The following is a 134,624-nucleotide window of genomic DNA, read 5'->3' as shown; positions in this document are numbered from 1 at the left end:
AGTCACAAAGAGAGGAGATGAAGGCAACAAAGGAAAATGGAAGGAGAAAAGAATAAAAATGACAGAGAGGAAGCGTGTGAGCATGAGACTTTTACAGTAAAGCGTTGCCTGTGGAGAAAAATCACCATTAACCTTGTTAAAGGCTGATCTGAAAACACGCCTGCTTTGCCAGACTGTAGAGCAGACAGTATTACTTTTTTGCTCATTTTTTTCCCCTCTCTCTCCGAATCCACAGCCCTCTCCAAATCTCCCCCAGATTTCCAATTGCTTTCACTTGTAGTCGTGCCAGATAAACAGAATCTATTGGATCAGGCTGATTTCACGGCTGCACCCGCGCACATGGCGGCTTCTGTGGCCCACTTTCTGAGCTGAGGGTTTTTTTTCCCTCCACACTCGCTGCTTTATGTTTGAAATTCACTTTTCTCCAAATTCCCAGTCAGTTTTCACCCCCAATAACGCATCAAGACTTATTATGATTTTATTTGAGCTCTGCGCTCTGAAGGAACCAGATGAAGACACGGCAAAGTATTAAGTTAGCGTAACCTCAACACCGGTCCGTTTGGGAAATTCACACACATCGGTGGCACTTAGTTGTGTCATTTTCTCACAGTTCCAGGTGAACCGCTGTAGAGCTTTGATCTGAGCTGAGTCACGATGTGGTGTGTTTTCGGGCTGAAGGACACTGCGTCATGGGAGGTAGAGGACAGCTGGCACACGGCCAGGACGAGAAGGTGAGAAATGAACACGTCTATCTGGATTTCTACTCAAACACATCTACATCCAGCCTAAACGGACATGGCAACACTGATGTATAACATCATCCCAGTCGGACTGATACATAATGCATTCAGAGGGACACAAATCACCACAGTGAGAGCAACTTCAAGTAATATGAAGGCAGCTCAAACCCTCAAATGTGAGTCTGACCTGCTGAAATTAACACTTTTGTTCGAATCCTTGAATTGACAAGGAGAACTGATAAACACACGACCCCCTCCAGTGATAATCAAGTATTTTAGCTTGTTAACATGTCCATATGGTGTGCTTTATATGCTGGAAGACACAACATGAGCAAAATAAGCAGCTATGGCTGAATGTTTCCACCTTGAAACTATTGATCTCAGTCTCAAAAACACAGATTTAGACTTTCAGGGTTTCAAAGCAGAGGAACCAATCCTGTCGATTTGCAAGTTGGGACTTTCTGCAGGTCACCAGTCCATCACAGGGCCACATATAGAGACAAACAATAATGTCCACATTCATAACTACGGACAATTTAGAGGTACCAACAGAGGCGGGCAGAGTAGCCAAAAATTGTACTTAAGAGTAACGTTACTTCAAAAATAATATCACTCAAGTAGAAGTAAAAAGCAGTCATCCAAAAAATTACTCAAGGAAGAGTAAAAAAGAATTTGGTGAAAAGACTACTCAAGTACTGAAAGTACTGAGTGTTTGACTGTAATGTCCGATTTATTTTTTAGAAATGATGTGATCAGAGAGAAAAAAATGTAAAATAATGTGCAAATTCTGGTATTTCCAAATAATAAAAAACCCTGCACACATAAACATCTTCACAAAATGACAAGTTAAAGGGGAACTTCGGTTTTTTTCAACCTGGGGTCTGTTTTCATATGTCATTTCATACATGTGAGTGATGGAGAAATGAATTTTCGACATAGCTCCAGTATTTAGCCAGGCAGTCAGTTTAGCAGCTCAGCTAGCAGCTCAGCTAGCGAAAAGTATGGGGCAAGTGGCCCCCCCGTGTCAAAGTCCGCCCTAACGTGCTTTTTCCCCCACACTGACCGGCTTGGATAGTCTCAACGAGTGTCCCACAACATACTAGAGATGAGAAGTGAACGAAAACCTCCACATTACCTGGCGATCGCTCTTTGTTGTGGTCTGTATCCAAATCTCAGGACGCTAGAAAGCAAATCTCGTTCCGAAATACAGTGAACCCTCGCTATAACGCGGTTCACCTTTCACGGCTTCGCTGTTTCACGGATTTTTTTAGGGCAGTTTTTTTTATGCTTTTTTTAAACAGCGCATTGTGTTCTGCATCCTGATTGGCTAAGGGACTGACCAACGTGAACAGTCTCCGCGCCTCGTCTCCTCTGCCATACAGGCCAGCGCTGCCTGCTGTGGAGTACTGGATCATTTCTCTCCTTGGTCTCCATGTAGTGAGACACCCTGAAAGACGGAGCCGACAGAGCAGCCTTCTTTTCCCCCGCCGTCAACCGGACAGTGGACGTGGTCCCCAGCCGTCTCTGGCCACCGCAGCCGCGCTCCCCAGGAGAAGAGCACTGGCGCGAGCCTTCCCCACCCCCGACTGCTCCGATTGATTCAGCCGGCCCGCTCTCTGAGGCAAGAGTACCGCTGCGGCGTCCACCTGGCTGCAGCTGCAGCGCTCCCCCAAGTGCAGTATTGTATAATAACTGTAAAAAATAAAGCTGACTACTTCACGGATTTCACCTATCGCGGGTTCTTTTTGGAACGTAACCCCCGTGATAAACGAGGGTTCACTGTAGTGCGATAGCTCTCGTTGAGACTATCCGAGCCGGTCAGTGTGTGTGGGGGGGAAAGCACGTTAGGGTGGAGCTAAGGCGGAGTCTGGGTGGAGTCAGGGCGGAGAGTAGGCAGGGAGGTGGGTAGGGGCTCCCCCCTCTACTCCCCCACCGCCCCCCTCTACTCCCCCACCGCCCACCACATCTTCCCCTGCCTGACGAGTTTTTCGAAAATCCGAGTCTCGACGGGTTTCCCGAGTTTCCACCATGCTGGAGGCAGAACAAGTTGTCATGCAGAGGTGTTGAAGTCGGCGAGGATGGAGTGACTTTTTACAGCGACTAGAAGGAGGACGAATAGAAGAGCAGGGGCCTAATTTATAAAACATTGCGTAGGATCCATACTAAAAGTTTGCCTACGCCAAAAATCTGAAATGAACGTATGCCCTTCGCCCCTGATTTATAAAACTGTGCGTAAGCACAGCTGCATGCAATTTTTGATAAATCACACACCAGCTGGAAGATTGCACAGGTGGATCCACCTCACATTCCGCCCACAACACACTCACATTTTACCATGAATGGTCAATGCAAAGTAACTCATGAATGCATCTGTATATAAATAAGCTGCTGATCCACGGCATTTTACGCAGCGCCGGCCTGCAGTCTTTTCACTGCAGTGCGTCAGGATGAATGAATCATGTGTTGACCCAGGCCACCCTGCCACTAAATTTGTTATGATCATGTCCGATGTACAAATAATTTGTACACTGATTGAATGTACATTTTTTCGGTTCACATAGACAAATTCATTTTCACTTGGAGCCCTTACAGCAACATGAGTGCAGTCAGTTACGCCGATTACATTTGGGAAACCGGACATCGCTGCAAATTGCCGTTTAATGTTGGCCTGTTCACCCACAGTGTAAGGAAACCTGATGTATTGACTGGTCATGTTTATAATGTCATCCAAAACAGCTGGCATTATTGCGCTGAGGGATGGTTGTGATATCCCAGACCTAAAGGACATCATTTAACTGTATATCAGACCCAGACAGGATTTAGACAACAAATGTAACCTCATATATTCTTCATATAAAACACATACCTGTCGGCCACTTAACGCTGGAAGGAGCGGGTGTCGCCAGAAACCCCCGAGTCGTCAGCTCCTGTGTCTGTACCGGGATGGCGTGGTTTCGGCGGGTGGGTCTGTCTAAGACGGCCCGGTTCAGCACATAGATCCAAGAGTACTGCTCTAGGGAATCTGAATCGGCTTATTAGCCAGTCATCGTCCAGGAAATCCCCGTGATCCCTAAAATCTCTATCCATTCTTAACGTGATCTTCCAGCAATGCCAGCGCATCCATTTTGCCTCATTACGTACGGCTGTCACCCGCTATTTATCCGCTTGATCAGCGATTGGACTGATTGTCACATGCCTTTTCCAAATTAGTAATCAATCAGTGTCACTCACCGCTCTATTATATCATTTGAAGATGGAAGTTTGATATATGAACATAGTTCTGCAAATACAGTCGTAGGCCGAATGGAGCACTATATGAACATCTACAACAATGAAGGTTTATGATTATCTGGCTCTACAAGTCTATATGTAATGACAATAAAGGTTTGAGATCAATCCGGCTTCAATTCACCACTTCACCCTCCGGCACTGCCATTCTCTCTGTCTACAAAATGTGCTTAAGCAAGCATCAAAGTTGGCGCACCGGTGCGCGCATTCTCACACCAAGTTTGTTTTTAGAAATCACAACGTACACAGCGTACGCCACTTTCTACGCAAAGGTTGTGATTTACGCCACTTTCTAGCCCTGTTTTGTGCGTACGCAAGCATCAAGAATCAAGGTTGGCGCACAGGTGCGCACATTCTCACGCCACGTTTGTTTTTATAAATCACAACCTTTGCGTAGAAAGTGGCATACGCCACTTTTTAGCCCTGTTTTGTGCGTACGCAAGCTTTATAAATGAGGTCCCAGGTCTTTTACCAGCATCCCTAAAATCCATGGAGTCGCTCCAGAGAAATGAAGGAAGGTCAACTTTTATCAACCTCCATCCAGATGTTCAACTTCATATCTTTACTTTGAGATTTTTAGCACCGCAAACCTTTAGTATCACACTTTATTATCATTTATGAGGACTTTAATGAAATCCACCAGCAGATTTAGTTTTTCTTGACAAACTTTATTCTTGTCATCGTGGGACGACAGGATTTAAAACTGTTCCTTCTATTGACCTCATGTTTATTAGTTTTAGTGGAGAAAGATATTTTAATTGTTGATTAGTCTCTTAAAAACCAAATAAATTGGATTAGTCAAGAGGTTTAAATTTCTTACTTTGTCATATTTTAAATATGACAAAAAATATAAAAATAAAGCATCTTGAGACAATTTGACCTGTAATTGGCATTATATAAATAAAATTGAATTTAAATTGTATGTATCTTATAACGTTGGAGGAGTTCAGCCATGTATGTTGGAAAACACATTTTCTTTGTCCATGAATCTGTTGATTCTTTTCTCCAGTAATTCATTTCTTGTTTGGGTTTATAAAATGTCAAACCCAAATATATTCAGTTTACTGTCATACAAAATCAACAAGATTTACATTCCTGATGCAGGAATCAGGCAGTTTTTCACTTTTTTTTATCTTAGTTTAGTCAGAAAGATAGTTGATAATGTGTGAACTGTTGCAGGTTGTGAGCCGTAGAAGGTTTTAATCTTTGGGGCCGAGTGTCAAAAACATTTAGAAACCAACATCAACAAAACACTCGTCTTATTAAAGGACATTTATTTCCAACGTAAATGTGTGATATTCACAGTGTTGGGCAAGCTACTTGGAAACTATAATGAGCTAAGCTACCAGCTACTCCGTTTTAAATCAAGCTTTACTACACTGAAGCTATGACCCACAGAAATGTAGCAAGCTAAGCTACAGCAATATGACCAAAGTAGCTTAACACATTCAAGTTACTTTATTTTCTCCACACTGAACCGACTTAATTACCAAAAAAATTCAGGGACTAATAATGAAGTTTTCTCCCATACCTCTTCCCTCCTATATGCATCAGTTTAATTATTTAATCCCCCAGTTTATACACATTCACACACTGCCACCACAACCTTACGTGTAATTTAATTAATTTACTGCCACGAGAATTTTAGATGTTGAAAAGTAGCTTGTTTGTGTGTGCATCTTATACTGCGGTTGACATGTGGTGGTTAGCTAATTGCTGCTGGTTGTGCATATTTGGTAGTCACCTGTATATGGGTTCTCAGATTTGTATTTGACGTCTTTGAAGTTGACAGAAACTTCGCCTTGGGCTGGCACAGTAGGCATCTGAAAACATAACTTTTCTCCGTTTCTTCACAAAAACTCAAAAAACTATTTACACACGTGGACAAAATTGTTGGTACCCCTCAGTTAAAGAAGGAAAAACCCACAATTCTCACTGAAATCACTTGAAACTCACAAAAGTAACAATAAATAAAAATTTATTGAAAATTAAATAATCAAAATCAGCCATCACTTTTGAATTGTTGATTAACATAATTATTTTAAAAAACAAACTAATGAAATAGGGCTGGACAAAAATGATGGTACCCATAACTTAATATTTTGTTGCACAACCTTTTGAGGCAATCACTGCAATTAAACGATTTCTGTATTTGTCAATGAGCGTTCTGCAGCTGTCAACAGGTATTTTGGCCCACTCCTCATGAGCAAACAGCTCCAGTTGTCTCAGGTTTGATGGGTGTCTTCTCCAAATGGCATGTTTCAGCTCCTTCCACATATGTTCAATGGGATTCAGATCTGGGCTCATAGAAGGCCACTTTAGAATAGTCCAACGCTTTTCTCTCAGCCGTTCTTGGGTGTTTTTGGCTGTGTGTTTTGGATCGTTGTCCTGTTGGAAGACCCATGACCTGCGACTGAGACCAAGCTTTCTGACACTAGGCAGCACATTTCTCTCCAGAATGCCTTGATAGTCTTCAGATTTCATCGTACCTTGCACACTTTCAAGACACCCTGTGCCAGATGCAGCAAAGCAGCCCCAAAACATTACTGAGCCTCCTCCATGTTTCACCGTAGGGACAGTGTTCTTTTCTTCGTATGCTTGGTTTTTGAGTCTATGAACATAGAGTTGACGTGCCTTACCAAAAAGCTCCAATTTGGTCTCATCTGTCCAAAGGACATTCTCCCAGAAGCTTTGTGGCTTGTCAACATGCATTTTTGCAAATTCCAGTCTGGCTTTTTTATGAGTTTTTTTCAGCAGTGGTGTCCTCCTTGGTCGTCTCCCATGAAGTCCACTTTGGCTCAAACAACGACGAATGGTGCGATCTGACACTGATGTACCTTGGCCTTGGAGTTCACCTTTAATTTCTTTGGAGGTTGCTCTGGGCTCTTTGGATACAATTCCAACGATCCGTCTCTTCAATTTGTCATCAATTTTCCTCTTGCGGCCACGTCCAGGGAGGTTGGCTACTGTCCCGTGGGTCTTGAACTTCTGAATAATACGAGCCACTGTTGTCACAGGAACTTCAAGCTGTTTAGAGATGGTCTTATAGCCTTTACCTTTAAGATGTTTGTCTATAAATTTTTTTTCGGATGTCCTGGGACAATTCTCTCCTTCGCTTTCTGTTGTCCATGTTCAGTGTGGTACACACCTTTTCACCAAACAGCAGGGTGACTACTTGTCTCCCTTTAAATAGGCAGACTGACTATGAGTTTGGAAACACCTGTGATGTCAATTAAATGACACACCTGAGTTAATCATGTCACTCTGGTCAAATAGTTTTCAATCTTTTATAGAGGTACCATCATTTTTGTCCAGGCCTGTTTCATTAGTTTGTTTTTTAAAATAATTATGTTAATCAACAATTCAAAAGTAATGGCTGTTTTTGATTATTTAATTTTCAATAAATTTTTATTTATTGTTACTTTTGTGAGTTTCAAGTGATTTCAGTGAGAATTGTGGGTTTTTCCTTCTTTAACTGAGGGGTACCAACAATTTTGTCCACGTGTGTAGGTAGGGCCACGGTGACTGACTCCTTCGGTTGCTCCTCGTCTTCTCCCTCCTTCTCTGCCATCTCTCAGCGAACTGAAGCGAGCGTCTGTGTGTGTGTGTGTGTGGATCCAGTGAAGTCGCAGGAAGGGATTGTTGAATGACGACATCAACAGTTCCTCCGCTTCTATTGGTCGACACAGACATGTCGGCATTTGGAGATGACACTGCAGCAGAGCAGAAAGCTCCGCTTCAAGCAGTTCAACATTAATCATTTTAAAATGTTTAATGTAGCTTTTTGCATTCGCTACCGCACTACATGACCAAAAGATCAGCTAAGCTGTTGAAACGTTTTTTGATTTTGTACACAACGATGCTATCACGTCGTTACAGAAAAATGTAGTTAAACTAGTAACGACGCTATTTGTAGTGACATTACTGCCCAACACTGGATATTCATCGTCTAGAGCTTCTCTTCACATTGTCTTCTACCTGGACTGGTTTGGTCGGGAGCATGTGCAACAAAAATCTGAAAAACTGAACTTTAACATCAATGAATAACACCGAAGATTAATCTCTACATAAATGAGACCGAGTCTGGATGTGCTGCTCTGTCATTAACTCCTAAGTTTAGGGAAAGTTCAAACAAAAGAGGACAGTTCAGATCAGACTTGAGAATGAGCTTATTTTGAACAAACATCTCAGACTTTCTGTGCTTCAGCACCTCTAGCAAGATATTTTAACAACAAGCAAATCAAGAGATCCAGAAGTTGGAGAGAGTTAGCTTTAGCTGAGCCAAAGAACATGTGGGACACTAACCTAGCAAACATTTCAGACTTTTCTCTGTGAATTCTGAGAAATGATTTCCTATTTAATGACAGAGCTACAGATCTGAACTCAGTCTCATTAAAACAGACTATAATTCAGCGTCATCCATCCATATTAAAGTGCAGTTACCCAAAATACTTGTTGCATGAGTTCCAACAAAAGATCCCGTCCAGGTAGAAGGCCACTTTGACAAAGAGGAAGTGGAAGATTCCAAGCAGATTTATAGAAGGGGAACCGGACTGTACTAAGTGTGGTTGAGTATAGAGGGGTGTTTTGTGGGTTTTTAAGGCTGTTAACGATCATTAGTTACACATTTACGGTCACATCTACCGATTCATATCCAGTGTGCGCCAATGACGTCGGACCATCGGTCAAATTCGATTTGTGTACCAAAAGTCCGGTAAAACTTACTACATTACCGGTCTCATGTCCGGTGTAATTTTTTTCTTGTAAATCACCCTAAAGTCGCCGAGAATCACCAAGGGATAATGCAATGTGTGCGGCGGCGCAGCGTGCGGCGGTACAGCGACTTCCAATTGCTGGGCCGTTTCCCCCACACTGACCGGCTCGGATAGTCTCAATTTACAATCGAACGACAGCTTGTTAACGTCGTTACCATCTCGCGGGAGTATCAGCGACAATAAAGTGTTCAAACTTGAAATGAAATCCGCGGATCCTTGAAATGAAATCCGCGGATCTGCGGAAAATTCCCATCCCTGAGTACAAATTCAAGTTTCTGCAGGAGCATGTGAAAGTAGCGCCAAAACGAAGCTGAGAGCTGTTTTTCTGGTCAAATTGGACGTGTATGGTGAGTAATTCAATGGTAAAAGTGGATGGTGGTATGGTAGAATGGTGTGGAAGGGTGTAGTGACGGTGACAGTGCATGTAGATGGTAATTTACCAGGTGTATAATGAGAGAGGGTGGATGCTGAGCTAGATTTGGCTGTTGCTATGAGAGTATGGAAGGTTATTTCATGGATTATGGTATGTAATACCATAATCCATGGTATGGTATGCATAAAATATTCGGTCCAGTAAAAAATTACTGTTTACTGGTCCACGGTCCAGTAATAAATTGTGCCCATTCGAGCAGACTGCATATCTATGGTCCTATCTACTGATTAATATCTATTCTCACTACTCTGGTCCGATGCAGTCTCGATGATGACATTTCAGGAGTACGTGAGAACGCAATTATGGACAGTTACGGTACAGAGAAATGGCCAAAGTTTTCTTACCGCAAAGGTAAAAAGCTGCTTGTCTTCTCGTCTGGCATCAGGAAACTTCTTCAAATCCAAACGAAATACAATCAAAAGTTGGCAGCCCTGGGTGACCTATCAAGCCTGACGTCACGCTTCACTTCACCCATGTTAGTAAACAGAAGACAAAAGACTGAGATATCCATGCTAATGCTATGCTAATGTTTTTGGACACTGAAGCAAGATGAAATTTCTCGAAAATGCCTCCATTTCTTCATTCCCTGTCTGCTGTGCGTGTAGAGTTTGTGCTGCTATGCCGCTAACGTGACTGCAGGGCGACGTCTTGTGAAAGAGAGTCACGTGATTATTGTCGTTTCGTCTGATTGGTGAAACACAGTCATGTGGTAAATCCACTGGGGCCATCTCTCCTCAAAATAATGTGGTAAATAAAAAAATGTGTATCGGCGTAAGAGTAGCATTTCTTACAAATCTACTCAAGTAAAAGTGAAAAGTATAACAGAAAAACTACTCTCAGAAGCATGGGCGTAACGGACGCGGGGTACGCGTGAGACATGTCCCCCGCACTTTTTTCATCCGTTACAACAGCTAAACCCGTTATTCGCATCCAGTAACGTGTTTTCCCGAGCCGTCTTTGAATGCACCATGAGCGCATGCTAACGCAGGTGTTCCACAGGAGACGTGCTGCTGTGCTGAACGTGTGTCTGGAGTAATGTTTAGCAAACCAGCCAGAGCCAGAAAGAAGCAAAAAAAACCTTACACAGTTCTTTCCAAACAAACCGTGTAAGTTGTGTGACCTTGTTGGATGCAAACAATATTAGGCTTGTTAGCTAAATGATGACAAGGTAAAACGTGGCAATATATCAATATGTTAAGCTAGTTAACAATAATTTAAATGTTGTTGCCTCTGTTACATTACTGCTAATTAGTTTATTCTTAGAATAAACCCAGTCCTCTTTAATTTCTGGGCAGAAGATGTGCTCACAATTGCTCTCCATGTATTTAAGTCTTTTGGTCCCTAAAGAGGAGAGTCAGGGAGGAGAAAAAAGAATAGGCTATCTATGGTATAAATTTACAACTATTTTTCCTCCTTCTCTTTCTAATTCTATCTCAGAATTTTGATTTTCAGATTTTTTAATGATTATTTCCATCACAAAGAGCAGAGTCAGGCAGGAGATGGACCAGAGGCGGCGGCCAGCAGTAATGTTGACCATGCAGGGTCTGCAGAGGTGAAAAAAATATATAAGTGGCTGAGAAAAAAAAAAAATGTATCTATGGGTTAAAGTGATTTTGAGGTTAAATTCTACTGCAATTTTTACTCTTCCTAATGCTATTTCAGAATTTTTCTTACCACATTTTTTTATGTTTATTGCCATAACAAAAAGAGCAGAGTCAGGGAGGAGATGGATCAGAGGCCAGCAGCAGGGACAAGGATGTAGGGTCTTTACAGGTAAGGAGAGATTATAACTTCCTGAGAATAAGATATCTATTGCAGGGAGAAACCAGGCAGTACTGATCATTTCATGTTCAGTGTTTGGCACCTTTGGCTACTTGTCCAGTAGATGTTCAAGGGACATTGTTGTCAACTCAACTAGAGTTTGGCCACTAAAACTTTAGATTTTATAGTTTAAAGTTTTACACTTTATAGTTTAAAGAACTAGCCTAGTTGGTCCCCTGGTATTACACGGTGGCTGTTAAGGATTATGTGGTTCTTTAGCCACTAAGGACGGTGCAATTAAATGTAAGAGAATGATAAATCGCTCTGAAAAATGTGTCCCCCTCACTTCTGAGATGGTGGTTACGCCCATGCTCAGAAGTAATTCTTTTTTCAAAAAGTTACTTAAGTAAATGTAAGTCGTTACTACCCACCTCTGGTTACCAATTAACCTCAGCATGTTTTTGGACTATGGGAAGCCAGAGGCCCTGGTGAAAAATTACAAATGCACATGGAGAACACGCAAACTCCACAGAGAAAGGTCCCAGGCCAGGGCACCCCGTTCGACCGTGTACAGCTGAATTAATCCAATATTAAATTATGCCACAGTAGTTTAACAATGTTTTAGCAGAGTTGCAGGTGTGCTTCAGTCGCAATGAGTTGACAGCACATTCTAGAGTAGGGGTGTCAAATAAACGGCCTGTGGGGCAAAACCGGCCCACAAGGGCTCCAATCCCACCGGGATGACTTTGCAAAGTGTATGTTACGATCCAACCGCTAGGGGTTGGCTGGATGCAACAAAAATACCAGGTGTTAGTGGTTTAGGTGAAGGGATTTATTGCTTAGTAGCAAAGGAACGTAAAAGTGACAATAAAACATAAGACTGGTGGGTGTTGCTAAAACAAAGAACAGAATAAAACATAACGAGGGCTAACAGAGTTTGTAACTAAGCTAAACACAAAGAAAACAACTAAACTCCCGAGCCAAACCGAACTACAGAAGCAATGCCCACCACCAGGAACAAAAACTAATACAAAGGGTGTACAAAACAAACTAAACAAAACTGGTGCCTCATACTCACTGATTTCACAGTTCACAAAGACTCTAAGGACAGAGCGGCTTCTTCACTAAGTGGCAGGCTGCTCGTGGGAGCCTCAGTCCCCACTCGACAGTAGGCTCCACACCAAGGTGACAGCCGCCAACAGAAACCCAAGGTGTCAGCAGAACCCACCAGGAGTATCTACCGACCAAAGTGTCTGTGTTACCCGCCAACCCACCACCGTACCTGCAGACCGAAACACATTGAAGTACAAACAAAGTTGACACACAGAGAGGCATCAGGGTGGACTGGTCAAAGTACCAGCCACCTCAACTAATGGCATGGTGGAAGCTATATAGTTTGCAGGTGTGGTGCCTGGCTGCCTCTGGTTGGTCCAAGGAGGAGGAGCTGGAGGGTGGCCCAATCCGGAAGGTCGAAGGGTGTGGAGAACCAGATTGCAGTGCAGGTCGTCATCAGCTCTGTGCCATCAGCTGAAATGGCTGGCAGCTGGGGATCCAAAGACTCTGCAATAACCACAGCTGAACCCACACATAAATTTCTCCCACACAAAGGCCCAACAGGACACCACCTCAGAACAAAACGGTACACCAGTAATGGTGGCCGTAACAGTGTAAAAATTACAGATAAGACATTAACTGCAACTTCTCCAGCATAAGTAACTGCAATTTCAAATTTGTCCTCTGTACTGCCACAACTTTTATGTACTTTTATGCATAAATGTAATACATTTACAAGACAGGGGGACAAATAAGCCTTCCTTAACAATGAGTCAGTTCAGGTGGTCAGGATTACTACACAGATGTGGAAATGAACGAAAATTTAAAATAATTATTCCACCAAGGAATCCAGCGAAGTTATACGACAGTCAACATAGATTTATCTGTCTGTGCACAACATTACTCACGAATGGACTAACAGATTAGGATGAAATTTTCAGAGAAGCTCAGAAATGACAAGGACCAAGTGATTAGATTTTGGCAACGATGCAGCTTATAGTCTGGATCCACGGATTTGTTAGAGGATTTCCCATTGTGAAATAGCAGCACGGCATCACTGTAAGGATAAGTGGGCTGTAACGTGTAAATGATAATAGTAAGTTGTAATGTGTAAATGGTGAGTAAGTTGTAATGTGTAAATGATAACATGAGGCATGACATTGTTGAAATTGCCCTTTATTTTCCTCAGAAATTTCAGGTTGTTCATAACATTTTGTAAAAAGATAGTTCATTAAATGTGAACATGTTCAGAATGTACTTTTTTGGATTAAAACAAAGGGAAATATTTCGAGTTGTGGTTATTTACAGGTTATTAGAAATTTACTGCTCCGGTCCACTTGAGATCAAATTGGGCTGTATGTGGCCTCTGAACTAAGATGAGTTTGACACCTCTGTTTTAGAGGAAGAAACAGTGACTACGTTTATATGCAGTCACTAACCCTTTCATAACCAGAATATTAGCAATAACCCGGTTGCGTACGGCCATCTAAACACCCGCAAAAACCCGAATATGCTCATATTCGGGTTTTTAAAAACCCGAATAAGACCCCTGGGTTACTCCTTTTCTAACCCGAATATCTCGTAATATAAACGCGCATCGGAATATCCCCATAGAAAGAAACATTAATTTGCGTTCTGCGCATGTTTCATCCGAAAGTAATCTTGGTCTTTTGAGTACGGCAACTATATGCCGCGTCTGGCGCGCGACCCACCGGAAATTCACAAGGAGAGGTAAACAGACATGGTGAAACCACGAACCAGAAATGGAAATGACACAATTTGCGTCATGACGTTGTCTGTGCGTCCCGGTTTGGATGAGAATATCCCAATTGATTAGGCTGATCATGTAAACAGGAGTAACTCTGTCTGTTTAGGCATGTAAACGGGTTATTCCAAATGTTTTAGAAACCGGAATATTGACCTTAGCCCGAATATTAATGGCATGTAAACGTAGTCAGTGTAGTTACACTGAAGCCATTTTAAAGCAGGAAATGATTATTTTCCTGGAAAAGAATTCTAAATATGATACAAATAAATGAGTTTTTAGGGGTTTAATGACTGACCGGGGACTTCACTAATTGAATAGATGACTATTAGAACAGGAGAAATGTGAAGCAGTGACTGAAAAGAAGTCGTGTAGGGGAGAAGCTGACGGGTTTTAATTACTCCTGAGAGACAGACAGGTAGGCAGAAGAAACAGGAGAAAGGAAGGCAGATAGAGCAACATGCTCTCTGACAGACAGTCCAAAGCAGAGTGAGAGGCAGGCAGGGTGGAAGCCTCTATGATTCAGCAGTATTCTGGCAGAGGAAAGATGATGAAGGGCTCCGGCAGTGGGTGGTTGGAGTGATTCTGGGGGAATATTTTGCCCAAGTCATTAACTCTGGCTCATTTCATTATGTTACCACCGCGTTGCTTCTGGAAGCTCACGGACACGCGTTGAACCAAAAACCAGACTTTGAGCCTTTAAAGTCTCTTTAAATGGACAAACTGTGTGTTTATGCTGCTAAATAGTGCATCAGTCCACTTATCGGAGGTCTGAGCGTGGTGGTGGACTGATGGTAATTATGTAACTGAGGCCAATGCGCCGGGTCTGGAGGCCATTTGCTGTGTTAATTACACAGATGTAGTCGAAGAATTAACATGCATGAGGCTGAGATGTTAATGGATCGGGGAGGAGGAGGTGGATTAGTGTGTTTTCCTCTGTGAAAGATTACCATCTATTTTTAATCCCCTTATGGAAAGTTATTTTGGAAGCAGCTTTTAGTCAGATGGACCAGTGCAGGTCAATATAAAGGGAAAGGCTTACATTACACTACATGGCTCACTGTGTCAGGACTGCCTGCAGAATGAATCTGCATTTCACCATTCTCTTTATTCTTAGACTCTGTAGGAAAGTGTGCGCCTTCTCACTGACACAACCGATGAGCCAGCAAAAAATTAAGACATAGATTTCACATTAACCGAGTTATACATATTTCCCAATTGTGAAGTTAAACAGTTACACTCTCAGTCAGTGGGTGTTTTTCTCAATCTTCTTTGATCCATACATATTACGTAGGCCTTCATTTGGAAAACAATACAATTTAATGAGCTGATGTAACCATCATCAGCACCATCAGGGCCTGAGATAACAACAGTAAAAAATGTGATTAGGCCTCAATATTGCATTGTTAAAAATCATTTAGAACTCTTTTTTTTTTTTGCAAGAATACAAAATACAGTAAAAGAAAAAAAAAATCTTTATTTGTTTAACATTGATCAAGAGGATACCCAAAGGTAAAAATAAAAAAAATAATAAACAGAAAAAAGTCAAGACCCTTTATGAACGTCAGAAATCAATGTTTTAAAGTCTTGCAAATGAAGCACAGACAATCCGATGAACCAAACTTCTCAGGTAATTGTTTGTAAAAAGTGATTTTCCGAACTTATTGTGATGAGCTCAATCTAAATGAAAACCTGCCCTTCATTCAAAGGGAGTAAATGTACTTGGTCATAACTCCTTAATAGTTCAGCTGTGAGATGGAAAAAAAAAAACTCTAAAATGTCCTGTCAGAACTGCATTTTGTAATCTTACCAACAATAAAACACTGATTTTGAGTGAACATAAAGTGAAGTGAAATACAACATTTCAACTTTGTGGGAGTGTCATTTCTCTGCTCAGAAGAAACTGAGCAACGTTAAAAACAAGCTTTAAAAACAAACAAAACAGATCATTTGACATGGAAAACACTTGGTTTCAATCATTGCTGTCTACTGAAATTCACCTCTGTTCACACTGTTGGATGCTAGTGTTTAACACAACAGGGTTCTTCAGGCATCGGAGGCGTTTCACTGTGTTTCTGTAAAGGAGTGCACCAAGAACAAAACAGTACAGAGTGAATTTAAAATTCAAAACTCATGCAATCAATGCGCCAATTAAATAAAATAAAATTACAGTAGCGATGTGCCTCATTTTCAATATCTAGATATTCTCAAAACAACAGAAGAATACAACATTTTAGAAGCGAAAGCAGTAACACTCCAATTCGTTTTCACACATACCCGTACGTACATTTACACTTGGTGTTTGGATGGATAAGGCACACAGGTATCTCTAATCTTTTACCAGCTGAAAACAACTTTGCGTGTATCATAGTCAGGAGGGTCAAAAGCTACAGTGCTGACATTCTACCTTATACTTTCTGAAGCTCCCCCCTTTGACTGTGAGCTCATGGATACCATGTATAAGTGGGCAGAGCAGAGAGCGAGCCCAGACGGGCGCTCATCCTCTCTACGAAGTTACTTGGATGGTTAGAGGCTACAGCATCTTCATATACAGCAGGACACTGTAAGTGCAATCCCATTTTGCAGTTACAATGGTGAAACTCGTGTGAATATTTGACCGAGCTAAAGTCACGCTTGCACATGCATCACAACATCTACTTGGCAGCCACAATGGGTATACTTGTGTCTAGAATAGTCCACCAATAATAACATATAACAAACGTCACTGGATTGAGAGAAGTCAACGGGCTTTGGATTTAAAAAAAATAAAATAAAATGTGAATTGAGTTGAAGCACGTGCATCATACTCTTCTCGGTGACAAAGTGTCCATAAATATTTCCATTTGGTTCTACAGCATCTCCACATAGTTCTCAGGGATGAGGCCCCTCTTCCCCTCCAGCTCCCCCTCCAGCCAGCCCGGCTCCCTCGACTGGGTCACTGCAGGAGAGGACACAGCGTCACCAGGAGGGACAACACCACAGGGAGGGTGAGGGTGGGGGACACACAGAGGACGCAGGGCCCCCAGTGAGTATGTGTGCATGTGTTCGAGGTTTAAATGAGGAGACAGTGATTACGCTGTTAAACTAAACTACACTGTGACCCTTTTTAATCTCATCTAAGGTCTGTTTTCGATGCTTTTGCTTTTTTTTTTTTTTTTTTTATTTCACCAGGAGTTAAATCTCGGCAGCAGAATGAAACTTTCAGGAACTGCTTTGTATGACAGTCTGCCTCAGAACATATGAAAAGAATGATGATATTTACAAGTCCGGCAGCAGTCTTGTTTGTCTTTTGGCTTATTTTGTTTTGCAATTTTTCAGTCTACTGAAAACTGAAAGGGGAAGGAACTTAAAAGAGCTATTTGTCATGAATGTGTACACAAGCCGCCCCCAAAATTCAAAGGATCTCAACTTGTTATCAGTCTAAAATGGACTGACGGCTCCTCTCACATCAGGACTAAAACAATAAATCATCCAGACTGTTAATTTTCTTTCCATCAGGTATGTTTGCAGTATTGTTGAAATGTAACTAAAATGAGAAATAAGTCTGTTAATAAGTCTATAAGCTCAAGTTATTTCAGACTGGACAAGACCGTTTAAGACTAAATAAACTATTCAGAGATGTTCTCCAAATTGCAAGGTTAAGGAACATCAACATATGTTAAATTCTACTTTACACAAACTCTATATACAATGACTTGGTAAAGTATTCAAACCTCTTGACCTTTTGCACATTTGCTATGCGCACGGCGGAAACTAAAATTTTCGATATATCTCCATAGCACAGCAAAACATGCAAAATGTCAAGGGTCCTCAAGAGCAAGAAGTTGTTTGCTTAATGAAAATCTCATCACGTAACATTTATGTAACAATGTCAAGCACTTCCTTTGATGCCTGACTGAGTATAAAAGGACAGAATTTAAGGAAAACTATACGGAAACTTTGCAGTTTTTATCAGGGTAACTGGTGATTTAAGCTGAGAACTAAAAAGAGACAAAACTTTTATCAAACAAAAGCGTTCAGCTGCAAAATAAAGTACCTGAGATGGGCTGTCGAACAAAATTCAGTTTAGTTTGTGAAAATGTGACACTTTACTGTACATTTGGTGTTTATTATTACTGTTCAGAGAATATGAGCTCATATTTATAAGCTGGAAATTCTGCTTTTTTTAGATTGAATTTTGCTATTCCAATCATCTCTCCTGACAAAAGCTCTTTCATATTGATGTACATGTATCAAAACAGTAAATATATGCATGTGTACATAGATGCACACACAATGTCTGTGTCTCATAAAAGAGGTTTTTGATATAAAAAAAAAAAAGGAACTCCAAAATCCTCATTTCCTCTGAGAGTGATTAAAGCTCAGTCGAGCCTCTTCCCCGGCCCACCACTCCCCGTTCTCCCTCTCCTTGTCTCATCTCTATGTTCAATTGGAGATCAGATTGGCTGTTCGGTTTTCCTCCAAATCCAATATGCCGGGGCTGGTTCTGAGTGAGCGACTGGTGTAGGCGATAACACTTACCAGCGTTGAATATTGCGCCGACCTGGAAGGAGAGCTCAGAGTCGTGCTCAGCCTCACATGGGTACACTGCCTTGGCTTTCCTGCTGGTGACACTGAAAAATGAAGGCAATCAGTGAGCTGGCGGAGCTTTGGGGAGGATTACCGCACAGTTCAATCTGGGCCCGGGGCCTGCTTGTTCATTCACTCACTAGCCTGAAACAGCAGAAATGGGCCTGGCTGGAAAATAAGCAAAAGTACTCAGAGAGGAGTCGGGCCACTACACTCTTGTCTTGCTCTATCTCCAGTCTAGACAGACTAGGGAGCGAGTCAAAACACCCCTAAATGCACCTGTGTGTGTGTGTGTGTGTGTGTGTGTGTGTGTGTGTGTGTGTGTGTGTGTGTGTGTGCATAAACACAATGAGCTGCGGTGCTGTTTGTAGCAGGTTTTGTGCAGCCGAAAAAGGCAGGGACACATCAGGTCCTCGCAGCAGACAACCATCTATGGCGAGATAATTAAAAAGTAGCGGGGGGACTCTAAAGTAGGCTTTGCACGCAAACACAGGTAGAAAAGAAATCTCCCTCCACAGTGCTTCAGCTTTTAAATTCACATTTGTGCGCTTAGAAGCAGCATTTTAAATCAGTTTGATGTAAAAGAGCGCCGTCAAAGAAACCGTATTCATCGCTCTGCAAAGGTTAGTAAAAAGGCGTATTTATGCCATTCCACTCGCAAAAACATAAAAACCGTTTCCCACAGAAAGGTTGTTTTGCCCACCATTGCAAACCGTTATCTCAAATGCCAGCAACATTACCATGTCGAAATTGTGTCTTCAACACACGATGCCCTGATAAATATTTCATATTCTTTCTGCAGAACAGCAACAATGCGGGATGAGAAAGGAGAAAGAAGATATACAAAACTGAAAAAATAAGAAGTTTGTGGTCACAGAGTTGTCAATGCAACAATGCTCAGCCAAGTTCTCGAATTCAGAATTTTGGAAGAATGCACCCATGTGGAACCACATTTGGAAAAAACGATGATTTGTATTTATATGAAAATGCCATTAATGGATTGCCCACAGAATGCCCATGCTTTCTGCATATTCCTCGGCGGCATTTGAAGGCATTCAAAAGTGAATTCACCAGCGTAATGGACAGACTGTCTACACAGACCCATGCAGGTCGCTCAGATACCATTTGCGGGTTGACAAGGAGGCGGGCTGCTGCTGTAGCTATAAACCAATACTTGTGTTGCATTAAATCTCTCAAAGGTAACCAAATTACAGGAAGGGTGAATGTGTGGAAAAAGTCAGGGAGAATACTGATGTGCAAGGCTGCATGTAGATGTTAAATGAGTGAGGGAGTCGGTCATTCTGTTGAGTGAACATGGAAGATAAGACGGGCAAGCAAGTAATGGAGCAACTGAGTGAAGACTGAGCGAGTGAAAGAATCACAGCGTATGACATTTAACAGTTATGTGAGTGTGAAAATGACTAATCGCAACAGAAATATGGAAAAGGGGATGGAAAAAAGAAGTCAAGTGAAATTATCAAATTTAGTTAGGAGGAAAACAACAAAGAGGCATGTCTTACCCCTCCTCTGGTTTTTCTTTTTCAGAAGCAGCGGTGGAAGCAGCAGGATGGTTCTCTCTGGAAGCTCCAGGAGCAGGCTCAGATACTGTAGGGGATCTGCAAATGAAAAGCACCACACATGGGTCAGCACATATTCTATGGTGTAGTCTATTGACAGAAATCATGGTGGGTCATTCCATGAAAAATCAATCAATGCCTCCCACTTAACTCCAACAGAATCAGTTGATTTATTTATGTACAAAAATGTAGTATATTAAATGAAGCCGTGCAAAACTTTGCCTTCGTACTAAGAATATTTTCCAAACTACAGGCCCTCAGGGTGCGTAAGGGTGGGTTGAAATTTCTCACTTTTTATTTCATGTTATTTTTTGCAGCATATTTGACTCCAAGTATACAAGATAGCCACATAAAATTTTCAAGACTGAGAAACACATTTAAGCTCGAGTTAAAAACTGCAACCAAATCAATTTTACATCAAGTCCAGGGGTCACAACTTCCATTTTTGGTCAGCACAGATTTTTCTAAAGTCTATCTTGAGCATCAGCGGATATATCATAGTTTCAATAGCAAAACTGCACCAATAGAGTGTAAAACAGAAAACAAGCATTAGTACTCGGAAAGTGATAACTCTTTTCTGATAATTAATTGGGAAAAAAAAAACTTTAAAAAGTGCATTTCGTGTAAACTTTTATGGGTCATATCATCATGTGGGATAGGTGGTTGGTCATAAGTTAGAGCACTCAAAACATCTGATTTTCACCTACATGTTATTACCGGGCTTATCTGTTATCCATGATTCCATTTTCTAATTCAGCCATATTTTAACAGTCACAAATGTAGCGTATGGTTCTGAAATGGAGAAACAGCACTGGTGTTCACATTTTTGTGAGCAAGTGAGTAGAATTCAGTGCTTGCTCAAGATTCTTTCAAATTCTACTCTGATAGTTTGTACTGTTGGTCTACTTCCATCATCAGATAGTAAACAGTGATGATGTGTCATGTTGGTATCCAACACTTTTCTTTCTTTTCTACTGGGCAAAGAAACTAACTGAGTAGGAACGATTGTGGTTTTAATTCCTTGAGTAAATTGAACATAAAAGTTTACTTTTACAGAGTCAAAGCATGCCTGTAGTAGAGAATTATTTCAACACATAAGGAATCATTGCTAGAGGACGAATTTGGAGATAAAATGCAGATAAAAATGACTTTTTTGTAACTAGTTTTGATCTGGGCTGCACAGTGGCTTGATGGTTAGCACTTTCACCTTGCAGAAGATCCTCGGTTTGCATCCCGGTCTTTCCAGGATCTTTCTGCATGGAGTTTACATGTTCTCCCTGTGCATGCGTGGGTTTTCTCCGGGTACTCCAGCTTCCTCCCACAGACTAAAAACATGCTGAGGTTCATTGGTCACTCTAAATTGTCTGTAGATGTGAATGTGTGTGTGCTTGTTTGTCTCTGTATGTAACCCTGTGATTGACTGGTGACCTGTCCATGGCGTCCCCTGCCTTCACCCTAAGTTACCTGGAACAGACGGTATATAGATAATGGATGGAGGGATTTGGCTTGCGACACCTGAAATAAGCGCAACATTGATTTAGTAGCAGTTTATAACAGCCCTATGATTTTTTTCTGAATGCCTCCTTTACACAATAAAAATTACGAGCACTCCAAAAGGTTTGAAATTTCCGAACCCTAACCCTGTCTTTAGAGGAAAGTAAATCAAACCAACACTTTAAAATCAGTGTTGTCAGTGGCAAATTCCGGCATCGCAATCCATAATCTCAATCTAAGTTTTGCCTGTTAAAGCCACAATTTAGAACAGAAGCATCCAGGTAATTTTACTGTTTCAGCCCCAACTCTATGGAACAAGCGCCCCTTGACTGTCAGAACACCAGAGTCAGCTCCTCAGTTTAAAAAGCTTCTGTAAACACACCTGTTCAGACAAGTGGTTATTGGTCTTTTTAAGGTTGAAATGTTTTTTGTGATGTTTTATTTCTCTACTGTTTTATCTGTGTATTTTAATGCTTTGTGAAGCATTTTGTAACCTCTATTTTGAAAGGTACTATGGAAATAAAGTTTATTATAATAGCATAGTACCATTATGAATTATAATTCATTATATAATATAAATGAAGATAATAAATAATATCACGAATCATAAATCTCACTTCAGTGACAAAGCAATAGTAAACATTTCATCTTATTTTGTTCTCCTGTACAGCAGCTACATACAGGGAGCCACACTCTGCATTCTCTTTGTGTGCAGGCTGCACATTTGCCCCAATAAAAAGGACAGCAGGCTTCAATAAATTAAATCATCCACTCCACTCCATCTGCCAAAAAGCCTCTTCAAGAGGACCGACTCTCAGTCATTACCCATATTAACCTGAAAAGTAAATTCAAAGACCAACTTTGATGTATTTATCTGAAGATCTGAAATCTAAACCGAATACAAAGAAATTCATTTGACCTGTAGTATGGCTTCAAAATGTCTTGTGCTCAATAGCTTATGCCAAGCGGTAACATTAGATGAGATTTTCCCGTCCATCCCATCAACTTGTCTAAAGTGAACAGAGCAGACTAATAACAAATTCACCAGATGAAATCTTTTGTGTCTGTAAAACTCAGAGGGAGCAGATTCAGGATTTTAAAAGAAATGCAAACAAGCATGAATTAAACATGTTTGAATTCAAAGGGAATATTAATACATGGGCCACTTCTATGTTTTTCTGTGCAGAAAAAAAGCCAAAAGCAAAGTTGCAATTCAAACCTGCAATCACCACTGACACTGACAAAGGAATTCCATTTGATAAAATTGCATTTGACCGAAGAGCAAGGTTGTTTTAAATTCAATACATTAAAAACCATCTGTACAGACGCAAGATAAAAGTCTTCCCCGTCAGTGCATTTACCAGTTTACACATAGGTGATGAACTGAAATAAAATTATGAACAAGTAAATATTAGACACAAAGGAGTACTGAATAGTTTGATGAGAATGAAATTGATCGCATGCTGTGGTCTTGACACTCATCGGAACTGAACACATCTTAAACACTGTTTTTGAATTTGGACCAATGAGTCTGACAGAGCTCTCCATCATCAATCTAAAATTAAGCAATAAATATCTCTTGGAAAAATGGTGTTCATGTTACAAATATCTGTAAAATCCATGCAAGAAGCACTGAAGAGGCTTAACCCTCTTTATGCTTGTTTTTTATATATAGAATTTGTCCCTCATGCATGTACCTCCAGTGCCGACAGTAATGTGTCTAACTTCTACTGTAGTTTTATCTGTGCTTTACACTGGCTGTTGTCGAGGCCAACTAGTCTATGGCTAACCCACAGGAAGGAGGTAGGGGTCCTGGTAAAGGGAGGCAGAGTGCAGAGGAGGAGAGCAGGAGTCTAGCCAGGCTTCCTTCTGTGTTCCATGCCTGCCCCAGGGCCAGTGCTAATACAGCACATAATGAGCAAATTGCTCCTAGCTGCCGCTCCCATAGAGACGTTAATAAAGGCAATTAGAGGGAGCAGCTGGGGAGGGGCTGGAGGTTGAGTGGATGTTGTGAATAGCGGTTAAGTTGGCACTGGTGGAGGAGAGAGAGAGGTGGCCTTGAGGGAGAACATGGTAGGAGATCTTACGTGGACATAGGTGGAGGTAAACAGTGCTGGGCTCATGCTTTCTTTCCTCCCTCTGCATTGCTTCCTCCCTCTGTCTTTCTCTCAGTGCGCTTGTCCATCCCCAGCGGTGGCTGCTCCGTTCAGGCCTGGCCTGACTGTGGGTGATTTATAGCTCTGCAGCAGTGTGGGGCCACTGTGGTGCTCAGCTGCTCCACATCAGCATGGGGGGACAGTGCGCTGCAGTGCAGCAAATCCACTCATTAACCTAGGCCCAAGCACAACCACTGTCTGCCTGGTTCAGAGCCAAGAGAAGGCAGAGCAGAGGAGCACCAACACTTGACCCACCTGCAGGTGAACTCGCTCATAAACAGAAAACTCTGAATAAGGAGATATTATAAACAGAAACACACATACGCATATTTTAGTAACATATTCATCTTGCTGCTGCTTATTTCAGCTGGAAGAGGATGATACAGATCAAAGACAATCTTTAAAATATACAGTTAACTAAATAATTATAGAATAAACAGTTAGGGAAAATCAGTGAATGCCACATGGCTGCCCTAGAAACTTGTTAAATGTAACAGAGGTAAATGGATTTGTCCCAAAATTGCTTTCACAATTACAGCTAAGCCAAACCGAGGGAAATCGTTTGCCATTTCTCTTCAACAAAAATAGCATCAAGCTTTGAATTGCTCTTTCGTTGTTTTTACCCATCACAGGCCTAGCTAAGCTTTTTTTCTGCAAAGATGATTAAATACAATAAATGGGGACTTCAAACTGTGCTGTATGCAAGACTTGGATAAAAACGCCTTCCAGATGTTGGTAATATTCATGACAAGTTTTTAAGAATAGGAGGTTTTAAGTTGTGAAGATTTTCGCATGTATATCATTATATGAAGGAGACATTTTATCATAATCCATAAAAGGGCGTCATTGTAACAAACTGAACCAGTGTTGCAAATACTGAATCCCAAAGTGACCTGCAACTGGCGGTCTTCTGGTTTATCATTTGAAACATCAGTGCTATCACACATTATCACACACTGCCAGGTTAGTAGCAGGGAGAAATTCATCATTCAGAAGTGGTCTACTGCTTCTCATTACTGCAGGAATTTCACCCTGCAGCATCCAAGCCTTGTTGATCCTGGCGTGGAGCTAACATAGGGATGAGCGGGGCTATCAACTGTCTTTCTACTGAAGGAAGAAGGGCAGCGGTGGGATTTGGTTCTGTTTCTAGTAGAAAGTGGGATCAAACTTATAGCCAAGTTGCTCGCCCAGCCACCACCAGTTTGGGTGGGCAGGAAATAAGTTCTGATCCACCATTTTATGATCCACAGCTGTTTGCCAGTGAGAGCCTCAGAGGGCTGGAGGTAGGGCAGAGGAGAGGAAGAGGGGAAAAAAAGGCCAGAAAATGTAACCTCATTGGGTAGGACTTGGGGCAACGAAGCCACTGGGAGAAACTGTGAGTGAATTTAGGGAGAAGAGGAGAAATGAGGTGAGACATCGAAAATGACGGAGATGATAAATCGTGCCACAGTCCACACAGAATTATTGCATGATATAGTGAGTCAGGACACATTTGTGTATGACCAGGCAAATTCTGCTTCAGCTATCCTGCAGGAAGCTGACGAAAATATACTGGTTTCCAGGTGCGCTTTTGAGCACACCAGAGTGCAGATAACACATTTCTGAGAGTGGCTGGAAGTCATCTAGCGATTGCCATCCATACTGCTTTTTTTGGCCGGGACTGAAGCCGAAACCCTGGGTTCCACGCCAGAGAGGTGCTGTGCTAACAGGTCTCTACCATCTCACATGCTAAGATTTATGAGTGAACAAAGCCAGGGCGACACCCTGTGACATATGGCGCAAGTCTTCATAAAGGGACAGGGGCTGCGGCTATAAGGGTAAACAAGATGAATATCTCCCCAATGTCAATACGATTTACACGGCCAACGCACGGCCACCTGTCTCCCAAACAAATAAGAGCTGAGATTTACGACCTCCTCCTGGTTGCTCCTTCCGTCCTCCAACATGATGCCACATATGTGGGAAAGCACAAAAAAAATACCCGCAGGAAAAAAAAGGAGTTGGTTACATAAGGAGCATAGAGCCTTGTCTGTCTAATCCTGCAACTTAGGAAAAAAAAAAGCATGCCTACACACACAGGCGGGCATGCACCCACAGAGGTCAAAGAGAGAGGAATCACATTGTCCTCTGTCAAGTTGTGAGGTGGAATTGTTTTTATTTTACAGCTCTTTCCAGCTGATGGAGAAGGAGAAAGGGACAGTGAATGAGAAAAAGTCTATTTCAAGGTGAATCTGTAGACATGACACAGCAGAGTCTAACATCTGCAGCATAACCCAATAATTCATCTCTCACATCAGCATTCAAGACAAGTCAGGGGCTGGAAACAACAAAAAAAAAAAGGACCAAGGACTTAGTAGAGAGAGTGAGGACAGAAGGAGAAGCCAGTGAGAGACAATGCATCAAACTATTAATGCATTTTCCCTTCAGTACAAGAAACTAATAGGATGAACAGTGGGGCTAACATTAAAAATGTATTTCCCTTTACCTTAGCTAATCTTTTGTTTCATTTTTATCCAACTCAAAAGCAGTGAGTGAGCAACGTACGTGCAGTTTCCCAAAAATGATTCACAAAAGGACAGATTCTTATTTCCTACAATTGAGGGGCCGTTTACACGAGGACGCTTGCAGGTAAAAACGTCAAAATATTTCAACAAAACACCCTATCGTTTATACGAGGACGGCGTTTTGGGGGCTTAAAAAAGCAAAAATTTGAAACCGGCCTCCAGAGCGGAAAAGTAGAAAACGCTCCGCCGTTACGTTTCCGTCTAAACAGCAAAACGCAAAACTTTGCCGAGATCTGACCACGTCGCGTACGCGATTACGTCATATACGTGTGCCGGTGCTTTGGTTTGCCGGCCGGTACAAGGAAGTAAACAAAGATGTGTGATTATTTCCATCCTTCGTACCTTCAAGCAACTCTGGCAGCTCTATGTACACTACAGGAGTCGTACCAACAAACGTGCAGAATCTGTACAGATTCCATTCATGAACATTTACCGCGGCAGAGATCCGAAAAGGGAGATAGTACGCATGCGAGTCATTCCATCTCATTTCAACAAATCTGAGGAAATTTTGTTGCATGACCTCCTCTGATCATCTCCAAACTTTTTTTTTAACTATCCCAACATAAGAATAGATTACTTGCAAAGTTTTAACATCATATGATTGCTATTTGCTAAGTTATAAAATATTTAAATCCCTATTTTTCCACTCGGAAATTGATATGTTAGGTAGAAAGGCTTGATTTAGGAAGATAATACTGGGAACTGACTGATGATATAGACTTACAAGTGATCTGAAGGGTTCAAACACCTTAACAATAGAGCAGGAAAAAAAAATTTGGAATGAATATACCCATTTCTCTGTGGTACAGGGCAATTTAAAAATTTGGCGAAAATGGCATTTTTCAAGAATTTAGGCATTTTTTTCACAAATTTTAATAAGTAACAAGGTTCATATGTTATAAAAATCTCAAAGTACCTTAAAAGTTCTCTCTAACCTAAAAATATCCAAGAGCTAGCTAGTCTCCTTAGACCTCAAAACGATGCCTATTTATGAAACAGACTGAAAAACACCATACATATATTGGCACAGAAACCAATGTGGGACATGGAGTAGAAACATGAAACTTTGTCTGTATAACAATAAACATCCGAATAATTGATATCTGAAGTATCAACATTGTTTCTTGAATCCTTCATGGCCAATTTAACCAAGAAATGCACTATGTTTTATAGGCGTTTTTTTAGGAATTCTAACTAATATATTGCAGTTAAAATGAGTTATATTGCCTTAGGTCCCATGTAAAACATGTAATTTGTCCCCAACTTATCACACCACTATTTCTGTCCTTTGAACTGCTTGAATTTCTCTGAAATCAGGCCATCATCTGCACCAGATATGTGGTACTGTCCACCACGGCGTGTTGAAGGAGCAGTGATTGGACAGAGGATGTGGGCTGTAGGCACCCACACTACGTCATCCTTTCTAGGCCATGTGAACTTCTTGCTGGGACCTTTTGGGTGCATGAATTTCACTTGCAAATCTTCAAATTCAGCTGATAAGTCAAATACGATACCGAGGCTGTCCTGAGAATGCAGTCTGGGAGTGATGCCATTTCTTCTTATTCAGTTACTGTATGAAAGAAAAAACAATGTCTATATAATAATTAACTTCAGATATGCCCTTTGTAACTTATACTACGATGCTGATGCTTCAGATTCATCTTTCATCTTTAGTTGGTCATGTAAATGGTTCCTAAAAACAAAAACGAGGATCAAAATGTATAGTAAATTGATTCAGCAGTTGCTCATCTTTGGCACAAGAAACAAATATGAAAGTAAGTTCACACATACTTCACACATACTAGTTCCTCCAAAAAAAATTTGAACCACGTACCATGTATCCCACATGCACTTTTTAATGCCTAAAGTTAGGCTATTTTGGGTCTACACCTGAGTTCAACAGCCTATAAATCAATAAATAAGCTTTATTTTAATGTTTTAAAACTTTTACCTTATGCAACTTTCATTAGTAAAGAAGAAAATTCATTCTTTCAATGTCTTTTCACAAGAATAAGTCCTAAAATAGAGGCATGAAAACCCAAAATAAAGTCGCCCATGAAATAATAAGGATATTTTGGGAAATTCCACAGTCCAGTATTTTTTTATTTTCATTCATTTCTATACTTTTCTCACCAGAAGGGTAAAAGTTTTGGAAGGGGAAAAAATTCTGACCATGTAAAAGGAGTATAAATTGCTTTTTTTAGTAGTTTAAAACCCTAAAATCATAGGCGAGGATTAAGTTTGGACTGACTATGGGTATTAGATTAGATCATTACTGCTTATACTGTATGTTTATAACCATAATACTTTGCATTTGTTCATAAAATTACCCAAATAAAGCCCAAAAAAAATTTTGGGAGGATCTGAGAAAGTGGTGCAACAAGCATTTGTTGAATTGACATGGAATGACTCATGCGCGTAGACATGGCAGAGTTTTATCACAGCACCACCCAGCTGCCTGGCATGCATATCAGATTGAATTCCACACACTATAGAGTCACCGTATATACGCAGATTTCCTTCAAAACCGCTCGTCTCAACGTGAAATGACAAGACCCCACTTGTGCGTTTTCTGTTAAGATGGTCCTCGTGTAAACGGCCCCTCAGTGTCAACTCATTGTATTAAAAGACTAATCAATAATAACAATTGTCTTAACTTACTAAACATACCAGAGTGGCAAGGAGGGAACTGAGCTACACAAAATGTAGAAAAGTATAACTCCTTCCCGTAATAAACACAGCTGAAGGTGTTTAGATGCACTTCCTATTTAATAATCTACAGGGGAAGAGTTACTCGTCTCTGCCTTAAAGACACTATTTTCAGGTTCTTGTTGGAGTATGCATGCTAATACAGGAAGGATTTTGCTCCTCATTTTAGTCTGCTGCAATGTGAAACATAACTGCCAGTTAAGGTAACAAGTCTGCATCAAAGTTACTGTCAGGCCAGAAGATATAAAGCAGAGAAAGTGCTAGAGAACATTTGATTTTTTTTTTCTCCCTTTAGGTAGGGTAAAGTTAGGATAGTGAATACAGGCCTGACACAAATTCTAACATTTTGCTATCAAACAATTAAAGGATCTTAAAAAGTACATCTTAAAAAATAAAAATATTACACAGACAAAATTAGTAGTGACCTATTACAAAGCATAATGGTGAAATTTCCAGTGTACTCCCCCAATTAAACAAATAAAAAATTAAATAATATTATTTATATAACTGTAATCGTGAAAATAATGTCACTTAAGGATGCAACTGAATAAAAAAGAATGATGAATACAGTTTAACTAGAATCACCGCCTCGTGGTTGTGTCCCTCCGTCAATTAGTCAAATTGATTTGACTTGACTTTCTTGTTGTTCTCCTATATGTCGACTGTTCTCGGTGTTGTTTCTTGGATAATTTTACAAACTTGACCAATAAAGCTGATTCTGATTGAACACAAAGTTGTAGCCAGAGGACAATGCATGAAATATGGATATTGCTGCAAAGAATCAGCATAGCAGATCAATAAAATCATCAGAGTTTAATAGATTAGCATCACCAACCAATCCAGGATCTGACAAAGTGTCGCATTAATATTGTCACAAACTGTCCTTTGGTTCTTGAATTACAACACTGAGTAATGACCAGCAAAGTGTTTCATGCAAAAAAATTGTAATATCGCAGAGCAGCTGACCTTTGACCTTTAGAATATTGAATGTCATCACCTCGCTCGTCATTTTTTTCTTGGTTGAGATTTGCGTGAAATTCAGTCATAATTAGTGTATGAATGACTTGTGTGTGTTTCACAAAGTCATGGGGACCTTTGATCTTTTACCTCCAAATTCTAATCGGTTCTTTGTAAATGTAGCTGGTTAGTTCAAATTGGTGCCAAATTTGAAGAATCTCTCTCCAGGTGTTCCTCACAGGAATGGGATGATCGGATGGAAATGCCTTCAGATCATACTTGTTGTTCGTCTGTGTGAAAGCGCTTTGAGGCAGTGCTCTGAATCACCACCCACATTTCTGATAGGGTCAGTGATTCATAAAGTGAATGAACGAAGTGAAATGAAACGGCAACCAAGTCTGATCATGACTTGGAAGCAAAGATTAGTTGATGACTCCACCAGGGAATATGATAGAGTTATGTGACGACTGGTGTATGTTTGTCTGTCTGTCTGTTTGCAACATTAATCATAAACATACTTGGAGGAAATTTTCAGAAAAGGTCAGAAATGACACAAGGACCACCTCCTTCTATTTTGGCAGTGATGCTGCTTATCGTCTGGATCCATGGATTTGTTTAAGATTTCTGTATCATTGTCAGAAAGCAGCACAGAGTCACTGTAACTATAACAACAAGTGAATGCTACATCAGCTGCCTGCTGTCGATCACATGATTGTGATCCGACTACAAATCCACAGTTGCGGACTTCTTGGGACTTACCCGTCCGAAATTATACAAGGAACAATTGTTTAAATTGTGGGGTGTTTCCCACTTCCATCAATTCCTGCCGCCCGCTACATATTTAGGTCACACAATTCAGTATCCATACATAATGTACACATGCATAAAACACACCTGTGCACAGCACAAGGTCATTTTGTTTGTGGGTACATCTGTATTAAATGACCACATTCTATGGTGCTGTGATTTCTGATCATCAACAGCTAACAAGAAAAGCACTTAGAGCACAGTACTCCGCCAAGGCTATTCACTCCCCCATATGGCATTGTCAGAAATGCAGCATTTTATCATTATTGTCATTTACTATTATTGATGATCAGAAATCACAGCATTGTAGAATGTGGCCATTTAATATACACTACTCACATTAAGTTAGGGATATTGTAAATAATCAGTTTGGATCAGACAGGATTTATACAACAGAGACAGACAATGGATAATATAACCAGTGCCTTAATAGTTGGTCTTGATGCGGAAAAAGCCTTTGACTCTGTGAGATGGTCTTTCCTTTACAAAATAATGGATAAACTTGCATTTCATAGTAATTTTGTGAATGTGATTCAATCTCTGTACTCGGGACCGACTGCTCGTGTAAAGGTTAATGGGGATCTCTCAGACTCTTTCGTGTTGGAACGAGGAAGTAGGCAGGGCTGTCCGATTTCCCCGCTCTTGTTTGCATTATTTATCGAACCACTTGGACAACTTTTGAGACAAACTTCCCAAATTAAGGGTATTACAGTGGCGGGATTTGAACACAGGGTGGCTATGTTTGCCGACGATGTGTTGGTTTATCTGGAGGAACCGGAGAAATCATTCAATGGCCTAATGACTCCATTAACAGAATTTGGAAACGTATCTGGTTATAAGCTTAATATTTCAAAAACACAAGTTATGACATTAAACTTCACAGCTTCAATACATTTACAAAGTGGTTTTAATTTAAATTGGGAATCTTTGGGAATAAAATATTTGGGTGTAACGGTGACTAAAGATTTAACTATGCTTTTTCAATCAAATTTTAAGCCATTGTCATTGAAGATAAAGGAGGACCTGCATAGGTGGAGCCTTGTCCCCTTTTTAAGTCTAACCTCCAGAGTGAATGCCATTAAAATGTCAGTGCTCCCTAAGCTGTTATATTTGTTTCAAACGCTCCCAGTAGAAGTGCCTGAAAGTCAATTTAGGGAGTGGGACAAACAAATATCACGGTTTATCTGGCAGGGAAAGAAGCCACGAGTTAGGTATAGTACAATGCAGTTAAGGAAAGAAGAGGGAGGAGTGGCCCTCCCATGCCTAAGATACTACTACTACGCTTCTCAGTTAATTCCACTTCTCTACTGGTGCAATGAAGAGTATAGATCAAACTGGAAGGAATTGGAGGTTAAGATGGTGACCAGATTTCCCCTGCATGCTGTGATAGGGGATAGAACTCTTGGGTTACAAATAGGAGAGTCTGGCAACTGTTGGATAAATTTCACATTAAAAATTTGGCATGAGGTTGTTAATTTGACAAAAATTCATAAGATGCTGAATTTATTTAGATGGGTTGCATTTGACTCTGATTTTCATCCCAATAGAATAGATAATGCTTTTAAATCATGGGCAAAGAAGGGCCTTACAACATATTGGTCATTTACCAAAAATAATGTTTTTGCTAGTTTCCGGGCTCTCCAGAAAAAATATGATTTGGGAACAACCGAGTTTTATAGATATCTTCAAGTTAGACATAGCTTTACTTCGAAATGCAAAACCTCTAATTTTTCACCCTGTGATATAGCATTTTACAAAATATTGAAATCAGCATATGGTATCTTTCCCCGAAAAATGATTTCTGGAATATATAATGCTCTCTTTACTACCAACAAATGTAAAACACTTTATATAAAACAGAAATGGGACAAAGAGGCAGCTATTAATATTTCTGAGGAACATTGGGGTGAAATCTGGTCATTCCAGTGGTCTTCTACTAGTTCACTGTCTTGGCGTGAGCACTGTTGGAAGAATGTTGTGAGATACTTCAAGACACCTGCTCAGGGTAAATATGCAAAGACGGCAAAATGCTGGAGACAGTGCGGCTCAGAGGACGCTAATCACTACCATATATTCTGGGATTGCCCTAAATTAAATGGGTACTGGAAAGAGATTCATAGAAGCTTAAACTTGGTATTTGGAATTGACATACCATTTAATTTTGAAAGCCTCTATTTGGGCCATGTTACTTGCTTGGAACAGAGAAGTGATAAAAAACTGCTACAGGCCCTTTTAGCTGCAAGTAAAAAAAATATTACAAGAAAATGGCTAACTACTGCTCCACCCTCTCTAAATGGCTGGATTGATATAATTTTTGAAATCTTTACCATGGAAAAGTTGACCTATATTTTAAATATGAGGAAAGACAAATTTTATGACATTTGGAATAAATGGATCAATTGCATTGCTCAAATGAGACCAGAATTTTTATGACTTCTCCGAGTGGTTTTGACCAAAGGTGCTTTTATACATATCTTTATTTATGTATTAATATTTTTTTTTCTTTTTTAAATACCATACTGTAGGCTCTCCTTTGAAGTTCGTAGTTCCAATTTTGTTTTTTGGGTTTTTTTTTTTGTTTGTTTTGCATTCTGCTTCTGTGTTCGAATTGTTCATTTTTGTTTGTATATTGGCAATGTGTGAGGGGAATCAATCTCCAGCTTTTTAAAGAGAAGATATTAAAAAGGTAAAATTTTTGTTAAAGGCGATTTTACACTAGAGGAAAATTCTCCCACGCAACTTACTTTAAAAAAAAAAAAAGGAAAGAAATGTTGAATAAGTATTAAGATGTACATGTCTTTGTAATTTTACTCTTTCCAAAAAAAAAAAAAAAAAAGTTAGGGATATTGTGAGGTCCTCAGTGGATTTCATACATAAGGTGTTTGTTTCACTTCAGTGATTTTTGGGGATAGGAGAGCAATTGTTTTAGGGTGCTAGACACACCTTAGTATGTGTTTTCCACATAATGGTCTCACTGTGTACAGTGCGCCTTACATATTGGGGCAAATACCAAAACATACAAAAAGACAACCCTTTTCATTGTGGCATCAATTTCAACATTCTGAGGGTATAAAAAAGCTGGTATTGTCAATAAGTCATTCCCAGTTCATCCTTCTAGCAGCCATGAACACACGACGTCACTTAACGGACGAGGAGCGCCACCTGGCCATAGCGCCTTCAGGTCGGTAGCAGGCAGATGTTGCTCGTGAACTTGGTGTGTCTCAAAGTGTCATCAGCAGATTTGCAGCAAGACACAGAATTACTGGCAGTGTTGATGACAGACCCAGGAGTGGAGCCCCATGAGTGGCGGGACACAACGATGGCCAGTACCTAAGGACCTATGCACTCAGACACCATTATGCAACGGCCACACAGCTACAGGCCTGTTTACGTGAAGTGAGGGGTACTAGGGTTTCCAGACAAACCATTCGCAACCGACTCCACCGCTTTGGCTTGAATGCCAGACAACTGTTGCAGGTGACTCCACTGACACCAAGACACCGCCGTGACCGTTTGCAGTGGGCACAAGACCATGTGACCTGGACACTGCAGCACTGGTCTACCGTCCTGTTCCCTGATGAGTGTCGGGTCACCTTGCACAGAAATGATGGTCATCAGCGTTGCTGGAGAAGGCAAGGTGAGTGATACGCCGAGGTCAACATGGTCCCCAGAGTTCGCTTTGGTGGAGGAAGTGCAACAGTCTAGGCAGGCATCACCAGTCAGCGCAAAACAGATCTGGTGATTGTAGATGGCTCAGTCACTGCACATTCTTACCTCAGACACATCATAGAACCCATCATCATCCCCCAATTCTGCCAGCACACCCCCAACTTTCTGTTCATGGATGATAATGCTTCACCACATGGTGCCAGAATTGTCACAGCTCGACTTCAGGAAGTCGGAGTGCCTCATATGGTATGGCCAGCAATGTGCCCTGATCTGAACCCCATAGAGCACGTCTGGGACCAGCTGAAGCAGCAACTGGGTGCTCGTACCCCACCCCCACGTGACCTGGCAGAACTGCATGTAGCACTTGTGGAGGAGTGGAACGCGTTGCCTCAGAACAACATCATGAGGCTAGTTATGATCATGAGGCGTCGCTGTCAAGCTGTCATTGCGGCAAATGGTGGAAACACCCGCTACTGACTTAGTCAATTTTGGTTATTTGGGGCTATCTTCATTATTGTCTAAATTGTTGGGGTAATAAATACTGCACTAATGAAAATGGTGCTTCTTCTCATTCATTAATAGTAATATCAAAGGGAACTATTACTTATTTTGTTATAATTCAGACCAAATAGGAAAAGTACTCATGTAAATAACAATATCCCTAACTTATTGTGAGTAGTGTAGATGCACAGGCATGTGTTATGCATGTTTACGTTATGTACGGACACTGAATTGCGAGACCTACATATGTGTAAATTACTGTTATAAAAGGCCTGTTGATCGGTTCATCACTTTATGCAAAGCTTTGCTTTGCTAGTGTTAAAATAACCGTTGGGTCCATGCTTGTATTTTGAAGGCATATTTTTTAATGTTATGGGCTTTTATTTTTGGCACCATTCCCACAGCATAGGAAGTGGTTATCTAAGAAGCGCTTTCCTGACATAAGGAAGAAGCTGCCAAAAAGTCTGAAAATCATCATGCAGCTGATGAAGTGTTCACTTGTTGTCATTGTTACAATGATGCCATAGCAGCTGCTATCTCGCAATGGGAAATCCTTAATCCTTGGATCTGTCAAAATCTAATGGGTTGTGTCAATTCTGACCTTCCCTGAAAGTTTCATCTAAATCTGTAGATACATTTTTGAACAATGTTGCACATGGACAGGCAGACAGATTTACAGATTCACAGAAAAACGTACGCCGATCGTCACGTAACTCCGCTGTGTTCCTTGGCAGAGCAATAAACAAATACTGCATGTTTTAATGGAATACTTGTGATTATTCCAACACTTTACCTGCCAGAGTAGTAGAACTGATCTGATGCACCAGAGGAAGAATTTTTAACATCAACACCGCTAAATATTACTACTTTAAACTGTCTACGCCAAATGACAGAAAGAGATAAAAACTGAATCAGTAAATAGTCTAGAGTATCGTGTATTCTTGCATCATAGTGTAAATGGGTAACACTTGATCCTTCCCTTTCTCATTTGTGACTTGTTTACTGTGTATCTACAGACCAAAACCTGTGTTTTGAGTGAGTGCACAGTCACATATTGATTTGGGACCTGAGCATAGTGAAGCACTCACCTGGAGTTGCTGCCTGAGCTGAGGCTGCTGCCAAGTGGGGGGTGATCGGTCTTCTCTATAGGCGTCTCTGAGGCTGAGGCGGACGACGACTGGGACGATACGGACTCATTGCTGCCCATTGATGTCTCCTCTGTAGTCAGGCTGGAATGATCTCCCACTGCTGACACTAAAAAAAACCAAAGAAATCAACCAGTGTTTGTTAAAATTACCAGCATTTATTTATTTATTATTTGTTTTATTCAGCTGTAAGAGGTTCTCCCTAATGATAGCATACTTGATAATACAGCTGAAAAATGTATCAATGCATAGAGCAATGCTCCATCAACAGGGGACTTTATGAAACAAACCGCTGTCAAAATAGGCAAGATTTACAATCAAGTTTGCATTGTTCATAGTTATACACTCTTGCAATCATAGACTTAGGAACCTCAGAGACAGCTGGGAGATTCAAGCTCTAGTATTTCAATTTTGCTGTCAAGTAAAGATCATGCTGTTGAGAGACTGGGAGGCACAAAAGGACTGTTAATGTGAAAGGGGGAAAAAAGCTGCTTTGTTTAGATCATTGCTTCTCTTTTCTGCAACAAACGTATCAATGATGTAAAATCTGATATTTCGTTAAAATTGAACTGAATTGGTAATGAGCTTACAGCCTGATAATTACTAAGGGGATCACAAATTCTATATTAATCTTGCATACAACCACAACATTACTGGCTTTATGTTTTTCAGTTATACTATATCTTAACTGTGATTTTTACTTGAGAAAATGCATTCATGTAAAGGTCCAGCACAGTTTTTTTTTTTTTTTTAAGTTAATCCGATTGATCAAACCTCAGATAAAGTCAGGAGGAGCTACTCTTAGAGATATGTGAGGCGATGCTGGTGTAATTTGTCTCTTCAACAGATAAAACAGGAGAACGAGTGAGGCGTCAATCAAGCAAGATCTATACACGCCCACGCGCCTTGAGAAAGTGGTCGAATCAGGTTAAACAAGTGAATTACCTGTGTGGGTGGACCATAGAAGCAGAGAGCCAAAGATATCATAATCATTTAGCATTGAACATTTATAATTCCACTGGCGTAAAAAAATAAATAAAATAAACTAAACGGCTACTGTTCACATTAATCAAATTACAACTAAATCTGTTTAAATAAAGTCTTATTTCTCTTTGGTCGATAAATTCTTTACTGTACTCTAAGTTTGATAGGTGTTACATACAGCTTAATCCAGGGGTGTCAAGATCCGTTCCTGGAGGGCCACTATCCTGCATGTTTTAGATGTTTCCCTCTTCCAACACACCTGATTCAAATGATCAGCTCGTTATCAGGCTTTTGCTGAGCTTGATGATGAGCTGATCATTTGAATCAGGTGTGTTGGAAGAGGGAAACATCTAAAACATGCAGGATAGTGGCCCTCCAGGAACTGAGTTTGACACCCCTGGCTTAATCGCTTAGAACATTTAAAAATTTCATAAAATCTGTAACAGATATACCATTGTTCTGTAATCATCTCCTGAAAGATAAAATTCCTGTTCTTCTGCTCTGTATTTTGCTATTCATGTTAATCAAACTGTATTTAAATCTATTTATATAAAATTGTATTTCTTTTTGGTCTACAAAATTCTTTAGTGTACTTTGTAACTTGTATTTGACATGTGCTGCATTTCTGAATGGTAACATGCAGCTTAATCGCTTAGAATACTTAAAAATGCAATGAAATCAGTAACAAATACATCAGTGTTCTGCAATCATCTCCTGAAAGATAAAATTCTCGTTCTTCTGTTCTGTGTTTTTTGGATGACTTCCTGACACTGATTAATGCACACATGGTGAGCCGTCACATCTGCAGGGATATCAGACATGCAGCGTCGCATGTAGAGTCACACACAGAGAGTCATATGCATACCTAAACACTCTTCTCACTTCCCCACTTTGAACATCCTTAAATTTGCTTTTACCCTCATTATGTGGGACCCATATAAAAGACACAAAGGTTAATAAAGGATTACGCCTTTCATCCCTGATATTAAAATACCCCACAGTAAAAGCTGGGACACAAAGAGAGGCAATCTGGTAAGCAGATTTAGACTCCTTTGGTATTGTGGAGGGGAAGGGATTTAACTGGCCACGGATCACAAATTGCTGGAGTTAGACTGTTTGGGTCAGCGGGTCAGGTGATCAACTCTCCTGACGCACCAGAGTGAGACGCTCTTATAGCCTGCCGTTTAATCAAACTTCAGAGGAAACTGAAGTGAATTTTAAAGTAAACAAGGACACAGAAAGTCACAGATGCAAATCTCTCCACGCAGTATTACAGAGAGGAGATGACGGCGTTCAGTGTGTCATCTGTGGACGCCGTTATGCTTCATGGTGGTCACTAAGGAGCAGACAGAACGAGCGAGAGAGTGAATTTAGAGCTCAGCGGGGATAAAAGGTAAATACACTCAGTTGCCAGTTTTTTTTGGTACACCTAAGTAAAACTAATGCAGCCTAATACAACACTGCTGTACTAATACCTACCCTTAGGACAGCTAAAATGTTTACTTTTTTTGTAAAAACTCTCCGCAAAAATCACTGATTCAACTTTCTGATAATTTTAGGCTGTCTAATTTCTAACACCAATTAACTACACTGCATTAAAGAGGAAGGCGCTTTTGTGATTAGGCACAACCTCATTGATAAAAATGAAGTGTAGCCAATAAACCCAATCAAAGCTACTGGCTCACAGGAAATTTAAATGAGCAGATTGGGGTAAATATATTTTAACAAAGTTTTAGTTTAATGTTGGATTGAGATACATTTCTATATTTTTAGCCTTTCTACAGACTAGCTAGGTAGCCAGTAAGCTGGGTTTATAACAACTAGATGTCTGTAACAACCGCTAAGTCCAGATGGTTCATTGATCTTGGTAGAAATAGTTGTACTAACTGGTTCTTTGATTGGTTGAAAATTATGCTGAATTGATTGCTGATCTGCTTGGCAAAACTAATTTGAGCATGACAGAATTAGGGGAAATAAAATGGCAATTTCAGTCCTTCCAGGATTTCGTGGGCGTCTTTCGTGATTGTTGCCGTCGAAAATGCCTGAATTCGCGGCAGCTTTTCTAAAAAATTGCGATAAAAGTTGCGATGCTTTAAGCTTATTTGTTGTAATGAAATCGCGGGAGACAGTGACAATTACTAAAAAGCTGCGTTTTTCCAGCTTGTAGAACATGTTTCAACGCTGTAATTGACAATATTTATTCCGAAATTAATTATTTTGCGTTCCAACCCATTTCCACAAAAGCTGGCACACCACGGTGGGACATTAGCAGCAGCCAGATACTGGTTTAACATGACGTGGTCGGTAGATTTGCGGCACAAAATGCTATTTTACTATTGAATTAATCATATTCCGACATATCTGTCAGTTAATTTCACATCCCGGCACACACGTGTTCACACACACACACACACGCTCACGGCTTGTCACGTCAACTAACAAGAACAGCACTGAGAGAGGGCAGTCCTCCACCATGTGTTCTGCATGTGTTCATACCGAATCGCTTGACCTAAATATGTACCTGGCAACTGGAATTGATGGGATTCAGAAACACCCCCACAATTTAATCAGTTGTTCCTAGTGTCATTTCCGATATGTCCACAGTGGTAGATTTGTTGTAGGATCACAATCATGTGATCGTCAGCAGGCCGCTGAGGTAGCGTTCACCTGTTGCCATGGTTTCCGTGCCGCTATCAGACGCCGTGCCGCTACCTCAATAGGAAATCCTTAACAAATCCGTGGATCCAAACTTTAAGCCGTATCACTGCCAAAGTCTAATCATTTGGTCCTTGTGTCATTTCTGACCGACCCTGAAAATTCATTCAAATCCCTGAGTCTGTATTTGAGTAATATTGGTAACAGAGGAAGGATTCACATACGCTGATCATCACATAACTCCGCTGTGTTCTTAGGTGGAATAAATAATCTAATTTACCTTCACTCTTTCAGTGCTCTAACGGATCTGGATGCAAAAGTTTCTATCATGGTGATTTATGTGGTCTGTTGTCCGCTCATTTCAGCCGTTCTAATATGTTTTGTGTTTTTTTTTAAAGTGTATCAATCAATGATTTTTTTTTCTTTTTTGTATTCCACTACAGTATTGCACGGGTGTAAAACAGTTTGCTGAACAGCTTTGGTGAAGAACATCAGTGAATTAATTGTTTATCACGGTCTTCAGCAATAATTTTTGTTGGTAAATGAGAGACACGAGTATCGCACATGTCTGCATCTTCAAACCATAAACAGGAAGTGAATTCGGTGATGTACGTGCATTACGTTTGCGCGAGGAGCTGCTAGGATTGGTGGAACTCACGGGAGGAACTCAAGTTGTGGTGATTGGACAAAATTGCAAGGCCGTGCAAAAATAGTGGAGATTGGTTGATTTCGAGTGAATTCGCACGATCGCAACATCGCGAATTCCTGGCGGGACTGCAATTTAGTCTGATTAATACAAATTGTATTGTATTCTATAAGTGAAAAACAACACGATATATTAATTTTTCAAACATATTTTACAGGATGACAGATTTATGTTCAGTTTATTTACACTAACTGTTCAATTGAGAGCATGAATTACTTATTTGTGCTTCATTCCACACATGAAAATTTGGTTGCAAGAATGAAAACTAGTGGAGATAAAAAAAATTAAAACATTTTTTGAAAACGTGTTTTTGTTGTTTTGAAATTGATTTAGTATTTCAATTTTGATGTTTAGTTTAGTTGCTGATTATCATTTTCTCCATATAATCCAGTGATAATGATTAGTGCAGATTAAAAGAAATCATAAAAACTAGGAAAACTTCAAAAATTCCCAACCACAAATTTGTATGAGATAGAGCCGGGACTTGCAAGGCCTCATAAATTTTAACTTGAATTTTTTTTTCAAGAAAATCCAGGACATGAACTGTGAGGGCCAGGTGAGTTTTTAATGACCCTTATGAAAAATCACCTATTGCTCATTTGTTATCTTGGGATCTCTTGGGAACCGTAAAAATAATAAATATGTCTACAAGATGCTTTCTGGATTGTTTTTCATCTAAAAAAAGTGAGGACCAGTCCAATATCTACAGCACAAACACCATACCCTTAATGTTTACTGATTCCTTTCCGTTAACACACAAGGAAGTGCAAATTTATACATCTCTTACCATTCTGAATGTCAAGGGCTTGTGGATTGTAGACAGCCAAAGGCCGATTCTGTCGACCCAATTTCTTGGACTGCCTTGTGGGAGCAGAGAACACTGGGGCAGCAGGTGAAAGAGGGCATGACTCGGGAGCATCTGCAAAAATCTGAAAACACAGCATTCACAGTGCAGGTACTCCAAGAGTACTGAGCTGCAGCATGTCCTCAGCTGACCTCACAGCTTTTGGAGCTCATAGGTTTTATGTAGTGGTAGATGGAAAAGGTATTTGCAGCCACAGCTTGTGCTCCAAGGGAAGGGTGAGTAGCTCATTGATTGGACCCTAAAAACTGCATGGGAAAAGATTTTGTTTGTGACAAAATAAAGAAAGAAAGAGGAAGCAACAGCAGTCCCATATATAACGCAATCACATCCCATCCAGAAATCTGGGTCTAAGCTAAGGTGACATTTCTCCTCAGAGAAATTGACCCACTCTCTGAAAGAGTGGAAAGTAAAATAAACAGGGTTTGGACTTGAGGAAGGCTGGCCAACTGGCGCAGCCTGTTTACACCGGGCCGTGTTTACATATAAACTTCAGATGTGGAGTTAAAAGAGAATATGGCTGCAGAGGAGAGGAAATCTCAGCAGAGCCTCAGAAAGGATCACAGACGAGGAGAGGAGGGAGATAGGGAAGGGAGGAGAGAGAGGGAGAGAAAGTGGCAGAGAAAGTGAGACAGAGTGTGAACGGGGGAGGCAGACACAGAGGAGGGGGCATGAGAGAGAAAGTTTGTAGGAGAAAGGCAGATAGAAAAGTGAGAAATCTGATATGGCTGAGAGTTTCTGCTGCCTCTCTCTCTCTCTCCTTCTCGCCTCTCTCTGCAGATGGAGGTGAATGTAAAACAGAGTCTACTGTTGGTATCTGGGGGTATCAACAGTCTGGAGTGGGACTCCGCTGTGAGGGAAGTTAATGCCTGTCTGTCTGTCTGCTCAACTTTTCCCCTGCTCTAACATGCTGTACTTTCCAAAATGCTCTTGCTGCATTCTAACACTACATCCTTTATCACCTGGCCGGTGTTGGATACTTCTGGGTTGTCTCACAGACTAGCAGTATACACTAGGCTGCTGGTGTTGTTTTAGCACATTTGTATACCCTGTTGGTTTTCATCCAGCCTCTGTATTTTCTCACACCCCATTTTAGATTTGCGAGCTTGGGTGGAGATATTATTCATAACACACATCATCTTCAATTTAATGAAGCTGAAAGAAAAAAGAAAAACACTAAAAGCTCCTAGTTTCATCTGATTCTGTGCAGAGAGCAGTACTGCTTCAAACAGATTAGAAAACTAATCTCAAACCTTTTTCTCTTTTGACACGGAGAATTATCCCCCTTTGAGGATTGACACCGATTAATGACATTCTGGGAAGATTACACGATCCAATGAACTACAGGTTATGAAACAAGTCACAACCAAAATAAATGTATTCAGACAGGCAAAGAACCTCCCAAATATTATAAAATACACACAGCAATCTAAACAATAATCAAACTATTGATAATGAAGGGAAGGCCGTGTGTGTTTAATCCTGGTAGAAACACTTAGGGCTCCCCCTATTGGCGAGATTCAAAAACTCTGTAAATTAAACTGCTGTCTTGCTCCTTCGTACCGTAATAACTGGGTGAAGGGTATGCTGTCCCAGGAGAGCAAGTTAAATGTGGTACACGTCTCATTACTTGAGAACTTGAATTCTGCTCATTATTTGACTGAGAAAGAAAAATACAATACATATCTATCCAAACAGACCATACACTACCCATCATCTAATACAATACACATTTGCATTTGTTCAAATAAGCAAACTTTATGGAAAGCTTTAACTATAAGTAGACACAAGAAGAGCATCACAGCTTCCCTTATTGAGACTCTTACTCAGCCCAAATAAAATTTTACTGTCAGGTATAGTACAGTGTGTGCATGTCTTTGCCAACACAAACTGCTAAATCATAATTTAGGAGCAAAATACAAAACTTTTGAGTAGACAAATGTTCCTCCATAAAGAAAGTAGGACTTAGAAACACAGTTTTGCTTCACTTGCACATTTATTATCCTTCAGTATCAAGTAATTATGCGCCACCCAGGTTGGTAAACACAAAGGTGCTGTGTGCAGCTTACTGATGTCATGTCACCTCAGATTTCAGTGGGTGCTGTCATATCTTGTGTTACCTAGCGTGCCTAGCTTTCTGGATGTTAAGTGGAAACACAATTATACACAAAATAAATTCTGCACTGACAGGATGAATTAGACGCATACAGTCGGTGCAGCTAAGATTTGACCAATCAAAAATAGACATTTTGGTAGAAAATAAAATGCAACACTAAACAGAACAGAAAGTATTCCTATATTCCTATAGATATGGTAATATTATATTTTGTATGGAAGATGCAGTGGTGGAAGTAAAGCGAATCTAAGGTGTGAGTTACCTTTTCGTGATGTTCGATGAGGATTTCCACCACAATGTTCTGGAACTTGAGATCCATGATGGCAGCGACAGTCTCCTCCTGTGGCCTCATTAATGTGGGCCCAAACACCACGCCCAGGTTGGCCACGGTCATCAGATTCTGTTTGCTGTGGGCCGCCACACTGAGAAAAATATTACATTTTAGCCCAGCTAACCAATTTAACTTCATACATTTTTCAAAGAGGCAAGATACAAAAACGGCACAAAGCTGCAGTACAGTGACTAAAGAGAAAAGGAACATCAAAATAATGAAACAAGTCAAATACAGTTTGGCTACTGCTTAAAAACACCGCTGAGATACAGCACAGGTAATCATCCTCTAAACTGAAGGTAGGAAACCACCCAGATCATAAAGGATTCCATTTTATGTTTAATCTAGTTGGTAAATGATGGTCAAACAATGGCCACACTCACAACAAATACATTCCATTTGATTAGTAAAATTGTGCCTGAAGGTTAAAGTTGTATTTTATAAAATTATAATAACTTTATGATGTCAGCTCCAAACAGCTTTAGCTCATGAGGCAGAGAAGGACTGACTCAAACTCCAGCTCCACAAGTGTCCTGTCCTTGTCAAGTAAGATAAAATGCAAAAGCTTGCAAGCATTTGGAATGAGCAAAAGCTCAAACACAACAAAAAATGTATTCTAATCTTGTTAAATGACTTTGAACCTTCCCTTGAGCTTTACCTTTATGTATAATATTTTCTTCAAAGTTACATGTATATAGCTTCAAGACTTTACTTTTGTATTTAGATGCAACAATGAATTGGTCTCAAAATGGCCATTTTGATCATATTAACAACAGTGAAGCACAAACAGGTCAGAGCTGGTCTGCCTCCCGAGATAATATATAAATTAAGTAAGGATCAGTGTATTATTGGATGTCTCCTACATCCATTTTAAAATTGGGACATATTCTGCAGATGAAACTTTATCTTAGCCGGTCAAAAAAAGTAGAGCCAACCTTTATTTGAAGAAAAAGTTATATAGACAGGTGAAGAGATTTCACACTCAAAATATGATGATATGCAGCGCAGCTGCAGAGACAGTTTAAATAGCTTCAAAGGATGCCTTTGAAGACAAAAACATTGGTGACAACTCACATTTATAACATCTCTGAAACCATTTCAGATAGGAGTGTGAAATTCTGGCTTTGCTTCCTTCCCCTGCAGGACATGCACACACGCCAACTTCAGAAAAATATTCAAGTCTCTCCAGTCTGGAGAATTTCACGCTGGATAATCCAAATTCAATTTCAATAGCGCTGCCTTTTTACCAGAGCCTGATTCTGCAGCGGGTTTCTATGAAATAAGATCCACCAGACTTTCAATGCCTCAGGGAAGACGGATTATTTACTTATCTTCAATTTGCTCATATTTAGTTTATAAAAAGCTTGCTGAGGTAAAACCTTGTAATGTTAGCTAACATTATTTCTTAAATCTTTCTTCCCATCTAATCTCACAAATGGAGTGATGCACAATAGTGGTCCATCCAGGGGTGAATGCAGTAATCTCAAGAGAGGGCTTAATTTGAGTGGTCTATTTCATTTCACTTCAACCGTGCACTGCACAACAGCAGGATGAACAGGTACAGTAGGCTACACAATCCTCTCTACAACTTTAAATATTCACCAAATTGACCCAAGAAAAGGTAAAAAAAAAAAATGTTAAGACGGTAGCAGCATCAATTTTCTTACCCAGCAGTCACTGAGTAGACAGAGAAGAGATGGAGTGACAGCAGGGAAGGGGGAGTGAAGAGAGTGGGAGTGAGGGAGAGAGAGAGAGGGAGAGAGAAAAAGCATGTGGAGTGAGAATAAGGAGACAGACAGGAAGAGCAGAAAGAGAGAACTGAGAGAGAGAGGGGGTGGAGATTGCGTGAACTATGACCAAGGAACTATGAACACTCACTTGGCCAGATGCTTCATAAGCAGCCCGAGGACTAGTCGATTCCTCTCCGGTAGTTTGTGGACCAGGCAATGGACGGCTTGGATGCGAGACTCAGGACTACCGCCCTCTGTTCAAACGCAGAAGCAGCCATGCACTCATATTAAACTACAAGGATTTCTCTGTGCTCCTCAGTTGGCAAGGAGCCAAAGCTGCTTAGATCAAATATTGCACATTAGGAAATTTAAAGACGTGATGAAACACTATATACACCGTTGATTTGAGCAGTACACAGTCACATTCTGAGGTAAAGAAACACCAAAAAAGTGTAAGAAAGGAAACCTCTACTATAACGTGTTTTGGTCATCTGGAGGAAACCTTTTAAAATGAGTAAAAGTTAGAGGACCTTTAAGGACACAATAATCAGAGGCTATCAGCCTCAAGAGTAAGGGATTAAGCTTTAGAGGTACATACATTCCAGTTCAAATAAATGAAGAAGAGGTGTGATGGTGATATATGGTCTGAAGCCACCCAGAATTTGGCAGCAGGGACCACTATGCTGGCGGAGGAGATAGCTTTACGTTACTGTCGCTACCGTATAAAAGGGTTGTGTTTAAACCCCCGAGATCATCTCTTAAACATTTCCTCACACATGGGCATCTGACCGCCCACACACCAACAGACACACAGACACACAAAATATCATTACTATGAGAACGACAAGGATTTAAACATGGAAAAAGCTTCTTATGGATGCTGTCATCCATCAAAAAAATACTCATTGCTAATCCATTTTTTCCCCCTCGTTATGAGGGCATTGCGAGCGGCTGATAAAAACGTCAACCTGATCCAATTATAGCACTGGTTGTAATAAGATTCAAGTTTGGCTTGCTTTAAAACATTCATACACAAATTATGTTATGTGGGTGAAAAAAATGTGGTATTTTTGCAGTTGAAGGTCACTGTGCCATTTTGATCCTGAATCTGGCGTATTTGGTCACAAATTTAGTAGCAAAGTGTGTGAAAATGGACATACACTGCCACTGTTTCCTAAACATGGGGTAAATGTCAGAAACATGGGTACAAGATAAGAGTGTTAAAAGTATGCCTAAAAGACTCTTTGGCAATGTGGAACTGAAACACAAATACTGAGTAATGAGATTAACAACTAAGAGAGTAGCTAATTAGCATTCAGGACAGACACCATCACACATTAGCTTTCAGACTACACTTTACAATAAAGGGTTGACCACTATTACTAATTTTCCCTCAAACTATGAGCAAAGTTTAGAAAAAGTTGGCAAAAATGTGTTTGTATTCCACTGAATGTTTTCAGCAGCTCCCTGAAGAAGAACAAACTATTTGACATGAGTGCTTAAACTAAGGAAATGTCCATTTCAGACTGATACAGCTCATGTACACACTGCTGTTTGCTCATGATCTGTACTCAGATGAAGTGCTGGTCTAAGAGTTGGAGGAACTTACTCGCAGGGCTGATGAACTCTTTGTATAGTCCATAGGTCATCAGTGGCTCAGGAAGGCTCCTTCACAGCGATAGTGAGAGAAAGAGAGAAGGTTGGGGGGGTGGATGGAGAAGGAGAGTTGAAGTGAGCAAGGGGGACAGAAATAGCTGGCACACTGTTTTATAGGGTCTGCACACAGCAATGATTAATGTGGCCAGGCCAGGGGATGGAATTAGATGGTGCACACGTTGAGATAACCAAGTTCATCTGAAGGTACTTTCACACTGCAGCTGGAGAGAGGCCAAAAGTACTTAGCCTCAGAGGAAACTGAGGAAATTGACCCTGCTTTACTCCAGCGGGTCAGACAAGTAAAAGAAAAGAAAAAAAAATCACAATAACACTCGGTTTGGTTTAATATAGCACAACAATATAGATATGCCACGGTAACTTAAACAATGTTTAGCATTTACTAAATGTTGTGTTAAATCCTGTCCAACTGAATACAGTAGAGCTCCTCTTTATTTTGGAAGTGGAAACAGAGAATTATGTCCCATTGTCCAAAACTCATTACAACAAACTGCCTCCTGGAAATGGTCGAGACATAAAAATAGACAATTACGAACAATCTTAACCCCCTGGACAGGCTTGTCATTTCCATCCTAATCAGAGAGCTTTTTGATGGAGTGTAGTGTAACCACTAAGCTCTTAAACAGCAGTGGCCACTTGAACAACAACATGAACAAACATTATTATAATTTCACTTTAGGTAGCAGTAATGGAGCTATAAATTTAATAATTGTGAATAGTATCTTGCTTTGTTGTTGTAATTCCGTATCTGACATTTAACTGGTACCAGTTGGTGGCAAAGTGATAATAAATCCGAGAAAATTTTATCGAAAATGAGCATGAATGGCCATAATTTAATTGTGCAAATAAAAGAGCAGGTCAGTTATAATCAAAACGGGTAATCATACAACACAATGCTTTGTCATATGTGTGGCATTGCTGGACCTAAAACCAAACAAAAAGTTGTATTAGCTGTGGAGAGAGACAAGAAACATGATGGGAGAGAGAATGACATGTACTGTTCACTGTTTCAAAGTGGTGGACAATGTGGTATTAACCCTAAGCAAATCGGTATCAGGATGCATTTTTAATGTTGTAAAAGAAAACTGGTAATTTCCACCTTTTTCGTTCATTTCAACAAGCAAAGACAATTCAGTTTCTTGCAAATGTATGTTTACAACAACTAATTGCCATTCAAATTAAACTGTCTTAGCTTTGTGCCACTAAAGTACATTTTTAATCTTTAAACTTCACCCACTCTCTCTGCCAACCTGAAAGGAGTTGCTAAATGGGGAACACACATAAGAAATGTGAGCTTGCAAAGACTTCATTATACAAAACTCTGCAAAAATTAAGTCTGTATAAAAGACATCTGACAATGAATAGAATGCTTCCTATCCATGTGAATGGAGAGAATATTATTCATTTTAGTCTTAATAAAACAAATCCATTAACTACTGAGGTTGTCTTCGGTCAAAGATGGATTCGCTTTGATATGTGGCAGCTTTGAATAAAACCGATTAGTGATTTGGAAGATTAATCTAAATGATCAATCGCATACTACTCCTCTACAGTCATGTCACCGCATTTCTATCAAACTGTTTTACTCACAATGGCTCAGGCATAAAAAGGGGAAAAAAAATCAATGCAGCAAAACCAAAAACAGGGCTCCGAGATTACCCAAAATGCAACTCTTATCTTATGTTGGAAGAAGCTAATGTAGCCTCGAGCTGCTAGCCTCAGGCAGAGATGGGGAGCAGGTTCCAGAGGTCTGGTAAGTTCACTTCTTTCTAACTACACACCCCAGATGTTGTTTCTTCTCATTTTTAACATCTGTAATCTTCAGCCCCAACTGATACCAACTCAAGTGGCATAATTTCAATAGAATTTAACAGGCTTCACGCAGCTCATTGTTGTGCCAAAAAAGCTTTTAGACAACTTTATGATATTCTCCTGCAGACCTGTAATGAGTGTGTACATACAGGTAAAAGCTGTTCAACCAGATAGTCAAGTTCAAACACTGAGAGGTAACCCTATGATACCTATACTATTCTCAGGGTAACTTCATCATCTTTACTTTTAAGCTCTTATCTTGGTCAGTCTAAAGGCTAAACCATGCGTTCTGTATTTTGCTTTGTTTGTTTTTTCTTGTTCAGAACAGTCCACAATCATCAGATCTTCCATCATTTCATATGATAATAGTTTCAGGTTTCTTCTACTCGCCTTTGTAAAAACTGCAGATTGTAAAAATTGGTTGTTTTTTTAACAGATATCCCAGTAAAATGTTAACAATAGAGATAACTTTTCAGAATTATGTCAGGGGACATTGTCTGGAATCAACATCATGGCAACATCAGAACCACGATGGTGGGATACTCTGTGATGTAGAAATTGGATTATAAAGGCCCAAGTGATTACAGCAAAAACTAGAAAAAATCACTGTACAGGAAATTAACATTATTATTAACAGTATTATTAATATTTAGTACTACTGGGTGGAACAAACAAATTACAGGAGAGTGTGTTTAACATGTCTTTGAGATAATGTCATCACATTGATCCTTACCTCAGATAAAGCTTAAGTGCGCTCGTTATTGTCTTAACGTCCCAGTCTTCACTTGTAGACAGATCCACTTCGTTGCTCTTCTCATCTAAATGAATCACAATCATGCAATATTTCATCACTACAAAAATTCACTGAGTGAAGCACCAGTTAACTATTTCATATAGTTCCATTTAATCTGTTCATATTTTGCATAGCCAAGGACTGTGTTATTTTGTGGGCAGCCTAGAAAGCCCAAATATGTAATATAAATATGTAACTTGTAATTAGCCATATGAGGATAAAAGCATTGCTACTAGCCTTGGGGGTCGAGTCTAGCCCCAGTGGATATGGAAGGAAGTTGCAGCTTCTGTAGAGGGCTGCTGGCTCTACACTCATTACAAGTTTAATTAATCCCTTACTACTTCACTGACTCCACAGGGACTCCAAGAGTGTGTTGTGCTGAAAATTCAGGGGGCTTTAGTCACACCTTAAATAACCTATGATGAATTACAGAGGATGTGGAAGTGCAATATGTCAGTGGAGCGTTTTGAGTCAGACACATGTACTGCACAGGGCCTGAGTCACCACACAGACTTTAGCTTCATGGGTGGTAGGTAGTCTGTTACTGGGAAATGTATTTTTCTTATTTCATCTAGCACCACTGGCAGGAGGACTGTGTGTCTCTCTGGCTATGCTGTCCACAAAAAGGCCTGTCCAATGTCAACATGTCAAAGGAAACTGTTTCTTTGAGTGTTTGAACCCAGGTGTGCCTCTGGATGTGAGATTGATGGGGCCTGCAGTGGCTCTGTGGTATGCCCTTGCACAAATAGGCCTGATTTACTCAGGACAAGTATGCAAAAACACCAACGAAGTGGTTGGAGTAGCACTGATTACAAAGCTGCCAACTGCAAAGCAACACCAAGTACCAAGTACAAGTCCTAATTATTCTAACTTTGTTAATGACTTTAAGCTCTTGGGGACAACACCGTACTTTGTGGTGAAGTGCAGTTCATGACATGACACCAGCAGAAAAACTTTTCACCACACAAATACCATAGCAAAGGAGCGATTTCTTGACTTCACACACTTTCAAAACTGAGGATGGGCATTTTGATAAACTGGTCCAGTGTGAAAGTGAACCCATGCATGAGATAAACATAATTTGCTGAACTTAACAGTTGAGTTGTGAAAGTTTGCAATGTAAGGGACGCATAGCTGTGTGATATACATAGTGAAACAGTGTTCGTTGGCACTAAAATGAAAAGGTTACGATATCTTCTGGATGCCAGTTGGAACTGGTTGCTTCCTGTGTGTTCAAGCTATGTTTGCCTTGATTTCTTATTAACTTTGTGACCTCTTAGGCAGCCAATATACTTTGTCAATAATGCTGGGTTTGTGATTAAACAGCAAAAACATAAAAACACACAATCCACTACAACTGCCCCATAGCGGATGAAGAGGTGTCTATAGCCCACCATTTCTGTAACTTTTTTGAAACACAAATATTTACACCCAATTTACTATTATGAATGATCAGAAAAGAGCCAGGGTTTCAATTCTTTCTCAAACTCTATTTTTCCCATTGTTCAGTTTATGTAAATTCTCATGTGAACAAACAAGCGCGACACTATGACTGTCCTCTATGGGGAAACTGTCTAAAAATGTGCTCTGTTATCCTCATATTTAAACAACATCACGTCTCCTCTCAGGTTTCACAGTGGGCCAGTGATTAGAACTGTTGCCTTGCTGCTAGAAGATCCCCGCTTTGCATGCCGGCTTAGGCCTGGGATCTTTCTGTGTGGAGTTTGCATGTTATCCCTGTAGATGTGTGGGTTTTCTCTGGGTACTCCGGCTTCCTCCCATCATCCACAAAAATGCTGAGGTTAACTGGTAACTCTAAATTGTATGTACTTGTGAATGTGTATGTGATTGTTTGTTTGTTGTGTACTCTGTGATACACTGGTGATCTGTCCAGGGTGTCCTCTGACTTCACCGCAAGTCAGCTGGGATAGGCTCCTGCCCCCCGTTACCCTCTTGAGGATCAAGTGGTGTATAGATGATGAATGGATGGATGGATGTCTCCTTTCTCTCCCTGGTGGATGGCTTTAAATTTCACCTTCGAATGTGACTGTTCAGATCAACTATTTGATTTTTTTATAGAATACACACATTGTTTAAACTAGCACTATTTGTGCATATCCCAAGCTTTGCATTTGCACTGCAACCCCTATTAAAGGGTCATGACCCTCAGGTTGGACACCATCCAGATAAACCCAGGTTGACAAGTTGCGATAAACTAGTGGATGACCTTCCCTAATCATCTATTTGGATTCTGAGTTCAAAGAGGGCCATATATTAAGCTCAGTGTGAGGAATATCCACATTTTTCATGTAATGTCAGTGAGTTAACCATTTAAACTTATCAAGTGTTGCTTGAAGATACTGTGATCAAATGATATTTAATAGAAGCAGGAGCAACATTAACCTTTTTAGCATGGGGTCAGGTCTCATAGATGAATGGGCCACCCTATCTGTACATACTGTTTATTACATTCATGGTCAATTCTACTGTAAATCATTAAATGATAAATGGATGAAGTTGTTCTTCGGAAACATGTCACAGCATTCCTCACTCTGCATTTATATCTACAGGACCAAAACCTCTCATTCAGCAACTATTAAATCCCAGCAAATGCCATACACTCCCCTGGCCATTCTGTCTGTACCACAGACAGGTCAGAGACAGAATGGAGCTCATTTTTACAGTCTTCTTCCTGTTATATTGTTGCTTGTCATTCAATAGGTGCCGCGGTCTTTGTTTGTACTGTAATATAATGGGAGAGTTTTCTATCACTCTGTCCTCTCTGATTGGACCGTGGCCATGTTGGTGGGTGAGAGATGAAAAGGAGGAGGAGTGGGAGGATCCAAAGTCTTTCTACAGGGTTTAAAGCTTGTTTCACCCACTCACTGTGAACTGTTGTATGCACAAAATGTTTGTGAATGTGTCTGTGCAGAAGTAATACAATCTCTGTCATGCATTTAAGTCATTTCAGGGAAGAAACATGCAGCAACGAGAAGAATTCAAAACAACTACAAGTCTAAGTTACGTTTAGGGGAGGTTAATGAGACGGCACCTTCTATTTGATAAAATAACTAATTTACTAAAATGTAAGTTCAAATTTAATCTGTATTTTCCTTTCATTCACAAGGATATGTGAAATATCAACACTAGATATGAAAGTTTCTTATGCTATATTCATGGTTTAAAGTTCCACAGCAGAGCATTAATGAAGTCTAAAGCATGAGTCTGCACGTTGAGACACTGGAAGGTTTTGGAGAGGAAGCCGAGACAGGCTGGCGGCTGCCTGAGTTTGTTGTCATTCTGAACACAGTGCTGAAAGTGAGCTGGTGTCTGCTGGAGACAGCAGGAAACCAGAGAGCAGACAGGGAGCAATGGAAAGGACAGAGGACAAGCTCTATAGAAAAGCAGTTGAGTGAAAGGGATTCAAGACAAGTGAGCGGCATAAGGAAAACTGAGAAAGGCAACTGACAGACTAAGTCGGCCACGGGCACGAGAGGCCGACTTAGTGGTGTTCTAACGAAGCAATACCCAAAAAGCGCAAGAACGTGAATAGGGCTGACCCTGTCTGGTTGTCTGGAGGATATAAAAGTGAATGAAAGCAGAGCAAAGATACACGCTGGCACTTGTTGCACTTCAGAGAGACGTGGATTGCCAGTTGCTATCTTTTTTAATATCGCTTCGAACAGATACATCCATTATATCAGCACATTCTACTAACTAGGGGCAACCAATTTTCACAGAGGTATTGAAGTAGCATACAAATTAAAACTTTAACTTTATTTAAAGCATTCTAGTACATTTAGAGAGCAGAAAGAAGAAGGAGAGGAATGAAGTTCAACTTACCAATCATCAATGAGAGGAGCTTCTGGACCTTGGAGCTTACCCCAACAACTCTGTACAGGCCTTGATCATTAATACCTAACAACAATAATCAGAACAATAAAAATTGACTTGTGTAACATTTTAACAGAGATGCTACAATGACAATCCTATGTGTGGAAACCATATATTAAAAGAGTGAATATGTCGCTGCAATCTGAACCAAGTTTGACAGCATGTAGAAATATTTGTCAGATGAAGAATTAGACCAAAATGTTTTCATTTTTAATGAATGAATGAATGAATGAATAAAGGAGTTCTGATCTGCATGAGCACAGAAGCAAATTAATAAGCACTTTAGTGCTATGCAAAGAAGGACATTTATATTACCTACAGCACATGCTGCCTGCAGTAGCTGCTAGTCAGCCTCTGGTTTTGATACTGGAGAAAGTCTGCCCCCTTGTGTAAAGATAATGATACTACCCCCCAGTCACCCATCAGTATACCAATACTAATGTTTATGTTACACAACAGATCAATTTTTAAAATTCTCTGAACTGAGCTTTTCCTAATTTTTATAATTAATATATCTGAAGCTCACCTCTCGTCTCTATGGCACTGATGGAATTCTTCACAAAATTCAAACCCACTTCATCCAACTGGGCATCAACTTCAGATGAAAGAAAACAAAAACTTTAAATGTGGTGAAGCATATTTGAATATTCGTTATAATACGCTTTCACGGACACAAGATCTGGTACAGATAGACACTTACTTCCTCTTTCTTTAGAAAGAGTCCTCCCAAGATAATGACCAATCTGTTAAAATCATAAAAATGCCTAGTTCAGCTTTGTGACATATGGGAAAGTGCAGATATATACAGTAAGCATATGAAGTTAAAAATATTGGTTTGTAGGAGATGGCAGTTAAGCACAATACAGCAAAGCTACATAAGCTGAGTGAGAGTGAGTGGTAGATGATGACACTGTAGAGGCTGACTCACAGGTTCCTTCCCACCCATGGCTTGCATCCAAAACTTGTGGTCATCCTCCGACAGAGCCTGTACTGTAAGCACTGTCCCTGGGCTGGGGGAGAGTCAGACCACATCAGCGTTAGGCAGAGTCTTAGAAGTACAATAAAGTAAGTCATTAAGGGATACCAACTTCAATATAAAAACATCAGATATGCCCAGTATTCTTTAAAACTAAAAGAGACCCCCTGCCAAGGGAACATGCACCTTGAGCTTGCTGTAGCTACAGACATGAGCTCTGTTAGTCATACCAGCTGGTTTACGACACCTACTATCATGTAGGACCAGATGGATATCAAATTACTCATCACAGTCAAAAAGGATGCGTGCACTCACATTTCCATACTAGATCTGGGGTATTGCTCTTCTATTAATACTACAGAAAAGGGGCAGGGCAGGGTTAAGTTGTGTGACAAAATGAGATATCTATTACGGCAGGGCACAGTACGGTGTGACAAATCCCCCTAGCTAAGTGTGTGAGGGCAGTCCAGCAAGAGAAGTCCTGCTACGCTGCCCTCTGCTAAGCTCTTTAGCAAAACTGATGGAGGATATCACAGTAGATAATCTATGAGTTGTATGAACGCTTGAGACAAGGCGGTGTGAATATTCTGCATCGTGCTGCAGCAAGAATCATCTACGGTAAAATATTTACATCAAGCAAGGCTGTCACTTGTGACATAAAGCAAAATCCTATGAGCAAATTTCATTGCAGCATGTTGGAGAAACGGAGTAATGATGTACCGATCGGTTATGTCGAGGTCTAAGCAGAACCTCCTGTCCAACATGTCAGTCGTTTTGCGGAGACAGGATTTGAGTGTGATGGACTCCGTCTCACCCTGAAAAACAAATGTTACTGTGCAGAAAAGCTATGGAGACAAAACAATATCCCAAAAGTAGCATGTCAATCTGAAAAGGGAACTACTGCATAGTGACAGTGGTTGAGATAAAAAAAAACAAAAAAAACAACAACAACAAACAACTGTGGTAATAATAACCCACAGCGCTGTGTTCTGGGATTACTCACAATCTTTCCACCAGATCTGTGGTCAAAAGTCACCATGTGCAGGATCTTCTGCTCTTTGACAAATGTGCAGTAGCGCTTGACCCAACTTGAACCAAAGGGGGGTGGCCCTAAAAAAAACACACACATCGAACACAGTGTGGATCAGAAACATTAGTCTTGCTTAAGACAGCTGTGAAAAGTTGCAGTAAAACACGTAACATCAGTAGCAGTCCCATAATACTGCAAAGCGGGAATTCCCGGAATAACATGCAAAGTATGCTAAATATACGATTTTGTGAGTGAGTGAAATGCAAAATAAATAGCAGTCAGCAGTTTCAGTGAAGACATCCACAATGTCAGAAAGTGGCGCCTCTTTGGATGCAGATTTGCTTCTATTTCAACAACATTTTTGAGGCATCACGCTATGCCAAAGTATGATGGTTGCAATGTATAAATGTCAGACATATTTATGCTTTATGTTATAAAATAGTGTAACGTGAGAGCTAAATATTCAGTGGAAAATCCTTACGTTTTTCCTGTACATAGAGGTAGCCTTCACAACTGATAGGGCTGGTCTGTCTGTATTCTTGTGGCGCTTCTCTGATCCTCTTCATCAGCTCGAACACTTCTGACCGCGCGCCCTCAAACCGACTCCTCGTCTGGAAGGGAGACGAAGCAAATGTAATCTCCATAAAGTCCCTTCCTGACACCAAGCAGAATGACCTTTCTAACGAGAGGCCACTACTTATCAAAATTTATGGGCATCCCCAGCAAAAAATCCCTTCCTCTCCATGAAATCTGGTGCGTAAAAGTAAAAATGAAACGAGGGCCTGGAGATCAGTGCTGTAGCAAAAACAAAACCAATGGGCAGAGAAAAGTTGGCTGAAGAAGCAAAATGTGACATCAGAAATTTTTCCTCAAGAGCTTATAGCTAAACCAAGACAAACAGTGAAGTAAATATTAGACTTCAAAGGCCCATGATGCTCTGTTTTTAGTTTTAGTACACAGGAAATGATCTGCAAACTATTTAGTTGCTTCTAAGGCGTACTACGGTCAGGATCTTCCTATTCCTATGGTACATAAAAAGCACACAAATGGTATACAAACATTTGCATGTGACTTCATGCACCAAATTCCAATATGATGATAAAAAGTTACTATTTCTTACATTCTGAATGTTGATCTGCAGCTCTCTTTTATAATGATCAAAGTCCTTGGCGAGCTCATAGCCCTGGTGATAAAAGGTGAAGACGGTCTGAAAAAAGGCCAGCATCTAAAAGAATTCACAATGTAGGGAGACAGAGATAAGAGACAGAAATATACAGTCATCAAGTGAAAGAAAAACTCAGAATGAAACAATATTTTTTTATAGTATGACACAGCATGATGGAATTGTTTAGTCATTTTCAACTAAGAAACATATAGGCCCATGTGACAGATTAGATATCGCTTTTGCTTTCAGTGCGGAGGCTTAGGATTTTTCAAGTCAATACTCATACGCCCATGTGGACATGACAACAGGTGTTGTGCTTCCCGACTATTTGTAATTCATCTTCTGGCCATGAAGGTTTTCCCCTGAAACATGACTCAGCTCTTAGAAATGGGAGACAAAATTCAGAGCTCTTCATAAACTAAACTGAGTCCATATCTTTCGAAGTTCATCAAAAATTGTTTCACTTTCTGTGTCCCAGGAAGAACGTCCATACAAGCTGTGACAGATAGTGCCATTTCTTTACACAACTATGTACTAAATAAAGTAAAATTTATCAACAACAGTGTAACTTTGACATAAACTAACTTGATGTAGTTGTGTGAGACTGCTAGAGATTGAAATGAGCCTTTGCTGAACTTAGGAAGCGCCAGGCATTTTTTCCCCTCTTTCCTACAGCTAAGTCTTGTTCTGAGGAAAAAACTTCAGGTCCAGCGACAACGACCTAACCTGCTGACATTTCTGGTTTGCTGAATATTTTGAAGTTTGCTTCACTGTAAGGATAAGAGATGGGAACAGAATAATAAGGAACCCAATCCTGTCCTTGTAAAGTCTTTCGGAGCACTATTGGCTCAACGAAGGTGATTGTTACAAGACAATCAATAAATTGGTGCAATTCACTTGCTGGTGAAGCAACTTGGCAGAGGAGGTTAACTGAGAACAATGCTACACTCAGGATTTATTAGGACAACTGCATTAGAAGGGAAGACATGCATGCATTCCACTCACATGACGGTACAGATGGATGGCCAAGGCCTCATAAATAGATCGTAATTGTTTACAGAAACTGTTTATTTGAAGCAAGTGAAAGTAAAGCTGTGTAAAAACTGATACTCAGAATCAAAATTAGATTTCTCCATTATTTTTGGGAGGATTGGAATTTTGGGACCACTTTCAAATTAGAACCAGTTCTTGATAACTAATCCTAATATGACCATAATAGTATTGTTTAAATCTTGCATCAGTGAGATAGAGCTCAATAAGCCTCTTTGATGAGAGGCTATATGTCTTCAAGAACCTGAAAGAGAAATCCAATTGCTTTTTACTGGGGCTCCTATGATTACCATAATCTAGTTGACTGTGAATCTCTACATACGTCGGCATTAATTTAAGCCCGACCCTGAAAATCGCAAATGTTTCTCTTAGTGTCAGAGAAAAGCCACGTCAGTCACATACCGGTTCCACGCACTCAAACTTCTTCCTCTCTTGGATCTCTTGTAGTTTGCACACATAGTCCAGCGACTCCCCCTGAAATTGATGCCTCATGCTTTCCACCTGGACGTCTGCCTGAAGAGGTGGAGAACACACACCACGATAATTATAGTTAAAAGCAGATGCATGGAAGCGAAGAAGAAACATCACAATGTTTCTGGTACGGCACAATTTGGGGAGTTTGTCTTGGTGTGGCGTTACATTCTTACAGGAGACAGTCGATAAATCAAACCCCGATCCTGAGGTCAAGATAGTTTAAAAAAAAAAAAAACCCAAATGACAGGTTTGTCTCATTGGGCTCCTGATGTGCACAGAATACAACAGGCTCTGTCACGTTTGATTCAAAGAAAAGCCACAGAGAGAGAGAGAGAGAGAGAGAGAGAGAGAGACTGTAATGGGAAAAACAGAAGAAAAGCTTAAGGAAGTGCAAAAGGAGAGGGATTCCTCTTCTAGGACAGAAAAAACGGTATTAGCCAAAAAGCATTTTATTGTCCTTCATACCATATAACAGAGAGTGCACAGGAGAATGAAACTGCATTCCCTCTGGCTCAGTGTGACGGACACAGTGAGACAAATTAGGACATAAATAGTAATAGAATAACAACATATCCATCCATTCACTGTCTACACACGCTTGTCCTTGGCAAGATAGCAAGCGAACTGGAGCCCATCCCATTGGGCGAGAGGCAGAGTGCACCCTGAATTTATAGCTTCTTCAAAAATCACATGTATGGACAGATGACACACTCAAATTCATGCCTATGGGCGGTTTAGAGTAGCCAATTAATCTAACCTGTCTGTCTTTGGCCTGGGGGAGGAAATTCACACGCAGAAAAGGCAGAGTCAGCTGGTGGATATGCTTCCCTCTTTCTGCGAGGGTTAGATTGTGAGAATGCTAACTAATTTGCTGACCCAGAACTATAACATCCTTCCAAAAAGGAGCAAGTTGTTAAAATATAAGGAACACAAAATTCACTATTGAATAAAACAAATTGGAGTTGGCAGCTTAATAAGGATAAAAACATTGGTGTTACAGCAAGATTGTCTCTATTTTTTACTCGACATCAACTGCTGATTAATATACATTTCTAATTTACTCCATGTAAAACAAGAAAGGCTCAGCGTTCACACCGTGTTCTCTATAATATATGCACTGTTCATTAAGCTGATTTAACAACTGATAAAGTGTTGATAAAGCTACCAACTCTTGTAGCTGTGAATCCATCCCTTGGTCTATTTATTCAAGTGTGATAGGAATCAATGATGGTACCGCAAATCCTTGTGCCATAAGAGTCACAGAGCAGAACAGCCTGCGCTCATAATGTTAACAGTTTCAAGTGTCCTCTCTGGTCGGTGTACACAACATATGGGTGAGTCAGCAGGGTTCATCATAGGACAAAGGCATGAAGATGAGACCATTGTTTCATGAGGGGGTGCTAAATTCTCCACAAATTTTGAATTGTCATCTCCCAGTAGTGCAGCAGGGATTGCTTTGCAAACTGCAGCAGACGTGGTTGGCCTCGATAGTACGGTACACAAGTGCACACATTTCCTTTTCAAACAAGCCAGGAAAACTGAAGCTGCGAGGCATGTCAGTGGAAACTCACGCAGTCCACCAGGCTCGGCAGCCAGGCTCTTCCTCGTGGCCTCGAAAACAAATTCACAAACTCAATAAAATATCTGTTTGCATAATGAATGTGCATTCTGTATGCTACCTATCTGTCAGAGAGTTCAGGCGAGGATAAATACCTCTTGTAGTTGTGGCTCTTTCTTCTTTGCTGACATATTCAGAAGCTTTTCCAGAGAGCTGTAGTACTTCTCCGTTTCTTTTTCATACCTCTTTCTTTCCGCCTTGAAAAAGTTACAGTGGAAGGAGGAGAAAAACATAAGGAGAAAAAAATACTACATTATTCTTCCGGGAAAAGAAATCAGATACACTAAGCACACAAACAAATCCACGAAGAGCCACAAAACATATTGGAAAGAGGCAATGAATTGTCATACATTACCCTTACTGCACCGAGCTGCTCTTTTCTGAACTTTTCCAAAGGTTTCATTAAGGTTTCTGTGATGTTTCTCATCTAGAGAGAGAATACATGTTCTTCATTATTGCTCATCTCAATGACAAATCTTGTTTATGTTTCATACGACACCAAAACTATTTCCAATTTTAAGTGAAGAGTGATTGTTGTATACATTTTTTAGGCATCAAGGAACGTAACCTTTTGAATAATCTTCACAGACTAAGTTACGTAACGTAAGTGATGTAACGGTATGCGTATCTGTCCTGAACCGTTTGGTATGCGAGGTTGGTTCAGGATGAAATTTGTGTGGTTAGACTTAATTGGTTATCGTCTATCAGCTGTAGCATGCCACTAGGATTAGCTTTCAGAGCTAGGAAGACACAGTGTAAATGTTATCAAGCATGTCCAATGTGATAACTTCAAATACATGTTTTAATCAATCTTTCTGCATGGCTAAAACCTGCAACTTCTCTGCCACACTGTAAGAGTCAATCGAGCCCTGGGTCACTTTGTCCACCAAAAATTTCAGTGAAGGTTTTCAAATAAGATGTGTAGTCAGTTCGGAGAAAAAGAAATAGCAGTTTTTGTCCGTTTCTTAAGCAGAAACTGTAGTCACTGGGACATTTTTTGTTTTATGTATTATATACATAAAAGTAAAAAACACAAAATATTTTTTATTGATCACATGACTGTTTCTGTTAATCATATTTTTTTAAATAAATGACAAAAACGTTAATCTAAGCAGGTCTGTTGGTTTCTCTACTCGACTGAAAATCTACCAAACTCTGAAACTGTGGTACATACTGAAGCGTGATTTGTACACAATCACCCTCTGAACAACTGTGCAGTAAATGTATCAAAAAGGTCAAAGTGTTTTTCATTTTTCCTTCAGTGTTTCTGGTTTGCAGACTGCAGGACATGTCTGTGCCTGTTCGCCCATCCTGCTTCTCCTTACTTTGCACTCTGATGTCATCGCACCATGCTGAGGAGTGCTGTGCTGAGCGTGTTCTTACCATTATGGTCTGATCCTGGAGCTACAACAGTCATCTCAGTAAGCTACTGATGATGGGTTCACTCCCTAACCTCAGACACTACACACAGGCATTACAGGAGGATGGCTGTTTATACACAGTCCCAAACACTGTAAAGTGTGCGTCTCTGTCCAAAGAATTATCACTAGACATTTAACCTACTGTATAAATTCAATGAAGTCAAGCCTAACCCTACACAAGTATTTCATCTACCTTCCAATTGCGTGAGATTTTTGATGCTGATAAACTCGCAGCAACTGATGGATTCAGAAGCTACTTTTATAATAATGTGTCATAATGAGCTGTATGCATGTGGACCTTGTTGCCAGTAGCGGTTTACGCAAACTGCCTTGGTTGTTAAAGCTCGACTGTAATAATGCAGTTAGGCATTCCTGTCCTCTCTGCAGCCACTCCCAGGCAGGTGATGTGACAGTGACCCTTAGACAGGCACAAGTAGAAGAAATGTTCAAGCACTATCAATACAAATACACCCACTGGGGAACTGGTTTGCTCTGCCCACTGAATGCTCTGGATGTACTGTACCAAGGGAGAATAATGTCTTATGAGTGCCTGTCTGGATCTTTTTTGGATGATGGAGTGAGACGTTCACTGATGCAAGGACCAAATATGGACAGCTGTAGCTGTAGGCTTGTTGGAAATGCACACAGTGTAAGTGCAAGCATTCAGACAGTAAAACAATTTAAGTGCAATACACCACAACACACACAGGTATTTCCCCTGGCTTCCAAACAGGTTCTGACTGGTTGTTCTCACCATCAACTCTCTTTGGTCTTCCAGGTTTTTGAGGAATGAGGAGAACTCTTGCAAAGACTCATCTGAAAGAGAAAAAAAAAAAAACAATCGCACACTGCAAAGTAATGAATGCAGTCATTCTGCCCCGGTCTTTCTGTGTCTCACCCACATGCAACCTGAAGGATATTTTGATTATCCGTTGCAGGTGCACACCAATACCTGCTCTTCGTATGCTGGTCGGGAAAGAACCATAAACAAATATTTGCAGAGCATGTCTATGTGGTGGTGACAAAAGTAGCAGTTCGCTTCCATCACGTGAGAAGGTAAACCCACACTTACCGATGCATTTCTCATCATCTGTCTTTGCATCTCCAATGTACTCAAACTGAAATTCTCCCAGGCACTGGGCAAACTTCCGCTGTGCCATCCCAAGCTCTAAAAGAAAATTAAGAAGAAAACAACACATAACATTAAATTCAGTGTCTTTTGCATATTTTCCACCTGCATGCCACGCAGGAACAAAACTTCAATTACAGTATATGCTTGTGTTAGAAATAAAAGGTAAGCTATCAGGCATTTTTTTCATCATTATGTAACCTGTGTAATATGGTTTCAGTGACAGTTACCAGATGTACCGTAGTGAAGATAAACATTTAGACTACACAGGCTAGAATCACTTTCTTTTAGTGCAAAAATATAGTGGTACAGAACCATTTGTAGAAAAGTAATAAACATAACCTTTTTAAAAAGCAGGTCAGATGCATTTATCAGCTACCCACATGGCAAACATCCTGTTCGTCTACAGCCTGCTACATCCTGTTGCACACCGAACCCTCACCACCGCTGCAAAGTGTACTTAATCATCTGTGTGCAAGTCACACTTTTCACAAGCGAAGCATAAAGAAAAAGTATGATGTATGACAACACTGTATGACCTGACAGCTGATGACCTAAATGCTGGATATCCCGCAGAGGTATACGACAGCAGTATTTAGCTTTTTCAGCTGTAGCGAGAGTGATAAAACAAAAAGCCACTTCATTTAATTACATTTTTTTCAGTTCAATTCAATTCAAGACCTTTACTGTCATTGTACAGCTGCAGACAACAATACAATGAAATTATGGTGCTAAAATAGAATAAAATATATGACAAATAAATAATAAAATGCACAGTATGACAAAATTTTATAAGTAATATTTAGAAAGTGTAATCACACAATGAGGTACTGCAAAGAATGATGAATGGATTCACAGATATTGGCACAATAAAAACCTTTAGCCATACATTAGCAAACAAAATTGATTTGCTTGGGTTTTAATTAAAATAAAGTATTTAATTTACACCAATCACAGATTATTTAGTATTACCAGAGTAGAGTGCAATTTAAACGGAGTAAAAGAACATACCACTGGAAACAACATTATAGAAATTCTACAGTATTATCACTAATATTATCACTAAATCTACCCAAATTTACCCCAAAAAGTAGCATAAATCCCTCATGAATCAACAGCAAACCTCAAGGAACACAGTCACCCATATCTGCTGGAAATACCTTCATGTTGTTGTAACATTACTCTGACATTTGGCTGATTTTAAAACAAAAGAGGTCCAACAAAAAATATCCTGGCAACCGAATCAATCAATTACTGTCCATCCAATCATGCTTCTGTTAGCCTTTTTAGTACATGGTGCTTCTGAATGTTAACCTCGACTTATCTTGCTCTGACTGTAATGAAATGTTTAAACAGCAATCTGAAACAATCGCTGTTTTTTAATTTGTTTATTCGAGCTGTCTTCCTATTTCTTGTTCGTTTCTTTCCATGGCGACCCGGTTGCCTACACACTCCAGGTTCTAAGCAGTCTGTGTACACATGCTATGGATTAAATCTACAGTCGGGCCAAAAGCCCAAACATGTGAGACGTGTTGGACAATGTCTGCCCGAGCCTGGCACAAAGGGCAAAGCTTCTGCCTCGATCGCCTCTTTCAAACAGTCTCAAACACGCTGCTGGTCACTCTTTAGCCCAGTGCCAAATCTGTGCAATCTCAAAGCACACAAAGACATATCAAAACAAAACACCTGTGGCTGACTCCTCGTGCCCTACAGGAAGCTGAGAAGCTGTTCCAGACAATGGCACAGTTTGCGTAGGACGTGCATTGCAGTGTGCACAATTGTTGGTTCTTTAAGTGGGTCTTCATATAGCACTTGCAGGAAATGTTGTATTCTCTTGCGGGTGGGGTAAGCGTTGATCTTAAGGAAGCATAAACACCAAAAGAAAACCACAAAAGATGCACACCAGCGCATTAAAAGCAAGCACATGAATACCTTATCTATGCACAGGAATTCAGTTAATTACATTCTAATGGCAGTAATAGAAACACAAGGATTCATGACTTGTTTGTGGCTAATAATAGCTCCTTGCGTGGCTCATGAACTATTGCAAGACACTGCACAGGCAAGCGTTAGATCATTAGTTACAACTGGACAGGGTCCCTTTTTCAAATACCTCTTAAACATGAGAAACAAAATACGACCCTGTACAAGCGTCATTAAGAGACGCTAACAAACAGTAGCAGTGGAGTGTCAAATCCTCTGACTCAGACGCCTCTTTAAAGATGGTGCTCTAGTGAAGTCAGAGAGAACAGGAGGGAGGTGCATTCAGGATGCCTTATTACTACTGTCAAACAATAATGATACAAGTTTATTAGACATTAATTTAAACTATAAAAATGACGGTATAAACTTGCGTCAGCCACACTAAATCACTTTGGAGCTCATATTCTCTAAATGCTACTAGTGTACTGAAAACTTTTCCCCTTTTTGCACAACAAGTGTGCCACAGAGGTGACTTCTAACTGAAGCAAACACAGCCTGATAAATGTGACGTGGGAGGGTTTAAGTATGGGCTTCGCTGCATTATTTTCAAAATAAAAGTATGGCAAATATAAGCCTCTCAGGTCAATATTTTGGGAGCAAACACGTACATGCTGAACGTAGCAATTTTCTTTGATGTGACAGTAAATCTAGGAGGAAGCTAAACCACACAGACGGCAAGAATCCAGCTCAGGGTGTGCAAGTCCATAAAAGGTGCCTCTGGTCAGTCTGCTGTAGGCCTCAATTTGCAGTAGGTGGAACGACTGGAGGCAACACAAACAGTCCTATGTTTGCATGTTCTCTAACAAACTGATAACAAAGGGCAAATAATTTTATAAGTCCACTAAGCGGAGACGAGGCCTGTGGAGCTGAGTGCAGTGCAGCTATCACCATTTTCCACAATAACCGATCAGCTGGTCAATCAAAAGCAATTAATAATAAATGAAGAGTTTCAAATATCATTTTTTGTAACTGTAGTTTCTAAAATGTCACAACAGTTGCCTCATGTATCGCTGTAAAGTGAACATCACATCACTGTAAAGGCAGATTTCACTTCTCAAACCAACAAGTGCAATTTAATGTACACCACAAAATATGTGCAACTTACTTCACACTTCTTTTAGTACCTTTTTTATAATGTGTACTTATTTTATTTTTATAAGGTATATTAGTATTTCTCTTTTTTATTGCTGCTGCTCTTATCGTTTTCATTCCAATGCACCTGTACTATACCACACCCGTGCAAATGGCAATAAAACTCTATTCTAGTCTTTTACCTTTTGTTTTTTTTAATCAGTTTTGACACAATATTTAATAAACATTAACTGAGAAAACATTCATCAGAACAATTATTAATAGAAAGAATTACTAGTTGCTGCCCTGTAGTTCACCATTACATGTTTTTATTGTCCCCTCATCCAACACGGTGTAATAAAAAGGGAGAAACCCTTGGGTACTAAGAATTTAATATAATACGCCAACAATGAGTCACCATTCACTGAGAGAATGCACTTTCACATGATCGCTTTAGAGATCAGAGTTTTGCTCTTATTTTCTGATTTCTACCAATGAAGTGTCTATTTCAATGAGCTGTTTATCAAGTAAGTCACAGATTTATCAGCATAAAAAACTTAATTATGACAGGCAACTAACAGAACATTCAAATAACATCAAATTGACCTCATTATAAAATTACAAGATGAGATAATTTTACGAGGGCCTCTTTCGATTACAGCACTCTAGGATTGGGATGAGCGATTATGTTTTACTCCCAAACATTTGGTAACCAGGGTAACTTCCCTTCTCTGAAAACTGAGTGAAGTATCTCACTATGGGAGGCACCAAATGTTAGATACTAAGGAACATTTTTGCTGAAATTGTTGCTGTTTCTTTAAGTGACTCTACTGCTGCCTTCCCCAAGGCTTCATCCTCGTCCTCTTGCTATTTTCCGTGACTATACCCCATTGTACCGACTTCATTTTAAAGATCTATCATTTACTTTAATTGCTTTAACTCTACAGTCTTCACCCTTTAATGATCCAGGCTTGAATGACTGTGAAATGCAGGTCTGTCTTTTAAATCCTTGTTCCCCTTGTAAAGGACAGCAGCAGTTTTAGAGGTGGACTATTGTTTTATTTCAGTCTCGCATTGTTCATCCACCGCTCGGCCGTTTATGGTTGCTTTTGTTTGGCTTCAGCACTGGCAATATTTTTCTTTACTTGTGCATATTTTCCACCTGCATGCCAGGCAAGAACAAAACTCCAATTACAGTTTGTGTTGGAAATAAAAGGGAAGTGATCACGTGTTGTTTTTGTCATCATTTGTGGCAGTAGAAGCATGAATAGCTCCCAAACAAGCTTTATCTTTACAGCGAGAACTGAGCGATTAACCTGACAGGCAATCTGTAAACCCTTACAGAGCCACTGTCAGTCATCTGCCAATGATCTCAAAAACACCCATGAATGTTGAGTGGAAAGTGCAGCTGCTCCCCCACATAGTAAAAACATGTTTTGACAATACTACACTGAACCTTGACACACCTGAACAAAGCCTCGACACAGTGTAGTGTTTCTGACGTAAGCTGGGGCCAGTATCCAGTGTCACTTTATTGTAAAAAAAAAAAAAAAAAACAATGGCAAGCTAAGCATTCTGTATCTTTTACTGTTATATTGCAGAGCGTAGTAAGTGCGCACATTTCTGAGGGGATTTATTAGATTTGCTGGTTTGTGCGCACACAGACTCACTTAGGAATGAGTTGCTGACATTTCTGTCTTCCATAATTTAAATCTTCTGGGGGTTTTTTTGTTTTTTTTAACATGTGATGAAGTCCTGTTATGAGGGAGGCATAACGGCTAAAACAAATCCGGGTCTTATGCAGTTTACTAGTACATTAAACATATCCTTCCCTCAGCAAAAGCAGGAACAAAGCTCACATCACTGTGGATAATTAATGCGTACTCCAAGAACAGTGATGTCAATGGATAGGTTTGCAAACTCTTTATTAGAGCCATATGTGAGCACGGTGCACAAATCACATCCATGCAGCAATCTGATTACACACAAAGCATGTTTGACTCACTGCAGGGTGGACAGTTAAAATGAGACTATATCAGGCCAAGCTGTGGACTTCATTACATAAAACATGAAGAATGAAAGTTATCCGGTTACATGAAGCTCCAGTGATAGTCGGCATGAGGCAACATTCGGAGAAGGAAAGAAAGAGCCACTGCATTGTGTGTACCTGCGTCGTGTCAATTGAAGTTTCAACAGCATAGATCAACTGGATACAATCAGTGGAGCAATAAACAAAGTGTCAGATGAGAGGTCTGCATAACAGATTGAAATGATAGCTGCTGTCCTGGAGGAAACAACTATCACAAGATAGAAATACCACACACGCCAGGGCACATAAGAGTCCAAGGCAAACGCTTCGCCTGCTTTTTGCCTTTTAAAGCAAGGCATTTCAGAGCAAACCTGGGAAATGTCAAACTTGGCTAGTTTCTCTGCAGAACACCAGCGACCCCAGCCTACTGCCTTCACAGAATGAGTCATACAGACCCCACCTTACATCTATCTGATATTATAGGGAAAAAAGGTTGTTCTATAACAGGAAAAATGGGGGAAAAAAATATCCAGCTTTCTGACATAAACATTTGTGCCCTTGTTTAGAAGAGGAGGGAAGAAAAACACAATCGGAAAGTGACTGAATCACAGGACTGTAGTTACTGAAGAGCATCACAGATCAACGTTAACTAAACTTCATTGGAGACTTGCTGTTCTCTGCATTTAGGTGAAAAAAATATGTCTGTATAACAGCATCAGCAATTAGCCCAAAAAATTATCAGCAACTGATATACCCACAAAAATCTAAATAACATGCATCCCACAAACACTGAAGAATCTATTCAATTCTTTAAAAATCTGTTCAAGGTTTAAATAATCACAGCATCCAACAAACTATTTTGAAAATACTTTCACCTGACCAGCAGCCCAAAAACTGAATGACCATGAAACAAAGACTGGAAGCAAGCTTGAACCCATTAAGGCCAGCACACGTTTGATATTTTGCTCAGAAAACTTCCTCATTCTTTCACTTTCGGTTGATATAGTACCTGAACAATTTACTGTAGTCACATTTAGTGCTTGGAATACTGCGGCTTAAAGCAATGGGACTCACTGGCAGCATGATTTGGTACAACAATACAACGTGTGTGTACCTAACACAGCTATCACCAATTGCATGATGCCGTTTTTCCTGTAATGTGGGAGTTAAAGCAGGAAACTTAACATTGTATGTTCTGGCCACAGCAGCAAAGGTTTTTCCCCAAAAACAAACCAGAAAATGTAAGTATATGTCAAAGGTCAGCTGCTGAAGAAGTCCACAGTGTATTTATTGGCATCTGTTGGAGGGTTGTTTGTTATGATTTCTACAGTCTCCTCAGATGTGCCACTCAGGCCAGAAGTTGCCTGGTCCAGAGCCGCAGCGTTTACACACTGTGCCTTTCCACAGTCCTTCCTGTTCCATTCTCCCATCTTTTCCAGGCTGAATCCCTGCTCTACTTGCCTCCCACCTTTGCCCTCGACAGAGCCGGCCCACCCATCCCCTCCCACCATGTCCCCCCCCCGGTTCCCTGCCCACAAAACATGCATTACTTCATTCATGACTTCCTGATACTCAAAACAAGTCTGGAGGGTGAGGCTACTCCGGACAGCATCCTGTCAATAATCACCATGTGGCTGACTGCAGATATACGACACTATCTGCATATTGTTTCAGTGCATATCCAAAATGTGGCAATTCACGATGCAGCAAAAGGTGCACTAAAAAAGCCGTGCCGTGTAATACACTTTTAAAGTAAGCCTCTTTGTGGAGTGAGAGATAAAAAGCGTTCCTCCCACATGACTTCACGTCTTGTGCTAATGCGATTTTAATGAAAGATTGCGATGTGGCTCTTTGGCAGAATCAGTAATGTGATTACAAAGAGCAGCAGTGAGCCAAAGCACACCATGGCAGGCTACTCTTAAACCTGTCTTCCAAAGAGAAAGAGACCTTCACATGGCTGTGTTGTCAAAGTAGAACCAAAACTGAACAAATAAAACACACAAATCATATTTTTCTACTTGCTTCCTGAGCCAATTTACCAGAGGAAGTCCAGCTGTGGAAGTGACCCCACTGCAACTCTGCCTAACTTAATATTTCTGATTATTGCAGCGATAACAGAACATGCAAGAAGCATTAGAAAACCAATAAGGATGACAGATGGGAAGCGACAAGAGTGCACACAAGCTCTTCAGAAATGGAGAGTTTAAACGTTCAGGATGAGCAAAAGAGAAAAGGAGTGTGTTTGCTAAAGACAACAGGGAGGTGTAGTTGAGAGGGTATAGACAGGACACAGTTCCTGTGGAGGAAACCCTCTGAAACAGAAGCACATCTGCATGTTGCTCCACTAGTGGGCACTTCCATGTCATGTCATGTCATGGCTCTCCGGCCCCGGGCCCCGCTTCAAAGTTTCCTCTCAGAACCAAGGACTTTCCGTAGTGGGACATCCTCCCAGCTGTAGTAGCAGAGGGAGTCAGTGACAGGCTGAGAAAGGAGAGCACTCCGGCCTGCCCATACAACCAGGTCGCCCTGAGGTCAGACCTAAAGTAAAATGCTTTATCATGCAACTCTGGAATCTGCGCAGCATTTACTAAAAGTGGCAGAAAGAGTTTACTACAGAGAGCTAAATAAACCATTTTTACAATGCTGCCGAGTGGAGCTGGTAGTGACCGTCATATCCAGAGGATTACACGGCTTAGCCTCCCCAAATCAACTCCTCTTATCAAAAACAACCATCACAACACACAAGTCCATCCAGCACTCTGTCGACTTCAAAGCAGCAAACAAGCAGAATCAGAGGCAGAAAACTGCTGGTGTTTTTGTATGATCTCCACCAAGAGGAAAACCACACACAGGGCCACATTCTCACGAGACAGGATTATCATACTAATGGCCGTGGAGCAGGAGTTAGACTGGGGCTGAGCTCCACCCTGACAGTGTAAATTAACAACTTTGTGACTTACACAGCTACAACTACTGTGGACTCTACAACACCTCCATGCTTAGATAAAGTCTCAGAACAGGGTGGTAAATCCTGGTCTAAAAATGGGATTATTTGTCAAAGATTATGTCTAGACTACAATCCCTACTAAGCCATCCCACATTAGACCAAATTATCAGGCTGATAGTTCTGAGATTGAAGTGAGGACTATCAGTCAGGAGGTTAAATTGCAACCTGGAGCAAGATTTCATTTAGTTTCTTTTTTCATTTGCGCTGCCGGGACACATACATGTAAGTAACTCAAAATTTTTCTCATCGATTATACGACCAAATAGTTTGTCGATCAAATTAGTTTGCCCTCATGGTCCCGAGAGCCAAAGATCTTCTTAAGAACTTAAAAACAAAAAGGAAAAGACTTTAGGCTTATTATTATATAAGAAAAGCAGTGTTTCTTAAAATTTGAGACAATACAACGGGCAAATTTAGGGCCTTTTTTTCGGAAAAAAAAACAGCGGAGTAATTGTTAAATTGATGCCATTCATAGACTTCTTTTCAATGCAGGAGACTCAGGACATAAGAGATGGCCTGAACATTCGAAAAGAAAAGAAAGTGCCGACCCTGGAGTACTCACAGGTACTTTCCTCTCCTCTGAAAACAGTCCTGAAAGCAGTTCTACAAGAGGCGGTTCAAAGCGATCTAAGCCGGGGCTTGGAAGAACTTTCTCAGCTTTACATCTAACATAGACTTAATACAAAGAAAGATACTCGGAGAAGTCAAATTAATTAACCTTGATTCAAATTAAATATCTCAGCAAGGAGTGCTGCTTATAGTTTAGATTACAACTAAAAGAAACACAGCCATGGGCTGTGTTCCTTTTTGTCTATTTGCTGTAGCTGTTGGCTTTAAATTATTCATGCTATTGTTGCTAGCAAGGAGTGCAAATGCATCACGGATAAAATCATCAAATAATGTCAAATATAATTTAAAATGACATCTCTCAGAGGGCTACAGCACAGACTAAGTGAATTAGAGTGAGAGAACTTCATTAATGTCAGTACATAGAAACATGACCACCAGTTCCTTCCTGAAACATCAGCTGCTTTTGCAATAGTCCCAGTGGGAGGCCATGACCAGGGTTTCCTATTCCTCGTCATATTCTCATAACACAGACCTAATGAGAGTTAGCACACTCGACATCTGATCTACGACAAGCACGTTGGACGCGCTTTGAATCGACGGCAAAGAAGGTGGCACGTAGTTTAGCCACAGTCCCACAAGGCATGAAACACAAGATATGGCATGTCCTCCTGAAACGTGATACTGTGCATCAGTTTACACCAACATAGCGATCCATCAGTATCGCCTCATCTGCCAGCGACTGAAGACCACAGTCAACCATAACGCTATCCAGAGAGGAGCTGAACAATTACTAGAGATATCAGCAAAAAAAAAAAAAAAAAAAACAACAACTATATGGCCAAGTGCACTATTGACATTCCAGGAGGTGCATTTTTTTGATAACGGTTTAATGTGTCACAACATACCATTACGTGCCAAAAAGTCTCAGCCTACAAATCACATTCTCCAGACAGAAGTGAACATGCTGGTTTTGTGCAGACCGTAGCAAAAAGCACAGCAAGAAAAGCAAACTATACCAGTCATACTACAATCATGACTCATGCAGTCAGTCAAAATATTGGCAAATAGGAGGGGGTTTTTCTGCACATTGTAAGACTAAAAAAAAAAAAGATGGGAAGAGAAATGCCACAGCACGTAAATGAAACAATCAGAAAACAAAAACAGAATGTTCAATCACCGCTTAGTTGAGAGGTAATAAATGAAAAGATGTGTCAGATAAAAAGATGCAAACAAACCCAGCTGTTCTCAGGACATTTTACCCAAATTAATGGATCTAAAGTTCATGTGGCGTGTGATGAAGCTGCAGTTTAGGAGGGATTTTTTTTTAACCATAATGAGAGACGTCAGAGGAGAATGTTAGTAATGTAAAGTATTGAAGGAAAGTATGAAGCAGAGGGAGGTACAGCTGCATCAGGCCAAGCTGACTTTTTACCATGTTAGCTCCTGCAACAGCAAGACTGAATCTGCAGGAGATGAATGATAAGCAGAAAAATGACTCTTGGAGGCAGTTTTCCTGAAACACGGCGCACACATAACTAACCTACATACTGCTAACTGTGCAAACGCCTTCGTGACCTTTCAACCCGGTGTCAAGTTAATACTATGCAATGTTTACGGCGATGCCCTTAGAGCTCAAGCTAAACTCAAAATACAACTTCAGGGTGGAGCTGTAGCATGCGTGGATATGCCCAGAAACTCTTAAAATGTACTCGAAATCACGTCACTGAATCTTCATGGCCGTGAATTAAAATAGTAACCCTAAAAAGAGTGAAACCCCCTTAAACTATGCAGCAGGCATGAACAGAGATCCTTGTGGAAGATTAACAGCACCTTGCTGAATCTGTGCCTTCAAGAATTCAGGTTGTCCTTCAGGCAAAATGAGCGACACACCTGAGACAAAAAACTCAATGAAGTGCTCTGCAGGCCAAAAGTTTGGAAGCAAGTTTCTCTTTACAATGTCTTTCTTACAAAGGGTAAAAAATAATGAAAACCGATATGAATATTATGGATTTTGGGATGTATTTATGGTATGATCAGACTTTGCTTCCATTGATATGCACCATTTTCCTCAGTTTACCTTTGTAAGAGTCACAACTTCAACACAAAAGTGGAAAGAAAAAAAAAAAAACAGTTTGCATCACTGCCTTTAGCTTTTTGGCTTTGGAGAGTTTGCACACAAAAATCCCAATAAATCTCAGTTAACTGCATCCATATCTCTACAATTGTCACAGAAATGGCTAGAAAGAAACAGCTAAGTAAAGAAACAAATGCCTGATCATTATAGTAAAAATGTATCCTGGTAAGGGATTCTTTATATCATAATCATGTTTATTTTGTTGCAAAGTACACCAATGAAGCTCTGATTGTTTATGCCTGTACAAATCTGATCTTGCTTCAAAACCTTTGGCCTGTAGTGTAGGGCTGTGTGATGTTTCAAAGAGGAAAAAAACGTTGATTTTTGAGTTAAGAAACTGGAGCACTTCTGCAGGGACGTGGATGACTCCTGCAGCATTCAACAACTGTGCTACTACTGTATGAGACACTACAGTTTCTGGAAAGAAAGAGGGCTAAAATATGTTGTCATCTCAGCTGAAAAATTATTCTTAAAGTGCTGAAAAACCTTTCTTAGCAGCTTGATTGAACACAAAACACAACAGGATTCTCCAGTGAGTCACACCGACAGCAGTCCATTTGAGATTAGACTGTGTTGAAGTCTGGCTCTAAGCTCTGGCACCTTACAGACGAGCCCAGCCCACAAGATTAGAGTTCAAGGAGATAGCAATCTAATCATTTTCACCCAATTGAGGTGTGTGACTGTGAGCAACTAAAGCAAGAGGTTATTAAAAAACATGTCAGCCTCATTGTTTCAGTTGGACCAGGTGATCATTTCAATAATTTCACACATGCTACAGCATCAGAAAGGAAAAGAGAAACTACACACATACAATAAAAAAATAGAAAGCAGTACTGAAACGATTGAAAAAGTTTTGGTCATGATATTGTCTTTCATTATCTGCAAACTGTGAATCATAACACAACATGACAGCAGTAAAAACCCAGGAAGAAGTGCATGACTTTTATGACTGAGCACACTTTTTCACAACTTTATTAATAAGCTATGAAACTCACGCTTTGTCGCGTTGATGAGGTTCTTCCCATCTTTGTACAGCTCTTTGATGAACCTGTTGGTTTTGTCCAGCTCTGCTTCGTGTGCCTTGATTTTCTCCCTGAAGCTGGGGCTGTCCAGATAGCATTCACTGAATTCCAGCGGGTGTAGTCCCATGTCTGACAGATTGATAGCTTCGTGTTTAGCAACGACAAACTTGTCCCCCTCAACAATAAAAAAAAAAGGCACTTAGTTTAGTAGCTTAAAAAACAAAAAGAAACACTGTCAAATTGCTGCTTTTTTCGCTGGAGGTTTCAAGCCGAGCTGAGAAAACATAGCTAGCAGCAGCAGAAGCTAGCGCCGTTAGCTCGGGAACTTCTGACACGGGCTCATGGGTGTTGCTGCGCGGCTGTCAAACCAAACGCGGGACGAGCTAGCAGGTAGGGCGGCTAAAAGGTGACAACGGGGAGCCGTCGGGTGAAGTAGTCATGGGAAGGCGGTTCGCGGGAGTTGTCAGAGAGTCGCAGTGTCCAGTGTTTTTTCCTTCTCTCCTTCCTCCATCAAACGAGCAAAGTGACAGATTGAGAAACTCCGCTGACATCTGTGTGCGTGTAGCAAACTTCTGCCAAAGAGCTTTCAGAGCAAGATAGTGCAGTCCCGTATCACTCCGCCGCGTCGCTGACCTCTGGTGTTGTTATGCAGCAGAAAACGTTTCAGATAATCACAACTGATTTTAGTGGAAGACAAGGAATAACCCAAGAAAACATGAATAAAAATTTGTTCTACAAGGATTATTTTTATGCAGCAGGTCAAAAAATATTAAAGCTGTAAAAAAGTATTGCCCCCTCTGCAGAAATCTTCTATTTTTGTTTCTGTACCTTAATATTACTTAATATTTTCCCATTATTAAACTAATTTTAATATTACATAAAGATAACCCAAGAAAACACAAATAGACAATTGTTTTTACAACGATGTTGTTGTGCAGTGGGTCAAAAAAGGACACTGTTGTGAAAAGGGAGTAATTTGTCCCACTTAAATTTTTGAGATCATCAACCTAAATTCAATATAAGACAAAGATAACCCAAGAAAACCTAAAATCAGTGGTTAGAACAGACTCGTGGATGGCATTTTGGCATATCAGTTTTTGCATATGTGCCCCACTTAAATGTTTCAGATTATTAAAATGTTTTCAATATAAGACAAAGGCAAGTGAACATCCAGGGAATGGACATTGAGATTGTGGACTCTTCCAGGTACCTGGGCATTTATTTGACCAATAAACTGGGCTGGACTGTTAACACCAACACACTCTATTAGAAAGGTCAGAACAGACTGCACCAACTCAGGAAACTGAAGTCCTTCGGGGTGCAGGGAGAACTTCTGAGGACCTTTTATGATTTTGTGGTGGCATCAGCCATCGAGTATGAAGTGATCTGCTGGAAAAGCAGCATCAAGGCTGCAGATGGGAAAAGACTAAACAAACTGGTTAAGAAAGCCAGCTCTGTCCTGGGCTATCCCCTTGACCCCCTGAAGTGGTGGTAGACAGGAGGATGATGGCAAAGCTGTTGTCTATCATGGAGGACACCTCCCACCCCCTGTAGGAAACAGTAAGATCACTGGGCAGCTCCTTCAGGGACAGACTGCTTCATCAACGGTGTCTAAAGGAGAGATAGCACCTGCTGCAGTCAGACTGTACAATTAAGCTCCCAGTAGTTCCGTTCAACCAATAACTATCTATCTATCTATCTATCTATCTATCTATCTATCTATCTATCTATCTATCACTGTAAAATTACAATCTAACCAAAAAAATGTTAATAAAATAAATATTCTCAACACCAAAAATACATAGTGAAACTTAGAGTGAAGGATCAGTCACCTTTAACTTACACCTCATGACCAAAATGACGTAGAGAAGTCGAAGCATAGTTTTTCTCATTTATTTTGATAAGTAAAATTTCCTAATGTGCCAAAAAAAATGGAGCTGAATTATTATCTATTAATTTGTGATTTTTATTAGTGCTGTAGGAATATGTAAGTTGTATATTACTGATGTAGCTGATAAAATTGCCAATAATTCTACTGATCTGAAGTCTGGCATTGTATTTCATAAACTCATCTTATTTTTTGTATTTTAAAAATTCAGTTTGCAGAAACTGGGATAGATTTCATGCAAATATGGATTAAAAATGCACTAGTTCTTTCTGAAATGTGTTTAAGTAGAACAGTAAAGGTGGCAGAAAATAAAAATCACTCAAACATCTCATAGATAAGTTGTATTTTTGTTCATTTCCACCTTTTTTTAACATGATATTTGATATTTTAACATGTCATCTTGACAGAATTACCACAAAATCTGCAGTAAAGCCACTTTTCCCAGTGAATTTGTTTTTACAAGGAAAAGGGAAAACCCCACAGGAAACATAAAACATGAATGCAACCAACAACCAAACACATTTATACACAAACTATAATGCATATGAGATTGTGCAAATGAGGCGCTAGAAATAACCAAGGCCCTGCTTATTGCCATGAAAAGGTTTGCAGTAAGACAAGGGAGCTACTGTGCAGCAGAGAGGCAGAAGGTCTCAGAGGGGCAATCTAAAGTGAATTCCTGGCTGCAGCGTTGTGCCAGGTGCCAGTTTACCAAGAACTAACGCTGCACAAGGCTCAAACAGGAAATGGTAAACTGTATTATTATAACAATGCTTCTTCCTGAGAACAAGCCGCCAGCATCAACACAAAGCAAAAAGCAAAACAGGTCTGACATAAAGCACACCACTGTCAGGCCGTGTTTACTGACAGCAAGTGACCACGCTGACTCACACAAGGCAGGACAATAGCATCAATCAAAGATTGTAATCGGCATTGCAAGGAAACTCCTCTGAAGGCTCCACAGCTGAATGAACATGAGTGTCATCAAGCACAGCTAAGGTGGGAACAAGACAACACCAGGTGCTTTGTACATAGCTATAACTTTCACAGTTTAGCTTTAGAGGGCTTTGTTGCATAACATATTTCCCTTTTATACTCATATTTTCTGTATTTCTAGCTTTTAGTGCCAAAAAAAAGTCAAAATGTCAATAAAAAGGTATCTAGAACAGATAAGATGTTGCTTTATTAATCCCACTGTGGGGAAATTCGCAATGTCACAGCAGAAATGACAAGAGTGAATTCTAAAAATAAACTGTAATATACTACTTCTAAAAAAAATAACATTTTACATATCAGCGGCATGGCACAGATTTTTGATGATTAGAAATACTGACACTACTAATATTGCACAGATTGTATAGAAATTGTCTAAAAAAAGCAAGATAATTAAAGATGATGGTCTTATATGTCAGAACATACAAGATATCTGTGAATCAGTATCACCCATGTCGCTTTCACACTCAAGCTCAGTGCAGCAAAAACAGTTCTGCAAAAATCATCCAAGTGGCATTGAGCCCCTGAAATCAGACCATCTGAGCAATGCATTTGGGTCAAGACTCACATCAGTCATCATGGGTGTTACACAACTTCACACCAAGGTTACTTTGGTGTGTAAATCAAGTTATCAGCTGGATTAATCAACCAGAGTGCCACATTACAGACATACTGTAGACAGTTTTTTTTTTTGTTGGGTGTGTGTGGGTGTGAATTATCTTGATCTTGGGTACTCTTTGATTGTGCGTCAACACTCATCTGTCATTGGTTCCTCTGAGGCGGTGACATTCAATTTAGAGAAATGTGTAGCTAAATACTGAAACTACGATTCGACATTTGTCCTGCATTGAATTTGTAGTGTTCGGAATTTCAAAGCTTTTTTTTGTTTTTGAAACGTCTCTCCAACTGCCCTTATGGAACCATGCCTAGTGAGCTGCGTGTTTCTCACCGAGACATTTAGCGAACGGACACGTTACTTGATGAGCGGTAGATGAAAGATTCATAGCGACAAATGTGATTTGCTCTTTCTGGAATTGGCTGTTACAGAAGGAATGTGAACATATGTTGTTGGTTTTTTTTTTTTTAATTAGATACGGTTTAACTGTCGTATTTCGAGCATTTTTGTTGTTTCAGCTCACGTCAGGTTTCTGCTAATAGAACGAATGTCCACAGCGATGCTAACAGCTGTGCTGGACGCCACTGAAATGTTTATGTTTTTGTTTCTGCAACATTATTAACCCCGCTTAATTACACAGCAGTGATAGTCTTCGTGTTCCTCCAGCTCACACACCAGCCTTTGATCCAAAACTATACACAGTAAGTCAACGAAAAGCTTTAATAATGCATGTTAAGGAGCTAATGAGCTAGCTCATGTCATATAACCTGTTTATGGTGACATTACTGTAATAATTGTTCTCATATTCCAATGTTACAATATGCCCCTTTTCATGACAACAGAAAGTTAAAGTCACAGTTTCGACGACTGATATCACACAGTTTAAAAAAACTAGTTTGACTTGCAAAAATTGTTTTGTTTTTTTTAAATTTTAGTTTAATAATGTAAAAATATTAAGTGGGGTACATATGTAAAAATAGAAGATATCTGTAGAGGGGCAATACTTTTTCACACTTCTAATTTTTTTTTACCTGCTGCATAAAAATAATCCTTGTAGAACACATTTTTTTATTCATGTTTTCTTTGGTTATTCTTTGTCTTCCATTAAAATCAGTTGTGATGATCTGAAATGTTTTCTGCTGCATAACAACACCAGGGCTGCACAGTGACGTAGTGGTTAGCACTTTCGCCTTGCAGCAAGAAGGTCCCCGGTTCAAATCCCGACCTGAGCCTGGGATCTTTCTGCATGGAGTTTGCATGTTCTCCCTGTGCATGCGTGGGTTTTCTCGGGGCACTCCAGCTTCCTCCCAAAGTCCAAAAGTATGCTGAGGTTAATTGATTACGCTAAATTGCCCGTAGGTATCAATGTGAGTGTGATTGTCGGTCTGTATATGTAGCCCTGCGACAGACTGGCAATCTGTCCAGGTTGTCCTCTGCCTTCGCCCGAGTCAGCTGAGATAGGCTCCAGCATCCCCCCGCGACCCTAGTGAGGATAAAGCGGTGTAGAGAGGATGGATGGATGGCTTCCATACGCATGGGATGCAATACAGGAGAGCTGAACAATTAGTCCATTTCAAACCAAAATTTAGATTTTAAATACAATTTAAGAATCAGAAGGGCTGCAGTTTAGGATTTACATCATGCAGCATATCTGACCGTGAGTTTAAAATGCCCTGCCAATGATTTTACAAATTCCTGCTATCATGATGGTATCTAATGTGGCCATGCTTCATCATTATCTAACATCAATTATACATTTAATACTGAACTGCATCTTGATCTTACAAAATTACATTTTATATTAAACTGCAGTATCTGCCAGAAGAAACGCAATTCGATATTTTCCCCAAATTGATCAGACATACTGACCGTAATTGTTTTAGTTTCAGTAACAGAACACTTTTTTGTCTTTTTCTAGGCAGAAAATCAGTATTGATTGGATGCAGTAGTACAGTGCTTTATCTGGAACCTCACTGAAAGTGGCTTTAATCTGTGCATATTATTTAAACCTTTTCCATATGTGGCTTTTATTTTGAAGGGATGCCTAATGCCAGTGCAAGGCCGAAGCACGGCAGGAGAACCCGAAGGCGACGCCGACCGGACCCAGCCAGGAATGAGCTGGTCTCTAGTTCCTTGGAAAGTGCCCAGCAGTGTCTGTTCAGCCAAGATTATGGAACTGCATTTGTGCACTACCTTCTTGTCCTCAACCTTGCACCTGTGTTTAAGGACTTTGCAAAGGTATGCTCTGTTTACACTCTTCTGAAAACCTGTGTGTGTGTTTGTGTGTGTGCGCGTGCGTGTGTGTGTTTGTGGTCAATCACTGTGCACATATAAACCAGCTATTGTACATAAAGTTGTCCACTTTTACTGCTGAAGAATCCTAAGCGCTCAGTTACATGACATGTCCCTTTCAGGAGTCCTTCAGGTTCACTCTGTTTAAATGGGCTGAAGAGCTGGACTCTGTGGGACGCATTCAGGACCTCTTTGATTGTTACGAACAAGCGCTGGAACTGTACCCTGCTGATGAGGTCATCCTAAACAGCATGGGCGAACACCTGTTCAGGTATTGTCCCCTGCATTAATATTATCAGGCTCTATGTGTGTTTTTAAGCACCTGTGTCACCTCTTCATCTGTTTTTGACTCTATTTTGGTTCTCCTTTTATTATTCAGGATGGGATTTAGAGATGAAGCTGCAGGTCATTTTCACAAAGCCTTGAAGCTGAGACCAGACTTTCCCGAGGCCAGAGAGAACTTCTACCGCGTGGCCAACTGGCTGGTGGAACGTTGGCATTTCCTTATGCTCAATGACCACGGGAGGAACCGGAAGTATCAGCAGGCCATTCAGAAGGCTGTTCAAAACGGCTGCAACACTGTACTTGACATAGGTACTGGCACTGGAATCCTTGGGTGAGATATTTTCAATTAGAATTTGGACAGTTTTTATTTCTTCTGTTGTAGCGTGTAACTTTTTTGTTAGTTTAAATTCAACCCCTCAACACAAATGCGCCCACAATGCGCACCAGATGTATTATTTTACCTACAAAAGATTTGATTTCCCTTTTCTCTCTGTGAAGTATGTGCGCCAAGAAGGCAGGGGCTGCAGAGGTCTACGCCTGCGAGCTGTCAAAGACGATGTATGAACTGGCCTGTGAGGTGGTGACTGCTAATGGAATGGATGGAAGCATCAAGATCCTCCATATGAAATCCCTGGATATGGAAGTGCCAAAAGATGTCCCGCACAGGTAGACATATACTTAAAATCTGGGTATTGTACAAATGTTCTTAGTTTAATGAAATGTTTTTTTTTCTCCTTCTTAGAGTATCGTTGGTGGTGACAGAGACAGTAGATGCAGGATTGTTTGGAGAGGGCATCATAGAGAGTCTTATTCATGCTTGGCACCACCTCCTGCTGCCTCCACAGGTAACTCCAATTATTAAACACAAATACAGGACAGGAAAGACTGTTTTTTTTAAAAAAAAAAAAAAAGGTAAATTCACTGCACTTACATGAAACGTCTTTTTTTTTTTTTTTTTTTACCTTAATGGACAAATCACTTTACATTTTGCGCACTGATGTCCGGCCTTGGCTTCGGGGTCAGCGTCTTGCTCAAGGGTACTTACACCTGAACTGCTCAACCTGCATTTAGTGGTTTTCACCTCATTCTGTGACTTTAACTCCAATATTAACATACATTTTTGACTATTTGAAATAGGGCTATCGATTATTTTAGTAATAGAGTATTCTGGTGATTAATTGAGCAATCGGATTCTGCACTTGGTGTTACAGCATTAAAAGTGGAAGTGAACAACAGAAATAACCGACACGTCCAAACACGGGCTAACATCTACGGATATACACTCAAAAATATAAATGCAACACTTTTGTTTTTGCTCCCATTTTTTATGAGATTAACTCAAAGATCTAAAACTTTTTCCACATACACAATATCACCATTTCTCTCAAATATTGTTCACAAATCTGTCTAAATCTGTGACAGTGAGCACTTCTCCTTTGCTGAGATAATCCATCCCACCTCACAGGTGTGCCATATCAAGATGCTGATTAGACACCATGATTAGTGCACAGGTGTGTCTTAGACTGCCCACAATAAAAGGACACTCTGAAAGGTGCAGCTTTGTTTTATTGGGGGGGACAGTGAACAGTGTAAACCGGGATTCATCCGTGAAGAGAACACCTCTCCAACGTGCCAGACGCCATCGAATGTGAGCATTTGCCCACTCAAGTCAGTTACGACGATGAACTGGAGTCAGGTCAAGACCCCGATGAGGACATCGACGACCTGCCCACTCATCGTCGTAACTGACTTGAGTGGGCAAATGCTCACGTTCGATGGCATCTGACACATTAATAAAACAAAGCTGCACCTTTCAGAGTGGCCTTTTATTGTGGGCAGTCTAAGGCACACCTGTGCACTAATCATGGTGTCTAATCAGCATCTTGACATGGCACACCTGTGAGGTGGGATGGATTATCTCAGCAAAGGAGAAGTGCTCACTATCACAGATTTAGACAGATTTGTGAACAATATTTGAGAGAAATGGTGATATTGTGTATGTGGAAAAAGTTTTAGATCTTTGAGTTCATCTCATAAAAAATGGGAGCAAAAACAAAAGTGTTGCGTTTATATTTTTGTTGAGTGTAGTATAGTATAGGTGTGTTGTACATATACAGTGTAGTACAGGCAAGTAAGTCTCAGCTTTGTGCTTAAGAAAGTTCAGGATTTATTTTTTAAAAAATAGAAAAACTGTATCTCTAATACATAGGATCTATTTGATCAGTATTTTGTGAGAATACTATATGAATGACATTACCAATGCTTAGAAAGCTTAAATGGGAGTTCTGGCCAGTTGAAGTCGACACATGTAAAATTGTAATTAATTTCCAAACAACGAGATGGACATCTTGAATCATGGGTAGGTTGATGAAATTAGGGATAGTAAGAGATGGAAGTATCATCTACTTGTGTGCAAAGTTTCAATATCCTTCCATGTTTTCTTCATGGGATGTGGCCATATTTATTTGAGGTCATCGCTGGTAGTGACACCAACCTTATGAGAGAACGAACAGCAGTTTTCACATTGAAAGGGCCCACAGTCTCCACAACCGGAGAAAAGGCTTTAGGTCAGGATCGTACCAGGAACATGCTTGTGTCTTCAAGATTCATGTAGTTATGCACTTGGAATTCGTCACCCAGAGGTTTACTGTAACGTCTTGAGGTGTCTGAGGGAGATTATTTGACGCAAACAACGTGAACTGTTGCGTCGTGGCATGTGGGTGCTCCAGCTGTGTTCAGCAGGTTTTTTTTGACCACAAAAATGCAAACAGTTTCTGTATACCCGCCATATTCGCTAGATTTGGTTCTCTGTGACTTCTGTTGCATGTGGTTAAAATGAGCAGCTGTACAGTGAATGAACTGAATCATACTTGGTCTTTGTTCAACAGTCTTAGGAAAATAGAGTAACAAAGTACAGCTCAAGATTTAGACTTTTTCAATTTATTGGACAGCAGCAGTAGGAAGAGACAGGAAGTGAGGGGAAAGAGAGCAGGGGACAGGTCCAGCCCGTCGGGAATCGAATTTGGATCTCACTGCTGATGGCATTTCATCCATGTGGTATGCACCCTAAGCGCTCAGCTGCCTGGAAGCCCCTCAGTTTTATTTATATAGTACCAAATCACAACATATGTCAGGGCACTTTGCATAACAAGATCAAGATCTGCTGATATTCTAGAGGGTAACACAACACGCTGGGTCAAATATCATCTGTATATCAAGCAGTCGAATATTTTGACCTAAAAGAAAACATACAAATGCATGTTTTTCACCAGGGAGTTGCCTTTGAAACATCTGACATTGTGCACATCTCATTGGTCAACTGGGTCTAAGTATCAGGGTGCAATTTGTGACCTTAAAACTCATACACTAACTTTAAATGTGGGTATCCTGCAGCTATAGTAAATGTGTCCACTTGCCAGTTACTCCGCCATGGAACTCGGTGGAGTTATTTGACGATCGGCGTTGGTTTATCTGTCCGTCTGTCTGTTAGCAACACTACTCAAAAACAGAATAGCGGATTTGGATGAAAGTTTCAGGAAAGGTAATAAATGACACAATGACCAAGTGATTAGATTTTTGCAGTGATGCGATGTATAGTCTGGATCCACGGATTTGTTAAAGATTTCTGCATCAATGCGAGATAGCGGCATGGCGTCACTGTAACCATGACAACAAGTGAACGCTGCATCAGCTGCCTGCTGACAATCACAGGATTACGATCCCACTACAAATCCACCACTATGGACTTATCGGGACTAATGCATCGGAAATGATACAAGGAACAACTGATTAAATTGTGGGGGTATTTCCAAATCCCATCAATTCCTGCCGCCCTCTACATGTTTAAGTCATGCAATTCGATATCTGTACATAAAGTACACATACATAACACGCGCCTGTGCCTATATTAAATGGGCACATTTTATGTTGCTGTGATTTCTGATCATCAAAAACTAATAAAGAAATGCTGCATTTCTAAAAAAAAAACCCAAAATGCTGCATTTCCAACAGTGTCATATGGTGGAATGAGAAGCCTCGTGGAGTACTGTGCTCTCTGAGTGCTCTTCTTCTTTTTATGTTGTGTGGTAGAGACATTACGTTGTTTCATGCTTTTTGTCATTAAAACCAAATGTTGTTTTTTTTTTACTTTAGAGGGGTGAGAATGAATTTGGGGATCGTTCTGCTACAGGACGGGTCATCCCTGCTGGAGCCACTGTGTTCGGCATGGCTGTCGAATGCCTTGAGATCCGCCGGCATCACAGGTAGGCTCTGGAGTCCGTCTGTATGCATGTGAATAGACCTTTTTCCTCTTTCCTCTTTATTCTGACACAACCTGGAGATCTCTGCTTCAGCTGTTGCGAAGCAGCAGTGCCGGCCGTCTGAATCCTTCAGCAGATTGTTCTGTCTGTGTTGCAGGCTCTGTGTGGCAGAAGTGGGCGGTCTGTCCATGGCTGCAGCTGGGGAGCTACGGAGTCCGGTGAGCTGCAGCTCCGAGCCAGATGACTCCATGGAGCCGTACACTACAGAAAGACTGAGCAGACTGCCAGGAGGATATAAACCACTCACTGAGCCTTTCACAGCCCTCAACATAGATTTCAACAATGTGCAGGTGAGTAAAAACCCTCTCTGACAGCAGATGGTAATAAACTCTGTGTGGACTCCGCTCAGAAATCCCCTCATGATATATTTAAAATGCATAAAGCCACTATCATATTAATGTGTCATTACTTAACTTCTGCATGTTCTGTGAGAAATTGTAATGTTCTGCAATTTTGTCCCCTTTAGTGAAACAGAATCATTTAACAAAGACAAAAATAATTTACTTGACCATATTGCCGTCAGTCCCTTGACTGGCTTAAATATTGCACATCACAGACCCTTTATTTATTCAGCCACAGGCCAGCAGGGATCCTTCTCTATTTTATCAGCTCACAGTGCACACCTGGCCGTTTGTAACGGCGGTGTTTAGCAGCCACGTATTACCTTGTAGGAGAATTTGTTGATATGCATCACTGAGATAATTTATCCATGCATATGCAGTCGGGGCATGAGAGGAGAATTTAAATATTCCATGGAAAGTAATGATGCAACTCCTTCGGTGTTGGGGATAAGTTTTCTTTGTCCTTCTGAAACGTATTGCTCATTTGAGTGAAATATAACGTAACCCTGTAATCATGTTTTCATTACAACCTCAAGCTTCAGAAGACTTAGAAAACAATATCAGCGGACCTTGAAGTTTTCGTTTTGCGAGCATCAGATTTTTCGGATGTTGATGAACTGTTTTGAAGTGTGTGGCACAAATGGTAAATACACTTAATGTAAGGTGAAAGTTAAATTGCTGAGATGGTGAGAATAGAATAAAATGGAATTGCAGGGTTCTCAAAGTCAGCTTTATATAAAACAACATGAAGAATAACAATAAAAGCAGCAGCAAAACTATACAGTTATACATTCTAAGAAAAAATAAACACACATTATAAAAAGTTTATATAAAAGAAAATAGGAAAATAAATACCCTGAGTGGGTATTGCACATATTATGTTGTGTACAGGAGTAATTCCAACACATGAGTGGGTGCACTATTGTACATGGTTGGTCACAGAACAAGGACATCATGTATGGGGGGGATGGATGGATGGATGGAGGGAATGGCTGCTTTTTGCCATGGGGATTTGTATTTTTGGATCTGGACAGACCTAGTTTCATAATGGTGTTACTGGGGTTGGATAGAAAGTGCCCAGCAGGTTTAGAATCAGAGCATCGTGATGTCAAAAGCATACATATATTTCTATAACTCTCATCATGTGTCCATCAAACAAGCTGTTTAAGTTTAGAAAAGCTGCCAGCAACATCTGTCAAACTCTCAAAGGCCGGAACATTCATGCAGCTAAACTTCATTTTATTTTTGATTGCGGTTAATGTTCTGTTCTCTGCTGTGGTGTTTTTGTAGGAACTGGAGGGCCTGAGCTCCAGGGAGGTTCAAGAGGTCCGGCTGCTCGTCACTCAGGAAGGAGTGCTGGATGCTCTGGCTGTGTGGTTCCAGCTCCACCTGGACGAGGAGAGCAGCTTATCTACTGGACCTCAGGAGGACACCTGCTGGGAACAAGCCATCTACCCAGAGCACAGCGCCAAAGGTATTTTGCGTATTTCTATCTGTATTCACTAGCGTCCGAAAGTTTGGGGTCATGTTTTCCATGAAAACTCACACTTTTATTCATGTGCTAACATAACTGCACAAGGGTTTTCTAATCATCAATGAGCCTTTCAACACCATTAGCTTTATTTTCTTCCTTATGCAGACATACAAAAAATAATGCTGCATCAGTACAAAATACATGCTCTTTGAAAAAAAAAAAAAAGTATTTTTTTTTCCCCTTATTTAGACTACAGTGCAAATACAAACATAAAATCTCAATAAAAAAGTGCTTTGTTGTTGTAATAATCAGGATGACTACATTTTTGAATGAAAAGGAAAGAACTAGTTGTACTCGCTGCAGTGTACGGGGAACTGTAGCGGCATATTTTGCACACGGTTTTTGTTTTATCCGCAATCTTCTCACCGTTCTCTCCTCGTTTACATAGAAAGCCAAAATAGATCCACACAACCGATGTATTTGACGAAGGATCGTCAGCTAATTCCTCAACCTCGTCTTCCTTCGTTTTGAAGCGAGTGTTTTGCTACGGTGGGCGAGGAGGGTCAAAAATCATCAGTCTCAGTGGTGCGCGGCGCCCCTTCGCGTCTTTTATTTCGTGCGTCTTTGAATTTTATTTCGCCATTTTTTATTTCGCCTCTAGTTCATATATATTTATTCCTTGTGTGTTTTTATTCTTTATTCTTCTCCTTGTTATTATTGTTTTGATCTGGAACAGGTGTTCATTGCATTTCACTGCACATTATACTGTATATAACTGTGTTTATGACAAATAAAGGTCTTTATTCTTGAGAAAGAAATGCAGGACACAGTATGTACATTACTTTACGCTTCACTGGCCTCACTGGTGCTATTTTTTTTTTTAAATTCTTAAAATGGTCCGAGTGTATGGCCAGGGCATTTTTCTTTAATCATGGCTGTGTCAAATTCTCATTAATCTAGCATGTTTATGACATTTAACTTTTTTTTTCCACTGCTCAGCTTGAATTCTCTTTCCATTTCTGTGCTATATCAGATGAGGGCAGTCTACCTTACAGACCACACTGTTCCAGTTTTTAATGTTTTAAATAATGCCAAGAGTACTATAGGAGATATTTTATATGTAACATTTTATCCCTGTTGTAATATTTTCTGAGAATTATTCACTGTAATAGATAAGGACACATAAAAATCCCTGAAATTCAGAAAAAAAATGACAGTTTAAAAATTACATTTACTGACATTTTAAAACCAGCTCTGCTAAGACCCATTAAAGAAAAATAGTATTGTCCCACATGAATATAGCAGAAGTTTTATGACCTTTAAGGCTTACAATAAAGCTATTATACCACAGTAAAATGGATACTATGTAATACTAAAACTGTCGAGACCTTCAGAAAGTTTAAATGGCTTTCTGAGCATTAAGCTGAGTTCGCTGATAGTCCCTAAAGGTGAATGCGTACGCTTTGCTTTGCTGTCGTCACCACGATGAGCTTAACAGCCACTGACATTAGCAGACATGTTCCAGTTGGCATTGCAGTACATCATCTTTCAGACAGAGCTCAACAGGATCTCACCGCGCTGCTAATTGGCGAGGGCAGCCTCCAGGGAGCCGCCACCTTTCCCGGTGATCGCCAACATCCGTTTGTCGGCTGCTGTGACGTGTGCGCCGTGATCGCCTGTGACACTCTTTAGTGTTCATGAAATTCTTATAGGCAATAAATATGCATTTTCCCCAAATGCCTCAGACGAGCCGCGCGCTGACATGAAGACGTGAACAGATGTTATTCCTGCAGGAATCCCCTCTCTGCCTGGTCCCCTGAATCTCATTTCTCTCTTGCATTTGCTCTCCCTTCCTCTTTGCTTTATGTGTTTGCCTTTTCTTCTGTGTGCTTTTACTGCATTTTTACAACAATGTGGAAATGTTTTCAGCGCTGCCTCATCCATGCTGCCTTTTACAATTTACAAACTCATAAGCATGGTTTCAGGAAAAGCAATATGTCTATTTTTATTGGCTGCTTTCTGCTGCTATTGCTGCACACCATGTTGAGGTAAACCTTTTGTTCTGTCCCCATAGCTGTAGAGTTGGATATCATTGATTTTTTTTTTTTATACTAGTGCCAAAAAAATACCTGAGATTTGTTGCTCATTTTAAGCACAGATGACACTTTCTTTCAAATTCTGTCTAAATGAAAGCAGCAATAAACAGGCTAAACACTAGATCTACTTACATTTACATGTTTATGTAGGAGTACTTTATTTCCAGTAATATATGTATGTAAGTTCTGAAAAGCTCACAGTACTTCTACTTTGCGTTTATCGTGTGGAGGGTGAATGGAGCCTATCTCAGCTGACATTGTGTGAAATGGGGGCTGGTTGCTAGTGCCTTTTACATTTCAGTCATGATGAACAAATAGTTATTTTTTATAATAATCACAGGGTTTCTGCAGGGCAATAAAAAGCATTAACTGTCATTAAATAGATTTTGCGAAAATTGAGGCCTTAAATGACATTCAAAAATTATTAAATTTGATTCTCAGTGGCAGTAAAATTTCTTTCTGCCGTTTTCAAGAAAAATATTTCATAACAATATGATAATATATAATTATAGACTGCGATTTGTCAGATATGTGCATCTGCATAAACATGCCGAAGCATTGCCATAATTGCTCCGGCCGGTCAGGTACAATTGCCAAAAACTGCATGTTTGGAAAGTGGAGGCGAACTGCGAAATGGGGAAATGCAAATTCCAGCAAAAATAGATAGAAAACGTGGAGTTCAGAGAATGACTGCAGCCCGTGGGTCGTCAGGGTGGTTTCCAGATTCAGAAATAGTGAAATATAGGGACAGTTTTCATATAAAAATCATCTTTTACAAAAAAAAAAAAAACCTGAGTAATTTGTTGAGTTCACGGTCATGGCATTAAAATTTTTACAGTATAGCATTAAAATGGCATTAAAAAGCATTAAATTTGACTGGCTGATTTCTGCAGAAACCCTGAATCAGGAATTTCTGTCTATTATGATTACTTTTTGATGGATTGTATAATGAATACACAGAATTACAAATCTCTGCAATACCACTTTTACATACTTGACAGCACTGGATACTGTGAAGTATAATTAATTGGCACTAAAGGAGTGTTAAGTTTTGATTCCATTGTTGTAGTATAATGAGGCCAAGCCTATGGTTTCCCTTGTTGTCCCTTCAGGTTTTGTCCTGAAGCCAGGAGACGAGCTGATAGTTGAAGTCTCCTGCCGAGATGCCTACCTGAGGCTGTGCAGTGTTGCTGTGCTGAGAGGCGGGCATAAAATCCCTCTGGACAAGCATGTGGATTCACAATACTCTGGAAACCCAAACCTAGAGGCAGAACTGTGCAGCGCATTAGCATGTCTTCAGACCGGTCAGAGTCAGACTAAAGACTTCTGCGTGCTGGAATGCTCAGAAATGGCGCTCCTGAACAATCAGGAGTACCATCTGAGTTTCTGCGTCGCTTTAGCCAAACTCATCTCTCAGCTGAAGGTAAAATGCCAAAACCAAGAGCAGGAATCGGCTTTTCAGTCTGACCGGGCCGTCTCCGCTAACTGCAGCAGCATGTTCTATGTGCTGGACGTGTCGGAAGGCTTCTCCCTGCTGTCCCTCATCGCTGCTGGCCAAGGTCATGTGAAAGCTTACAGCTCGGTGGAAAAGACCAAGCAACAGGAAGTGCTTAAGAGACTGGCTCGCTCCAACGATATCTCGGAGCAGCATCTGGAGTTCTGGCTCAATCACACGGAGGACGAGCAGGGGATGCTGCAGAGGCCGTCCAGGGAGAAGCTGTGGAGTGCCATCATCCTGGACTGTGTAGAAACCTGTGGCCTTATAAGACAGAAGCTGATGGAGAAAGCTTCCCTGGCCAGGTAAGAGGCAGAGAAATGTTCCATCACTTTTCTTTATTTGCTTTGTACTTTGTTACTGTAGTTGTAGCTGTTTTATATTTTTCTATGATGTTTCTGTTATTCATACAAGGTGTCTGCTGGAGGAAGGAGGACGTATTTTCCCAGCGAAGATCGTGGTGTACGGCATGCTGGTGGAGTCCGATACGTTGCTGCTGGAAAGTGCTGTGCAGGGCCAGGAACCAACGCTGGGATTCAATATTGCTCCTTTCATCAACCAGTTCACTGTAAGTACACCTGAAAACGTCTTTACTCTTGGAATTAATAGGGTTGCAGTAAAAAAGGTTACATCTTTAGCACCAGAGCACACCTACATTTGCCCTTACATTCACAGAAAAATGCTAATCTTTAGTCTTTCCATTCTCAAGATCATTTGTTGCTTTCTGTTCCATGTGTCTGTACTGAATTGGGTAAAAAGGCTTTTGTTTCCTCGGCACTTTTTGCATGGAATATGGTGCAGAAAGACCGGAAACTGAGTTAATCTCACTGAGCGCTTTTAAATCCAAACTGCAAGTTCTTGAGGCCGACTCCACAACGTGCACTTGTTTTTCATAGTTTGCTTGTGAATTTAATCTTTGTTATTTGTGTTTTGCGAGTGTTTTAATTGTGTAATTTTGTAGACATGTTTTGTATTTGTTGCTGCCTATCTTGGCCAGGATGCCCTTGAAAAAGAGGTTCTTAATCTTAATAGGGTTTATTCTGGTTAAATAAAGGCTGATAATTTCTTTTTAAAAAAAAGGGATTTGATGATGCACTGGTCAGCAAAACAAAACTTTTCATTTAAATTAACAAAAACAATGTTCTTGCTTCACATAGACGTCTGTACTTTACAGTCCCTAAAGATATGGCTTAAAGTATGACTGTACTGAATGTTAGCCTCTGTAAATTTATCAATTTTAACAGCTGCACTGTGTAAAGCAACAACAAAGCAAATGCAGTAGTGTCTCAAACCTGCATTCTTTCTAACAGCCAGCAGGAGGCGACTCCTCTGTTTGCAAAGTAAACGATTATATAGAAGTGTATGAGAAAATGCCCCGACTTCTTCCTTGATTTGTTACCTCGGTAAACATTTTCCTAATAAGTTTATGGCCTCAATCAGTAATTTAAAAACTTATTAGATATAGCATGGTGTTGATTTTATGAGTTATGGTCCCATTTTGAGAGAAATAAATGGCAAAGTGAGTATGTTTTTAGGCGGGGCTGCCCTGTGATGGATAGTATTGCCCTCTGTGTGTTTTGTGTTTAAGCTCTCAGTCAGACCCACACCTTGTTCATCACACCCCATTTTTTAAAAAAATAGCATGGGGACAGCCAAACTCCATATTTAAGGCTTAAAAGCTGTAGACCACAAAGCAGTCCTTCTTTTACATATTAACAGTTTATGGAGGCCACACCTGTACCACTGCATTAAATGACTGGTTCAAACAAGCAGGTGATCAAAATCAAACAAAAGTGACCTGCTTGAAGGAAACTGCAGCTTTATTTTCACTGTGAACTTTATTAACCTTCATTAATGCGTCACACATTTACTGGTTTCATCTGTTTTGGATTCAGTGTATGTGACATTAGAGGTAATATAGGCAGTTGCCAGAATAAATAATGTCTAAGACAGTGAAGGTGTTACACTTACATTGTACAGATGAGAGATAAAATGTGTTTTCCTTTACTGTAAAAAGTCCCTTTTTGTTGCAGTTTTTTTTATAACCAAATTCATGGTATCCTAAAAACAAACATCAGCCGTGTGCTGTTATCAGTATCACCCTCAAAAATGCTGTCTCAGTGGGACACCTGTACACACACACTGTGTGTACTACACTCCATATGCTATTTCATAATGTATTCTCATCCAGTCATACATTGTTTTTAATGGCGATAGCTGCATTTTAAATTCATTTTATTAGAAATTTCTCCACAAATGACTGCCAGTTCCAGTAATAGGAGATTAATGACATACATCTGTTGTAGTGTTATTAATGAGCATAATTATTTCAACTTACAAACGTGTTCTTTTTACTTAGAGTGATTTTGAATATAGATACCAAATCCAGAATAATTCACAGTGAATCACATTAAAACCATACTGACCAGCTGAAACTTTGTCCGGCTTTAATAAGAAAAGTTGTGAAATCTTCCTTTTGTACATCTCAGGCTGCTTCTATCTCCTATTCTGTCTTATGTTCCTGATGCAATGGTCAATACTGACAGTTTTCACATACAGTATGCTGTGTTTGTAAGCTTGCATCATTCACATTCATAGATTGTACATTAGGTGAAAATGTGTTGCTGGGGTTTTGGTAAATCTGACTGACACATGGCGCAGTACTATAAAAAAATTACACCCACTGTATGTCCAGTTTTATTTTCCACCATGTATGGGCTTTTCTTTTGTTTAACAAGTATTTCACGTAGAATACCAAAGTCCAAGACTGTGTTTTCTGTATTCCTCTTTGATGTGTGCTTCCCAGCTGTGTTAAAGAAGCCGCACTCCTCCTTTGAATTCTTTTTCTTTATTTGGTCTGGAAATAATCATTTCTTTTCCCGAGCATCATGTTTGTGTTCTAATTTCGTTGGAATCTCGCGGGATGGTCGTTTGTTTTAGCAGATGCTGTCTTTGAAGCCCTCGGTGGAGGGCACTTCCTCGCACAACTGTCACACAAGACGCAACACACAGCTTGGCCCAAAGACATTCCTACCTGAATCCATCAGCACACATTACATCAGGCACATCAAACAGTGGGCTCTGAGGTCTACACAACTGTGACAGGGAGGAGGAAAGATTCTTTTGTTCTGAAGTGAAGGAAACAAGGGCACTCTCTCTGCTGGTACTTTGGTTTTTCTGTCATCTGTAAAGCGTGCTGTCCTGCAGCCGCCGCATGTTTGTCACCTGTCAGGCTTAGGTGGAAGATGTTTTTGAGCATTAATCTGTGATTGAGTGATTACCTCCTGACGCTGCCAATTTAAAACTAATTAAGATCAGTTCTGGTGTTTGTGGAAAAGTGCTAATATCAACTGTGAGTCAGTTTCAGCTTGATTATAAAAATACTGCAGCGTTTCTCTTCATTTTTCAAATATGAGCCCTTTAACTTGTTGCCGAAGTCAACAAAAAACAGGCAACTTTTGTTTTCTTTTATTAAAAAAAAGAATAAATAAGCATCTCCATTTTTTGCTCCCAACCATAACTCTCAGCGGATTTATGTGACGATCAACGCTGGTTTTCTGTTTGTCTGTTAGCAACATCACTCAAAAACAGACCAATAAGACAAAAGGCAGGGGACATGCAAAAATGTTTTGCACATTAGCTGTAGTACCTGGTTGTTCCACCAGGTGGAGCCTCAGACTGTTTAGTAGATGAATGACTGTGGTTCAATTGCTGTGTTTAACAACATAGTGACCCAAGGAGGAAGCCACTAGGAATGGACAGTCTCATAAGGAGAGAGCAACATCAGGGTTTCGGCGAGCAATGGGTCACAATGATAAAGACATCCGTTGCGATTAATAGCTTCGAAGAGCCATAGTTTACTAGCACAGCTATCCATGATAGAGCATCTAAATTAACTGTTTTGCCTTTTTCTACTGTGTGTGTGATGCACATGTGCTCATTACTTCACCAAGGAACAATGGAGTTATGTGACGATCTGCGTACATTTGTCCATCTGTCTGTCTGTTCGCAACATTACTCAAAAGCAGATAAACAGATTTGGATGAAGTTTTCAGGGAAGGTCAGAAATGACACAAGGACCAAATGATTAGATTTTCGTGATGCAGCTTATAGTCTAGATCCACAGATTTGTTTCTGTATCATTGTGAGATAGCGTCATGGCTTCATTGTAACTATGACTACAAGTGAACACTACATCAGCTGCCTGCTGACAATCACATGATTGTGATCCTACTACAAATCAGTGTTGCCAGCTCCTCAGTAAGGAAAGTAGCTATTGACTGTCCTAAAAGTCGCTAGAAGTCGCTAAATGACGTGATCGCATAATTTGCATAATTTGCCATTTGCATGTAATTGTAATCAACGTTGTAGGAGAGAGGAATAATGTTGTGGGAGAGACAAAAAGTGAGTATAGAACACCCAACCGCTGCAGACTTATAAGGACTTCTGTCAGAAATGATACAAGAAACAATTGATTAAATTGTGGGGGTGTTTCTGAGTCTTATCAATTCCCGCTACCCACTTCATATTTAGATCACACGATGCGATATCCGTACATAACGTACACATGCATAACACACGCCTGTGCTCAGCACAGGGTCATTTTGTTTTTGGGCACATCTATATTAAATGTCCACATTCTATGTGGCTGTGATTTCTACCGCAAATGTTTTCAGCATTCCAGCCGTCAGAAATAATACGTCTAAGCAGCTTTGGCAGAGTGCTGCGCTCTCTGAGTGCTTTTCTTCTTGTGTTCATATATTATGTCTTTTAGGTGCCGGTCCATGTGTTTCTGGACTTTTCCACACTGGAGTGCAGACATCTTAGCGAGTCTGTGGAGCTCTTTGTTCTTGACCTGATGGACACCAACGCAAACTACATCCACAGAGAAGTCAAGGTGAGGCGTGATTCTGCCCCATAGTGGCAGCAACATGACTAGAATCAACAGAATTAAAATGACACCTGTTCATTTCTGTGGTAGAACGGCGTTGAGCTGCTGAAACTTAAATTTATGTAAGAACTCTGCCAGTGGAGTTTAAAAATCCCAGAGCTGCCTACTTGAACTTGAAGCCAAAAAAAAAAAACAGCCTAAAGAAACTAGAAACAAGTCAAACCTACAAAAACACATCTCCCTACAAACTTCTAACCTTACTTACTTTCTAACTTTGCTTTTTTTTTTTTTTTTTTGGTCCTATGTGAATTCAGCCCAAAACCCACTTTTTGAACATTCAGAAATAAAACCGTGTGGAACGGTCTGTTGTGGTGCATGAAGATGTTTTTGGATACTCCTCTCCACAAAGTTCTAACATTTCCTCAGCAATCTAAAGTGAGATTCGGTGCTAATTAATCCCAGGAATCCAAGCCATTACCCTTAACACATAAATATTAAAATGCAAAGAATAAAAACAGATCCATGAGCTCATTTTTTTGTATTTTTTGCATGTCATTTTTTGATTTTTAAACTGACAGAAGCAAAACATAACCAGCGATATCGAAGTCAGTGGGATGTCGAGTCTGTCAGTATAGTGTTCATATGTACCAGTAAGCATCGTGATGAGCCCCCCATGTTTGTTTCACAGCTCCAGGCTACATCTGCAGGCAGAGTAACTGCAATTCCCTTCTGGTATCACATCTACTTGGACCAGGAGATCAGCGTCAGCACTCTCAACCAGAACTCTCACTGGAAGCAGGCAGCCGTTGTCCTGCAGCAGCCCCTGGAGGTACGAGCCGGGGAGTGGGTCCGACTCGCCGTGAAGCTTCACAAAAGCACCATCTCCATTTCGGCCCATATAGAGAACGCACCCGGGCAGATGGAGTAATATTCTCTCACATTCTACCAAGTTTGGTGGCATTTTAAGTCAAATTTACACGGCAATAAACAGAACACATGAAGATTCTGGTTATTATATAAAGAATACCAGACATACAGCCAACTTTTTCCACTTTGTCCTGCATGACAAAACCCTTGTAGGTACCAATGTAAGGTCATGGGACAATTTTAATTTGTACTTCTGAAGATCATATTTGTAAGTATATGATATAAATATTACTGTCCCTCCATTATGGACGCGGTTGTTTTTGCAAACATGTTTGTTCAGTTCACCCCTATGTGTCATTTTTTAAATAAATGCAAGAAAGAAAACAAATGATAGGTAATCTGGTTTATTGACAACGCTGTCAGAGATGGAATCAAATGAAAACGTGGAACATTTACATCAGTTGTGATGTAATTCTGTCAGTTTTACTTTTCCTAAAAATCACGTAAGGCAATGCAACATGCTCGAGCTGCACATGATGCAGATTATGCTGCTGATCTGATACATTTATGTAGCTTCTGACACACCGACGTGCTAAACTGTACATTAATCATGTCAATATCCCTGCACAAATCCATGTAAGTCCAAAGAAAAAAACAAAAGAATGAGCTTGTAAATGATATGAGGAGAACAAATGGCTTCAGTGCAAAAGCTGCAAAGTTATCCCAGCTCGTCGGCTAAAAAAGGATGGAAAACATCTCGTCAAACAAAACAGATCCTGGAATAAAAATGCTGAACTCCTACAGTGGAGAGGCTAGTTCCATGGCACATTTAACAAGGCATCTGATAAGACTAGTGAACCAATTTAAACACTATAGAGTAAGCTATATGCAATAAAGCATTGAGAAGAATCTACTTCAGTGTGCTGATTGTACTGTTTCAGGCTGAATTGTGAGTTTTTTTGAAATACTTGGACTGTACTTATAGTATCTTGTCAAACCCTTAAGAAATACACTGTATTTGTATCAATACTGTATTGATAGTACGCATCTCTCAGCAGGTACTCAAACCAACACCATTTGATTTCTCCACATTTACTAGCTAGGACAAAAAAAAATATTCTGAACATCTAATGTGCTTTCAGTATTATTGAATTGGATTAATGACGACTCATTGAACCGCCTATAAACCAAGATACAATATGAGGAAACTGCTATGTGTTTTAAAAATTGCATATTTCTCTTTCTCGTCTATCACGTTTGAGATCGGGACACGACCGACACATAAAATTATGTACCAATTTTCCACATGGAAAACATCTCCGTGTTTCCCTCAGACTTCTGCAGAAGTCGTGTACGCTCTCGTATCGGGAAACACAACAGCACACAGACCGGGTTCTTTGAAGAAAATATGCGTTTGGGGATGCGTGTTAAAACTGACTTCATGTCTTTCCCAATTAAAATGGATTCTAAAAGCCTGCTGAGCCACACAATTCTCTAGTCCAACATGAAACGGCATAAAATGCATGTTATCTACAAGTCTTTTAGTGCCATATCTTCACCGAACATTCTTGGAGCTGTCACTGGCAGAGAGGTCCATTTGGTTTTGCATTTGTTGGCAAACTTCTACTATTACTTGGTGGATGTGCCCTTTTAAACACGTTTTGTTGTTCTGCTTGTATCAGTAACGTCTGAAGGAACACGGCCAGGCTCTGGGTCCTACCCGGCCATATCCGCTAGAGTCTGTATCACCAGCATCAAACTAGGTGATCACAATAAGATCTGCCTCTGCTGGTTCTTTGGTTTGGTCGGTCCTTTCTTCGTCCGGGGTTTCCTCAGGTCTGGCCTCATACCCTTCATCCCACAGGACTGAGCCGAGCTCAGCGGGTGCCGACAAGGAGTGCGGCGTGAGGGTTTTCCCCAGACCCTGATACTGACCATTAGGGGAAACTGGGTTGGATGCTGCTTCGGTGATGGCGTCTTGAGATCCTGAAGAGAGCAAACCGGAGCGCTCGCCGTCATTTTGTGCCTCGCCGAAGTAGGACTTCCTGGGACGACCCATAACTGTTCTCCCTGTCAATGTGGATGAAAAATAAAAGAATGTTAGAAACACTTTCTTTAAAGAAAGTGAAGCTGAGCACACCAGCAGCCAGGAGGCACATACCAACGTTGCGGACTTGTTCAGAAATGTCTGCTCTGACATCAGAAATGTCCCACATCGCCATGAAAGACTCAAAGCAAGAACCTTCCTCGGCTTCCTGGATGTACGGCTTGTAGGTGAAGCTGAAGTGGTGGGCGATGGCGGCGAGAAACATCTCCACGCATATGACGAAATCCTGAAGGAAACGGGACGACTTGTTCTTTCAGCTGTGTTTCAAACCAACAAGCTCATCCATTTATTCTCACACATTTGTTTAACTAGGTACACTTTATGTTACCTGTAAGCCGGTAGCTACAGCCTCCACACTTTGCCAGTCCCAAGTGTGTTTCTCTGAGATGATGCCCACTTTCACCAGCAAAGCAATGAGCACAGCTTGCCTGGGAGAGTTGAGGGAAAAATAACACAACTTTCATCCGTGCTAATTACAAGCAGCTCATTGAAAGTATGTTTTGACAAAAAATGTCTGGGTCTGAGATTTACCAGAAAGAGACAAACACCACCATTTTGACACACAGGAATTTGCCCACTGGTTTGATTGGACTCAGTTCCTCTCTCAGAGCTCTGTAGAACAGCACCAGGCAGTACATGGCAAACTAGATTAGAAGAAAAATCAGGTTAAAAACAGAGTTTGGACAACTTTAAGTGCATCAACCTGCTCACAGGCCCTAATTTAGGAGACAGTTCTCACTTAAGCTAAATTATGTTTGACCCACATAAGAAACGACAGCGTAATAATTACCAGCTGTGACATGTTGTTGAAGATGACCAGGTAAGTCCAGGCATTTTTTGAACTGAAATTGCCTTCGTCATACACTCCACACAGCTCACAGATTCTAGGAGGGAAAAGAAAGAACTGCAGCAGACGTTGACACGAAGAGGGAATGCAGTTTGATTGGTATTAGAGAAAACCACGGTATACTCACAAAGCAATAATCGTGGTGACGGGTCTCACCACCGTGTACTGCAGAACTCCAAGTTTGCATCTCAACAGCAAAACCCTGCGGAGACATTATATGATGTGAATTGGAGGTGAATGGGTTGAAAAGCAGCTATTTTTCTAGTCTGAGTAAAATCTGCAGGATTTAACATCAAGCCCAACTTCTAAATGTCCAAAGAAATACGGTGAGTAGACCCCTGAGACAAGTTCATGACATGATCGAAAACAGAACGGGGTAATTTTCCCAAACAGCTACTCAATTATGGCCGATTATATCCTCAATGTAGAATGCAACAATACTGTAGAGGGATTAAAGATTTAACAAGACAACATAAAATACTGACTTTACGGACAAGACGGATGCTTTTGGCATTCAGGGAAAAGATTTGTTTTTACATGAGGATCAGTTCCTCATGTAGCAACTACAGCAGAAGAATGTTAAACAATTACTGATGCTGCCTGACCGGGGCTAATGTGCAACCGATGACTGGTATTAACTTGTTTGCTTCGAGATGAGACATGATTTACTATACTGAGAAACATAAAGTGCAAGTACAAGAAACAAAAATGCCACATTTTCTTTTCTTTGGTATTATAAACATCTAATTAAAATGCAATAACACCCCAAGTGTTTCTCTAGAAAGCAACTGGAATCCTTTTGGTCATTTAGGACATTTCATATGATGAGTTAACCTAGCCGCGCTAGACAACCCACGGCAACAAATTTAATTCTCTGCCAGGGTGGGTCTAGTTACCCTCCTTAAGGCTCGAGGCTGGATTCTCCTAAAACTGGCCGGACCAATCACCGTGAAGTGTAGAGTCAGAAGGCGGGCGTAACTAAGTGACGACAGAGGCGCGACGATTCTGACAGAAACAACCAGCGCACAATAAACAGTTATCTTTCGACTCAGCTTTGGCCACAGCCCTTAAAGATTTGAAGCTAAAATTCAACTTGAAAGATAAACAAAGGACGGCACTGAAGTGTTTCATTGAGAAGAAAGACGTATTGGGACTTATGCCGACGGGATATGGCAAATCCTAAATACACCAGTTGGCTCCGCTGGTTGGGAAGCTAATGGGACTTAGCCACAATCCGCCGGTGCTCTCGGAACTACGTCAGCCTATTCGTTGCGTTGATTGGTTGTATACCTACCCAATTGCTGCAGAGGGATTTGAAAGACAACCTTTTAGCCCGCCTCCCTCCCTGTCGAGCTTCCCTAGACCCTTGTGCCGTCAGAAACATGGGTGTAGCGTGGCTAGGCTAATGATGAGTGGTATCATAGAGCCACTAAGCATCTGTCCAAACTCCTGCAATCAGGTAGTTTCACCACCGGCCACACCTTGAGTCATGTGCATCTCTGTTGTTAACTAGGTTTGAGTCATGTGAACTGAGGGTGAAAATAAACACTTGGAACTCTAAGCCAGTCACTTAGAACAAGGGATGAGAAGTGAAATATCTTTAAGAGCCAAAAGTCCAGGATTATTATGATTTGGATGACTGAGAATCTAGTAAAGCAACCCATATTACTGAAAAAGCAAATGAAATCTCTAATTCAATGAAACAGTAAGAAGCTGAAAAACCATAAAACACTACATTTCTGAGCAGTGTTGAATGCAGCATTGCAACAGTAATCTATCCTGTTGGAAAGGAGCGGCTGGACTATATGAAACTGGAGAGCACCACATTGATTTTCTGTAGTCCCTGTAGTACACGTGTTGTTATTCTAAAGGCTACTCACTCTCCCATCGGCCACGGCGGGCAGCAGCAGAGAGGGGGAAGGTGTTTCTGCTGCTCCTGGACCTCCAGGATCAACACCAGACTGGGGTACTGATTTTCCAGGTAGTTGAGCAGGAAGATCATGAAGTTGTAGATGACGTACGCCTCGTAGCATTCTCTGCACGTGTCCACATAAATTGCTATGCTGGGATACTTCAGTGCAATCCACTGTAAGATAAAAGGGCCATCAGGAAATATTGTCTAAAACTTACTATGTGGGAAATGTGCGCATTTTTGGTCAAATCCTTGTTATTCTTCCAATACAGACATGTCGCCTCGGTGTGTATAAACACTGTTGTATGTGGCTTTATATCAACTCACACTGTCCAAGCTGTAGATCGGGACCATCCACAATATCCTAAAAAACAAAACAAGAAAACCCCAGACTATTAAAAAACAGTTTCACACTATTACTTGTGGCTTCTGGGATTGTTGCCGTCTTCACCTGATGATGGGTTTCTGAAGCTCTGGCTGAGTGTAGTGCACCAGATGCTGGAGGATGCCCCATAACGATATGGGTATGGTCATGAAGACGAATATCCCAGCGATGAACCATGCTTTGGTATGAGTGCCGACCTGCCATTACATGAAAAGAAACAGCCAACAAAATAAACGTCAAGGCTGTTAATGCTTTTAAGTAATTTGGCTATACAGAGCAGTGTTTTCACAGTACTCTAATCAAGTACTGCATGAAAATAAACAACCAGGAGTGTCATCAGCAACGTGCACTCAGAACATCAAAAATAATTAAAGAGTAATGGGTGTTCTCTTATGTGCAAATAGTTATTTTCGAGTTGATCGAAACGTTTCTATCTGAATTCAGTCATGGGAGCTTTATTATGAGGCCTAAAATGTGAAAAACAAACTTCTGTTTATAAATGAAATCTACACATTTGAAGGATTGTTATAGAAACGAGTATCTGAGGCAGTTTGATTGACGCTAAACTCTCATTATAATTAAAAAAAGAAAGAATCTTATTGTGCACCATATTCACAGTTTTTTAGTTTTAGTATATACAATCTGTACATAATTATGCTTTTATATTTTTCATATCTCTATAAGTGTTCTGCTCTTATCTCTTATTAATGTATATTTTGTAAGTTTAATATGCAGCTGATTTCTTGAATTTTCCTCTGGATCAATAAAGTACCTAGCTAGCAGACTTTCTGACTTCCTAAAAAATAAAATAAGAGTTTAAAGTCTCAATAACAACCATAAAGGACCTAATAAACATTATGTTTAATCAGTCAGGCGTTTGTATGAATCTCTAAATGTAACGAATAACTACTGTTGTCAAAAACTAGTACCTGACAATTACATTCAAATGTACTATTTGATGTAATTGTTGTTAGTTAACAGGTGACCAGCGTTAAATCAGCAGTCAAAAAAAAGGAAGCAACTCGTCAATCACACCCATTGAGTGTCGATGAACTGACCTCTGACTTCTGCAGTTCCCAGATACACAACGGCAGGACGACTATCAACAACAGGATATACAGTACAACGACCAGAGGCCGAATCCATCTTCTCCAGTTCCCACAGGAACAAGGCATCTTGTCATGAAGACGCTGCAGGGCCGCTGATCCGGTGACAAAACACTTGAACTCGTCCGACCAACGCTGCTAACACTTCAGGGAATAAACGTTAGCTTCGCATTGTTGCTCTTTGGACGGCTCACTGTGGCCTAAAACAACCCTTCAGTCGTGTAAATGTTGGTTAACTCCTTCACTAATGTTGCGTTTCATTCATGAAGACACGGCCAGTGGATAATTAACAGCTCATATGACTCGGTATAAAAAAAAAGCAGATTGCTAGCGTTAGGTCGTCAGCTGATTCACCATGTAAACAAACGGGGCTGGTGGTCCATGCTGACTGAACCGTCGAAAGTCTCTGGGCAACAGTCAAATAAAAACTAACACGTAAACATGAATAGAATCCTTACATGAAATAAATAAACATAATAGTCTTTACAGCCGGCTGTGGGCGAAAGTTTCCAAAGTAGTTGTTAAGCAGCACTTCCTGTTTTTGCCACAGCTAAAGTCCCGCCCTCAGTCTTTAATCTTATTGGTCTTCTCGAGGCAAGTAGCCAATCATAAAGAGAGTCTGGTAACTAGTTTGGTTGCGCTGCAATCCCACAGACCAGATGATCTGTGCTTTGGCCACCAGATGGCAATGTGAATTAGCAATTATCAGGACATCAGGTTTAAAACTCTGTAGTAGGTGTCTGAAAACGGCTGCACTCAGACAAACAGTTTATTGATCACATTTAGACCTTCCAGACTTTGAGTAGATCTGGTGTTTTTTTAAAGCTTATTCATATATTTATTGAGTTTCACTGAAATGTATTCACATGCCTATCAGATATCATGTAGAACAGAAAGGAGTTGTCTAGAAAAACACATTAAAGTGTTCACAAAATTATTGGTTCAGTTTAATATTTAATTTTTGTTGCAGGTTTATTGTATATATTCAATAAAGGGTATGTCTATGTTCGTATGGAAATATAGCATATCAGATGAATAAACATGATTCTTATGCTTTATGCTGACATGTTTGTTTTATTTGTCAAAATAGTTGTTTTATGACCAAGCCTGAGATCAATATTTTAGGCTGAAACTATGTCTGTTTGTCTGTATTCAGTATCAATAAAACCTTTTTCAATTTGACCCTCACATCTTTGAAACTTACTTGAAGACTGTGGCAAAAATCCATACAACATATTGACGCGTAGCGCTTCTGCAGTATGAAATCCATCATACAGTATCTTATTTATCACAGTCAAGGTCGATCGCACTGCAGCCTGTATAGACTAATGCATGATTTTATTTATAATATTTACATTACTGTGGTCTACTGTCAGTTAAAGTCAACCTCAACAGTTGTTATGACAAGTATTCATTGTGGCTCAAAAATACTGTTGAGGTCAAAATATCCATCACACACTGATAATCACAATCAGAACTATTTTATTGATCCCCGAGGGAAAACTGCTTCTGTTACAGTTGCTCCCAATCAAAGCTGCAGAAATAGGAACAGTACAACATACATAGATAAATGTAAATAGAAAAAAATGCTCGAAAAATATAAACATAAATATAAATGTAAAATGTGCATTTTCTAAGAAAATAATATGTAAGTATACAGTGTAATAAATAATACGTTATTACACAGAGATGCGCAGTTATTGCATATTATTGACTCAAGAAGTAAAATGACATGAAAAATGATCTAACTGCTTGCATTGAAATCATTTTATCATGGTCTTTTAAAGGCTGTTTTTCAATTTGCGCTAATTTTCCAGGTTCCTTTGGTGTTTTTGCTCCACAAAAAGAAAACATCAGAACCTTCTTTTAACCGTTCCCTCCTGTGTGTATGTGTACGTGTCTCTGTGTATATGTGTTTTCTTTCTCTAAAATGAAGGGAGGCAGAACTTTCCTTTCTGTTGCACCATGTCTCCACTGCCCCACAGTCACAGAAATCACTGGTTGTTGCAGGACAGATTGTTCATGAATTTTTGAATCGATCCTTTTGGCTTTTATGAATTAGAAATAGTCTTTGCCACAAGTCGTGCAAGCGAGTGCCATGGTGGATAGCTCGGAGGGATTGCCATGCAAAGTGGCATACAGGGTGCAGCCGTGTAAGGGCAGGGTAGATTAAACATATGTTGTGTTTGATCAGACCCAAAAACACATTTTAGCATAAAGGATGTGGCGTCCATCACGTCTCGCTAAATTATAGCCATGAATTTAGAGGTTTAGTGTCTCTTACAGTATGTAGCTTGTAGGAAACACACATAAACGGGACAAACAGAATGGATCAGTCTGAGGAATAATAATAATCAATGCAGAACAAAGGAGGAGCCATGCTGTCTGATTCCTGAGATACAACGCATCAGCCAAAGTGCACCTCCTTTGTCGAAGGAATACACAAGGTTGCAATTGTTCGATAATTATTTATTTATCTTAATATGTCTGCCATAGGCCTTTGTGTCAGGAAATGTTCAGACCCACTGAGGGTGTTGACGTCAGTTCATCACTTATGTTGTTGTTTAGGAACAACAGCATGAGCAGGACGGAGTCGAAGAAGCTCCTCAAAGTCAGGCTGAACACTTCTGGTCATATTGTGTATGTTTTGTTATGAACAAATCCCATCAAAGAAGCAAACAAGCCAACAAGGAGTTGACATATTGTGTATCCAAAACCTGATAAATGCTCCTCTCCTGGCCACAAACCCACCATTGTTTTCCAAAAACTGTTAAATTTTCATTCATTTTTTGACTATTCCTTACACCGTCTTGTCCTTTTGCTTATTTCATCTGTTTGCAGCTTTGTTGTTCTTGGATGAAAAAGCTAAACCATGCAACACAAATAGACCCCAAGTCTCCAGTGTAAAGGTGGCACAATAAAATGTCCATATTATCCTTCTATGTGACTACTTTTTTTTTTTTTAGCTTTTATCCTTTAATTTTTGTAACGCAACATCCATGCTGCTTATTTTCTTTCATCCACTGACTTTTTCAAATTCCATCTATTTGTTTGCATGTTGTGATTCATTTGTTGAACAGAAACGCAATTTATTATTAAGAATACCTGTTCTGGGGCAGTTTCCCTCTTTGCTTGTTCTGAAATCCAGCCTGGGGCTCTCATCGTGGGTCACAGAGTGAAAATGTTGAAGGAACTATTGCTGTTCACTGAACTTATTTTCCCATTTAGGCATGAAAAAGGTGTGTTTTATGTATTTACATGAACTAGATGCTGCAGTTTTATGTTGAAATGAGTTCTGAGAGATATTTCACTCACCTTAAATACTTAAATAGATATAAGGAAACCCTATTTTCTGGAGTAGCAAATAGTTCTTCTTTATTAATGTACAGTAAATAACAAGATAATTTACTATGCACGAATTTACTATAACTTTTGGTTCTTCAAAATGAAAATATAAGAAGTTGAAGTGGATGTAGTAGAAGGAAATGCATTGCGCTTATGTAATGCGTCTTTCTTCTTGTAAACATGTTCATGAGAGTGAATGGTAGCAGATAGAAGAAATTAAACATTAGAAATTCCCCAGCATCATGTCAACAACAGTGCATCAACAACCAAATCTGAATAAGCTCTACAAAGAGAAGCACTTTGGCCCTTCGAGATTGTCTGTTATTTGTTTTTGAGCTTTATTCAATTTACTGCTGGCAGGAAACGAGGTTCCCACCAAATTCCAGAAATAAAACCACTCTGCTTCATTCTTCTTCACATTTTCTCACACTACTGATTCACCTCTTTGACGTCCTAAGAAAGCACAAATATGTTCCATATTCCAAGTTTCATCCTAATATCACTTTCTCTCTCGTTTCTTTCTCTCTGCTTCATTAAACCGCGAAATATTATCCCGTAGCAACCACAGTTCTGAGCAGTTCAGAGTTTCTTTGAGGTTGCTGGAAACGGATTGTGGCATGATTTAATGTGAGGAATATGAAACAGTTTCATAAAGTTTATGACCTGACTGAGATTTATCGCCAACCCGCTGAAACAAACAACAGAACGACGTCTGATAAAGCCACGGCTGCTACACTGGCCTGTTGGTTTTGGGTGTTTTTCAACGTTGTATGTGGGATTACGTGACTCTGGCAACCGTCTCTTTTTGACAGAGTGTAATCCTGGGTTAAAGACATATTTGGTCATAACGATGGAGACGATGAATTGTGTCATGAACCCTGTCTCGATGCTCATAGTGCTTTATTTAAGGCGTTTGGACAGAAAAAGGTTGTTGCATTAAAGAAACATTAACTCAAGTGTGACTTGCATTAATAGTGTTCAGTTTTCTGCAGCTTCTTATCTTTCATCACCCCATTACATTGTTTAAATGCAAAGTGTATACAATGCTGCCACGAAGAGCTCAGTTATGATTAAAACACAGCTTTGTAATGGTCAGACTTTGCTTTTTCTCTGTCCTCTTTTAGCAAAAAGAGATGAGAAGCGAATTATATGGATCAAATTCCCACCGTCCGAGCCGTTCACATCCTCTCTGCTGACATTGGCAACCCTTAGGGCTCAGTTGCCAAGCAGGTCACAGCGTGTTTTAAATCACTCCCAGACGCCTCTTTCTCGCAGATGAGAAACAGAAACGGGGCCCCTTGACTTCTTGGAGAAAACAGTACGATGGTAAAATAAACCTCCTTGTTTCTTACAGTGGAGATGGAAACTGATTTATTGGTATAGGCAGCAGCATTAATGTGAGGTTAACATGTTCAATCAATGACAACAAACACAGAGAGGAAGTCCATTTTCTGCAGATTGCTATGAATTGAATAGTGGTAAAAGGTTCCTGTACAGACATAGCTTGCTCCGCCGTACACAAGTGTGCAAAACACTCCAACTGAAGAAGTGCAAGTAATTATACACACAGCATACACTCACACACATGCTAGTGCACATTCAGACTCACACAGGTTTACATGTATTCACATATTAAACAGTACAAGGCAGTGTAGGTGAGGAGATTAGAAGCAGAGTGGTCTAACCCACAAAAAAAATCTGAGTTTTATATAACTTCTGTAATATATTATGGTCTAGATTTTAGGCAAAGTGGTCTAACCCACAACCCAAATATAGCGCTACAGTGGCACTTCGAATGTTAGACCATTCTGGAAAACACAAAACTTTGAACCCATTTTTCTCAAAAACTACAGAAATGAGTTAGACCAATCTGCTTCCAAACCCTTCATTTGTTTGGTAGCTGAATATACTTTCCATATAGAAACAATGCATGAACATTTTGGGAAATAGCCTCGTTCAGTTTCTTGCTGAGGGTCGTTTGAGAGGATTGATGCAGATCTCATGTCTGTACATTAAATAAAAGGTTGCAGCCGACAGCAGCCGGTAAGCACGGATTAGTTTATCTTATCCAGGAAGTGACAGCACCCGGCTGAGAAATAGTCAACAATTCTTATAAAAAATACAATTAATTTCTTGCTAGCTTACTTTACCTTCATCAAAGTGGATTCAAACTATTTCAAAACCTCCATCTATCATGCTTAAAATCTAACAAATTAAAAAGTAGAAGATAAGACAAGTAGCCAGCTTGTGTTTTGGATGTTTGGAGGTGCAAACAGCAAGTTAAATATCATCTCCAGTGATAAAGGCAGGCCTGTCCTGGTCAGGACACACTTTTTATTTGCACGAGTTAAATGAATGAGATAAAATGTGTTAATTAGGAGGTGGATCTTGTTGCTTTTGGACGAAGCCAGGCCATCTGTTTTCCCTTGTCTTCAGTCTTTATGCAAAGCAACACTCACTGGATTTAAAGCACAAACATGAGAGTGATATGTACTCATCAAAGCAACAAAAAGAAAAGCGTATTTCCTAAAAGGTCAGACTTACAAGCTTGGAGTATCTACCATTCTCTGCCTATGTCATTACAAACGTAATGTAGTCTGAGTAAAATACTTATCAATACTGCAATACAACACTTTATAAAAGTGGACACTATACATATAATTAAATTCTAGGGATTACTCAGGCATAAATGCTGTGATAAGTGATTTTGTAAAATGGCAAAATTCACAGTGTTGAAGACAAAAGAAACAAGCTTGTCTATATTTGGTCAGTGGTGACTTTTCATAATCCATTCCTCTATTTCATATTAAACAATTTGCTTGACGTGTGCTTTGAAAACACAGAGTTGTTCCTCATCTATCTGCTCTGAAACCTGCAACCCTTGAACACTTGATGTTGTGCCAGGTGCCTTTTCACGCCCTGACATGTTTCTTCTGTGAAGCAGTCGAACGTTAAGCATCTTCTAATTATACCACAAAGCAGCTTAATGAATTATGAGGATGAGTAAAATACACTGTATGAGCACTCACACGTTTAATGGAAAATTAATTGCGGCTCGAGTCAGTAACGCTCTTTCCTGTTTTTCATCGCCGGTGAGTGGCGAACTCCTGGGGAACACATTCTCATCTCTCATCATCCGCTCTGACAGCGAGCAGTCAGCTTTTTCCTTCCTGTAGCATCCTTCCCAGTAGTGCTGCCCTTTACAGGAATAGCACGCTTGACTCCTGATAGAGAGTAATTTATAGTCCGCGTTCAGCTGCATCCCTTTAAAGAGTCCTCCTCCTCCTCCTCCTCCTGCTCTACAGCGTCACTGTCCGTGGGTGTGGGAACAGGGAGTTTGTCTTCGGAAGTTTGGCCAGCTGGGAGGCTCAGGAAACTTCAGAGCACTGTACACCAAATCCATTGTTTCTTCCTCTTATTTCCAGTTCCTCAGTGGTCCTAACTTAGACTATTTATTGTCTTAATAACAAAGTGCGTCTTTGATGTGTATATTTAAGTATTGGTTGCATTTTAAACACTTGCTGGGGAGGCTGGAAAGCTCCCAAATGCTCCTCAGGTGGCAGGTCAGTTGCTGTCTTTCCGGATGCTGCGGTCGGTGTGGAGGTTGTTGGGCTCGGGGCTTTTGCACTGGATGCTCGTACCGTTCATGGGCCCGATGCTGCTCAGCTGGTTGTCGGAGTAACACCAGCAGCACAAACACGACTGGAAGAACATGCGAAGAAGAGAGCAAAGAGAACGTTTCAACATGGCAGTGTTTACCAAGAGGGTTTTTCTATATGTGGAGCTAGTCTTTCATTTGCTCCCACAACTTTTTGTAGCAAGCACACTGGAGACATGGTATATGTCAAGCTCTCTGTCAGACGTTTGCAGTGTGTGTGTGACCTCAGCCAGTAAAGTGGCTTCATAAATCCACAGCCTGCTTTTTACATGTTGGTCATGGAATGTCATCGCCATCACAGCCTCCCAAGTCAGGGACAAACGGTTAAGTTCACTGAAGTGGCGCAACTTAATCAGAAGGTTTGGTGTGTGTGTGAGGGTAATGAAAAGGGATCAGGCGTGTGCGCCACATGCATTCATATTCATCTTTACAAGGGAAGCACCGTACCTTGAAGCAGTTTTTGAACTTCTTGCTGACAAAGTAGAGGATAATGGGATTTATGCAGGAGTTGATCGTTGCAAGGTTGATGCCGAGGTAATCCATGACCAATAGGAAGCTGAGAACAGAGGAGAGGGTTTTTACTGAGCTAATTTAACCCTCACAGTCACACTGAGCAGAACATCACAGGGTCACGTCCTGTACATTTGCACACTCATTTGCATACAGGCCAAGAAACTTCAGGCTCGCTCAAGCAGAAACTCACTTCAGCAGTTCACAGCGCTTCCGATTGTTCTGATTGTAAATCATCTTTTTAAGAATCCTGCTGAGGTGCAGCGGGAACCAGCAGAGGGCAAAGATAAGGACGAGGCAGAAGACAGCTTTGGCCACCTCCCTCCTCTGAAGGTAGAAGCAACAGATTACATCTCACCATTAGAGAAGAAACATCAAAATGTGTATGGGATGGGGGGGGGGGGGGGGGGGGGGATTAATCAGTGGAATAAACACGGACATATTTAGGTTTATTTAGACGTCCAACCTGTTTGAGGTGCTCGCTGAGAGCGATCCGGAGGCTTCCATTCCTGTGGTTGAGCATCTCAGCAGTCATCAGAGTGTAGAAGATAGCGCTGCATATCAGCGGTACACAGAAATAGAAGCCAAACAGCCACCAGTCCTTTATATCTTTGTAGAACTGCAGGAAGACAAACACAGCAATGCAAAGTTTATTCCCCACCTATAGTTCCTACTGTGCCTAAGTTATCCTTGGAGGGAGAATCTCTTCTTAAATATCAGCATCTGTTATTGATACGGGCCTTATAGACTTAAATCAGACATCGTGTGGGGTTGAAGGCTTCAGATGTAACTTGTAAATGACTAAAACTGACTTGGTTCAATGGTGGAATCCATGCTTTTGTACATAAACCTGTCTCAACCCACCACCACACTACCCCTGTACTCCAGTGCCAATTAAGTCCATGTGAATGCTGCTCTGTGTACAGTTTAGCAAGTCTGAAATCAAACCAGTTCCAATTACACTGTGTATAATAAAGGCTTTGGGCTGTCTGTGGCTCTAAAAATATGTTAAATACGCTTTTTAAAGACACCACAGTTTCATAACCGTACAATCTTGACCAGCTCTCATTGCACAATTTCCTAGAATCTTTGAATTTGCAGACCCACCCCCAAAGTCTGGCATCCTATGCTGAGAACTAGCTCAACCAAACTGGATGTGGAAGTCTGTGGAAAGAGAAAATAAGCAGCTTTATTGCTATTTAATAATGAAGCTGAGAGGTGTATGTCTCTTAGAGTTCAGAGCTGTATTTGGGAGATACTTGTGCCAATAGAATGGGTCAGAAACACACATGTGGTTCAGCTCGAGGCCCCTCAGTAATTGCACTTGGCCTGCAATCAATTATGTGCTCCAAGGATGTGAAAAAAAGGCCACAATCACTAAGAGAGAGTAACTAGACCAGGTTTATGTCTTTAAGTGGTACTCCACTCAAAATATTGACTGCAGTGAATTTGGGTTGAAGGACACACCCTTACGTATTACTGGGTTCTGTTCTAGTTGTCTAATGTTCTAATTCCATCCATCCATTATCTTTACACTGCTTAATCCTCATTAGGGTCACAGAGGGGCTGGAGTCTATCCCAGCTGACTTGAAAGCAAGAGACGCCCAGTACAGGTCGCCAGTCTATCACAGGGCTACAGATACAGACAAAACAAGCTCACTCACATCCACACCTACGAACAATTTAGAACGACCGTTAAACCTCAGCGTGTTCTTGGACTGTGAGAGGAAGCTGGAGAACCTCGTGAAAACCCAGACATGCACAGGGAAAACGTGCAGCCTCCATGCAGAAAGATCTCGAGCTGGGATCTTCTAGCTGCAAGGCGACAGTGCTAACCGCCATCCACTGTGCAGCCTGATGTTCTCATTATATATGCAAAATTTTCCTTTGTTTTTGAATGTTAATGGGACAAGTGGGAAATGTTGTAGGTGGTTGTTTTTACTGTTAAATTGATGTCCTAAAAATATCTCCCCAAATAAACTCAGAATAGCACACCCAACCGCCCATTAAACCGCCCATCTCCAAACAAACAACACATGCTTTTAAGACGATGGAAAGATTCATCTGAAGTTGCACTTTTGCTTTCTGCCTTTATTCTCGTAATGTTTTGTCTCTGTATTACGCAACTCTTCTTTTCAGCACACCCTGGCCCGAACTCAATCTAAACACAGGGGACTCAAAAGCACCGAGCTGCAATTTCCTTATCCAGAAACGATTAGAATATGACAACAGCGCACCATTATGAAGTCGTTCTTGGGGTTGAGCATGCAAGTGCGCAGGGTGTTGTTGGTGTAGTTGAAGGTGACCATGTCGAAACCAACGGCCTCCGGGACTGCCAGGATGAGCGACAGCACCCAAACCGACACAATCTCGATGACTGTGAAGGGAGGGATGCCGACGCCCTGCACTCTGCTCCACGAGGCTACGGCTCTGTACCTGCAGGAGGAAACACACGACGGTTAAACATGTCAAATAGATTACTGGAAGACAGCTGGAGGGTATAAGTCTCTACAGTAAGACATATTATGATAGTATGTAGTATGTATGTATCAAAGACCTTCAAAACTTGGCTTGTTTTCACCCACTGTTCCATCATTCAAAAAAGAAATCACTAAAGTCTTCACTTTCTTTGTCTTCCCTGACTGTCAAAGCTTGCAGCGTTTCCTTCCTGCACGGCAGCACACCAAACACAACAAACTGCTCAGTCAGCAAAGAATATCAAAATGTTAAGAATTGATGAGGAGAGATGATCAATTGTTTATTTTAAATATCTAATATTTATATTTTTGTGAAGCCTCCAAACAGACTGGCCCATGTTGGCAGAGAGGTCTGTCTGTTGGCTTGTGTTTCCCGCGCACTAAATACTTGTTTGCTTGTTTGTTTCATTAATGGAAACCACTTGTCGAAATGTTTTAGTAAAATCGTGCATCAAGATTTTATGGCAAAAACAATATATTTTTCATGACACATTTGAATTTCTCTGTTGAACAACATGGCGGCATTTATATTTTACTAAGTGGTAATGTATCTACCTTTTTCTCTTCCTCCAACATTGAAAAGATACAAAGGGGACTGGAGTGCTTTCATAATGCACACAGACAATAATATGCTACACATTTCCTGGAAACAAACGGAGAGCATCTGCTCTTGAACGGCACTGCAGTCTGCCTTTTTCTCATAATAGAGGTCATTAAAAATCTTGTGCCTTGTTGAACCTTGGAGCCTATTCAGAGCCTGTAGGCGAACCTCTTATCTCCAAAGTTGTGTCTAGTGCATAAAGTGAGATGACACTGAGCTTCAGCACTTCATGATCATCATTTATTCATCATGGAATTTCTATTAAGGTACTATTAAAAAGAAAAAGTACTCGTCAGTCCACTTGCTGTAATGTTAACATCCCAAATGAAGCATACAGTGCACATCCTGTGTGTATTATACGGTTAATGTTGCATACAAAATACATGCTTCCATCAAAGAAGTAAAGACCATTTTAAAAATACAGGTTCTGAACACTACAGATGAGCAGAGAGATAAATAAATACCTTTTCTACACAATTTGCCCAGACCTAACGAGTTTCCTGAACGTGATTATCTCAGCCTTCCTGTCATTACTCTGGAATCAAATCAAAATGTTAATAGATTTCATCTAAATGAATCTCAGCGTCTCCTGGTAACCTCAATTACATTACAGGAAAATATTTGTGACAAATTAATCTAAATGTTCTCTCATGCTGAGCAAAATATGGATTAAGTGGAGAGGCTGGTCGGCCAAATCAGATTTGTTTGATTTTTTTTCCCCCCGATAATCTGGCAGGATCCTCAAACTCTGTCGAACAGCATCTGCTTTAAATGTGGATGAAGAAAACACATCTGGCTCAACATGTGTCTGTACAAACACGATGCTGGTTTGACAAGATCATAGAGGAAAAGCTGCTGCCTGTCATGTGTCTCCGTGGAACAATAAAAACAGAGATTTCAAAAAGAAACTGTTAACGAGAAACAGTTTTGCTGTGTGTGAGTTAGCGCAGAGTGATTTGATTTCCTCTGAGTTTATTGGAAATTCATGCACAGACACCAGGTGAATATTTTGGCTCATGGAGAAAGGCTTTTAGTTGAATTCACAACCAACAAAACTCCGGCTTCATGCGCAGCAGCTGTGGATGTGAAACCACTGACCTGTCCACGCTGAGGGCGCACAGGTTGAGGACGGTGATGCCCACTGAGGCTTTCTGCAGGAAGGGCACCAGCTTACACAGACACAGGCCCAGAGTGCTGTCGTCAAACGGCCAGCGAGACGCCAGGAGCTGGAGGGAGAGAAAAAAAACAACACAAAACACTCATAAACACTCACTGTATCTCAGAGGAATTGAATCCCATTTGCGGCAGAATTAGTTGTCGACCATTCATCACATGCGCTTTAATAGAACGTGCCATTAAATCACTGTTTGGCTCTGTTGACATATCAGTAACAGGTAAATGGTTTTAATGAAGTCATTCATCTTCACGTGTATTTTGTGGGGCCTGCTATTAATCTGCCTTTGTTGCTAAATAGAAGCTTTGTTGTGAGTTTGATCTGACATGGAGCACATCAACTTTTTGCAAAACTTTCACATCACCAATAAAGACAAAAACACTCAATATGAGACCCAAACTTTAACCCTCCTGTTGTCCTCATTTACAGGCACCAAAAATATTGTTTCCTTGTCTGAAAAAAAATCCAAAAATTAAGCAAAAAAAATTCCCCAAATTTCTGAAAATTTGCAAAGTCTTCAGGAAGAAAATTCCAATAATTCTTTAAAAAAATTCCTTAAAAGTTATATTTTTTTAAAAATCCCCCAAATGTGGCAAGACAATTCTTGTAAATATTTTCAAAAAATGAGCAAAAATCTTCCAAAAAAAGTCCTAAAAATATCTAAAGTGATTACATATATATCAGTAGAAATTCTAGTATTTTCTTTAAGAACATTCACATAAAAATCAACCAAAATCCAGCGAAATTCGCTGGATTTTGGTTGATTTTTATGTGAATGTTCTTAAAGAAACATTTTAAACATTTCTTTTCCCAAAAATGGAGAAAATGTGGACATCAGAAGTTTCACTGAAAATGTATACTTTTTCCACATTTTCAAACTTTAGAACAGGTCAATTTTGACCCGCAGGACGACACGTATGTTAAGAATGAGTCACTCTGTTGTCTCTGCTATCTACAGCATGTTCTGATAATTCTTGCTTTACTAAAACAAATCAAGGTCAGGCACACACTGCAAAAGACCTTCATAAAGTGGCTTTTTTGTCATTGATCAGAGGTTTAACGTGACAAAACAAAGGACAGTGTTTTTGGAAACAATATCCTTGCCTAAAGGAAGAAAACATTGGGGGATTTCGACATCGCAGGCGTGGCTCTTTTCGTGTTTGTGCAAAAACTGCTCCCCCAGCAAGACTTTTGTTTCCTCTTTGCACATGTGTTGCTCAGACTACAAAGTCGCTGCGCTCTCGTAGTCCCAAGTTAATTTCAACCAGGTGGCTCTCTCATTTTTCTCTTGTAAGATGGCGTCCAATAACGGGCTCAAAAGATCAGGTTGACTGATCACTTCATTTCGCCATCATTCTTTATTATTGCACGAGAGCATGACAGTGTTTACTCGTATAAATCAAACTAAAGCAGGAGCCCCGTGACAATTTATCATCATTAAACAGTTTTGTTTAAAAAAGGAAAACAAAAGTGTCGTGAGTCACACAAAACTGAAACTAACACACTGAAACAGAAAAAAAATGTGCTTTTGATGCTGATAAATTACACAATATTTTTTCCCCTTTACATTTTCATTTTTTAACCTCGCTTTTATTCAGATTAAACAATATTAATAGGGGTGTAATGAAGAACTGAGTAAAAAACTCTTTAAATGATCAATCACAAGTGATAAACAACTTGTGGAGCAGTGAGATGTTTTATAAAATAAAGCCTCCAGATAAGAGTTGGTGACTAATGTCTCAGGTCAATACAAGGCCAGTGGCATGTGTGACTACAGCCTGATTCCTGTGTTTATTTAAACCAGCCATGTCTCTGCTCCTCTCATCGCTAATCTGCCCACACGAGGGAGATAACGGCGTCCGACTGATTACACTTTCCCGTCTACTTGCACATTCCCACTCCCCTCCTTTTCCCGTCTGTAATATTTCATTCTGTCTGTGTATCACCTCCATTGTTGCCGCATTTCATTGAATCAATGGACGAGATCTGTCACTCAGCAGCCTGAAAAAAGGGGGTTAAGACTTTAAATCAACATGCAGCAGTGGAGTGAAAACTTTACCTTGTAAACGTTGATGGGGATATCTATGAAAATGTACATGAGGTCGCCCAGGGCCAGGCTGGCAATGAGGGCGTTGGGCCCGTTCCTCATGCACTTGTGCTGGTATATAATCCTCAGCAGGGTGGCATTGCCGACCATGCCGACCACAAAGACCGTAATGGAGATTATGGTGTTGATGTACTTAAAGTAGCTGTTTATGGACGTATTGACAAGGCACATCGGAGGTGGAAGCGGCTTTTTTCCGACAGTTTCATTGGCAGAACCAGACCGCACAGCTTGCACGTCAGCTCCAGGGCCCCCCAGACTTGGACTGACGGTGCTGTAGAAATCAGGAGACTGGAGCGTGGAGTGGACGAGAAAGCCGGGGAGAGAGTCCTCCTCGGCTTCAGCTCTGTTTGTCTGGCACATTCCTCTGGCTGCAATACAGGCCATTAGCACCAACATATGCCCAGCTGGGGTGCCCATTATGGAACGTATTGAGCGCTTTGATTTCGCTGATTGAAAGACTGTCCCAATATATCACTGGTGAGAAAAGAAAAAAACAAGATGAGAGTTTGGTTACTGTCAGAATATAAACAAAACAAACAAAAAACCCTTCATCATCTCTCACCTGTTCTCTCCTCAAAATGAAGAGACAACAGAATCCAACCAAAGTGTAATATATTGAGAAAGTTTGACAGCATTAGTGTCCCTTTCCAAAGCTATGAGGAAGTTTAACAACGTCTTTAAGACTTCAAAAAGGTTTTGCCAAGGGGGCACAGATGGAGGATGCCAGGACCAGTTACAGTCAGACGGTGAGGATGAGGCATCAGCAGAGCGCATTGGGCATCTCTTTAGCTCTGTGTGTCAATAATGCAGCCGCACAGTGAGGTTCTGTGTCTAGCTGTGCTGTATTGACAATGAGCCCCTTGCGTGGGTTTGCACCGGATGATTTCCTCAGTTCTGCATTCTCCCTCTGTTTCTAATTTTGAAGGTTTAGACATGTGGTCGAGGGCTTTTTTAGCCATGAAGAAGTGCTACAGGGCTGATTTCCAGTCGGCTGTGCAATGTAAGCATTAAAAGTCAGAATACAAAACAGATGAAGATTTAAAAAAATCACCTTGTACCTTGAATTTGTCTCTTTTTTTACAGAACAAACAACAGACTTAGTGGACAGTATCAGAGCATCTCATGTCACTAAAGTGCTGCCAAAGAGTAGTAGATGAAGTTTCAAACTATTAGATCGATTGTGGAGCCCTTTTCATCATGTCACAGTGCAGCAACTCTTATAGCCCAGAGTTCTTCCTGTTCAAAGTCCCAGCTGTCACCAAGTACACAAAGAACTATTTAGCAGCCAGCCCTTCAAGTAGCATCACAGTTTAGCATCAGCATGACACTGCTGGGATCTGTGACAGCACGCAAACTGATCTATCCATAAATAATAAATACGTTTGGTTTTCACCTACCGCTTCTAAAATGTCTGCCTGGCCCCCTTGGAAAACCGTCAGGCAAACTTTCAGCTGAAGCCCCCAGACATCTGTATCACATCACATGAGTAATTAACGCACTATCAAAGCCGCACCGTATCCCACTTGGTTTGAGCAATGCACCCGTCTGCTCTGAGGTGCCTTCGCATTATGGCTCAGAGTTTCCTGTGGAGAGTTTGCAGTATGTCTGAGAGTGTGTGCTCGACTCTGTGTGTGTGTGTGTGTGTGTGTGTCAGGTTGTGTGTATCTCTGCATGTGTGTATGCAGAGCACCAGTGAGACACTTTGACTGGGTGGGATAGTAAATCTCCACCTCCCTGTGGTAACAGACTGGGCCCCCTTTGGAAACATCACCCCCCTCTCTCTCCACTCTCTTAGGCACCGCCTGCTGACAGTCATCTCTAAGGCACACACACTCACACACACACATCAACACACACCAGGGCAGAGGCATCTGGGAGCCCAACGCCCCTCCAATCTGCCCCTTTTCCTTAATTCCCTCCCACCTTCTCTCTCAATCCCCTCTGACTCACATTATGTCTTGTATACATTACACGCAACTGTTTCCTCACACAAAAGGCAGCAGAGATTAGAGTGGAGGGAGGAAGGCACGAGGAAGTCAGTGTCCATGTTGTGATGCTGTGTTTCTTTCATTTGTGAGGTGGAAAGTGAGATGGGAAGTGGGTGCTAGCCGTCAGCCCGCCTTTACTTTTACACACTAAGAGCCGTGTGGGTGGCCAAAACCACATCACACTGTCTGACTCCTGCTGCATCGGATGCAGTGGCATCGTAAAGATTTATTTTAGGATTTTAAAAAAATAACTCAATAAAAGGTAAGCATGAGAAAATGTGGTTAAGTCTAGATGAGCGCTCCTCCCCATTACCAAACATCTAAATTACAAAACGATAAGCCAAACAAGCCTCAAACGGAGAGTGATGTCCGAGAAGACGAGACGCCCAACTGATGGACGAAGACAGCTCAATGTCAAGAGGGAAGAGTGCTTGTACATCAGTGTCCATTACGGATTTCAAAATGGACCATTTATCATGATGTGGACTGAGAGCAGGAAGAGGGTTATCAAAGTCACCGCAATCTGTCTTTTACACGGCCAAAAAGCTGATGCTGCAGCTGCTTGAAGAGGAAAACCATTCAATTAAAAAAATACCTGATTTACGCTATTCGTGCTCCACCTGGCACAAATCTCAGTGGATATTTGGTAAAAACTTAACGTTTGTCCACTGAACTGATTAAATGAACAAGTAAAAATATACAACACGTGTACAGTGGTGGAAAAAAGTTTTCAAACAGTCCATACATTTGTATGTATATTGCATTAAGAATCAATCTTCAAGTGCAGTTTGTTTGAGTACAATCACAGCCATAATACTAAACAGATCCTAAAATCCTTAATTGGTTTCATAAAAATAAGAAATTTTGAGTACAGGATCATTTTGATAGAATTTATTTTTGTCGGTTTATCTTCTAAACAATAAACATCAAAAAAATCACTTGCTTTTGTTTGTGTCTGTCTAATACAGCCGCACCTTTTGAAACACTAAAAAGATTTGTCCAAATTTTTAAATACTTCGTGATAATATTTGAGATTGCATAAAATTTTCAGGGTGTCCGAAAACTGTTTTCCACCACCGTATGTGCAAATCCCAGACTTTGCTGTATGTGTGAAATTAGCAATTTTGTTTGTTTTGCTTTAATTTATTCCAAACTTTTATTTTGAAACTTTTTACAAACGCTTCCAATTGTGTAAAAAAAAGACACTTTAAGATGCCTTGAAAACCATTTTCTGTTCATTTTCAAGAAAGTGCTTTGTAATTTTTGTATATCTCTAAATGCAAATTGAAAAATAAATGAATAAAGCAATGTACAGAAATGTATCCATGTCAATTATTGTTTTTTTTCTTTATCCATAAATATATTATACTCTCTATATTATGGTAATGTACGCACATATCATTAGGAAGAAGTATGTGACAGTGGATTTCTATACAAGATGCTCTAAGAATCAGATATTTATTATTGATCACAGATGCTATACGATGAAAGAAAGAGAAATGCGGGTGAAGGAAGGAACATACATGAACACACGCTGAGACCTTTTGGGTTGAAGGACCTCTGACATGTCAGTTGTGTGTTTTTGAATAGTTTATTTTCTGATGTTGTCTTTTTAAGAAATCCCACAGGCCAGTATAACTGATTCCTTATCTGTTAGAGTTAAAGAGTTAAACATTAAACGTCTCAGAATTTGAAGAGATAATATGATTTCAACGACAACCATAATGACAGAAACCAGTATAAAAAGAAATTATGGTTATTATTGCACTTCAAGTCTTTCATATCAATAATTTGCAGCTCTATGAACAACATGCTTGAAAACATCTACAGTTAAATAATTACATAAAACAATGCCATGCCTCGAGATTTTTTAAAGCCGAGAAGGAAACTTTAACATAGTTCCAGTGTGTATGGTTCATCTGCAGGTACTTTTTCCTGCAGTCAAATCTGACTTAATTGGGTAATGCCAATATTTACAGCCATTTGAAATTAAAGGGATCGTGTTTTCTTTAATTGTAGTCATGAATTTATCATGGCTTCTGAATTAGTTATGGTCAGCAGTGGCGAATATTTAATTTATTGGAACGTGATTTGCTGACGGCATCTGATTTCTTATCCCTTTTTTCCCCCAAAGTCCCTTGATTGTTGGCAGCCTCTATGACATTTTAACTTTTGACGGGGGGACTAGAGTCTTTGTTAGTAAATCCATTAATATATAAATGATGAAACCTTTACCTGCTCCCAGTTGCTTTGGCTTTCATGTTGTTGTTGTGTTGTTGTTTGGATCGTAATCAGGTATTAATGCCATTCTGTCTGAACTCAAAGATGGCAGGCTGCCTGGTAATTCATATGCTTGTTCTCTGATGGCATCTGTCGAAGTGTGCTCTCTGCATATTGGTACATACCCTATGGGAAATTTCAATCCAGCCCCAGACTGAGTGGGATGTAAGCAATTTCTTAACTGGGACACTTGCGTGAAAACAGAAAGAACAGAGAGGGATAGAGAGAGAGAGAGAGAGAGAGAGAGAGAGAGAGAGAGAGAGAGAGAGAGAGAGAGAGAGAGAGAGAGAGAGAGAGAGAGAGCAGATACAGGGGGAGAGAGGAAGAGGCAGAGAAGGAGGGAGAGAATAAGTTTGAGGCCAATCCTACTGTGACAAGCAGTGACAGAGTGAAGAGGACTCAGTCTACTGCCTGGCTTTATTAATTTGGGACATATGGTTCACACAAACAAAAAGTTACAGCGCGAGAGAAAAAGAAAAATCTTGATGGAGGGATTTGCATAATGGGCTGATTAGTGCCAGGACTTCATCTGAAATGAATCAATATAATATTAACAGACCATTTAATTGGAAGGAGGGATGCTTTGTCAAAGCACTGATGATGATGATGGCTGATGAAAAGAGCCTGTGGCGAAGTCGGTCTTCTTGTTTTAAAGTTTCTGTAACTTTCTTCGCTATGACCATGAGCTCTCTGCAAGTAAATTTTCAGCCATAAGTCATAAAACATAAAAGGCATGGAAGCAATCCAGATTGAATTGTCTGACTGGATTGAGTGAGAACAAAAAGTACGTTTCTAGAAGATGTGCAATCGCAGTATAAGACCAACAGCCATGAAAATTGCATGATTAAGTGACGACACACAAATATCCCGTAGAGCAAACAGGAAGTGGGGCGGCACATCACCAGCGTAGCATGGAATGAGTTTGCTGTGTGAGTCTTGTGTGACTTGCTTTGAACTTGATTCGCTGCCAGACTAACATGGATGGAAGGCTTCGTGTGAACTGTGTGATGCCAACATGTTTTGCACTTCAGAAAATCAAATCGTTCCTGGTTTATGTCTCAGAATGGCATTCCAACCAGACATCACCCTAAAGTTCCTGAACTGCATCATTTTCCAACAAATGAGTCAGTCTTACCGCTATCAGCACTCCCGAGTGGAATCAGCAGGGAGGTAAGGGGGAGCGTGACTGCCAGTTTGAGCATCAGTGTGCTGAATACAAAGAATATTTGTAGGAAAGATCAGTCATGTGGCACCTGTTTGTGTAATTCTGACTAAATGCTGAGGGTTAAACAACTTACTTGTGGTTGCCTTTTTTTTTTTGCTTAGGAAGGTTCTCAATTAAGTGAAGTGACCCAGAAGTTTCTAAGTGGCAGCCATGAAAAGAGTAAGCCCTCTTTAGTGCCTATAAAAAGTAATCACTGTCTTGGAAGTTTTCCCCTTTCATTGCTTTTTAACATTGAATCGATTTAGGTTTGAATTTACAAAACAAAGAAGACGCTTTCATGTCCAAGTGAAAACAGATTTCTGCAAAATACTTTCAATAGATTTCAAATTAAAAAAAAAAAAAGATTTCAAATTAAAAAAAAATTAAAACAAGTAACTGCAGTCCTTTAAAGTGAGTCAGATTTAACACAGGTGCAGCTGATTGAAAGTACCTCAGAGAGTGAAATGGAGATCTTCTGAGTTCAGTGAACGTGTCTGCAGAAAATGATTGTAGTAGAAAGACGCCTCCATTTGGAAGGTGGTAAATCAGTCCTTCTGGATATAGCTACGCCATTAAGACAAAACAATGCTCAAAGGAAGGCAGTGAAAAATGTTATGAAACAGTAAACCCATAATTCAGAAAAAGAAAATGGCCCTGTCAATCTGCCTGTAGCAGCCGTCCTCAAGAACCGTGTGACTTTACAAGAAAGAGATGAGGAGGCCACCAAGACACCTAAGAGTCCTTTGAAGGAGCTAAAAGCTTCAGCAGCTGTCATGGGAGTGATGGTACATACAATATCTGTTTTTTTCCACTATTCAAAGAAGAGAAAAACTGTGAAAAAAGAACTCATGTTAAATATCAACTAGAGTTCACCAGAAGGCATGTGGTAGACTCTGAAGTCAACTGGAAGAAGACTCTTTGTTCTATGTTATAGAAATACGTTTTTCCTCTGATATGTCTTTTTTGTAAATTGTAGTCCAAATTGTATTCATATGATTCAATGTTAAGAAGCAATAAAACTGGAAAGCTTAGAAGGAGGTGAATGCTTTTTACAGGCATTTTAAATGTTAGAGAAAGGTGCAGCAGTGCTTCCTTTCTTACCTCCTTTAGCAAAGGATCCATCTTCTACGAAATGGAAGAAGATAATGCATCCCACAATTATTTGCAGCTGCAACATGTAATTTGACACGCCGTTCATGGCAGACCTACATAAACAATATCCGCTGTCATATGATTACATAGTCCAGTGCAAGTACAGTTGGACTCTCTTTGTCCATGTGAATTTTTCTCCACATCTGTAGACTTCATGGCATTTTCTAATAAGGTCAACAAAAAGACAGAGGAAGTTATTTTTTGACTGTTTGACTACAAGTTGAATCTAGAGTTTATGTTTCTAACAGCATTAGCTCACTTTAAATAAACGAAAAGAATTCTTTGGAACTACAAAATATACCAACGAAGAAGAACGATAGTTGAAGCAATTTCTGATTGTGGTGGTTGCTAACAACAACAACAACAACAACGAAACATGATTAACTAATAACAAAAATCAACTAAAATAGTTCTAGAAGAGAGAAATAAAACAGAAATGTTGAAGTGTCATTGAATGTGTAAAGGAACATTGCTTTAAATAGACAGGATCATTCAATAAATGTTCACATAAACTTAGCGATACAATAGATGTTTGTCGAGGATGTTGGATCTCAAATGTGATGTGCTAAAAGTGACTGTATTTTACAAACTGGGAAGCATCAAATATACACCATTGCAAATGTGAATACAGTGTTTTTATGTTTTGTGCTGAAAATGCGCTCACTTCATTGTTTTGTGTTTGTTGTTGGTGTAATGTGATACAACAGGATTTCACATGAATCGCACTCCATCACAGGCATTTTGTGTCATGTTTACACATTTTAAGGATTCCAAATGTCATAGTTCAGATTGGGATTAAGATCAGGAGGTGAGTTGTTCACTGAGACTGCATACATTTGCAGAAAACATGGTCAATAGTATTGAACAACCAACCTCTCTTCAGTAGTGATAACCTCAAATGAGCTCACTGACACAGAATGGGATCTTTTTTTTGTTTTTGCTCCAGTTTGTAGTCTATGGACAGACCACAAATGCACACCAAGAAGTAGCCACACTAGAATAATGCTGCATGGTCTCCTCACTCATGACAGTTACTCCTCACACATGTTGCACATGCATGATAGTGCTGCGTGCCGTCTCAAAGCTTTGTGATTGCACCACATAATAATGAACGATAGTGAGTGCGATAATATCTGAAGGTTTTATTTGGGATATCCAATTTATGGATATTGCCTCCTCTAATTCTTTTAATTATCTCTAACGCTTACTGACCACAGCCACTTAGTCCTGCTTAGCCCGACCATGCTGTAGAACATAATAGCCGTGCTGCACCTCATTATTATGCTGCTATAGCGGTAGGAAAGCTCTGGCTTGTTTGTTTTTCTTTAAACCAATCACAGTCACATTGGGCAGAACCAAGAAGGAACTAAGGGGAGTGATGGTGTCTCCTCAAAATAGTGACAGGGGAGCTGTTTTGGTGGAACATTTGGTCAAAAAAAAAAATACAAGTAGCACAGATGCCTTGTTGCATGGCCAAATTCTTAGCAAAGCATGAAATTTATAGTGTGGTAGGTGGCCATCCCAGAGGTTGTTGTTGTTGTTGTTGTTGTTTCCACACTGTAAAGAGGATTTTGATAATGGTTTCTTGTACATAATGGAAAATGAGTAGAAAACTCAGTGAAAGGCACTGCCATTGGAAGACATGCACTTGGAAATCTACGTACGGTCAGTCCGACTACATTTGAAATGACTTGGCGCATTATATTTATGATATTTTGTGATTTTGAGCTTGCTGGTGAGTAGTGACAACACAGTGATCAGCAGCTACCTGACCATTTAAAGGAAACAGCCTCTTGAATACCTAGATCATGATTTAGTATCATGCATAGATGGAGAATTGGAAGCTGAAATACAAGATGGTGCCTTCGAACGAAAGTTGCTCTGTGGTGAGAAAGATTCTCTAGTTTCCTCCATGAGTGACCTGGACTTGCATGATTCCTCAGTTTTGGGCCTAATCGTACATGAACTGGCTCAAACTGATCACAATGCAGCTCTTCTAAACCGAATTATCCAAGTTCTGACACTAAAAAAAGCCCCTTCTCAGCATTTTTATTGCTCATTTTCTAACAACATTCATCAATTTGTTTACAGCCACTTGTTGTCAGCAGGAAAGACGCTCTTTGGCCCAGTGTGCATCGTCTGATAATGCGGAAGCTGTAGCAACATTTGATCACTGCACTAAAATTGCCGTCCAAACCCAGCACTTGTCCTGGGGGTATGGCACCACCGCCGGGAGGGTGTTGTAATGATGTTGTCTCCAAGTGAGCAGTGGAAATAAAACAGAACCTGGTACAGCAGCTACAAGTTCAGTTGAGGGTCAAAGAAAGTCCCATGGGGTAACTAACAGATGTCATATGTTAAGAGATTATTGTGACATTGGTGTTTAAGTTAGCTTAGCACAAAGCACGAGGGGGATGACAATTATCCAGTCGCTATAGGGATCAGCCTGATAAATGTACAGAAGATGGAGGGAGGAAATAACTAGAGGTTTGGGTCTTGACATACTTACACACACTCTGAAGTGAAGCCAGCTGACTCTTGGATATATTAGAAGCTAGGCTGACACAACTTCACCCATCAATTGCTAATAATTTTCAAAACTATTACTATAGCACATAGACCCAGCGCCTGCAGTGTTCACGATAAACACAGAGCTCTGGACGACGGGGTAACTGATAGTGGGTCTTTGAGAGGGCAGCCGAGACACATTCCTGTTCACAATCTGGCTCTTGTCGGACAGACCCTTAAAGCGCTGATAAACCAAAGAGTCTTTGCGAATCGCACTTTGCCTTCCCCTATCAGGAAGCCTATGAGTGCCTGCTCAAAATGTCCAGGACATAATTTTAACTCCATATCAGTCCGGACCAGCAAACGTCGTTTTGAAAAATAAAACAAAAATCAGTTATTGGACATTTTGTGTATTGGTATTTTCCTAAACACAGACATTTTTGCGTGTATTCCAGGCTACATAAACTGCATCACTAGTGTGAAGTTGCTGTTGCGATGTTGTGTTGCATTTCTCACCATGCCACAGCATAAACAGCCACTGGAGCTGGGATCAACACTCTGCGGTTCTTACCTCAGCAAGGCTGGATTTTTAAAAACATCTGTGGATAATTTGAACATGGCATGCTACTGGTAAACACAGCTGCGAAGATCAAGTGGCCAAAACTGAAGATAACAAACCTCCGTCAAGAAAGACTGATGGGGTTTCCTCGATGAACTTCCAGATGTTGCTCAGGTCAGTCGCCTTGTAAGTATCTGATATGAGACAACAATTTAGTCTTTTCATGAAAGCATTGCAGAGATTAACACTGAACGAAGTGGTTCTGTATTTAGATGTTGAGATTCACAAACACTTTTTGTCTTTCTTAAGCTGGTAAGTTTACACAAGTGTGACAGCAGTCTGTCAAGAGGAGCCCTCCTGTCCACCAGCCCAGTGAGTGCTTCACTCCCAGCCTGTTCCCAACTGTCCATCACGAGTTGCCATTTCAGCCAGACCAATCTCCTGCTTTGCCCTCCTCCTCCCTCCAGAACACTTAATCCCTCCACTTATTTCCCTTGATTGCTCGCACTGTTTTGTTTTCTGCTTTGATGTATGGCACTGGGCCCATTTGTATCCTCTGTAAGACTGCTTTTTCTGTTTGTAAATGCTTTACATTTATTAAAGGTAATGAGCTGAGATTTATGCATTAAAATTAAGGTTGTGATCTGATGCAAACTATAATAATCAGCAGTTCAGCCGAAAAGCTAAAGTAAAATCTTAGAACAGCTATTAATTACATTTTATGTATACAGCCACACAATCTAATGCAATTTTGATAATATTGTCTGAACTTTGTAAATTCTTTCTGTTTACTATATATTTATTATTGCAGCCAGAGTTCAATGTGGTGCTTTACTGGCTGAAGAATATTAGAAAACCACCTCTAACTTTGACCTCAAGTTTAAAACACTGTCTATAATAGTGTATATAATGTCATAATAGACTTTTATGAAGTCTATTATAACATTATAGCCTCCATAAAAACACTTTTTATGGCAGAGCAGTTGACCTGGATTGAATTATATTGTAGACATGTACCCAATGACGTGAAAATACTGTTAGAGGATGTTCTCTAAATAATAAAAATCACATCATCCCCAACATTCTGAACACACATTCTGAGTTTGAAGAATAAACGTAGATTTTTTTTGTAAACTCTTCATTGTTTGGACTAGAGCAGAGATGAAGATGATGGCATGTGAAGGCGGGAGGATGAAGGAAGCCGGTGAAAATGAGCGTGACTGAGTGGTCAGGCAGGCTAGTGGCTGCATGGCGAGGCTGGGTGGCAGGTAAGCAGGCGTGGGTGTAGTGACCCCGTGGTGCAGGCAAAACAGGATTAATCCAAAAATCAAAACAACATGAGAGATCAAAAAGCTTAGAATATGTTTTTCAAAGAGGAGAGAGGACCTAAGCTACCTCACTGGGTCTCTGAACAATCTGGCATTGGTGCGTCCACATGTACACTGGTATTTCTTAAAACAGGGTTTTCCCCACTTAGTTCTCAAAACAAATGCATTTGTTATGGACTAATACCACAAAAATGAAAAAACACAGTTGAACCGCTGTCAAGAATTTGCTGAAAAAAACCAACATGCAGCAACATAACCCTGAACCAAAAGTGATGTTGGCCGATCAGAAGCCTGAAAACATTACTATTACCAGTTCCACTAGATTTCTCGTGCATTGAATCACATGTGCACGCTGACTTTAATGCCTCTGGGTCTTGAGCAGCTGTAATAGTAAGGTTAGTACCAGCACTGTTTTGGCCACATCTAGCATTTCACAAAATCGCCTCATGTAAACAAAGGAGATAACACACTCTGACACGACAAGCCAAAAACTCTGTTTTCCCTGTCTTCATGTCAACACTGCAAATTGACTCTCTGAATTTCTTCACCCTATAAGAAGCTTTCCAAAAGTTTAGCTTTTAGCGACTTAAAACTGTCTGCATGTGGACGAAAGGCTGAAGAACATACTGTTGACATACTGTTGGGTTGATGAGTAGATAGCAGATAGGTGATTGGTTAGGAATCTGGATGGGAGAGATGAACCCCACACACACAAGCAAAACAGAAAAGAAAGCATTAAAAACAAAAGGAGGAAGGAAAACCCCAGAGCTCAAACCACAGAAGACTGCAGTTCCTCTAATGGCCACTCAGTGCTGACTTTAAAAGCAAGTCAATCTGCATAGATGCCCATGTTAAAAAACAACAAACTTTCTAGCAGAAATAAACATGTTTACAAGGTGTTATAGAAAACCGTTTTGCTCTCTATGGCTAATTATCCCATTGAAACATACTTTAAACGTACTCCATCAGAAAATACCTTTCCCTCAAAATGAAACTGAGAATGCATTTTAGCTGTACAGGAACCTTTAAGGATACTGGGTTGCTGAGGCAGAATGAACTCTGCTGCCATAATGCTTTGGGGTTCAGACCTGCTATACGAAGGCTGGTCTATAAAAAATGTAACAATGAGCTATAAGTAACTCCCAGGAATAGCGCCACCATAGCCCACTATACACAAGGGTAATCAAACTTCTTTTTTTGGTTTTACAGTGGATTAATAACAATTCGGATTGTTCAAGCAATGTTTATTTTTAACGCATGGTCACACACGTGCTCATTGTCGGGGCTGCACCTGTCAGTCCGACCATGCATACACACATATTTTAGAGCTATAACCTTTTTTATGGCAAAGAAGCATACTTAGTTGTGGAGTCAGTCACTTGTTTTAAATCACTTCGTAAAAATCCTCTTTAGTCGTCTTGCTTTTATGTAAAGTTTACTTTTAACTTGTTCTATTGTGTCTTTATGTACCTGTATATTTTTATAAGTTCTCTCTTGCTTTATTTTAATTTTAGCTGCCAGTTTATTGGTGTGATGTTATCTTTAATTCTTAATTTTTGATCATTACTGTCTAACGTCTACTCTTCAGTGTTATTCTTCGATTTATAAGCTGCCTAAGTCTTTTGCTAGATATGCGTCCTAACCCAGCTTACTATTCATTTAACTTATTATTAGCATTTTTTATTATTTATTTCATTGGACTGTTTTGTCTTGTCTCCTATATCTTGCTTGACTGTCAAAGCACCTTGTGAAGGCTCTTCTTAAGGGCGATATATAAATAAATATTGAGAGAAAACTAAGAGAGAAGGCTGTTTTAATGCCCCACAGAACAACATCTGCAATACATGAAGGGGATAAAGCTTTCCATGCTCTATGTGTGTGGCATTATCAACAAAGAATAAACTAATTGGCACAACAAGTTACTCTGGGTAATATATTCCTTACAATGTTTATTACAGTGAACATGGGATTGGTAGATCATACATGCACTGTCCTCTAGCTGTGAATACTCAGCACATATACAATTTGTTCCTAATAAATGCATTTTTCAGTCTTGTTGTAATAATGCTTACTAAAAATGAGATTTTGCCTCTTCTTTTATACATTTTTAAAGATTTCTTGAGCCTAATGGGTTTAAGGAACCACACACAGGACAGAGAAATCTAAAAATACTCTTTGACAGAATGTTTCGGTCATTTCTCATGGTTCGTCAGTGAAAGGAAAAACACAAGCCTTTAAGACTTTTAATCCACGTCAGAGATTTCTCAGTGAAACCAGCAGCCAGAAATGAACACACCAACCGCACCGCTGTGATTATCAGTGTTTATTGGCGTTTCACGTCATCGCGTTGCCTAACAGCTGCAGAGTTACAGACTGTAGTTGCCTCGTAAAACATTCCTGCATTGATACATTACCTTTTGTGGTTATATTTTGTTTATACTTGTTGTTGATTAGCAGACCACAGGGATTTCCGGGCCTCATCCGGCAGCTCATGGCGTATGACCTCCTTCTGAGCTTCACTCTTCTATCTGACTGCGGTGCAACTCCCCGAATCACGTCGTTCTCCCCTGTGAGTGTGAGTAAGAGACAGAGAGGGGGGAGTCAAAGGTTAGGGGGGAGAAAACCGACACCATCTGGCAGTGATTACGTCTCTGAAGAGAGGCTGAGATATCACACTGTGTTTGTGATGTGTGTGTGTGTGTGTGCTGAACATGAAAAACAGATTTATGCTATATTCTGCTAATCAATAAAAACAAAGAAGCTAAATGGAGAGGAGAGCATTCAGTTTTACTCATTTGTGCTTATCGATGGGAGCAAATTTTCTTAATACCCCACAGTCTAATGATCAGGTATGGGGCTAATAAGAGTAAACAGTAAATAATAATTTGCTTTAGGCTTTTTAATATATGGATGATCACACTGATTAGCTGTGGTTGCTGTGATTTGTGGGATATGCATATCTAAGCACCACTCAAATCAATTAGCCTCAAGCGCTAAACTGACCTTTGACTTTCATAATGGGGCCCTTTTTCAGCCCTGAGGGTCAAAGGATACTTAGAGGCCCACCTGTGTAGACAATTAAAACCAGGAAGCTTGTTTTCAAACCGACACACGACACTCAAAACGTCGTTTTAACATGCAGCGAGACTGAGATATTTATTATAAATTTAAATATTTCAGTGGCTATGCTTTACAAAATAGCGTTCTTATAAAGGGTTTGATTGTTTCTCTGATGAGCTAACAGTCATTCAATCATTTATAGTGCTTTACAGATGTGCCATAAGTGGTTATAATGGACAAATGAAAACTTGTGCGTTACTGCATTGTGAGCTTACATTCGAGTGAAAGCCTCACTGCTTGCAAAGCATTAGGAATTTATTAATATTTATGTTTAGATTTTTGATCTGGGGGGATCTACATTTAAAGGACTGAACACAGCTCTGATTGTATACAGTTTTCATGGGAAACGGCTGACCTGCAGCAACATTAGCTTTAATTTGGAGTTATGTTTCTGTCCAGAAAATGAATTAATTTCACTAATTTCTCTTTGTTTGCTTTGTTTTCAGCTTTCACCAAGCACCAGATGTCTAACTCTGAATCCATTCATTGGTCATCTTTGTTCACAAGCTAGTCATAAGCTTTGTGCAGCTGCAGTTTGATCCCAGGAAGGTAAAGCACAGTCAGAGTGGTTTCCTGCAGAGGCTGGAAGCGACATTGATGAGCGAGGTGAGGCTGAAACAAAACAGTAAAGCTGTGTTCTGTAGAAATAAAACAAAGAGCTCAAAGATGCCAAGAAGCTCCATAGGCCTAAATGCTTAGCACTAATCCCTCCTATGTTATGTAAAGTCGCTGGACCCATTCTTCACACAAAGATATTTATCAGCACAACCTAAATTAAGCCAATATGGCTACAGTTAGCCATGATTAGGACCCTGGCAACCCAAAATGTCTATTATTGATATTCTGCAACAATTTATGAGGGTGTATCATCAATTAAACCTCAATATTTACCTTCAAATACATCATTAGTGGATAATCTTAAACTTATTCAAGCAAACTGTTCTGTTATCCTCCTATTCCCCACCAATATTCGGATCTCAAAATTAATATTCGGATACCACTGTCATGACCAAATATTCGGATATTCGGATATTCGGGTCCAGCCCCAGTTGAAAGGCTAATTGATGATTAGAAAGCCCTTGTGCAACTATGTTAGCACATGAATAAAAGTGTGAGTTTTGATGGAAACATGAAATTGTCTGGGTGACTCCAAACTTTTGACCAGTAGTGTGTACAATACCGGTCAAAAGTTTTACAAAACCACAATTTTTCCAGTTCTTTATTGAAATTGAAGTAGTCCAAGTTCAATGAATAGCTTGAAATGTTGCAAAGGTAATTGGTGAACTGCCAGAGGTTTAAAAAAAAGAGCAAGGTTACCGAAAACTGAACAATAATGTACATTTCAGAATTATACAAAAAGGCCTTTTTCAGGAAACAAGAAATGGGTTAAGAACTTTAAGGTGTTTTGCACCAATGGAGGCTGATCAAGCCTTGAAAGTTGGTGCTACCAAATCCTGCAGGTGTCCCAACTTTTCTTGATTACTTACAACCCCCTCTGTTTCCATAAAAGCAGTGGTGAAACACACTGTGAAACCATACCCTCCATAGCATTATTTGAACAGTATTGTACTGCAGAAAGTAGTGTGTTTCTAAAAAAAAAATCGTGAGGAAAAGACAATTAATAATAGAAGATAGACAAACCATCATAACACTCAAAATGTAGGTCTTTCCTACAGAGAAATTGTGAAGAAAGTCAAGGTGTCAGTGAATACAGTTTTCTTCTCAATCAAAAGGCTCAGAAACTGGAGGAAACTCTGACAGGAAGATGTCTGGAAGACCCAAAGCCACAACAGAATCAGAAGACAAGTTTCTGAGAGTCAACAGCTTGGTGATCGGAGCTCACAGGACAACAGCTTCAAGCTCAGCTTCATAGAGGTCGTTGTAAGAAGTCTCAATTTCAACTGTGAAGAGAAGACTTGGAGGGATTTTTTAATTTTTGACTTCATTTGATTATTTGCTCTATACTTTCATTTCAGAGTGCAATGACACATTCACATGCATAATTTCCATAAAAAAGGTATAATTGGAGTTTTCTAAACCTTTTGATTGGTAGCGTACATCAACGAATGGGATCTTTCCCTCACAATCTGGGAAAAATGTCTGTTATTGATGCTCTGCAACAACATGTGGCATCACCATGCTCAGTAATTAACACCTCTGACTTTGGGATATTGGTAGTTCAAATCCTGGTCATAGTGCTTCTGTCCAGTGAGGACCATTAAACAAGGTCCTTAGTGCCGCTCTATCTACCTACCTCGTGTTGTATCTCTTCTCCAATGTACGTCACTTTGGATAAAAGTGCTTGGTAAATTAAATTGTACAATCATTATTAGTGGAAAATTATGATCTTATGTAAGCAAACCTAATTGAAATAGATATTCATTTACTAATTTATCATGGCAACCTATTATAAGCCCTTGCACAACACAGACCTGTTCTATTTTCGTGCACCAGAGTTTCCTGAGAGTTGCTTCCCTTCTTCTTGCCTTATCACTCCTGCAATTAGTTTCAGTGCAGAAAGAGTAATACTCAGCCAGTCCTTCACACTGACTGGTGTTTCCGGCGCCCGATGATCAAAGCGGGGGAAATGGGCACTGCCAGACATGCCCTGGGCAGGGCTACCAAGCAGCTCCCTGTATGTTTGGAGATACGGGTTATTAACTACAGTCTACGTGCTTTTATGATGCTGTGTTTTGCCTTGTTGGGTGGGTTTCTCTGAGAGATTTGTTGAGGCCTCCGTGTTGATAAAGACTGTTGATGGACATATGCAGAAATATGACCATAAACAAAAACAAACACACAAGCAGAACATGTTTAAAGACAAATGTCAGATCTTAGAGGATGAGATTAACTGGACCATGTTTATTACAAGGCATCCTCCTAATAATATTTACATGATGGTAGTGTTTATCACTGAAATGTTATAAACCAGCTTACTGTGATGATAATGAAAGTCTGAGAGCTGAGACACAACCGTAGTATGAAGACTGACTGTATAAAGCCTGGAAAACAAGAAAACTTCTAATGCCATTAATAAATATTAACAGAAGGATTAAATACTGTCAGGCAGCCAGTGGCAGCCCATAAATTAGCTGCAGAGGGTCAAACCAGCTGACGGTCAGAAACAGGCTTTCCCGAAAACCGTGAGTGGACCTCATCATCTTTGTCATCTCCATTTCCTGTGCTTGTTTACACTGAATGTTCTTGCAGAAGACAAAGCTGCTGTGACTATCAGAAATGTTAGAGACTGTCCAACGTGTCAGATCGTAGCCCAGATTTCGTACTTGGCTGTGCCAAAACAAGCTTGTGGTGAAAAAGAGCATTTTCATTACTCAGCCAGCAAAAGCTTAAAGGCGATATTTTAAAATGATGTGGATAATTAGTTATATAATCATACAGGACTATGGAAATTAGCAAAGAATAATAGCAGGTACAAACAGAGACAGGTCAGGATGCAGTTCAAGAATTTGAACTTGGCCAAATATTTCCTGGTCTTTGACTTAAGAGTCACATTTTATTTGACATCTTTCAGTGTTAAATGTTATAAAACACAGACATCAATACATATTATGTTGTGTTAAGCGATTACATGTTTTTGTTTTAATTCTGGGTAAAGCATAAAAGACAGAGACCTGAACATGTATGATTAAACCTACAGCATGCAGCAAGTTCAGGACATACCAGATAAGAGCACATAAAGTATATTTTAACAGCATAGTATGCACCCCGGCTGTCAGTTGTTGAGAAAAGCTTGCTGACCAGTTTAATCACGATGTGTTAGCTGTTTGGGTTATCAGGAGTGTTTTAGTGTTGACCGCCTCCCCTAAAAGTCTTTTTTTTCCACCTTGTTAGCAAATTATGAACGAAATAAGCAGTTAGCATCATGGCTGAGTATTTCCACCTTGAAATTGCAGTGTACCAACGATAGTCACAAAAACACGGATTCAGACTGTTAGGGTTTCATACATCACAAACCTAAACAACCAATCCTGTCTCCTTGTAGGGTTGTTTTTTTCGTCTTACTATGCTTCTTTAAAACTGGTTTTGACATCTATATGTGCTTTGAAATTCACTAAATGAGAAACGCTAAACTCTTTAAAAAGCAAAGTTTAGATACTGTATATGTCTTAAACAGTGTGAAACTACGATCCAAAGATCCTTAGTGGGGATAGAACAAAAGGTTATTATTAATGTAATTACATGTAATAATCACATATTTACTGTCTCAAAGTGCTACTGTCCAAATATTATTACATTTTGTTGCTGCACACAACTGGGAAAGTAAACATGGGTGACTAGAGCTCCGTGGTTTCTAACACTGAGCGGCTGTCTGCTGTAAAGAACGATCTGAAAGTAGACATAAAGAACAGTGGACCTCCTGCTGATACGGAGCTTCAGGTCCATCCTCAGGTTAGACATATTGATGTGTCTACAGCCCATTTGAGCCAAGATCTCGCAGGCTTGGGTCATTAGCCCGACTGCCGTGGCTATGACACCAGA

General features: G+C 40.2%; 4 protein-coding genes across 6 annotated transcripts; 1 reads left to right on the top strand and 3 right to left on the bottom strand.

The window, feature by feature from the left end:
* Positions 1-13,210: 13,210 nt before the first annotated feature.
* Positions 13,211-74,774, bottom strand: arhgap10 (Rho GTPase activating protein 10). Of its 2 annotated transcripts, none has more exons than XM_022194387.2 (23): positions 74,173-74,774; positions 62,327-62,422; positions 62,009-62,070; positions 60,189-60,260; positions 59,929-60,030; positions 58,144-58,254; positions 56,647-56,751; positions 56,008-56,137; positions 55,500-55,606; positions 55,217-55,311; positions 54,449-54,530; positions 54,221-54,263; positions 54,047-54,115; positions 53,470-53,544; positions 49,567-49,651; positions 46,957-47,015; positions 45,496-45,601; positions 43,549-43,708; positions 41,096-41,237; positions 35,907-36,072; positions 19,905-20,000; positions 18,337-18,428; positions 13,211-16,753 (listed from the first exon to the last, which is right to left on the bottom strand). In XM_022194387.2, exons 1-23 carry the CDS (start codon positions 74,324-74,326, stop codon positions 16,665-16,667), a joined length of 2,298 nt encoding a protein of 765 aa, XP_022050079.2. In that variant the 5' UTR covers positions 74,327-74,774; the 3' UTR covers positions 13,211-16,664. The 2 variants fall into 2 exon arrangements, with proteins under 2 accessions (XP_022050079.2, XP_051801933.1); XM_051945973.1 differs by having other exon boundaries at positions 13,211-15,890.
* A 3,138-nt stretch (positions 74,775-77,912) lies between these two features.
* Positions 77,913-96,144, top strand: prmt9 (protein arginine methyltransferase 9). Of its 2 annotated transcripts, XM_022194388.2 has the most exons (13): positions 77,913-78,397; positions 79,735-79,934; positions 80,111-80,259; positions 80,368-80,604; positions 80,772-80,939; positions 81,016-81,118; positions 84,426-84,535; positions 84,690-84,882; positions 86,224-86,407; positions 89,616-90,303; positions 90,413-90,566; positions 94,773-94,895; positions 95,578-96,144. In XM_022194388.2, exons 2-13 carry the CDS (start codon positions 79,737-79,739, stop codon positions 95,815-95,817), a joined length of 2,547 nt encoding a protein of 848 aa, XP_022050080.2. In that variant the 5' UTR covers positions 77,913-78,397; positions 79,735-79,736; the 3' UTR covers positions 95,818-96,144. The 2 variants fall into 2 exon arrangements, with proteins under 2 accessions (XP_022050080.2, XP_022050081.2); XM_022194389.2 differs by lacking the exons at positions 77,913-78,397; positions 79,735-79,934; positions 80,111-80,259 and having other exon boundaries at positions 80,463-80,582.
* tmem184c (transmembrane protein 184C) lies at positions 96,145-102,676 on the bottom strand. Its single transcript, XM_022194390.2, has 10 exons — positions 102,066-102,676; positions 101,074-101,204; positions 100,950-100,986; positions 100,591-100,796; positions 98,838-98,912; positions 98,654-98,747; positions 98,395-98,507; positions 98,192-98,291; positions 97,918-98,089; positions 96,145-97,826 (listed from the first exon to the last, which is right to left on the bottom strand). The coding sequence occupies exons 1-10, from the start codon at positions 102,180-102,182 to the stop codon at positions 97,516-97,518; spliced, it is 1,356 nt and encodes a 451-aa protein (XP_022050082.2). The 5' UTR covers positions 102,183-102,676; the 3' UTR covers positions 96,145-97,515.
* A 4,136-nt stretch (positions 102,677-106,812) lies between these two features.
* Positions 106,813-117,653, bottom strand: ednraa (endothelin receptor type Aa). The gene is made up of 8 exons (XM_022194391.2): positions 117,383-117,653; positions 115,938-116,459; positions 113,803-113,930; positions 111,864-112,062; positions 110,093-110,245; positions 109,820-109,953; positions 109,564-109,672; positions 106,813-109,160 (listed from the first exon to the last, which is right to left on the bottom strand). The coding sequence occupies exons 2-8, from the start codon at positions 116,400-116,402 to the stop codon at positions 109,023-109,025; spliced, it is 1,326 nt and encodes a 441-aa protein (XP_022050083.1). The 5' UTR covers positions 116,403-116,459; positions 117,383-117,653; the 3' UTR covers positions 106,813-109,022.
* Positions 117,654-134,624: the final 16,971 nt, after the last annotated feature.

This window comes from Acanthochromis polyacanthus, chromosome 3 (assembly GCF_021347895.1).
Source record: "Acanthochromis polyacanthus isolate Apoly-LR-REF ecotype Palm Island chromosome 3, KAUST_Apoly_ChrSc, whole genome shotgun sequence".
Lineage (NCBI taxonomy): Eukaryota > Metazoa > Chordata > Actinopteri > Pomacentridae > Acanthochromis > Acanthochromis polyacanthus.
The sequence above is the reverse complement of the archived record's forward strand: the minus strand, read 5'-3'. Positions and strand labels throughout refer to the sequence as shown.

What these genes read in the sequence shown, in the direction of transcription:
- ednraa (XM_022194391.2), bottom strand. Translation starts at nt 116,402, where the DNA reads ATGGGCACCCCAGCTGGGCATATGTTGGTGCTAATGGCCTGTATTGCA. An exon ending in TCCCCATCAACGTTTACAAG is followed by an intron (nt 113,931 to 115,937) that starts GTAAAGTTTTCA and finishes CTCTCCCTCCAG; the next exon opens with CTCCTGGCGTCTCGCTGGCC. An exon ending in TGCGCCCTCAGCGTGGACAG is followed by an intron (nt 112,063 to 113,802) that starts GTCAGTGGTTTC and finishes TTCCTCCTGCAG; the next exon opens with GTACAGAGCCGTAGCCTCGT.
- arhgap10 (XM_022194387.2), bottom strand. Translation starts at nt 74,326, where the DNA reads ATGGGACTACACCCGCTGGAATTCAGTGAATGCTATCTGGACAGCCCC. An exon ending in AGATGATGAGAAATGCATCG is followed by an intron (nt 62,071 to 62,326) that starts GTAAGTGTGGGT and finishes TTTCTCTTTCAG; the next exon opens with ATGAGTCTTTGCAAGAGTTC. An exon ending in TGCAGATCAACATTCAGAAT is followed by an intron (nt 56,138 to 56,646) that starts GTAAGAAATAGT and finishes TCTCCCTTCCAG; the next exon opens with ACGAGGAGTCGGTTTGAGGG.
- prmt9 (XM_022194388.2), top strand. Translation starts at nt 79,737, where the DNA reads ATGCCTAATGCCAGTGCAAGGCCGAAGCACGGCAGGAGAACCCGAAGG. An exon ending in ACCTCCTGCTGCCTCCACAG is followed by an intron (nt 81,119 to 84,425) that starts GTAACTCCAATT and finishes TTTTTACTTTAG; the next exon opens with AGGGGTGAGAATGAATTTGG. An exon ending in GAGATCCGCCGGCATCACAG is followed by an intron (nt 84,536 to 84,689) that starts GTAGGCTCTGGA and finishes TCTGTGTTGCAG; the next exon opens with GCTCTGTGTGGCAGAAGTGG.
- tmem184c (XM_022194390.2), bottom strand. Translation starts at nt 102,182, where the DNA reads ATGCCTTGTTCCTGTGGGAACTGGAGAAGATGGATTCGGCCTCTGGTC. An exon ending in CCGCCGTGGCCGATGGGAGA is followed by an intron (nt 98,913 to 100,590) that starts GTGAGTAGCCTT and finishes ATGTCTCCGCAG; the next exon opens with GGTTTTGCTGTTGAGATGCA. An exon ending in GTGGTGTTTGTCTCTTTCTG is followed by an intron (nt 98,292 to 98,394) that starts GTAAATCTCAGA and finishes CAACTCTCCCAG; the next exon opens with GCAAGCTGTGCTCATTGCTT.